We start from the raw sequence: 144,179 nt of genomic DNA, 5'->3' as shown, positions 1-144,179 counted from the left end.
TCAAAAGTATTTAAAATTTCCACGTGTCTCGTATAGGTATATACACCAAAATCTCTTTTGGAACTACATGTTTCTATTTACCAACTTCCAACAAGCCTCAGGATAAGACATATTGTTAAGATTACACAAAATGCATCCTTTTTTCAGAATCCTTTTCATAAACTCCACAGCCAGATATTTTGCAGAAGTCTCTTCAGCTAAAAATAGAAATTCTCTTCTATAGATAACTAAAAAAGATTTGAGATGAAGAAGGTTAACTACTCTTTTGTGGGTCACAGCACTGATGTGCTTCAGCCCTCAGAGCACAGCTGAACTTTTACTCATTGACTGAGTCAGTTGCCACTTTCTTTCCCTCAATGTCTTTAAGCTGAGTTTGTTTTGGCACATTGGTTTATTAACACATGGACCCATATATGGTAAATTCATTTGATAGCTCCTCCCAATCCCTTGATACTAAATATTGAAGTTTGATTAGAGATGGAAAAATGATGCTACTCATAGTAGAAGAGACCAAAATCCAGTCCTCTCTTCCCCTTTTGCTAAAAAGATGCTTACGTTGTTTGGGTGTCTCCTCTCCTCTGTACATCCTGGTGCTCAGAAGAGGGAGGGGGGCCCACTCCACACTGCCTGGTTTCCTGTTCTTATTATCAAGGATTAGTTTGGACATGGGCATGAGGTATAATTCTGGATACTATGATGTGTGGGAAATCTGGGAAAGGCTCTCTCTCCTTACTAACAAAAAAGATAGTTGGGGAGAAACATCCCCTGTGCCCAGTGTCATTGTGTTCATGACCATTCCTGGAGCTGTGGCAGCCATCTTGCAATCATGTGGGGAACTAAGTCAACAGGTCCAAGAGGGTAGAACAGAAAGATGCAGAGTACTTACGTTCCTGCTCTGTTGAGCAACTGAATCGACCATTGAATCAATCAACAATCTGGAGCATTCACATTTGGACTTCGTGTTATGTGACATAATAAATATTCCTCATGTGTAAGCCACTTTGAGTCAGGGTTTTCTGTTACTTCGCAGATAAACACATCCAAACTGGTCCACACAGATTAGTTCTCTCTGTTTTCCCTTTCTTCCTCCACCCAGCCACCATTCTTAACATAATTTAATTGGTATTAACATTTTTACACAGGTAGATTTAGCTTTCTTCGGTGATAAATTTAAATTTCTCCTCATGTTTTAAACTTTACCTTGGCAATCTAGTTTAAGAAACTGATCTTATCAAAGATATCTGGTTACCATACCCATGGGGCACTAATAATATTCTTAAGGTCATGGAAGTAGCAGTATGAGGCTACAATATTTTTTGATAGCCTAACATATCGGCTTTGACCAAAGACTCTTCCCTATTAAAAAAGAAAAAAGAAAAAAAAGAAATGAAAAAACTGAGTTATATGTGGAAGATTTCTAATTCTTATCCCAATTTTTTTTTTTTTTTTGATAGACTTTCATTACAGCAACTCCTTAAAGCCTGACTCTTTGGCTTTCACAGTTTAATTTCTCGGCTTTGAGTTAATATTATTCCCTTAATCTCACTAATCCTCTAAGAAAGATGAACATAATGGTGAACTTCATGTAAGAAATATTCTATTAAATTTTTAAATGATTAAATTGTACACATAAAAATAAAATATGAATTTACATTGAATTTACATAACTTCCTGCCCAAATTCCTGAAGTTTAAGTCATCTTTTCACCAATACCACTTCCAAATGTCTCTCTACGTGAGCTTTATCAAGACAAGTGTCAGAATTCATAAAATCAACCAAAGTAACTGAAAGGCCTATGCTAATAATAAATCATAACACAAGTCAAGGTTAATTACAATTAGATTTTAAATATTTTGCTTGAGGACGCTAAGCTTATTTAGTCTGGAACATAGTTTTAAAATGAAATGCTTATATATTGATATAAAAGATATAACAGTATAGTACAGCTGCGGGGTAGAGGGAGGAAACACTACGTAGCACTATTTAAATATTACATATTAATCTCAAAAATAACAAAAATAAGCAGTTTGACCGTAAATTATTCTCAGGACTTTAGCTTTAAAAAAAAAAAAAATGTAAAGGCCATAATCTCTTAAGCACTTCAGGGCAATGACAATTTTTTAAAATTGTAACTGGGAGGAAGCTAAAATGCCAACATTCATTTCTGGATTTTGCAGCCAACTTTGTCATACAAGTGCTTTACTAATATTTTTTTTCATACTTGTGTTCTAAAAGGCGTTCTCCGGAATAAAGCCTTAAGTTTAAATCAAAGACAAATTATTCAGAACCCACCCCACCATATTTGTAGTGGCTCTCTAGCTCCTTATAAGGAAAAATACTGGAGATGAGGTTAGAAATTTTAAAAGTAAATGTGAGGATGTGGTAAAGAATGATCTTATCCAGTCTGTAAAGTGGGTATGGGATTTTTAAAGTCCAAGAATAGTGGATAGTCTAATATGAAAGTGAATGAAGATACTCCTTAAGCAAAAACAGAAACCCTTTTTTTTAAGGAAAGCTTGAAGGAATTTTGAGAATTGTACTTTAGCTAAGGAAGATATAAACATCTGGGGGATCTGAGTGGAGGATATGCAGAGTTCTTATTTTTAGTAATTTTTCAAAAAGTCTAAAATTATTACAAAATGATAGGTTTTAAAATATTTTAAAATTATTACTATTTGGCATGAGAAATTAATTCAGTTGTCTAAAATGTTTATTTTCTGAGCAGGGTCATAATAGTTAAGAAGATTATTGTGCTGGAAAAATCTTCAATAAGTAGTCCATGGCCTCAATTCCTATCCTGGTTCTCAGTGATATTTAAAGACATCAATCTCCATAGATAGATTTTTACTTTCACACAGCTGAGTTCTACATAGAAGAAATAATTTAAAAGCTCCATGTAACATACGTCAATTACTTTTCAATAAAACTGGGAAAAAAACTCCATGGACATTCACCTGAGTTTTGTTGGTATTTCAAAGCTGACTTAAATACACTGCTCTTCTATTTGGTGGCTTATCAGTTCCTGTCAAATTCCTTCATAACATTTCTATTTTTTTGGTTTCTTAAAAATAAAATGCAAAATTATCGACCTAAAATGCCCTATAATTATAGACTCAGACTCCCAGAGCTCAAAACAATATTATAGATAATCCTACACTACACAGGGATGTAAAGGAACTTACCCAAAGCCACACAGTACAACCTAACATATCACATCACAAAACACAACACACCAGCCAATTGCAATGTGGGAACCTAGACTGGCTTATAAAAAGACATTCTTGTAACAGCTAGAGAAATTTAAATATGGAATGGCTGCTAAATAATGTTTATGATTACTATTAACTTCCTTAAGTATAATAAAGTATTTCCATTGTCTTTATTCTTAGATGATACATGTTGAAATATTTATAACTTTTGAACTTACTACAAATTTTCAAATGGTGCAGGATATGTGTTTGTATGTGTTAATATATGTGTGTGTTACTACACTGAGTGGGCGAGATAAAGAAATTATGGCAAAATGTTAACAATTATTTAGGTGGAGAACATATGGGAATTCAAGTTTTCTGTATGTTTAAATATACACAGTAGTCAGGAATTCCCTGGTGGTCCAGTGTTAGAGCTCTGCACTTTCATTGCCGAGGGTTCGATCCCTGGTCGTGGAACTAAGATCCCGTAAGCCGTGCAGAGCAGCCAAAAAAAAGAAGAAAAAAAAAAATACACAGTCGCCCTGTACTTCACCAAAAGCCACAATAGCTCTCACAAAAATTGTACTAAGGACTTTGTTTAGAGCCTTATCGACTCTTTTTAAGCAGGCAGTTCTTAATGAAGTTGACTTTTCTGTTTTTCTTTAATACAACAGACTAGAAGCAAAAGTTAAAAGAGAGAGAAATGGATATTAGAGACAGTCACGATCCACTTGACAAACATTTATAAACAGTCTACCAGATTTGGGAGACAGCAATGGCCACAATATGATCCTGGCCCTAAAGAAGCCCACAGTCCAGCTGGTGACAAAGATATGCAAACAATTAGCCATAATGATAACTAAGATACCTGATACAGAGAAAGAATATGAAGCAGTAGAAACAACTGTGTTAGTAACCAGTGCACAAACTCAAAACGATCACCACAAGCCATAAGGAAAATGTCAAATTTTATTTCATATACATTTAGAAAGTTAGAGAAATTAACATTACACTTTATAAATATTATTGTGAAAGTATTTTATTATGTAAAGTTTTAAAGCTTACAGAGAAATGTTTACATATCAAAAAATTTATTTCCCTGGTTAGGAAGAGTCAATATTCTTAAGATATCAATTCTTCCCAACTTGACCTATAGATTCAATACAATCCCAGTCAAAATCCTAGCAAGTTATTTTGTGTGGACAAAAATGTAAACTAAAGCTTTTATGAAAAGACAAAAGACCCAGCATAACCAACACAATACTGAAGACAAATAAAGTCTGAGGATTGACATTACCTGACTTCAAGACATACATTAAGCTACAATAATTACCAAGACAGTGTGGTATTGGTGAAAGAACTGACAAACAGATCAATGGAACAGAACAGAGACCCCAAAAATAGACCCACACAAATATAGTCAATTAATCTTTGACAAAGAAACAAGGGCAATTCAGTGGAGAAATGACAGTCTTTTCAACAAATGGTGTAACAATGGACATCCACATGCAAAAAAAAAAAAAAAAAAAGAATCTAGACACTGGCCTTACACATGTTGCAAAAACACTCAAATGGATAATAGGCCTAAATGTAAAACGCAAAACTATAAAACTTCTAGAAGATAACACGGGAGAAAATCTAGGTGACTTCGGGTTTGGCAATGAGTTTTTATAGAGAACACCTAAAGCACAATCTATGAAGGAAAAAATTGGTAAGCTGGACTGCAAGAAAATCAAAAACTTCTGTTATGCAAAAGAGACTGTTAAGAAAATAAAAAGACAAGCCAAAGACTGAGGTAAATATTTATAAAACATATCTGATGAAGGACTTGTATCCAAAGTATACAAAGAACTCTTAAAATGCAACAATAAGAAAACAACCCAGGGACTTCCCTGGTGGCACAGTGGTTAAGAATCTGCCTGTCAATGCAGGGGACACAGGTTCAAGCCCTGGTCCAGGAAAATCCCACATGCCGCGGAGCAACTAAGCCCGTGCACCACAACTACTGAGCCCACGTGCCACAACTACAGAAGCCCGCAAGCCTAGAGCCCGTGTTTCACAGCAAGAGAAGCCACCCAGATAAGAAGACCGTGCACTGCAACGAAGAGTAGTCCCCGCTCGCTGCAACTAGAGAAAGCCCACACGCAGCAACGAAGACCCAATGCAGCCAAAAATAAATAAATTAATAATTTTTTAAAATTTTTAAATAAGTAAAAAAAAAATCCCAATCACAAAACAGGTAAAAGATCCAACCAGATATCTCACTAAAGAAGATATACAGATGGCAAATGAGCATATAAAGAGATGTTCAACATCATATGTCATTAGATAATTGCAAATTATTATAAAACATCAATTGGATACAACTACATACCTATTAAAGTGGCAAAAATCAAAAAAGTAAACAATATCAAATGCTGGCATGGATGTGGAACAACAGGAATTCTCATTCATTGTTGACGGGAATGCAAAATGATACAGCCACTTTATAAAAACAGTCTGGCAGATCCTTACAAAATTAAATATAGTTTTACCATACAGTCCAGCAATCACACTCCTAAGTATTTAGTCAAATGAGCTAAAAGTCACATCCAGACAAAAACCTGCGCACAAATGTTTATAGCAGCTTTATTCATAATTGCCCCAAACTGGAAGCAAACAAGATAGCCTCCAAAAAGTGAATGGATAAACAAACTGTGGGACATCCATAGAATGGAATATTATTCGGCAATAAAAAGGAATAAGCTATCAAGCCACTAAAAGGCATAAAGGAATCTTAAATGCATACTGCTTACTGAACAGAACCAGTCTGAAAAGTCTACATACTATATGATTACAACTATATGACACTCTGGAAAAGCCAAAACTATAGTGACAATGAAAAGATCAGTGGTTGCCAAGAGTTCAGGGAGCGGGGTGGGAAAGGGATAAATAGGTGGAGCACAGGATTTTTTACAGCAGTGAAACTGTTCTGTAGGATACTATAATAATGGACACAAGACATGATGCATTTGTCAAAACCCATAGAACTGTATGACAGAAAGAATGAACCCTAATGTAAACTACAGACTTCAGTTAATAATAATGTACCAATATTGGTTCAGTTGTAACAAATGTACCACACTAATGCAAGATGTTAACAAGAGGGGAAACTCTGAGCAGTGCAGAGAGGGAACTCTGTACTACCTGCTCAATTTTCTGCAAACCTAAACTGCTTTAAAAAAATAAGCCTGTTAATTTTTAAATTTTTTTTGTGTGTGTAGTACTCATTTGCCCCAAATACCAAATAACGAAGCTCTGTTAGAGTAAGCATGTGTTGCTCACAGTCAAGTCTTTACCTACACTAAACTGGCTTTTTGTGAATTGTCAGTCACTTTCAGAAATGCTCAAATAATGAGCACATAAATTATGGGTAGACCCTGGGCAGGGTTTCGAAAAGTGTGGTCTTCAAACCACCCGCACCAAAATCATTTGGATGCTTGTTAAAAATCATATCCCTACTAAATCATAACCTCGAGGGGTGGGCAATCTGCATTTTTAACAAGTTCCCTGGGGATTGTGATGCATGACAAGTGTGGGAAGCACTGCATTAACAGTGTATAAGGATACTTAAGGACTACTTTTATTTTACTGCTTATAAAAAGCAAACAATTAAAACATACCAGCTGCCCAGTAATTGAGAACAGGTTTCCCTTCATCTCCCTGGCACAAGATGACAACCAGTGACTTATTTTGCAGTTTCAGGAATTCCAGCCATAAGGACTAAATTCTCCAGAAACACTTTATTATATAACACCATGTTTTTTAAAATGCTGGTTTTTCAAGAAAGAAATAACGAGACAGTGAAAACTACGATGATGCTTATGGCCCTTCTGTGTTTTTTTTAACTGAAGACTTTTGAATCATACTTTTAATAAAGGATTAAAGAAGAAGCTTTCTGAGGCTTTTATCATTTATTATTCCCCAAATTGAATAAATATTTTTAAATAAAATTCTCAGAGGACACTGTCAATTCCTTTTATCTGCGAAAATTAATTTCTTTGAAATCATTTTGGTCTTGCCCTTTTCAGGAAGGTATCATTTTACTGCATCTATATCAAAGAAGGTCAGTCACAGAGTCAGAACACAGGGCAACGCTTCATGACCATGTCCCACAACAATCATAGAGTGTGCCTGATCAATCCTGGCTGTCATCATTTCTTTGACTCTCCACCTTGCCCTTTTGTGACCTTGGCAATCCAGCTTTAAGCTGTATGATATTGTTATTGCCCCAATTTATCCAGTGGTCAAACTCAAGCAATCTTAGCCACTCTGAACACAGCAGAGACATGTGTCTTTTAAATCTTTGCCTTGTCTTTCTGCATCCTTTCCCTCTTCAGCCAACAAATCATTTATAGTCCTTCCTTAGTGGAAACAATCTTATGTTAGTCATTTATACTTATAATCTAAGGCAGTGCTGGCTCAAACTTGAGCATGCATCACAATAATCTGGAGGGCTTGTTAAAAGACAGATTGCTGGGTCCTACCCCCAGCTTCTGATTCAGCGGGTCTGGGATGGGGCCCAAGAATGTGCATTTCTAATGAATTTCCATCAGGTGATGCTAATGCTGTTAGTCCAGAGATGACCACGCTTTGAGAACCACCGATATAAGATAATTTGCCACCTTACTTCTGGTATTTGCACCAGATCATGTTGTGACAGGTACGGTAATTATATAAGTTGTTCCAGACTCATCAGAGTGAGAATCTTAACTAACCACCCATAGATAGTATACGACAGACGATGAAAATTGACAATTCCTTTTGACAGTGGTCAAGGCCACCATATATAATTGCTTTTCTACTGTCCTAGAGAAGATCATGCAACAAACATCTCAAGTTAGCATGTGAGCACTCTTGCCTTTTATCTGTTAATCAACTCTTAACTAGCTAAGCTGCTCATCTGTCCCTGCCCTAAGCACTTTCACTCAATTTTCAATTGCCTGCCTTGTAGTCTTGGCTAATCTATTGGACTTGGACCCACTCCATGAAGACCTACCTCTTCCCATCAGAGACCCACACCCCCACTGCCACCCTGCAGAACCCAACCTGCCTTTCTGACCTCTAGTCATGGATCCTCTCCATCCTGAGGACCTGAGGAGTTTCGGCCCAATTCCTTCCTGGTCTCCTAGGCTTCTAGATGTGTGATATACCTCTGGCATCAGTCCTCTTGGCTGCCTCCCTCGGCACGACTTGGAGAAGCGAGTTTATTCTCTTTTAAAGGTTATTAGGAGAATGCCAGAGCCAAGGTGAGGCCAGGGCCACTCTGGGACCTGGGTAATGAAAGTGTCCCTCAGTAGATGGCAGGAGAAAAGGGAGCCTTCACACACAGGAGTATATGATTGAAGAAATATCAAATCCTACATTCTTTGATTTTCTCTGATATTTTCCTTAGCGCAGTGCCAACCAGAATGGTTTCTCACCTTCAGATAAGAGTTGCACACTCTGCTGAAAGATGTTGTTGCGCTAGGAAGATCAAGATTAAATCCAGAAGAAACCAAGCAACGAGAAAAATGGGCTACTTGTCCAGCAGAGGGCGGCAGACCACATCACAAGAGGGACGCCATCCCCAAGCAGCTCTTCCCATAGGAAGTCCAGGTCTGTAACTGCCGGGTAACTACTGGGGATTCTAAAGGGAGTACATTGGAATATTATTAATTACTTCCATGTTATTACTCCTCATAACAAGATGCTAACAAGAAAATGTCAACATTGTATGAGAAAAGAGCATCAGACCTGGAGTCTGAAAAGCCAGATTCTAGCATTTTCTGTTTGACTTGGCCAACAACTCAGAGCTTCCATTTTCTTACCAGTGAAATGGAGGGAAAAAGTAATAAAAGCAATCAATACCAATCACCTGTGGCCCATCAACCTCACAGGTTCGTTGTGGGAGCGGATAAGTAAAAGGAAGAAATCTATATGCACAAACATTAGTCATTTTCCAGGTTGTGAACTCAAAACAAAAGAAGTATGTTAACCCCAAAAGGTCACCTCAGCTCTTCCTTCCACAGGTCCCAATGCCGAGGAATACTTTAACCTTATCATCACAATTGTGGAGAGAGATTTTAGGCACTGGTCTGCAGGGATAGAGGGGATTTCTGGAGTAGGAGCCCATTCAGGGAGGCACTAAACCCCACTCCGTAATTAAAGGCACAGACCACTCCACCCCAGTCCCAGGTACTTAAGTGTGGCTGGCAAAAGAGAAGCCAGGAGCCACGGTGCAGAGAATTGAGGGAGGAAAGATTAAAGAGAAAGACTAAATCTAGGGCTGTCCTTCCCAAACAATTGCTGGAAAATTGCAGAACCAGTCTGCCCCAGGGAACTTCAGGGAAAATATTACTTTGATTGTGTGACGGCATCTTTCACAGAGCACACAAGAGCCCTGGCCGGCATGGCAAGGCAGAAGCTAAGAGCTCTGGTAGGTATATTATGCCTTTATGGAGTTGCTATGCTAAATGTTGAAAGATGCACAAAATTTAACTGTCAAAGTTAAAATCACAAATTCTGGACTAAACGACAAGACAGAATTCCAGATGATTTCATTCTATTTTTGTGTGACAGGCTATTAATTGCCATCACTGCACAGAATTTTTATTTTAGGACAGCGAAGATTTCTCTTGCCTCAAGTCCCAACCAACACTGTCCTCTCTGCTGCAGAAATTTCTCTAACCAATCTTCCTGTCATTTGCTTCACGGGCTTGTTCAAATTGACACTTGAGAGTTAATTTACACCTTCCTATTTTACAAAAACAATCCCAGAAGAAGGTACCAGATGATCTATCCCATTTGAATTAAAATTCTGATTTTCAGTCTCTGCTATGGATTATATACATGGGAATCCTTGAGGGGGACCCTCACAGGAACTAGGAAATGTTTTCTATCCTTTAAATTATTTTCTCAACATATCCATGCTGGTTACTTTTAAATCTATCTATTCCTTAAAATCTAGCTAACAAACAAATCATTATAAATACTGCCATTTTAGGGAAACAAATCATAAAACCATTGAATTCTTCTACAAGGAAGTCATTAATTCAGATAACTGAATTCGAACAAGTTTTGGAGCGGTCTTATCTTTTCTGAACCTCAGAACAGATCTAGGGCCCTTTTTAAGTTGTAGCTAATATGTATTGGAATTTTTTAAAGCTAACATATACAAATACAACATAGGTTTCTTTTGAATACACATGGTATTAAGCTATCCACTGACACTGCCTGTTGCCTGCCTGCCTGACACATGGTAATAACACATTTTCCTGTCCAAGTGAAATGAGACAGGGCCAAGTGAATTGCTTTGGCCAATGAAATGAGAGAAGACATGCGCTCATCACTTTCAGGGAGAAGGCCATAAGAGCCCATGCCCGATTGGCCTGTTCGCTCTCCCAGTCACCCTGTCCAGTTATCTAGCCTGGATTCTGAGTGAATAAACCGTGAATCAGAGACCTCTTAGAGGCAAAATGGACACGTGATGCCAAGGGTTAGAAACAATAAATCTTTGCTGTCTTAAACCACCGAGATTTTGGCATAATCCAGCCTAATCCAGCCTATCCTGACAGGCCAGATTCAAAATCTGGCTCTGAAACTTATTATCCTTGACTACACAGGCAAGTTCTTAAAACTCTCTGAGCCTCAGTTTCCGCCATCATAAAAATGAGGATAATAATACCTTTCTTAAATGAGAAGCTACGTGCAAAATACCTTTTACATAGTAAATTTTCAATATAGATAAATAATAGCTGCTATTATTATCACTTGTTCTTATAGAAGAGAATCTGAAAACGGGCAGTGCAAGAGCAGAATAAACATTTCCACTTGTTCTTCTTTGAAAAATGTTAGGTTAAGGACTGCCACTTACATTTTCTAGTTAAACAAGCGCTATACAGGAAATACAAATTTTATTAATAGCAGTACTGCCATCTTATGAATGCAGAAAATAATGAATATATAGATGTTAAGTACACAGCAAGTCAATGATGATAGAGAGGGATTTATTTATTTACTCAATTTATGACATTGTGACCTTGAAACTCTTATGCAAAAAATCCATTAATTCCAATTTGTAAAGTACACGAAACTAGCAACAGGGTGGTAATATGGATAAAGGACAACACATGAAGAATTAGAATGGCTTTTAAAGCAACATTTGTCTGCTCCCTTCTCATTAAACCTGTTTTAAAAGGTGAGGTATGTCCCTGACCCTAAAAATTAAAATTCTTCACCCCAATCAGTCTGGGTTTGTACATTGAGATATATTGCCTTCCTCCACAAGCACTAAAAGATTTAATAAACCCCAGGGTAGCCAGAGATAAATTTCTTAAAAGAAATTCAATTTGCAGGGTTTAGATATTATTTACTTCCTGATTGGAGAGCAATTTGTGAACCTTACCCAACATGGCTGCATAACTTCTTCCTCTGGCAATGGGAGTAAAATTGATTGGATCTTTTCATGGAATAATATACGGATTGATATAAATTTTTTGCTCTCGCATCTCAGTATCACCTTGCTATTTACTTTTTGTCAAAATAATCCTAGCATGCCAGGCACCAGGCAAAACATCGATTTTTATGTAAAAAATTTCGTCTTTTGTTTAGGAAATGATTCTGTCTGTAACAGAGTCTTTCTGCTCGCCACATTCACAGAGGAGAAAAAAAGATAACTGAGGCTTGTCCATTTATCCCACCTTTGTCAAAAATCTGCTGATACAAGTCCTTGCTTCTCATTTGTACTAAGAACTCCGTGCCTCATTTTGCACTTCCAGAGCTATTAGTTCTCTTCAGTAATCACTCAGGACTTAATTATACCCTCAGAGCCAGAAAAGATGCATCTACTAGCCATGACCACGTGCCTGCCTGTCAGTTGCACAGGCCAGTTGGAGGCCTTGGCTCTTTGGACTTGGCTGTGTTTCATGCAGCACTGCCAAGACAAGATAAGTCCATGTGGGCACTGCAACACAGGACTCTCAGAGCCTAAAGGAAAATAAATCCTATTACGTTCTCTCTGAATGTATCAGTTCAGGTCATAAATACTTGGACACAGCCTCTCTTTCCCATGAGGGAGTCGCTGCTGGGAATGGGAAGCATGAACACATGTGGCTCTGCAGTGCCAGTCCCAGTAAGCTGTGCCCCCTGAATGACCTCTCTGACCAACTGTTAATCATTCAGCCACACTTAAATTGAGAGGGAAAATAACAATAACAAAACTAAAACACTCAACTTTCACAGCACATTATAGGATAATTTCATGCAGGACCCAGGAGCCCGATAACGTGGAGAGGGTATTTCAAAGTTGAAAACTGCCTTTGATTCTCTCTGGGGATAGGACAGAGGACACAGTAAAGGAGACACCTAATTGAAACTGCCCAGAAGCCTCCAAGGGCTTCAGGCTGAAAGTCACCGAGCACGATGTGGAAAACGGCTGGGTAGCCTGCATTTCCTTTGGACCACAAACCCTGAATCTGGTTGTAATCATGGTCGTTACTGATCAGAACCGGACTTTAGTTGATGGCATACGAAGTGGTACAAGGACTTGGGCACTTGTGTGCAGATGTACACAGTTCATAGACTTTACTCTCAAATTCCCACACTGTGCTCATCAAAACAGTATAGGAGCTGACCCCAAGACGAATATTCATCCAAAACAGTCAGTTACAAGATAGGCCAAGGAAACTGCAGCCAGAGAAAGGAATTCTAACATTACAGATGTTTGACTGTTATAAGTGCAGAAAAGCAAAGAAAATGAGAAACAGAAGCACGAACCTGAGGTTGGAAAGTTTTCTCTCCTGAAGGCCTTGCCCACAACAGGAGCTCTTCAGAAAGCACAAACTGCCACAAAGGCACCTCTAAGACGATAATCAACGAGAAGGGTTCACCCCCACTGCTAAAGATCAGAAAGCTGCAGACATCCTGGTCCCAGCCTAGAACATCACAGATCAGAGAGACCTGGCTTAGAAGGCTTAGGTAAGAAATAATCATAGTTTATTTTGAAAACATACACCCCAAATAAAGACGTGCTTCCTCCTGCTTTAGGACCAGCATCATTAGAGACCTATTTTTAAAACAATCAAACAAAAGCCTAACTCTGAAGATTTTCATTAAGGGGAGCTGTTTGGGGAGCCACAGAGGTATAAATTACAATACACAACACACAGTAATACTCTAAAAATTCTCCTGACTCATCTCTGTCCCCCAAGTCCTACTTCTTGGAACAGCTGCCCCTGTTCTTATTCTCTCTCTTAAAATATTCCAGCATCAGTAAGCTCTACTTCTCACTAAGCTGTCAGCATCTTTCCTTTATTACTCAGATAGTTTCAGGCTCTTTCTTACATTCAGTCCACCAATCTTCTGCAGCTTCTTCAGTTTTTATCTCCAAACATTTCCCCAACTAGATCCAGTAGTTCTATAAGGAAGAATCTTGCTTCTTGACAAGACAGAAGAAGGAAAAGCTTTATATAAATTGCATTTTGAATATTCATTTTTCAGTGTAGAGATACACAGAGACTCTCATACACCACAGTTACAGGCTATATGCAGAAGCTAAAGTCATTAAAATATTTACTAATGAACTGACTCTGTTTATCCCACACTTCTCACAACTTCATCTATCACTCCCGTGCTCTCTGAGGTCAGGATTTGGGGTATCTGGCTGTATTCGTTTCTTATTACTACACTAAGTCCCTTAAAACAACACGCATTTATTCTTTTACAAATCTGGAGGTCAGAAGTCTGAAATGAGTCTTGAGGGGCTAATTACAAAGTGTTAGCAGGGCTTCTTCCTTCTGGAGGTTCCCGGGGAGAATCTGTTCCTTGCCTCTTCTAACTTCTAAAAGGAGGCAGGCTTTCCTTGGCTGGTGGCTGCATCGTGCCAATCTCTTTTTTTTTTTTTTTAACATCTTTATTGGAGTATAATTGCTTTACTACTGGGCATATACCCTGAGAAAACCATAATTCACAAACAGTCATGTACCACAATGTTCACTGCAGCTCTATTTACAATAGCCAGGACATGGAAGCAACCTAAGTGTCCATCGACAGATGAATGGATAAAGAAGATGTGGCACATATATACAGTGGAATATTACTCAGCCGTAAAAAGAAACGAAATTGAGTTATTTGTAGTGAGGTGGATGGATCTAGAGTCTGTCATACAGAGTGAAGTAAGTCAGAAAGAGAAAAACAAATACTGTATGCTAACACATATATATGGAATCTAAAAATATATGGTTCTGATGAACCTAGGGCCAGGACAGGAATAAAGACACAGATGTAGAGAATGAACTTGAGGACACATGAGGTGGAGGGGAAGGGGAAGCTCTTGCTTCCATCATAGCAGTTACTACTAACAGTGATCTCCTGCCTTTCTCTCATAATGACCTTTATGACTGCATCAGACCTACCCCAATAATCCAGGATAAGATCCTATCTCAAGAGCCTTAACTTAATCATGTCTGCAAAGTCCCTTTTGCCATATAAGGTGACATTCACAAGTTCTGTGGGTTAGGATGCAGATGCCCTTGGTGGGGGCCATGGGGAAGGGGGCTATCCACACTATCAGATGTCACAAACTGTATAAAAACTCAGTACAATGCAAGACAAAGTAAATTGCCAGACTCACAAAAGATGAATGAATTCATTAAGTCAACAAAAGTTATGATTGAGAACTGCTGGAATTATGAGCAAAGCTATTGACAAATCATAATTCAGCAAAGATAGAACCCTTTACAATTGAAAAATATAGAAAATCAGCAGGGATAATAACAGCTGGGTACAGAAAAGAAAAAATTATTTAAATACCACCTGATTAAGAGAGAATCTTTGGAAAACTGATAAAGCTATCAAATTTTTTTGTTCATGATGCAAAAATGTGAAATAAATGATATCATATATATGATCATACAGTTGTCTTAGAAGAAAATTTTTTTTTACCAAAAATGAATCAATCTTGATGAATTCCTTGTTCATTTTAAGTTTATAGTTGTAATTATTGTTAATGTTATTCCAATAAGGAAACTTATTTTCATAAGTTTTAGTTTTAGTTTTCAAGACAAGTAACTAGTTTAAACTTTTTTCACTATGTACAGAATGTACATTCCAGGAACAGGGGAGGAAATAGCAAAGTCATGGAGGAGGGACTTCCCTGGTGGCACAGTGGTTGAGAATCTGCCTGCCAATGCAGGGGCATGGGTTTGATCCCTGGTCCGGGAAGATCCCACATGCCGCAAAGCAACTAAGCCTGTGTGCCACAACTACTAAGCTTGTGCTCTAGAGACCGCAAGCCACAACTGCTGAGCCTGCGCATCACAACTACTGAAGCCCATGCGCTCTAGGGCCCAAGTGCCACAACTACTGAAGCTCGTGTGCCTAGAGCCCGTGCTCCGCAACAAGATAAGCCACTGCAATGAGAAGCCCGCGCGCTACAATGAAGAGTAGCCCCCGCTCGCCGCAACTAGAGAAAGCCCACGCGCAGCAACAAAGACCCAACACAACTAAAAATAAATAAAAATAAATATAAAAAATATTTTACAAAAAAAGAAAAAGTCATGGAGGAACTGAAGTCTTCCCCACCCTAAAGCTATTTTACTATACTGTGTTTCTGAGCATGGCTGTATGCCATGACAGGCGTACTCCAGGACCTGTCTCTCCCTGTCATAAGGGGATAGATGAGACTCACTAGATGTGTAAAGAGTGAACTGTGATAGAAAGATCAACAGTATAAGGGAGAAAATCTGGTCCTAGGCTCTTTTCAAGACTTGTCACTTTTGTGACTTTGAGGAATGAGGATGTTTGGACCTCTCAGAAGATCTCTGCTTCCTCTATAAAATGAGAGTATTATTCATATTTGTCTTCATACATTTGTTAACTTCAGGAAAATTCACCTTAGGACTTCCCTGGTAGCACAGTGGTTGAGAATCCACCTGCCAGTGCAGGGGACATGGGTTCAATCCCTGGTCCAGGAAGATCCCACATGCCGCAGAGCAACTAAGCCCATGTGCCACAACTACTGAGCCTGCACTCTAGAGCCCGCGAGCCACAACTACTGAGCCCGTGTGCCACAACTACTGAAGCCCACACGCCTAGAGCCCATGCTCTGCAACAAGAGAGGCCACCGCAATGAGAAGCCCACACACTTCAACAAAGAGCAGCCCCCGCTCGCCACAACTAGAGAAAAGCCCGTGTGCAGCAACAAAGACCCAATGCAGCCAAAAATAAATAAATAAATTTATTAAAAAAAAAAAGAAAACTCATCTTAAAATTCAGATGAATAGCTTGTAAGACTCAGTATTAAATTAAAGATGCCATTTAGTGCTACCCCAGTAAAGACACCAACAGGAATGTTTGGAATGAAACAAGCTAATCCTAAAGTAAGTAAAAAATAAACTCACAAAATAGTCAAGAATATTCTGAGAAAGGACAGTAATGAGAAGGTAAGCCCAACCAGAGAGAAAAAGATACTATAAAGTTATAACAATTAAAGCAGTATGGTATTACGCCTGAAAGTACAGAACAATAGAGCAGAACAGAGAGTTCTGAAATGGACTCAAATACATACAGGCATTTAAGATATGATAAAAGCGTCCTTCTAAATCAGTAGGTGAAAGATGAATTGTCCAATAAATGTTGTCAGAACAACTGAGTAGCCACCTGGGGAGAAATATATTTCTACTTTTTACCTTTCACAAAAATAAATTAAGGATGGATAGAAGCTTTCAACATACAAAATGAAACCATTATAATTGCTAAAAGAAAACATGGTAGAAATTTTTACTATCTCAGATTAGGATGGTCTTGAAACTACTTTAAAACTGTAACATAAAAAATGATGAATTTGACTATATAACAATTTTTAATTTCTATTTGAAAAGAAATCACAAAGCGGAGAAAGATAGCCCCACTGTTCTTTCTATTCTTCTTGCATGACTCAGGATATTTTCACTTTCTATTCCCTCTGCCTGAAAATGCTCTTTCTCCAGCTTGCAAATAACAAACAGATCACATTTGCAATACATATAGAGACTCTAACAAATCAAAAAGAAAATATCAACATCTCGAAGGAAAAAAATGGACAAAAACAGTGAGTCACAGAAAATGAAATACAAATAAATGGCTTTCCAGCATATTAAAAGGTAGTCAACCTCACTGAAAATAAGTGAAACTCACTTATGATTCCACTTTTTAACTATCAGACTGGAGAAAAACAGAAATTTGACTGTATATTATATTGAAGAGGTGAAACAAATACTCTTCCACAATCTTGGTGGGCATATAAGTAAAACAACTGTTGGTTCGTAACCTCGGGAATTCCCAGGTGAAATCAGACATTGGTCCCTGTACAGGGAGGGCAAGGAGAGACTGAAGAAAGAGGCAGGCCACTCCAGATTAGTAGGTGGCAGGTTTAATAAGCAAGGGAACTTACATATGAGGCTTGTCTTGGGTGGCCACAAGACAAGTGGATCTCCACACCCACCCACCAGATTCTTAAAAGTTTATACAGGGCTTCCCTGGTGGCGCAGTGGTTGAGAGTCTGCCTGCCAATGCAGGGGACGCGGGTTCGAGCCCTGGTCTGGGAGGATCCCACATACCGCGGAGCAATTGGGCCCGTGAGCCACAATTACTGAGCCTGCGCATCTGGAGCCTGTGCTCCGCAACAAGAGAGGCCGCGGTGGTGGGAGGCCCGCGCGCCGCGATGAAGAGTGGCCCCCACTTGCCACAGCTGGAGGGGGCCCTCGCGCAGTAACAAAGACCCAACACAGCCATAAATTAATTAATTAATTAATTAAAATAAAAAAAAAAAAGTTTATACAGAGGCCTTAACTGCATTCAGTCACACATAGTGTCCAGATGTCTCAACAGCACATTACTCTTTCAAGGCTGCGCTGCGTCCTTGAAAACAGCTCCAGCTATGGGAACAGTGGGCAGAATGTATGTTCCAGGGACATGGGTGGGGGTGAGGAGCATGCTATTGCCCAGGTCCAGCTTGCAGGTCAACCAGTGGTCACACCCTCTCAATGACCTCTTCCAACAACAACCTCTTTACAGAGATATTTGGGAATATCTATAAAAACATAAATGCACAAATTTTTGACACATTAAATGTCTATGAAAATTTTACAGATACAAATTCTGACACTAATATACCCTATAAAAATACTCTCACATGTATAGAAATAAGTATGTAAAGGAAAATTAAAATGTAACATTTTATTGGTGATAGAAAACAATCAGATAAAAATCAAATATCCTGGGACTTTCCTGGTAGCGCAGTGGTTAAGAATCCACCTGCCAATGCAGGGGACGCGGGTTCAAGCCCTGGTCCGGGAAGATCCCACATGCCGCGGAGCAACTAAGCCTGTGCGCCACAACTACTGAGCCTGTGCTCTAGAGCCCACAAGCCACACTACTGAGCCCACATGCTGCAACTACTGAAGCCCACGTGCCTAGAGCCCGTGCTCCGCAACAAGAGAAGCCACTGCAATGAGAAGCCCGCGCACTGCAACGAAGAGTAGCCCCCGCTCGCCTCAACTAGAGAAAGCCCGCGCGCAGCAACGAAGACCCAATGCAGCCAAAAATAAAAAATAAATAAAAATATCCTTCAGTCAAGGACTGGTTAAATAAGTGATAGCACATACATACAATGAAATATTCTGCAGTTGATAATAGGAGTGAGATACCTCTAAGAGAATAAGAATATTGTTATATGAAACAATTCAAGGTGCAGAATAGAACATATGGCATGCTACCACATTTGAGTGTTTTTAAGGGATATATGTATACAGTTACATGTGTACATTGTAGGATCAAGGATGGAGGAAAACTTTCGAATTTTTAATCATGTTTATATATTATCTATTCCAAAAATTAAGAAAAAAATGTTCAAGCAAGGCCTTGAAATATTTAGCCAATTATCTGTGATTTAGCATTGCTGGCACAACTTAGCCCGGTTGTTGACATAGATAATGAGGAACTGACTATATATAATCTTTCATTGTTCATCAAGCACTGAATTCAGTGAAGTCTGAAGTTCAGTGGGAGAAAGCACGATGCAGTACGAATGCACAGCAAGTATTTGGAGTTAGAAGACATGGGTTCAGTTTCCAGCTCCATATCTTAAAAGCTGACTCATCTGGAAAGAGGCACTCACATTTTGAACCTCGGTTTTCTCAACTATCAGGAGGGACAAATACTGTAGGGGTTTCTTGTGAGTTTCCAATTGGGTAATGATAAAATTGAAAGTGACAGGTAAACAAAGTGACGTAAACATGCTAGTTAATATCTAACTAATAGCTAAGAATTCAGTGCCATATAAACAAAGTAACATAAACAAGCTAGTTAATATGAAATTAATTTTTAAAAATTAAGAAACTCAGGGGCCTGAGTAGAAGACAATAATGTGGAAAGTCTTGATGAAGATCACACGACAATGAGGAATAAATAGAAAAACCCTCCGCGGCTGCAGGCAAAGATGTTCAATGTGCCCAAGTAGAGGGCACTGTTCACATATTTGTCCAAAGAGTGGCATTGTGTGTGTGCCTGTGTGTGTCTGTGTGTCTGTGTCTATGTTTATGTGTGTATTGAGAGCGGGGGACATATATATTTTTTCCTTTCAGCTTGAACCCCACTCAAGAAGTTTTTCTTCCTCTTGGAGAAATTCAATGAATTCAACCCCTCCCTCTGCCCTGGCAGATGCTGAGCACAAAGGGACACAGCCCAGAGGCAGCTGGCCACACAGCCCAGAGCTCAGTGACGGGCAGGAAACTCTGACAAGCCATCTCCAGGTGGGCCAGAAGCATTTCATGAAGTAAATTCGAGAGTCATAATTCCATATAATTGCTAAAGACATATTGCTTAAAATCTGTATTTGACTAACCTCAAATAAAAACTGGAAAAAAAAAAATCTACAAATAGTACTAAGGACCCTCATCTAAGGAAAGGATAACACACATGCAGCAAGAATGAAGAGAATGACGCGCAGAACACAGGAAAGTCCAAAAAATGCGGAATCAGAGGAATCTGGATGTGAGCATTTTAATTCATGTCTGCAAATTCTTTGACACTCCTGTCATCACAAGGCAGGTTTCTATGTTCCCTGCCCTTGAATCTGGGTTGACCTTAGTGATGGGTCCACCAATAGTGTATGATGAGAGGGACACTATGTGACTTTCACAGTTGTGGGACCTATGAAGTCATAGAGGGCCACATGCTTAGAAGGGCCCCTCACTGGGTTTAATGCTCTGCTACTGCAATCTTGACATTCTTGTAATTTTTGAACAAGGCACCCACATTTTCATTTTGCACAAGGCCCCACAAATTATAGAGACAGTCCTGCCTGTGACCCTGGGTCATAAAGGCACTTGTACTTGGTTTTCTCGAACATGCATGCCAGAGCCCTAAGCCACCACATGAGCATTATAAATTACCCTGAGGTCACCATGCTGTGAGGAAACCAAACTATCCCAACCAGGGGGACCACAAGTGCTGAGGCTACAGGAAGAGAGAGGTGCCCAGCCAGCACCCAGCTACTCTAGGCTCCTCAGTTCCAGTTCCAGCTCCAGCCACTGTCTGATGTGATCACATGAGAGACCCAGAGCCACGACTGCCCAGCTGAGCCCTCCCCATGTCCCTGATCAGAAACTGTCAGATGATAAAATGGCTGCTGATGTTCTGAGTCTTTACATTTAGGCCACATTTTTTTTTTTTTTTTTTTTTTTTTTTTTTTTTACAAACCAACAGTTAACTGGAACACTGGAATATTCTAGACTAGATTTACTTCCTTAAACCATACCTTCTTAATCTTTTTTTATGCAACAAAGGGGAGAGGAGCAGGTAAGAAAGAGTAGAGACACCTTCTCTAGACCTTTTCTCTAGCTATTAGCCGTTAAACAAGAAAGGGAGGTAGTTTAGGGGAGCAACTGGGCCTGGGACGCGGGAAACAAGGCACATCCTGACCAGTCAGTGCCTGGTTGGAGCCCTGACCTGGAGCCTGGTGAGCCAGGGGTGCACGACTCCGTGAGCCTAATTGAATGAGGTACTGAGAGTGAAGAGAGACCGTATCCTATTAACCTAACTAATCTCTATCAGGTTTGTGTGTCTCATGGGATCAACCATCACACTGCTGAATCCTTCCGCAACTCCAACCTCTGACGGGGTTTGCAGGGCTCAGGGATGATGGCGACCATTCACCAAGGACGCAGCGTGAGCCCGACTCTCCAACTACAGCAGCTCTAATTCCGCGAACAACTCCACGGAGAGGGTTTTACTGTCCCCATTCGAGGAATTAGGAAACGGAGCTTAGAGTCAAGAAGTAACTTTATAGGGCTTCCCTGGTGGCGCAGTGGTTGAGAATCTGCCTGCTAATGCAGGGGACACGGGTTCGAGCCCTGGCCTGGGAAGATCCCACATGCCGCAGAGCGGCTGGGCCCGTGAGCCACAACTGCTGAGCCTGCGCGTCTGGAGCCTGTGCTCCGCAACGAGAGAGGCCCGCGCATCGCGATGAAGAGTGGCCCCCGCTTGCCACAACTGGAGAAAGCCCTCGCACAGAAACGAAGACCCAACACAGCCAAAATCAATCAATCAATCAATCAAACATACGCATCTGATTCAAGATCCTCATTAAAAAAAAAAAAAAAGAAGTAACTTTATAAAGCCGACGTCTGTCGAGTGTTGATTACATGCAGGCGCTCCCGCCACTCCATATGCAGTATCCTACGGACTGCTCACGGCTACGCTCTAAAGTAGGGAATAGCATCATCCCCCTTTGCAACAGATGACACCTAGTTTCACAAAGGCTAGGTAACTTGCCCAGGGTCACAGAGTAGCCTTGAGAAAGCAGGGTTTCGCTGTTTCGATATCCTGCTCAGAGCCCCTCTGCTATGGTAACTGGCCCCAGGGGACGTGTCCCTCACCCCCCAAGGCCCTGTAATGAGATTATTGACATGCACAATCTTTACAGGTTGGGAGACGCATGAGGCCTATTTTATAACAGATATCATCGTGAAACTTCAGTGAGTTCATCCTGTGCCCCACCAAGTCTCCCATCAATGGAATGTGCCATTCAGATTACATGTAGCAAACAGTGTAGTATACGGTTTGGCAGCGGCCTGGGGAAAGCGCTCTGGAAACACGGGCTCGCCTTGCCTGTACTTGCACACAATGTCTTTCTGTGTCTACACACAACCGTTGTGTGGCCCCACTTCTCTCAGGCCAGCAAGGCACTACTGCTTAAAACAAGCGACCAGGGCTTCCCTGGTGGCACAGTGGTTGAGAATCCGCCTGCCAATGCAGGGGACACGGGTTCGAGCCCTGGTCTGGGAAGATCCCACATGCCGCGGAGCAACTGGGCCCGTGAGCCACAATTACTGAGCCTGCGCGTCTGGAGCCTGTGCTCCGCAACAAGAGAGGCCACGATAGTGAGAGGCCCGCGCACCGCGATGAAGAGTGGCCCCCACTCGCCGCAACTAGAGAAAGCCCTCGCACAGAAACGAAGACCCAACACAGCCATAAATAACTAAGTAAAATTTAAAAAAAAAAAAAAAAATTAAAACAAGCGACCAGCTGTTCCACTCAGGCCAGGGCCTGTCACCATTTTGCGGGTGATGTGGGGCCATGCAGAACCTAAGCTTGTCCTGTCTTTTTGGCTTATATTCACAAGTGTTTGATAGCTTTCAGAGCCAATTTTGCTGGCAGTTCCTAAGGTGAGCAATATCACCCCCGTCAGACACCTCTTTTCCATCTCCTAGATGGGATCTTACACCATCTGTTCCCAATCATTGCTTCTTGCTCATTGTGTAAATTGCATTTATCACTCTAAAAGGACTTGAGACATCTTGACTGTTTCCTTCTCTGTGGAACTTGAAATGCATCGATTTCTGTTGCTACAGCCCTATAGCTACGTGTTTACTATCTGTCAGTTCTAGTTTACTCAGAAGTTGCCTCTACAGAACTGAACAGTCTAAAACCAGCTCACAAAATAAGAGAATCAAAAGCCATGTTTCATCCACATGTGGACACCTGCCATCCACCCTCCCCACTTCTACCCAACAAGATTCTACCAGAAAGGTCCCCAGTATCCATCCTTCAGTGGCCAGCAGAAAAGCCCTCTAAAAGCTTCCAGTGCTAGAAGAGAACAAAGTTGTCACTTCTTGTGATCAAATTCGGAACTTCCTGTTATTCCTGCCACCATCATGAATGTACGGGACACAGAAAAGCCATGTGGGCCTGAGTCCCAGGACTCCCATAAAGCCAGGAATAAAATGATCTCCAGGCAGGTCTAGAGGGCAGAGGGTGGGCTTTGAAGCCACACAGATGTGGTGTTGGAAAAGTCATTTAACTTTTCTTCAGGGGTAGTTTTCTTCTCCATAAATGGTGAAGATCATACCTCACTTGCAGGGTTCATGTAAAAATCAGAAATAATGTCTGAAAAAACTTCTTTTCATGCCTAACAGAAGGACCTCAGTAAACAGTAGCTATTATTGTTAGGAAAAGAAATTAACATAATAGCTTTCTTAGTTTTTTTTTTTTAACAAAGTTACACATGTGCATATTTTAAATGGTCAAATGGGGAAATCAGCCTTCTTATAAAAAAACTACCCCTTACATTAGACCTACTTTCCCCTCCACATGTAATGCCAAATTGGTTTGATCCATTGATATTCCCACGAGTCCATGGGCTCTCTGAATCTGGAAATTCTTGCCCTTCAATACCGGAATGTTTTAAAAATTATTTTTTCATCTACCTTCTGGCTTATTTCCTCAACTTTATCTTCCCACCCTTCCACTGAATTTTCATTTCTCTCATAGTTCAAATTTTTAGGATCACTTATTGTTTTCTGAATGTTACTTTTTATAGCCACTATTTTTTGTCCACGGCTGCAGGATCTTCTTCCATCCCTGACTACAGTAATTTCTTCTGGTTCTATTTTCTTCTTCTATTGCTTTCCTAGTGCTTATTCCCTCCAAGATGCTTTTTTAGGTTGTTTCTGTCTCTGTCTGCCTTACTGGACGCTTTCCTAAAAGGTACGAACATCTCTGGTTGTCTGCCTCTATTTAGAAGTGTTGTACTAACAAGTTTATTGAAGCTCTGTATGCTTGGAGGAGGTTTGGTAACTTTGTTCTTCTGTGTAGTCATCTGCCAGAGGCCCATTCGCTGACTGTCAGCAGATGAAGGCCTTTCTCTTGGGTTGGTCAGATTTTTTTGGATAGGACTCTTCCAAGTCTCCTGCATATAGGTAAAGCCTGACTCTCTCTTCTGGGAACCGGCAGGAGAAGAAGTGAAGGGGGAATTGGAACCACATTATCAGTATGTAAACATTCACTTCATCTCCCTATTTTTAATACAGTCCTGGATAAATAAACCTCCAGTCTTCTGCCAGGGTAGGCAAGAAACAGTCACCCGGTTGTGCAGAGTTGGAGAGAAGGTCCAAAGATCTGTTTCTATGTTAATTAGGAAGATACTTTATTTTTCTCTCAAAAAATAGTTCAGAAGTAGACAGATGGTCTTGGATGGGTAGGCTGTGCTTCATGAGGAGGAAAAAAAAAAAAAAAATCCAGGTGCATTCTATCTGTTGCTCCACCTTCTCCTAGGAGGTCCTCTTCATTTGTATGGGCATGGTCAAGGTTAACTCATCGCATGATATCTACATTCCAGCCCACAGAAAGACAGGAGAGAGAAACTGAAGGGCAATTAACTTCTTTTCTAAAAGCCTGACCCATCACATCCCATTAGCTAAAACTGATTCATGTAGCCATCTCTCCCTGCAAAAAAAGCCCAAGAAATGTCACTGCTAACTGGGCAGCACGTGCTCAGCTAAAACTAGGTGATGAAGGGGTTCTGTTCCAAAAGGAAGCAAGGGAGATTGGATCTGAGGACAGCAGCTTTCTCTGCCACCGCTTACTAGACAGATTTTCAATCAGTCTCCCCGTCCTTGGCCCACCTCCACCTCTCCTTCTAGAACCTGTAACACCACTTGGGGGCTTTACTGGGGTTTTGCAGTGCTAATCGGAATGCTTTTTTAACTTTCCCAACTCTGGGCCAGGGTTCAGACTTCCCAAATCTGCTTTAGCGTTTGCAATGACTCCATCTGCTCTCCAGCGTCCGGAATTTCATGGCTGTTGTCTTCTCCTGATGTCCTTTCCCTTGAAGATGTATTCCTTGTTAAATAAAACCTTTTACTCTTATTATAGTGGAATTGGGGGAGGGAGCGATGGTTAAAAATGTGTGCTCAGGGACTTCCCACAGTCCAGTGGTTAAGACTCCACACTTCCAATGCAGGGGGCATGGGTTCGATCCCTGGTTGGGGAACAAAGATCTCACATGCCGCGTCGTGCAGCCAAAAAAAAAAAAAAAAAACCCACAATGTGTGCTCAATCAGCCAATTTTAAATAATTCTGATTTCACCAATTCTGATTTTTAATCAGGATGAAAGGTGACAGACATCTACTTTTGGTCCATTCATTGGTCATATTTCATATACTCATTAATTAATTCCACAAGTATCTATTAAGTGTCTGCCATATGGCAGTCATTTTGTGCTAGACACTAGAGAGACAATGGCTTTATCAACCACATAGCCCAAGGCAAAAAGAGATAATAAGTAGATTTTTAGGAGGTAAACATGAAGTAAAAATTAAGAAACATGTAATAAAGAAAACAAACATTACAGTGGGATAGAAAATAAAGAAGTAAGAGAAGGCCTCTGAAGTGATCACATTTGAGATGAGATTTGCAGAAGACCTAGAAGCCACCAAAGCAAGGAACAGGCACTAAATGTGCTTTGTTTTAGGAACTAAAAAGATGCTACTGTGTTTTTATGGCTTCTTATCTTTACAACGTCTTACCTGGTGACTTCTAAATAGCCCCATAAAGTTTTTCTTGCTTTTTTTTCTCAGCTTACAGTTGGTGGAGGTATAATAAATAGAACATTATCCTTTGACTCAAAAGACAGGGGTTCAAATTCCAGCTCTGCCGTTTTCCAGCTGTGTGACTCAGCCAAATTATTCAACTTCGTTGAACTTAATGTCCTCAGTTGAAAAGTGAAACATTATAAGAGGCTTATTTCTAGCGAGAATCAAATTAGATAATTCATGTGGAAGTGCCTGGCATTTAGTAGGAACTCAAATTGTTTGTTGAAACAGAATCTGAACATTGAACAGGTTCTCTGCTAACATTAAACTTGGATTCTCCCCAACACTGGCAGAAGACTCATAAATTAGTTTTCCACTCAGATAATAAGGAAAATAAATAAATACCATCAGTGCATGTTACAAACAAGTATACTAGGTAATGAAATCGGAATGACTGGGTCGGGTCCCTGGCTTCCCCCACTTAGAGCTGCATCTGCTGGTGACATCCAGATCCAGTTTGTGTGAGGCAGCGGTTATGCACCCTGACATTTGTTTCAAGGCTAGGGATGTAACATGCCTTAACACTCTCCCCTCCCATAGCCTATTACAGAACTACAGCTAATGGACTTACCTAATGTGTTTTTAGTAATTCTGTTTTTTCAGCACATATGAAGTCTTGGAAGGCATAAGCTCCATAAGTTTGGATTTGGAGTACTCTTGTTTATTTTTCCATAACTTAATGTCTTGAATATCGTGAAGTGTTCCTAGTGGTATTATTTAGACTTAATTCAACAAACTTTATCCTTTGCTTCCTCGACACACAATACTGTGTTGATATAGTGGGAGGAATACAAAGATGATCTGAATATTTGTGGTCTAGAATATAATAAAATACAGATAAGTCTAAGGTCTGTTTTCAGTGATTCAGAGGGTGCTTTATGATCTTACAACATCCCAGAGTCATCATTATGGACATCAGTTACTATTCTATATGATCACGCTTATAAGGAAAGGCTGAATAAGGTCTATAAGATACAAAATAGTGGCAAAAGAGTGAGTTGCTTTCTCCATGCTCCCACGGAGAGCACTCAGCTCTGCATGGAACTTGGAGATTTGTAGTAACTCAAATACAGAGAGAACTGTCCTCCAGATTCTGATGTGTTTAACGGCCAGGTCTCTGTCCTGTCCATTTCTGCATCCTCAGTACCTAAAATCAGGTGAGGCATGTAGTGCACACTCAATAAATGTGGAGTGTTGGCTAGACGGATGGATATTTAAGGCTTTCTCTATTTGTTGCCCTAGAAACTATACAATGGTAAATGTTGATATTAAAGACACTCTACTAGCACACTGAAGCTTGGCATTAGCATCGCATCTAGTGATGCTACCATTTCTACAGCAGCATATATGACTGTGAGTAAAGGGTTAACGTCAGGCCTGGCTGAGGCAGGCCTGCCTGAGAATGACCTCGGTCTCCCAAGGCCCTGTTTCCTAGGAAACAGTGGAGTTAAGATAAATAGGGAACAGTTGTGTCTCCCTCTGTATTGTGTGAAACAAAAACCTGGGGTGGGAATCTGCAAGCTGGCATGCAGACCTCAGGCTTGATGAAAACCATATACCAGACTGATGGGGGAAGGGGGCTGTGGCCTCTTTGTGACAAGATGACCCCACACACCTTGGCTCTCACACCTTGGCCCTGCGTGGGTGAGGTGGCAAAAAAAAAAAGCTGCTACTAGGGGAGCTGCTGCGCCTCCCCATGAGTTGATGATGCTGCATCTCCTTGCTATGTCTCCCGCTGTCTTCCCTTCCAGAAGGCTCAGCAAGAGGAGTGTTAGATTAAAGCCTGTCTGTGTCTCCCGAGTTTGATTTGCCAACTCGGACTCATAACGGCAGCGGATGCGCTGTCACAGTCAGTAACCTTCATACCTGTTCTCCTGCTTCCAAATGTCACTCTCGGCACAGAGAAGAGGCAGTTTGAAAGGAAGGACAAAAGAGAAGCAAAATCTTCAATGCTATGCCCACAAGGATGGAAAATAAAATGTTTATATATTTGGGGTTGCCGTGAACCCCGGGCAAAACCCAGACCGGCTCCCAAGAGGTCAGCACACTTGATGATCGTGTCCCAGCAAGATCAGAATGGAGGGGATTAAAATTAATACAAGTGGCAATGTCTGGAGTAGGCACTGCACAATTTAAACTGCATCACCAAAGAAAGGCCATCTGGGAAAGGAAGCGCAAAAGAGAAAAAGCAGGATGAGGGTAATTTGATGACTAGGAAAAGGTCAAAGGGGCATATGCGCTAAAGGTCCCTCTGGATCAGTGAAACAGGATGGAATAAAAGCATATGCATGTTCATTGAAATTAAAAACCCTTTCAGGTTGTCCTCTCTGCTAAATTCTTATGGCTTGAAAATGACTTTAAATTCCTGAAAGCAACTCCTTCCCCTCTGAGTGAATGCATAGCCACTTTAAGATGCTTTGCCTGGGAGTTTCATATGTGCCTTCAGCCAGGAAAAGTTTTAATGGGGTCTCCTATTCCCTTCAGACATACGGATTTTTTCAAGCACCAAACAAACAAGAGTCCAGAAGCTAACAATGCCTAAAAAGGCCACATGGGTGACATCAGACAGAGTACCACCCAAAGCACCAGGCTAAGAGCCCTCAGAACTCACGTCCACTAGGCTGACCACCTTCACTATCCTTCATTATCATTCTTTTTTTTATTACATTGAGAGCCCACCATGAGCAAATCAAAGTGGCCCTACCATGTCTTTTACTTCATTTATTCCATGTGTTTATTTCCAAAGAGAAGTGTACTACAGGTCATTACTCTCCGTATATTTTAAAACATTTAAACAACTTTCAGTAGGTCAATTCTAAAAAATATTGATAGTTTTAGTTACATCAACATAATACTAAGGTAGATGTCTGTGAAATCATGCATCTTCCTCCAGTAAAATCCTAAATGCAATATATTTAAAGTAGTCTACATATACTAATATTATTTTAAGTAAAATTGCTTATATTGTTGTAGTCCTTTATATGTCTAAACATTTTGCATAAATCATCTCATTTGATATTCTCAATAACCTGTGATATAGTAAGGCCAATATTATTATTACTAGTCAGCTCTCTTAGAAAGAGAAAGTGGTTTAAAAATGTCTGTAAGAACACAGCGTTTTTATTTTTTTTTTTTAAAGGATTTTCTTATTTATTTATTTATTTATTTTTGGCTGTGTTGGGTCTTCGGTTCGTGCGAGGGCTTTCTCCAGTTGCGGCAAGCGGGGGCCACTCTTCATCGCGGTGCGGGGACCGCCCTTCATCGCGGTGCGCGGGCCTCTCTCTATCGCGGCCCCTCCCGTCGCGGGGCACAGGCTCCAGACGCGCAGGCTCAGCAATTGTGGCTCACGGGCCCAGCTGCTCCACGGCATGTGGGATCCTCCCAGACCAGGGCTCGAACCCGTGTCCCCTGCATTAGCAGGCAGACTCTCAACCACTGCGCCACCAGGGAAGCCCGAACACAGCGTTTTTAAATGACCTTAAACTACATCCCAGATAGTCTGACTTCTAGCAAAATACTCTATTACAGAACTTAATAAAAATTAATGCAAATTTTTTCAGTTCATTTCTTCAAAATTTCAGTCAGTTAAAACAATAAAAGTTGTTAAACATATTTCCTTCCCTCAGTAATAAGGTAACTAATTCGTCTGTAAGTAATTATGTAAAAATTCAAGCTTTTGAAAAACATGTAGCCATTTTTGTGAAGCTACTGGGTAAGGAACTTACCCTATTTCTTTTTTTATTTTTCAGGAGGGATTTGATAGACAAATATCAAGTTTAAAAATTCATATAGCTCAAGCACAAGTTCAAAAAATTTAATCCCAGCAATATGAATACTCTAACTTCCTTGGAAGAAAAATTTTTTAAAAATCAAAATTTGGACCCACTTCCTTTACTACTCATTCTAATAGTTCACCAAGCTTCAAATTTTGTTTCAGAACAATTCTAGTGGGCAGTCCAACCCAGTGGGGTAATCTTGAGATTTGATTTAAATTCTTCTGGAAGATTCATACTTTTATAGTTGGGAAAGGAAATTAATGACTTCTATAAAGGATAGAAAAAAAGTATTTATAATGGGATTTCGGGGCAGGAGCTTTGCAATTAAAAATACGATGTAAACATTTTACTTAAATCCAACCAAACTGGAGCGTCAGCAAAATTCTATTCGTTAATTTTGACATGATTTACTGAGTATAATCCCCTTAAGTCAGAAGCTGACCTCCACAGCATCCAAGCTTCCTGTGGGATCAAAAGGAATAATAAGAAACATGTTACTACTGTAAAATAAGCAAGTCTGGTGCTGTGTGCAGGTTTGTTCCTATGTTGTCAAATAGACAAGCATGCAGCAAATACTCAGCAATAACAAAATAAATGTCCGGAGACCTTTTCCCAACCAACCAAGCCGACAACTCAGCAACTTCAAACAGATTTTTTTTCTTTCAGAGCCAATTCACTTGCAGTGTAGGCTGATAAAGCAGTATTAATCTCCTGCTTTAAATCAAGTTTCTGTCACTGGGCTCCATTAATCTCCCCCCTGTTATCAAGTGTCTCCATGGCAGGAAATTATATTTCTAAATTGAATTTTGTTCTGTTTCGATGTAGTAAGAAATATTTTCCAGACTACTAATAGGATGCATAAAGATTGTGACTCTGACAATGCCGTTAAATAAATAAAAGCTATAAATTAAAACCACCTTCACTCACTATCCAGCAGAATAGAATAGAAAGCATTGATTACCTGGAAAGAGTAATCAAATAAAAGATTTTAAATGAAAAGTGAGGTAGCAGATGGTTAACTTTTTAATTTACCTTTTTATAGCAATTGCCCATAAAGGTAAAAAGGAAAAAAAATCAATCCAATGAGTCTCTCGGTGCTAATAAAACACATATTGATTCTTAGTGCATATGCTTACTCTACAAGATGCTAGAACTTGGTTCTACCACCCGTAATGGAAGGAGATACTGTTTATGAGCGCTTCAGTGGAGACAAATTTACAGTAAAGAAATATCTGTGGACTAGATTTATTATCAAAGAACAAAAACTTATAACCACAAGAACAAAGAGATTTCATTTTACGGGCAGGGATCCACTCATAGTAGGCCAGGACAATTCAGCCAAATGGCAGTTCAGTCACTGGAAAAGGTCTTCAAAATTACAGTCTCCTTTTTTTGTTGGTAGGCAATATAGTGATTTCAACAAAGTTTAGATTTTTTTCATCGACATAAATTGCTTTGTACTACCTCCTTTAACACAGGTCTAGGTTCTCCTTGACAGTAGCAATGTGGGGAAAGTCTCTTCAACCTGCTATTGAAAGGATGCTCCCAAGGTGGGCCATTTAAAACTCCCCATATTTAAAGGAACATTGCATGAAAGAAGCTTTTCATTGGGCATCAACGTAAGAAGCTTGTGGAACACATAATGAATGCTACCTATCCTAAGATGCTTGAAAGATAAGTAGGATTTAACAAATGTACAAAAGAAAGGGGGAAAAGTTTTCCAGACAGAGGAGAGATGAATGGGTACCAGCACCTCTTTCCTACTCTAACCTATAGATTTGGCCTGAATAGGTAAGATATTCAGATCAAATCACATCTACCCTCTTTAAGTTCAAATTCAGAATATTTCAAACAGAATTATCATGGTAGACTGAAACCACTGTTACACATACTATCTTCATCAATTTAAGTATTTTGACGCTCCATTAGATTAAATACATAAAGGTTATTTATAATGGGTAAAGAAATGATAATCTGAAATCATGGATCTTAAGGTTTGCAAAAGTAAAACTAAGAATCTGATGAAAATTATAAAGAATACCTTCAAAATAAGAAATAAATATTAACTAGAACTGGAAAGCACACTGAAATGGAATAAATTACTTTCAGAAGAGGAAGAAATACAACATGTTCTTTTTTATAAATAAAAGCAGGTGGTAAAACGGAAGTCAGCATTTGAAAAACATACATCCTCCTCCTTTATCCTTTGAGCGGATCTTACCTATGCGTGTGAAAAAGAAAGAAACTGCAGCATCACAAAGTAGAGATAAGTCACATTCCCTAAGAACAACCAACTGGCAATGGTAGGTTTGAAACCCTGTGAAGCTTATCTATTATTATTATTGTTATTATTGTCATTTAACATAATTTTGACTAGTGAGCAGAAAATAATATGCTCCTGGGAGGAATGGCAGCAAAAGAGAACACCGATCATTATTTTTCTATAGGCTGCAATTTGACAATATATTTTGCATAAACACCACCACCAGGTGTCTAGCCTCTGGACTCACTTTTTATCAGAAAGGCCAGCCAACTCATCCAGTGTGATGTACATTTCAAACATTAATACCATGCTCCATTTAATGCCAAAAGTTTTGGTGCGGTTCCACATGGAATTAAGATCCTGAAAGCTAGCTTAGGACATTCTCAATTTTAATCTAAGTCCAGCTGCTGAAGAGTTGCTTCACACATGAAATGTACTTGCTAGTGGCTAATTTTCAGAGGCATCTCATAGTCACCTTACTGGCACATAAAATGTATACTTCAATTGCTTGTTCATTAAGGGGGAAAAAAATCTATATTGCCTAAATGGGGTACAAAACAGAAGTCACACACAAGGGAGGAAAAGCACTTCAGTCTTTCAGCAAGAGAGTCTTACACCACATTTTTTAAAAATTTTCCAGCACCAGGCATTCTCCTGGGCTAATTGTTCAAGATTTCCATTTTTACCATTAAATAGTCCCGTTTTAAAAAGACTGCTTTAGTTGGCAAAACATATTTAGACACCCAGTTGTGCTGGTTCAAAGGCTTCTAGTTCTAAATGTTTATAGGTAGAAAAGAGAAGGGTTAGGAGCCTACTTCACCTTGCCTTTTCCTGAGATTTGTAAAAGACTGGCCACACACCAGAATGACAGGATGTGGCCAGAGGGCTTCATTCTTTTGCTATGAGACAAAGTTTCCCCAGGAAGGAAATCTCAAGTAAGAAAGGAATCAGGAAACTAAGGACCATAGCAGTCATCTGTAAAGAGCTCAAAACACTTCCGAGAGCAAAATGCTCAACCCAGCTCTTTTTCTGAACAGAGAAATCAAATCCCAAGATCAACCACGAAGAAAAAGATCACAAGGGATATTTTATCTCTAGCTACAAAAAAAAAAAAAAAGGACCCATTCTCAATTTTTTAAATGCATCTTTAGTCACTTCCAAGTATAGCTTTAAATATATTGAGAGCTTTAAATATATTGCTTTGAATAATGGTGCTGGATTTTCCATGGGCATGTATCCCAGGCCGTTCACCTTGAATGTCAAAGTGCCCAGGATGCTTCTTTACAAGAGCCTCGCTTCCAGAACATACCAGTCCTTAAAACTTGAGCTGAGTAGGAGAATAAATGCTTGATTTTAAGGCATTTTGTCAAGTTCCAGCTGAGTAAAAGGGACAACTCCCAGGGCTAACATAAAGAGTCTTTAAAGATCCAACTTTATAAATAACTGGCTAATCAAGTGGGAAAGCTTAAAGAGGGAAGAAAGTTCACTGACATAGCTTCTTAATACCTATCTGGTTCCAAATAGCCAATATTTATACTAAAAAGCTAAAGCTAATAATTTTTTTCTTGTCTGTGTCAGTGTTAAGATATAATCTCCTAGAACTCCTTCAATTATATTCTTTAGCTACATCTATCACCAATCCACAGCATGCTGAAGACAAAGCAGGCTACAAATAAACTAAAACAGCAGGGCCCCTGATCTTAACAGAGTTTTAAAAGTTTTTAATTCATTGCTGCCATTTAAAAATTTGGAGATTTCCCATAAATTTCCAGATTTCCTTTTTTTTTTTCAATTGGAAGATCCAGCATCACTAGGCCCTCAGTCCAGTCTAACAATAATTGACTGGCACTGAGCGGCCTCTGTGTAATCCCTGAGCCAGATAATCTCCAAAATCCTTCCAGAAACAAAATTCTGAGTGTCTAAACATGACTGTAGAAAGTTTGTTAAACTTTCCATTCAAATTGCATTAGCAAAATCGACTTCATAAGTGTGAAGCTCAGTACACTTCTTTGAACTTCAAGTGAATTCCAGAATTGTGATTATCTAAAATGACTGGGCAGTTCCTCTTATACGAAACAGGATTACCATGGCAACAACACATCATCAGTAGGGTGAAACTCACCTGTCTCACAACGGAGAAATCCCAGCTCACGTTCCCTGTTAGTGGTTGAACAATCCAATGCTTGGTAAATTGTGCTTCACAACGATAGGAAGAGCCAACGGCAAAGGACGGAAAAGCAGCATCGCTATGAATGCTTTGCCACCACAGGTCAGTTATATACCTCTGGTAACTTTTCTGACACCTCCTACTTAAAACTCAAAAGGTCAGGAGGATCGTGAGGCCCCACTTTCACAGTCTGTATTCATACTGAAAATCAAGATCAAGCGAGTTTTTGCCCCTCTGCCCTGCTGGCCCCAGTGCCGATGTGCTTGTTGAAGGAGATGTTGGGGGATGGGAGGCCAGTCCTAGTACTCGATCATGTCGAAGGGGGTCTGAGGCATCATGTTCATCCAGGCTCATCTGCTCGTCTACTTGTTCCTCTTCCTGCTCTGCTCACCTTCTTCCAGGTCTACTACAGCCTGTGGCGAAAGATGCTGAAGGTAGCTGGAGGGGCCTACGCGACCCTGGTACTCATTGCTGTCTACACCTTCCGGTTCCGGGGCTTCCCCACGATGGAGCACATCTGTGCCAAGCACGAGAAGCACAGGCAGGGCCGGGCTGGCCGTGGCCCCTGCAGATCCCCTGGACCCCAGCCAGGAGCCAGGGCCCGACAGTCTCCAGGGGGCTCTTCCCTGCCACAGAGATAGCGGTGGCGGCCGTGGCTGGACCACGCCACAGTCATCCACTCCTGGGCCTGCTTCCTTTTCGAGTCTGGAGGAGAAAGCCCAGACCGAGAACCCCAGGCCATCGGCACAGAGCGCCTTCCAGATGGACTACCAGGCGTGGGTGGCCATGGCCCAGAAGGTGCCGAGGCACAGCGTTAGGAGCGGCCAGGGCAGCTGCCCGTGGGAGCCGGCCTGAGCCAGGAGGCGGAGCCGGCGGTGGGCCCGGAGGACAAGGTGGCGTAGGCCGCGGCCACCTGATGCAGCGAGTGCTGAGCACCGGGCAGCTGCTGGGGCTACTGGGGCGGGCGCCGGTGGACCGGCTGGTGGGCTGGCTGCCCACCTTCACGCGGCACCAGGGCGTGGGCTGCAGTGAGCCTCCTCGCGGGAGCCCCTCAGGGGCGAAAGGTGCACAGGACCAGCTGTAGGTGAGCGAAGCGGAGGCCACGTTCCTAGGCCCCTCGGAGGCCCGCGACGCGCCGAGCACTGCGCCCAGAGGACTGGAGGCCGAGGAGCTGCTGAGCAGCCCCCCTGAGCCTCCGCTACAGCCCCCGCAGAAGCAGCAGCAGCAGCAGCGAGGAGAGGGTCCCCCAGCCCTGGACTTCCCGCGCGGCTTCCGGGAGCTTTGGGCCCCGCGCTCGCACGCAGACGCACTACGCCCCCGAGCGGCTCCTCGCAGGGCGCCTGCGCATCCAGAGCTGGAGGAGGCCGAGCGGCTCGGGGAGGGGGAGGGCCGGAGCTGCCGCTGCGGCGGGCGGTGGACCAGTGGGTGTCGCGCTTCTCAGAACTGCTCTGCTACTTGGTCATTGTCCTCCACCACGTGGCCACCGCCTCGCCGCCTCCCTGGTGCTGCCTGCGCTGTCTGCCTGTGGGCCAGGCTGTTTCAGACTCAGTGAGTGGTCCTTTGTTCTGCTTAGTGGCCCTCAGGTGCACCCCGAGCTTTCGGTATTTCAGACCCACAGAGGAGGGGTTGAGGTTCTTCTGCTGTGGGCCGAGATGGGTGTGTGAAGGCCGACTGCCATGTGTCAGCTGCTGCAGGGGCAGCGCTAGCCAGAAGTGCCCGGCGTTTCCTGTTAGAGCTCGTCTCGCTGCTCCATCTATGCTGTGTGAGTAAAAGCTTGGCTTCGTGCAGCACTTGACAGTGTTGTGTTTTCCTTGGTGACTCTGATACCAAGGTGCAGTGGGCAGAAGTGTTTGGACTTCTCTTCCCAGTGGCTGGCACTGTGATGATCTTTGCTATCGCCCGTGTAGATGGCGTTCTCCCCTGGCATTCATTCCTGGTACACAGTGCTCTGCTCAACACACTGCTGATGGATGCCTGGGTTCCTTTGGAGTGATGAAAATGGTCTAAATTCGGTCATCATGATGGTCACACAGCTCGACACATATACTAATAGATGGACATGGTAATGATGCTCTTTTGTTGACAAAAATTCACTACAAATTCACTAAAATTAAAACTGTATAACCAAGGCTTTCTGTAGCCTAGGTCCATGTGCGGATTATACTGTCAAGGGACTTAGACCCCTAAGAAAGTAGATACGAGCCCATCAAGCGAGGCTTCTCATCTCCTCCTCTCAGGCAGCCTCCACATTCAACGAGATCAAGGAGCCTAAATATAAAAGGAAGCTGTGATAAAAGCGATGGTATGAGACTTTCCTCTTACTCATACTCATGTCACTCTGTTTTGCCCATCCACCAGAGATAGGTTGGATGTCAGCTTAATGTCATCTCAGCCTTTTTTTTTTTTTTTTTTACCTACGGCTCACGCAGGCTGGGAATGTAATGTCAGGCATTAGGCTTAAATTTCACTTAAATGAGATATTCCACTCATTTTTTTAAAAGATGATTTAAATCTTATCATACTGCTATTTCATTCTCCTTGACAGTATTGTTTCTTCTGTTAAATTCCTGGGTCCATTCAGAAAGGGGGAAGTGTGAGACGCCTGCCTGTATCCCCAAATACTTTCCATTGTTCAGCCAGAAGATGAGTCCTTCCTACTCCAGTTCTAATGGTGGTCAGTGTTGTTATGAATGTGGAGCAGAGTGGTACCTCACACATCCATCACTGCCTTCCCAGTACATTGGACACAGATATAGTTGCTATTAAAAGCAAAGTACCCTGCCCCCCCTCACATATGCCTAGGGTCACTTTTGTTTGGCATTTACACTCCTTCATGTTATTACAAAACCATACCCCGGAGTATTGCTAACTCAGTTTTCTCTTCACTACATTCGATGTAATTTTCACATCAAGGTGTTTCTATAGACTAGACAGAGTTAGAGTTCAGCTTCTTCTAGCCAAAGTGCTAAAATTTGACTAGACAGCAGCAATTGCTCTTTAATCTAAGCAAACTCATCTGTCAAAGGCAATCAACTCGGGGAAGTTATTCCTGGAGGATCCTAATAATCCTGATGAATCACACTGCCCTATGTGAAACTCAGCTGCTGAACTCTTGACATAGCATGTCACGAGTGCTTAGAGGAATAAGTACATACGGCCGAACTCTGTGTTGACACACAAACTCTAGCCTCTTGTGCATGGGTTAATGATCACTGCTTTCGGTCTGGTGGAGGAGTACCCTCCTGTGTGTGGTGATGTCAATTCATGTTTAATGATATTCCATCCACTAGGCTTCATGTCATATAACCCACTATCCTCACAAGCACCTACCAACAGTGTGCTCCATTCCTCAAGATGTAAATAAACCTTTGCCTTGTTGTTGTTGTTGTTTTTTAAAATTTATTTATTTATTTATTTTTGGCTGTGTTGGGTCTTCGTTTCTTTGCGAGGGCTTTCTCTAGTTGCAGCAAGCGGGGGCCACTCTTCATCGCCGTGCGCGGGCCTTTCACTGTCACGGCCTCTCTTCTTGCGGAGCACAGGCTCCAGACACGCAGGCTCAGTAGTTGTGGCTCACGGGCCCAGTTGCTCCGCGGCATGTGGGATCTTCCCAGACCAGGGCTCGAACCCTTGTCCCCTGCATTGGCAGGCAGATTGTTAACCACTGCGCCACCAGGGAAGCCCCCTGCCTTGTTGTTTTTAATGACCTCCTATCCTTTAAACAAGGGTTTCCAACCTCTTAATAATGCCCATACCAATTTAGGGCTTTACTGTTACCAAGATCTTTAAGTACTTTATCTTGTTTAGTTATCACAACAACACTGAGAGGTCAGTAGAGATGGTAGCATCATTTACATCATTAGTAACTCACAGGACTGAGACTCAAACCTAGATCTGATGACTTCAAGTTTTGAGGTCTTCCCAATGCTGGAAATCTTGTTACTGGAGCTTTTGTGCTAGTGTGAGTCTAGGGTGGCTGGGTTAGGGAGGGATAGCAGTGGTGAGGTCCTGTTACTGAGTAGGGCAGCACTGTCAGGGTCCCTCTGCTCCCTACAGAGAACTCTTTCACACTTGAGATAAGGAAACAGCAGACGTGGAGGCAGCACTAAATGTGTGGGGTCTGGTAGAGGGCAGTGCTGAAAATTCTCCAATTCTCCCTAAGTGATGGGACAAGTGTTCTTTGAGAGTGACCTCCACTTATTAACAGTTGGAGGAGAGCTTTAAGAAAAATATTGACACGTAGTCAGTGCAATCAAAGGGCAATGAAAAAGTAGATTGGCTAGAAGGTATATGAAAGAATGATGATAATGGGAATAGTAGGGAGTTCCCTGGTGGCCTAGTGATTAGGATTCTGGGCTTTCACTGCTGTGGGCCTGGGTTCAGTCCCTGGTCGGGGAACTGAGATCCTGCAAGACATGTGGCATGGCCAAAACAAAAAACAAAAAACTAATGTATAATGTATCGAGCACTTAATGCTTTCTACTATTCTAAATGCTTTATGTATATTTATTAAATTCTCATCATAACCCTATGAAATAGCTACTGTTCTTCTGAGGAGAAATCTGAAGCAACGAGAGGTTCATTAACTTACCTGTGACCACACAGCTAGTAAATGTTAAAATTAAGATTCCAGCCTAGACAAACTGATTCTCCAACTTGTGCTCTGATTATTGTGTGGCAATAATGATGAATTTGGGAAGACTTCTGAATTCTGAGAAATTTCATTAATTTTTCTGACTAAAAACAATAATGAGTATTTCCACGTCAGGCCATAGTTCAGCCTAGATAGTCAGTCTAACTGATCCTCTCACTGAAAAACACCTAAAATTGATGCATACAATTAAAAGGAAAAAACTTTTTAAAACATGCTAACAAGCTGGCAAGAAAGTAAGGAGGAGCTTCCCTGGTGGCTCAGTGGTTAAGAATCCACCTGCCAATGCAGGGGACACGGGTTCAAGCCCTGGTCCGGGAAGATCCCACATGCTGCGGAGCAACTAAGCCCATGCGCCACAACTACTGGGTCTGCACTCTAGAGCCCACGAGCCACAACTACTGAGCCCACATGCCACAACTACTGAAGCCCCTGTGCCTAGAGCCCGTGCTCCGCAACAAGAGAAGCCACCGCAATGAGAAGCCCATGCACCGCAACGAAGAGTAGCCCCCGCTCGCCACAACTAGAGAAAGCCCGCACACGGCAACGAAGACCCAACACAGCCAAAAATAAATTAATTTTTTTTTTAATTTAAAAAAGAAAAGGAAGGAATACTGAGGTGCCTACAATTACAAGAAAATGTGGGCCTAGAGAGGCAAGCTGAATGGTGAAGTCTGACAATATTCACCAATCCTGAGGACCTGGCTCTCTGATTTCATAGGGTCGTGGGGATGGAGACACAAGTCAAAGTGCAGGGCCTGACCAAGGTGGGGAGTGGGAGACCTCAGTGACCCGCAGATCCACTGCCTCCTACGTCAGAGATAATAAGAAAGACTAATTTCTCAATCCCTAGTGCTAGGAGAGGAGGAAAAAAGTCTCTCCTAAGAATTCATAACCACAAAACAGACCTTCATTTGGGTTTCTAGCCCAAATGCACATCACTGGAGTGGTACCAAAGAAACGTCAGGATAGGAATAGGGTTTAGAACGGTTCTGGGTTGGTGGTGCACCCAGATGCCTGGCAGAATCAAAAGCAGCCCCACTCTAAAGGAGCCAACCTCAGAGTCAGATGCCACAACATCGAAGTGTCCCTTGAAAGGGAGAGTAGCTGTCTGCAGAGACACCTGTGACTCAGTGGCTCTCAACTAGAGGCAGTTTTGTCTCCCAGGGGACAGTTGGCAATGTGTGCAGGCATTTTTGATTGTCATGACTCGGGGGCGGATACTACTGACGTCTAGTGGGTAGAGGCCAGGGATGCTACTGAACATCCTACGGCGCCCAAGACAGCCCCTATAACAAAGACGTATCCAGGTAAAAACGTCAACAGTACCAAGGTTGAGAAACCCTGCTCTACCTGGATACATACTCCATATGCAGCCTGAGAAGAAAAAAACAGTATAACTACTATCTCTCTTCGGCAGGAAACAAAGATGGTTATTAATGCAGCTAGATACTTCGCTGACTATTTAGCATTCATTCGTGTCACACTGTTGGCTTTTATGAAGCTACTTAGAGGTCACCGAAAATCCTCAGGGTAGTTCCCCCCTCATTAATTACTCTCAAGCCACATGTTCCCTATATTTTTCAACTTTTTTTTGGAATCAAGATATAAAACTTTATATTTAGCTGTTTAAGTTTCATCTTGTGTTTTAATTCTTATTTTTCCAATCCAGAGATATCTTTTTAAAAATTGAGATGTAATTGACATATAACATTATATGTTTCAGATGTAAAACATATTGATTCAATATTTGTATATATTGCAAAATGATCACCACAGTAAGTCTAGTTAACATCTGTCACCATAGTTACAAATATTTTTCTTGCGATAACTTTTAAGATCAATTCTTTTAGCAACTTTAAAATAAGCAGTACAATATTATGAACTATAGTCACCATGATGTACTTTACATCCCCATGACTTATTTACTTTAGAAGTTTATACCTTTTGACCCTCTTCACCCATTTTGCCCACCCTCGACCCTCCTGCCTCTTGCAACCACCAATCTGAGAACTTGTTTTTTTGTTTTTCAAGACTCCACATATAATTGAGATCATACGGTGTTCATCTTTCTGACTTACTTCACCTAGCATAATGCCCTCAAGGTCCATCCATATTGTCACAAATGGCAAGACCTCATTTGGTTTTGTTTTTTTGTTTTTTATTTATTTATTTATTTATTTATTTATTTATTTATTTATTTATTTATGGCTGTGTTGGGTCTTCGTTTCTGTGCGCGGGCTTTCTCCAGTTGCGGCAAGCGGGGGCCACTCTTCAGCGCGGTGTGCAGGCCTCTCACTGTCGCAGCCTCTCTTGTTGCGGAGCACAGGCTCCAGACGCGCAGGCTCAGTAATTGTGGCTCACGGGCCCAGTTGCTCCGCGGCATGTGGGATCTTCCCAGACCAGGGCTCGAACCCGTGTCCCCTGCATTAGCAGGCGGATTCTCAACCACTGCGCCACCAGGGAAGCCCACCTCATTTGTTTTTATGGCTGAAGAATATTCCACTGTATATATGTACCACATTTTCCTTATCCATTTATCCATCTATGGACACTTAGATTGCTTCCATATCTTGGCTACTGTAAATAATGCTGCAATGAACATGGGGGTACAGATTTCTTTTCGAGTGTTTTCATTTTCTTCAGATAAATATCCAGAAGTGGAATTGCTGGATCATATGGTGGTTCTATTTCTAATTTTCTGAGGAACCTTCATACTATTTTAGAATTTGACTGAGAATATTAATTTTACTTGAATACTGTATAGACATCACTTCAAGCACTCTTCCCCACTTTTTCAATAAGCTTATCAAAAAGAATCAGATATTGCCACTCTTCTCAGAAAAATGTAGAGCCATGTGGACACAACAGCCTCCAAATCATGAAAGCCACCAGATCAGAATTCTCAAGGAATAACCAGAACATAGAACTGAGCAAGCTAATAATACACTAATTAAAAATTTTAGAACAACTCAATGACTAGCACACATTAGGTTTTTTTCTAAGTTTATCGTGTTTAAGCTTTTCAGTTAGTTGCTCAATCAACAGGCTAATCAATTTATTTGTCTCCAAATCTAGAGGGCAATTTAATAATTCAATTAGGCCAGATGCTTAAAGCTGCCTTGGACACTCAGTCTATATTAAACCCTTCTTCCCCTGCACCAATACTTTTCTGTAGCTGGTTTTTACACTTAATCATATGCTACACAGCACAGTTTTAAAACCTGGTCAAATAGGCCTTCCATCTGCCCAACTGAATTTTATTTCCTTTGAGGGGAGGGCCTGGGCACAGTCCCTAAACCAGTATTGAATACATAGAAGGCATTAAAGGGAATTTGTTGAATTGATTTGAAAAGTTTTCTACACTAACTGTATAACCAGCACCCACCTAGGACTACTTCCCCTCCATTTCACTCAGCTAGACTCGATGCACTCACACAAGTATACCATTATAGTCATTATATTCTCAGTTTATGGTTTTAATGGTTTTGCAACATTAGAAGCACAGTGTCTTTCCAAGCACCAAGTATGCTTGAAATTGAACATTTTTATAAAGATAATAAAAGTTAATGACTACCCATGATCTACAATCTGACATCTGTTCTTTTTCATCCTGAGATGGTAAAATACCCACCCTAGCTTATTATGGCATAGTGGGAGAAAAGAAATATAGTCCAATTAATCACTCTTAACTATCAGCTTATTAAGTTATAGTTTCCCAACAGGTTTGTCTTACATGTAGTAGGCTGCAGGTGTTTTTCTAAAAGTGTTTTTATAAATGCAGTTATGTCATAAAGAGACAGCATGGAGTAAAAGAAAAACCTAGTGGACTAAAAATCAGAAAATCTAGGTTCTAAATTCTAGCTTGGTTAAGTAGTCATGAAACGTTAAGGAAGTCATCACCTCTCCGGTCTCAAATTTTCTCATCTTTAAAATGAAAGGGCTGATTTTAAATTAATTTGTGCCAATTTGCACTGGACCAATAGACAAGTAACCATAATCCAAGACCTAAGAATTTCACAAAGGACATTCTAACAGAAATCTTGTCCACATTAAAATATCTTAAACCAAACTATAAAATTGGGATTTCTGTTACTATTGTTAACCTTAAGTTTGTTGCCTAACAACAAATACGTTAGGAAACGGGGGAACACGTTTCACACAAAAAAACAACTGTGACTATAGATATACATAGATATGCCTAAATTGTGGTGAAAATAACGAAAATTTTAATATTAGCTAAATGCCCACTCATAAAGACAGCTATTACACTTTCTCCAGTTGACAAAAAGGTTGCACTCCAAAAGACTGTAAGTCCATTTTGGGGAAACTTTATAAATGGAGGCTAAGTTTTTAGTTTAACCCATAAGCACGTAAGTGACCCTTGACGTAGCTGAACTATATAACATAACATTAAATGCTTGAGTTCTGGGTCCTGCGACTGGGGCTTGTATCACATAGAAGATGAATTTCCTTCCCTATTCTTGGGAAGAAGACTGGAAGTAAGCAATTATTAAAACTAATCTACCTTTGTCACAGCTTTCTACCTCCTTCTAACCCTTTTACATTCTGGGAGGGTACATAGCCCTAATCATGCTGTTGGAACAATCCTGTCAGTCCTGCTTAAGGGTTCTCTGTTCCAACAGCCCCTTCCTGAGCCTTCAAACAGTAATTCCACAACTATGGAGCAATTGATGAACATTTCAACAAATAACCCAGAAAATGTTACTACTCTGAGACTGTAACTAGTGTTGAAAGAGGCCACCTTTTATAAAAGCAAAAAATATTAGAAATCTAAGTGTTAAAAATTTTAGAGAGATGATCAAGTAAATTATGAAACATCTGTATAACAGAATATCATGCCATCATTTTTTAAAAAGTTTACAAATAAGCTGTAATAACATAGGAAATGTTTAATATATAATGCTGAATAAAGAAGGTACTAAATGCTATGTTCTTTATGAACACAACTATTGAAAAAATGCATTGAGAAAGATTAGAAGGAAATACAATTGTTGGGTAGTATAATTTATTGCTTTTTTCAAGTCAGTACATGAATCCACGATTTCCAGATTTTCCCATGTTAAATAAGTACCACTTTTTGTTATTTTAAAAAAAGGAAAATTGGGGGAAGTGTAAATTCAAATAAATAATTAATAGAATTTGAGAGAGCTATAAACAGTGCTAATTATCAGGTAATATGGAAACAGAGTTTTGTGGGCAAAGGAGCATTCCTTTCTTTGACTATGTTACCAAGAGTTTAATTAGGCTACTCATTTTAAATTAATCATATTATAAAATAAGTTTTGAGATTATGAAAATATTACTTATCACTATTGCTATGGCATTTTATAGATTCAATAAAACCTATTACTGAGTCTTCTCTTGATTTAGGATTCTGGACATTTTATATATGTCATATAGAAAATAACACAGGGTTGTGATTTAGACAAACAGGAAAAAAAGGTTATATAGTGAAAAAGTCTTAATCCCATCTTAAGTTTTCCCAGATATTGCAAGTCTCTGGGCCACAAACTTTTCTTGCATATAACCCTATGTATACTGTATTTACACACTAATAACACTTCTATACACCTTATTTCACTTAATGTACCTTAGAAACATTTACGAATCAGTATGTATACATCCACTGCATTCTTTGTAAATACTAATTTTCTATTGTATTTATGTAACACAATTAGCAACCCCTTACCGATATTTAAATTATTTCTATTTTTCTCTATAACAAACAAGTCTTTAGTGAACATTCTTGTACAAATATGTACGGGAATAAGTATCTCCATAGATAAATTCTTAGAAGTAAAATTGTTGATTCAAAGACTATGGTGTACATTTAAAAAATCTGATATTGCCAAATCGCCTTCCAAAGAATTTGTATCACTTTACACTCCAGGGGAACATTTCTAATCAACACAGATTTTTTTTTTTTAAAGCAAACTCCGATGCTGTGAACGGCCAGGAAAATAAATTAGTGAAGCAGGCTGGGGTAAGAAAATGGCAAACTGGAGAGCATGTTCAGTCATTGCAAGAAGTAGCTTCTACTCAATTCCAGCCTACTAATAATGCCTTCTAGGAATCTCTGCCCAATGTTAAACTGTCTGATTTCTCGAAAGCCAAAAATCTGGACTTCTGCATGAAATCTCCAGATTTTTAAAATGTTGACAACTCATGAAAAATTTAGAATTGGTGTAACAAACAAAACACATGTGTGAGTGGGACTTATCTGTTGAGCCTCCAACGTGTGACCTATGTTTAAAGCTATCATTCCCCCACCAAAGCCAACAAAGACGTCACCACAACCGGCTGCGTTTAGCATCCTGTTGTAAAACTAGGATTTCATTAGATTACATTACATTTTGTTTTTGGATGAATTAGAAGATGGGTTTTATTAACTACGTGATCACTATCCCCACAAACTATTTAAATAACTTAATCTACTCTTGCCCAGGTATTTTCCTACAATATGCTCCCTTGCCTTCTAGTTTCATTCCTGTAAAGTACTGTACTTCTGTTTTCTTCCTTATATGAAACTACCACATGTGGTAAGAGTTATTTTCCTATTAGTGTAATCTTCTTTTACCCAAAGGAGAAGAAAATCTCTAATCATTTTTTTATATTTGCATTCAACATATCCATCTACTTACAGAAGAAATTGTGGGAATAGAATAAATTAAAAAGACTTGCTGCCTCTAGTTTAAATAGGATTTTTAATCCATATAAAATCTTTCTATATTAGCTAAATTCTTATAGTTTAGAAACTAAAGATAATACAAAAGAATAAACCCTAAAATTGCTAGCTCTATATAAAAAAATATTCATATTAATGGATATAAAACCATGAGATTTTTAATGTTTTATTATCTCCTCTCCATAAATACTTGCAAAAGGACCAATCTGACAAAGCCAATGTATGATTATAAACAGAAATAAATGTTTGTAAATACTAAAATTATAAGCAGTGTAATATTAAATATATCAGTTACCTATCTGAAGTTAGAAGGCAATGACCTCTTGTACAATTAAATTTCAAAAACCAACATTTTAAAAATTATTAGCTTCATCGGGTGTAAATAATGCATCTGAATCCTAATTTTAGAGCTAATAGTAATTTTAAAAGATTTCTTAGTTTTTAATGTGATCTGTTGAGAGATGTTTTCTTAATATTAAAAAAAACACACACAATAACAAGAGGACCAAAAAACATGTATTAAAGAAGTTTTATGACTTAGCAAAGCTTTCAATGTATATGCCTATATACATGTATATACAATACATATTTGCCTATATTGACATATACATTGTCTACATTTGTCAGTGACAAATACAGTGGCTGCTCATATGAGAAAATATGCATATAAGAGTCATTTTACCAATAATGATGCCACTGGATAATCTATTTTTAGTTTCCAAAGTCAAGGTCCTAAACATTACAAATTCCCCTATTAGTATTTTTAAATGTCTGAGTGTTCCTACTTCCCCTAAAAGGTATGCTGTAACTACTCAACTGTGTCTTTTCAAAGACACCCTAAAATCAAAAAACCCACTGCTTTGTATTATGTATACATCACTTGAACTCAACATTCTAATAATAAAAAGCAAATTTAAGGAAAAATTACAAACTTAAATTGTAAGCTGCACATCAGATTACGTTTTCAAATGTATCATTAGAGCTCACAGATAAAACAATAGTAACAAAAAGAAACCCAGTAAAATATCATATTTTAATTTTATCTAAAATATAAATTAAAATAAGGCATAAGAAAAACTTTGAGACAATATATGTATGTGAAAAACTGACCACTGAAAGATGCAAATAATTCATACAATATAGCATAAGCTTTAATATATAAATTAGATGTCATTTCATCAGCTGTTTATTAGTCACATCAGTCTAAACTTTACATATTAAAATATTGAAAGGCTAGAAAACATCACTGCAATATAGATTCAATATGGGAAAATACATATTTGTGGCTTTATATACAATGTAAATTAGTCCATTCTATACAATAGTTTTCCAAAATATAAACGGCACTTTACATGCAATAGGACATACCAGGCTGGATGTCCTAATATAATTTACTATATAGAAAAATAAAAGAGACAACACCTTTTTAACAGAACAGTTACATAGCAGACATGGAATGTAGAATAAGATTCTGCCTTAACACACTCTTGGATAAGACTAAAGAAATATGAAAAAGGACAGTTTCTACTATTTTCAATTAGCATTTTTTAAATAAAGACTACTGTGATTTATATTTTCTAATTGTATCACAAACTGAGAAAACATAAAAGGGAAAAGAGAGGGGGAAGAAAGGAAACCTGATCCTTTATGAATTTTAAACATCAGCCCTGCCTATGGGCTGCATTTAGGCTGCTTTTCTGTTGACGGTTTCCTAAATTACTTCTGCGACTCTGCATTGCGCATCAGCAGTCAGATGAATTTTCCAGACTTCATTATGCCATTGTGTAACCATAGCTGCCACAATGTAGTGCCACAAGAAGCCTGTCCTTGAGTATTTCTTTACTTGGGTATTCAGGTAACTTGAGCATGTTGATGCTTTAAAAGAAAAATATACCACTATTAACTAAGAAATCTCTGAAATTTTTTATTGTTTTGTCTAGCAGTGAAAACACTACTCAAAATTAATGTAAAACCACTCTCTTAAATTTGCATTCAAATTGGAAAACCCTGAAGTAGTATTTAAAAAGGAAAAAAAAAAAAAAAAAACCCTGCTGCATTGCAGTTTCCTTTAGCATGCAAATGTAGTAGAAGAAAATAAGTTCCCTTCAGCCTAAAATAAATAAGCAATAGGGCAATTTAGTTTGAAATGATGGTGTAACTCAGTGATACTTATGACAGTGTAACTTTAGTGATACTTGAACTATATATATTCAATTAGAGTATAGGTAGGTAGTTTTCCTCAAACATTTTCCCTACCAAAAAAGGGGAAGGCAAGAAACGATGTAGCTATTTATTTATCAGTGATTACAAAATGTTGAATAGAGATCACTGTTGAGATGTTCCTCTCAATGCAGCAATACAGTCGTTAGACCTTTGATCATTCAAAATTAATCAGAACAATTTGCGATGCATTTAAATAAACCAATTTAACATACCATGTGCTTGAAGTCGGTAGAAGATTTGGAGTATATGGCACAGCAGCAATTGTAAAGTTTTGCAATCCACTTCCACCCATGATATTAGCAAATCCACCATGTGGGACCCTGGAACTAAGAGTTCATATCTTAGTAAGTTGTAATCGTGCAAGGAAAATCTTGGTAACAGGTATATTTCAAATTAGCAAAATGACTAGTATCTAGTAGATGTTCATTAAATATTTGCTGAGTAAATAAATGGCTTACTTGATTAATTCAAGCAACAGAGGCTCTTACATGTTATCCAAATGATCTCCCTGTCTGTGAAAAATATCTAGAGTCAAAGGGTTTTTGTTTTGTATTGTTTTACATGGTGGGAAAACTAGAAAATTATTTACACTTCTCTTTGCAGAGATTTACATCGGTTGTATTTTTTTTTAAATGTCCTCTAACATAGTGAGACCACAGGAAGGTGAACAAACTCAGAAGTCTCACAGTTCCTAATTTCCACACTTAAAACTACAAAACTGCAGTCATCAAAACAGTGTGGCACTGGCATAAAGACAGATACATAGACCAATGGAACAGAGAACCTCAAAATAAACCCTTAAATATATGGCCAAATGATTTTTGACAAGAGTGCTAAGAACCTCCAATGGAAAAAGGACAGTCTTTTCAACAAATTGTGTTGAGAAAACTGGATATCCACTACAAAAAAATGAAGTTGGACCCTTACCTAACACCATATACAAAAAGTTAACTCAAAATGAATCAAAGACCTAAATGAAGAGCTAAAGCTATAAAATTCTTAGAAGAAAATACAGGGGAAAAACTTCATGACACTGGATTTGGTAATGATTTCTTGGATATGACACCAAAGGCACAGGCAACAAAAGAAAAATAAATTAGACATCATCAAAATTAAAAACGTGTGCCAAAGGACACCATGAACTGAGTGGAAATGTGAGCCACAGGAGAAAATATTTTTAAATCATAAATATGACAAGGAATTAATGTCAAGAAAATATATAGAACTCCTACAACTTAACAACCAAAAATAGGGACAATTTTTTAAAGTTAAAAAATAGGGACAGGACTCAAATAGACATTTCTCCTAAGAAGATACACAAATGGCTTATAAGCATTAGAAAAGATGCTCAATCAACATCACTTGTCATTAGGGAAATGCAAATCAAAACCTCATTGAGATAACCACCTCATAGGCATTAAGATAACTATTAAAAAAAAAAGATCACTAGAAAATAACAAGTATTGGAAAGGACATGCAGAAATTGAAACCCTTATGCAACTGCTGGTGGACACGTAAAATTGTGCAGCCACTGTGGAAAACATTATCACAGTTTCTCAAAAAATTAACCATAGAATTACAGTACATATCCAAAAGAATAGAAAGCAGAGACTCAAACAGATATTTGTACATCCATGTTCATAGCAGCATTACTCACAACAGCCAAATAGTGGACTCAACACAAATAACTGTCCATGGATGAAAGGATAAGCAAACTGTGGTAAACACATACAATGGAATACTATTCATCCTTTAAAAGGAAGGGAATTCTGACATATGCTACAATATGGATGAATCTCGAGGACATTATGCTAGGTGAAATAAGCCAGTCACAAAAAGACAAATAATGTATGATTCCACTTACATAAGGGACCTAAAGTAATCAAATTCATAGAGGGACTTCCCTGGTGGCGCAGTGGTTAAGAATCCACCTGCCAATGCAGGGGACCCAGGTTCGAGCCCTGGTCTGGGAGGATCCCACATGCTGCAGAGCAACTAAGCCTGTGCACCACAACTACTGAGACTACTGAGCCTGCGCTCTAGAGCCCACGAGCCACAACTACTGGGCCCACGTGCCACAACTACTGAAGCCCGTGCGCCTAAAACCCGTGTGCCTAGAGCCCGTGCTCCACAGCAAGAGAAACCACCACAATGAGAAGCACGCGCACCACAACGAAGAGCAGCCCCCACTCAACGCAACTAGAGAATGCCCACGAGCAGCAACGAAGACCCAACACAGCCAAAAATAAATAAATAAAAATAAATAAATCTATTAAAAAAATTATAAAATTCATAGAGACAGAAAGTAGAACGGTGGTTGCCAGAAGCTGGGGGTAGGGGAAATGGAAAGTTAGTGTTTAATAGGTACAATTTCAACTGAGAAAGATAAAAAGCTCAGGAGATGAATGGTGGTGATGGCTGCACAAATATGTGACTGTACACAGAACTGTACACTTAAAAATGATTAAAATGTTTAATGTTAAGTATGTTTTACCACACACACTAAAAAAAACTGTCGAATAATGCACCAGGATTTTCTGTCTGAAATCACAGATGATATGTTTACAATCACAGGGAAAAAAAACAATCCAATATAAATAGATCAGCATTTTTCTTTTCTAGCTGGGAAGTAGTTTGGTTGCTATTAAACACTTTATTGATGAAATGCCTAAGCTTACTTTAGAAATCCAAGTCAATGTTAAAAGGATGCCTGCATCTTGCTAACAAAACACTAACACATGAGCAATTCCTACTTAGGGAAAAAGAATATCTAAAGACCTGAATATGTCTGTAAACTGAAACATTGCTTTCTGCATATTTACCTTTGCCTAAAAAATTAACAAAGGTGACCAAAAATGAAAAGGAATAAAAGGCAAGCTGTTTACAATTTCCTACAGAGGCAGACTTTAAAAACAAGTATTCCACTTCACCAGGACAAGGTGAGAAGATGAGCCTTGACACTGATTCTTACACAAATTATAGCACAGTATTTCAATAACAGAATGATCTAATGTCTTTCATATAAATAAATTTTGAAAAATAAGCTTAAAAAATCAGATGATGCCCCAATTTTCATATCTAAATTGAAATTATTCTGTAAACTGATATTCACAAACAATCTCTGAAACCTTACTCCTCTTCCTCTAAACTACAATGACTGGGCCCCATACTTGAATAACCAGTGGATCTTAGCTAAGATTATGGCTCAGCAAGCTTAAGCGTGTATGAGAAAAATAAATGGTCTTTGGCTGAGTATTATGACACCTGACTTATACAATGTAAAATTACAGTTAATAAAAATGAAATATTTCTATTTTATACACAAAGAAATCATCAAGTCTGACTTTCATTATTCTTAAGAGATAATGAAACAAGAGTAAGACATTTAAGACAGCCTTGTAGATAAACAAAATATTGTCACCACCATAAAAATAGTTTAAAGTTACTGTTGATACAGATTCTTGCTTCTACAACTGGAACACATTTGACTCTTTAGTAAGATTGTTCTAAATTATACTATGGACACAGAGAAAGACATTTTACAATCTAAATATAAATGATAGAATTTTCCAAAAAGTGGAAAAAAAAAACCACACACTCTAGGTCTAGAATGGCAAATGCTATACCTCTTGATAACTGGGTCTAGTGTAAAAGGAAAGTTAAGGTTTAAAAGAACTTAAGACTTAGTTTGAATTCAAAACAAGGACTCCATGTAGACTAAGTGCTGAAAAGTGGATTCTTCAACCTGAAGATAAAGCTTAGCTCCGTGTAGTTTCCCCTCAGCTTCCTTGGCTTCTACTTTTTTTTTTTAACCTCTTTATAATTGCTTTACAATGGTGTGTTAGTTTCTGCTTTATAACAAAGTGAATCAGCTATACATATACATATATCCCCATATCTCCTCCCTCTTGGCTTCTACTCTTTACCCACATCCTTCATCTCAGTTTAAATGGACTCGCAGCTATACTTCTCAACCAATTAAACAGCAAACAGAGCAGTTCTTTTCAGCATTGCTAACTATGACTGTACTATTGACACGGGAGACGTACTGTGTATTACTAATCGAAGTGTTTTTTATTCTACAAGAGCAGCAATCTAACAGACATTTTTAGTACTAAAGAACTTGAATAATTGTTTCCTACATCTTAAAGATTCATACCAACCAAATCATGAAGGAAAATATAATAATTTAGTAAATGGTGTTTAAATATAAACTGCTTAGAAAAATAATCAAAGAGCCCTGCCTTATAACATAAACCAAAATAAAGTCCAGATGGCTTAAAAATTGGTATGTAAAAACAGAAACTACAAAAAAGTTACAGAAAAAAAGGTAGATAAACATATATATACAAAATCTTGGGAGTAGGGAAGAATTTATTTAAAAAAACATAAGGAAAGTACTGATAATCAACTTGCAACCTAATTTAGCACTTTCATTATATAATTTTTATAAATTAAATTTATAATCTAAATTACAGGGAAATCTGTATGTTTAACTTAATATAATTAAAAGGCAAATGATAAACTGGAAAAGATATTTGCAGAGTTAATGTCCCTATATATAAAGAACATTTAAAACCAAATTTTTGAAAATGATGGTAGAATAATGTGTAAAAAATAAAGGAAATCCACACCACACGAAGTATACATATATGAAACTATGAAAATAAAAATGATTACATCCTGTATTGATAGAATAAAAGAAATAGGCTGAGGTGAATACTGATATCTTTCTGAAGGTTAAATGAACAATGTCTCAAGGTTATAAAAATTTATATACTTTTGTATCTAAAAATTTCCCTCCTAAGAATTTATCCTATATTTTTATCCTATATATCCTATATATTACATTTATCCTATAATTTATAAATAATCAAACTGGGCTGCAAGTGTATAAAGCACAAGAATTCCTTATTTGTTCAGCATTATTCATAAACAGGAAAATTTAGCAATAAAGGACAATATCAATTAAGGGAGGTCCATATTGAAGAATAGACAGCCATTTAAAAAACTAGATCTATAAATGAAACAATTTTTAATGATACATTGCTAAATTCAAAAGTTATAAAATAGGAACAATGTTTTTTAGAAATAAAAATTTATATATGAGAAAAATTCTGGAAGAATAACCAAAATGTTAAGTGATTATATTCAGAGACTGATATTAAAGGTGATTTTTTAAAAATTTGAATTGTCTAACCTTCCTACATAGAAAAAATAATTTTTGTTTAACGCTTTTTATTAAATTACTCAAATCTCTAGGTATTTCCTGGCACTAAGTAGCCAAAAAAAAAAAAAAAAAAAAAACTGACAAGATTTTCTTTCATATCTTTAGTCTATATCTGTGAATAATTCATGTTTTATTTATTCTTTGAAATTAGGTATATAGTATATATTATATAGGTATATAGTGTATATTTTTCTAATTATATACCTAAAAAACTAAGAAAATAGAGCAAAATATTAATAGTGTTATCTCTAAATAGTGTAATTACTTAATGGGATTTTCATTTTCTTCTATCTATAGTCTCCATTTTCAAAATTTTCTATAATGGTTATGAACTACGTTAAAAATAAAACAGTTGACTTTAAATTACATATATATATAAGATAGATATATATTCACACTATGTTTTTAAAACAGGTAGGAAAAAATACATCAATTTATTTACAGTGTTTATTGCTGGCAGGTGATGGTTTTTCTATTTCTTCTAATATTCTGTGTTCCAACTTTCTTAGAAGAACCATGTACATTTATAATGGAATGACTGAACTATATTTTCATAAATAGAAGGACACAGATGAAATTCTAAGTTATCAAGAATGAAAATCAGGAATTCCCTGGTGGCGCAGTGGTTAAGAATCCGCCTGCCAATGCAGGGGACATGGGTTCGAGCCCTGGTCCGGGAAGATCCCACATGCCACAGAGCAACTAGGCCCGTGCACCACATCTACTGAGCCTGCGCTCTAGAGCCCGCGAGCCGCAACTACTGAGCCCACACGCCTAGAGCCTGTGGTCTGCAACAAGAGAAGCCACCGCAATGAGAAGCCCGCGCACCGCAACAAAGAGTAGCTCCTGCTCACCGCAACTAGAGAAAGCCCGTGCGCAGCAATGAAGACCCAATGCAGCCAAAAATAAATAAATAAAAAATAAATTAATTAATTTAAAAAAAAAGAATGAAAATCAGACCTTTTCTTTTACATCTTTCAGAACTGGAAGTTAAAAGAGGTTTAGGGCTTCCCTGGTGGCGCAGTGGTTGAGAATCTGCCTGCCAATGCAGGGGACATGGGTTCGAGCCCTGGTCTGGGAAGATCCCACATGCCGTGGAGCAACTAGGCCCGTGAGCCACAACTACTGAGCCTGCGCGTCTGGAGCCTGTGCTCCGCAACAAGAGAGGCCGCGATAGTGAGAGGCCCGCGCACCGCGATGAAGAGTGGCCCCCACTTGCCGCAACTAGAGAAAGCCCTCGCGCAGAAACGAAGACCCAACACAGCCAAAAATAATAAATAAATAAACTTAAATTAAAAAACAAACAAACAAAAAAAGAGGTTTAAATCATCTAGTTTTCTAATGTCTATGATATTTAATTGGTTCCAAAAGTAGACTTTTCAAAGTGTGGTATCACAAATTATTTTTCAGGCCACAAATCTTAAGACTTTAAAGTTTGATAAGAATTGGAGAAAAACTGCTGTGTATGGGTATTATTATGTATTGTGTGCATGTGTGTGTATGTTGTCCCAGCAACAAATGTTGGCTACTATCATTGACTTACCTGCAGAATGAAAAGACTACCAAATTATAAAATATAATATACATGCTGATAGTCCTGATTGGAACAGTTTATCTTTTATACCTTAAATAAACATTTATTGAACACTACTATATGTTTTAACTTTAATGCCTAAATAAACCTTTAATATCTAAAAAAATGGAAAAGGAGGTGAGAAATTGATAATTCAGAGTAATAATTCATTTTGAGTTATGTCTAAGCCATTAGAAATGGAGTCTATTAAATTCTTTCCACATTATCATAAAAACACTTCTTACCTGCCAGTAACAAACTGCAACAGAAGAACTCTCTCCTCTGGAGTAATATCTTCCACAACTTCCCAGAACCACTAAAAACAACAATAAAAAACTTAGCTCATATTTCAGACCAACTGCAGGCTTCTTAGTACCAGAGAAATATGCAATATTCATAAAGCATATTTTATTCCATGAAACTCATTTATCAAAAAAGATTTCATACAAAGCATTCATATGCAATTCCCATGAGAAGATTTAGGGAAAAACTAAACTTTGTTAATTAATGTAGGTTTTCATCCAATAGTGCTGAAAAGCTTACAAGATTAAATAGCAAAACTTAACCTCATTCTAAGCTCTAGAGAGACTTTACCTGAATAACTGGATCTTCTCTTTCATAGCCACTTGTGTATTCAGTATTTTTTATCCAATCACTCACATCAATTTCTGGCATGCCAGAAAGCAGTAGCTCCTTTGGGGAAGAAGAAAAATATTTCATTAATCTTCTCTGGGAAAAAAAAGTGATTACATTTAAATAGTAAATTTGCCTTAATTAGAAACTAATCCCATGTAAAACTGATTTATTTTTGTAACAGTGTCTGCAAGTCATCAATAACAAGTACTACCTGAGAGAGAACCCTTGATACTAATAATCTCAAATATTGTGAGATGTGGAGATGTCTCTACACTGATACAATTTAATTAAAACATGAGATAACAGTTTACCTTTATATAGAAACACATATGCCACAACAGTTTATATGTGCAATAATTTTGTGAACATTATTATCTTTGGTTTATATATATTTTATGAATTTGTTAAATTCTATAAAAATACTGTACTCAGTATGAAAGTGAAAACAAAGACCTAAATAAATCTGGGTTAAGCAATGGAAAAGATCAAGAAACCCTAATCACTAGAAAAAAAAGGAGTTATTATAATAAAAATAGTTATTATTTTTAAAAAAACCAAAACAGATTTAGGCCTTGAAGAACTCTATTCTGGAATAATTCCAATCCAACTTTCAAGTCAAATTTCTCCAAGGTGAAAAAAAAAATGCAATTTTCCTACTAATGACTTTTGGTATCCTTCTTTTTTCCAGGAAGATCATCAAACAAACAAAATATCAATCCAATAACTAAGAATGAAATTAATAATGGCAAAAGTATTTACCATCACGTTCCCCAAAAGAAAAGAGAACATGAAAAAGGCTTGCCCAAATCTCTGAATCGGCCCGTATTTCACAGTTGGATGTGTTTACACAGTAAAGTGAGGTAATAACTAGCCTAAGCTTAACACCGACAAGCCAGAACAGCAGACTTTGTTATTGCTGTTAGATGAGATAGATACCATGTGGTTCAAAATCACTTCTCCTACAGCAACTCCTCATAATATATACCTGACTAGTATAGAGTATGCTCTGAAAAATACTAATGAAGGTCAATCTAAGGTGGTGTCTCAGAACTCTTGGGTGTTTCTGGGATCTATTTAAGGAGTCTGCAAGGTTCTCCCTTTTCCAACTTATCTGAGGCTGGATTTTCTCCATATAGTTCAACCAAGCAACATATCACAACAGATTATAAGCAGAAGCAGATATGAGAACCCAGTTTCTCCTATTAAGCCAGACGTTAAAGAAACTTGCAAAGATGTAAAACAATGCCACTTTTCCCACGATTTCTGTTTTATTCTGGGAAATGCAGTTTTAATTTCTTAAATGTTTTATTTATGTTAATATGTAATGAATTGTTATTTTTATGTGAATTAATAAAATACTTTACATTTCTGTTTGAATTTCAAATACAGTTAAGTATCAATTACTATAAAGCACATAAACAAACTCTTTTCTTGTAAGGGGTCCTAAGACCAAAAAGTTGGAGAACTGCCTGTCTAGGGTGTGTTTTAGTCCTCCCTGCCATAGTATTATAAAATACTTTAACTAGATGAAGGCATTCTGGTAGGGTGCATTTTATCACCCCCAAATACATTCTCCATCTTCCTTTGCACATTCTGTGCCCCAAGAGGCTGATCCCTGCAGACTGGCTCTCTTGCCTGTTGGTTTCAGGTTGGGTTCCATCACTGGCAAACAGGCAGGAGTCTGCAGGTAAGAGTATTTTCTGCTCCCTCCCTGCATCAGTACATCTTTGCAGTAGCTATGTCTCCTTGACTAGAGCTGCCACCTGGCGGCCCCTGGTGGTTCAGGCTCTCACCGGGCTCCTCACAGTAATTCCTCCACTTGTCTTCAATTCTAGGGGTGATAAAGGCTTTCCACTGTTGCTATTCTCTGGATGCCTCAACCATACCTTGTTTATTCTTAACCTGCCCATGCCTCTTTAAGTTCCTTCATTAAAGTTTCTTTATTTGAACCATCTGGGGAAATTCTGTTCCCTGGCAGTACCCTGACACAGATCTGCCAAAAGGAATATGGATGATTGTTACAGGTTTCTTACAACCCATGAGTTTAATCCTCTTCCCTTCTAGGCTGAAGATAAGCTTTTAATAATATTAAGTATGCTTTCATTGTTAATAATTGTGAATAAAAATGAGACGATATTCTCTCAAGAAATTTGAAGCATTTCATGAACATCGTATGTTATGACTTTGTGAAGAGGACAAAAGATCTTTATTATCCCATTTAACACCTGGGCAAAAAAAGTTATTAAACTGACTGAAAACAGATGAAATGGGAAGTCCACAATACAAAGTACGTATGCATATAACAAAAAGATTTTAAATCCCAATCAATTTATTTATTTATTTTTTTAATATATATATTTTAAAGTTATATATTTATTTATTTTTGGCTGTGTTGGGTCTTTGTTGCTACGTGCGAGCTTTTCTCTAGTTGCGGCGAGCAGGGGCTATTCTTCATTGCAGTGCGCGGGCTTCTCATTGCGGTGGCTTCTCTTGCTGTGGAACACGGGCTCTGGGCGCGCGGGCTTCAGTAGTTGTGGCGCGCAGGCTTAGCTGCTCCGTGGCATGTGGGATTTTCCCAGACCAGGGCTCGAACCCGTGTCCCCTGTATTGGCAGGCAGACTCTTAACTACTGTGCCACCAGGGAAGCCCCTATTTATTTTAAGATTTTTTTGATGTGGACCATTTTTAAAGTCTTTATTCAATTTGTTACAATACTGCCTCTGTTTATGTTTTGGTTTTTTGGCCCCGAGGCATGTGGGATCTTAGCTGCACCCCCTGCATTGGAAGGCCAAATCTTAACCACTGGACCACCAGGGAAGTGACAAAATAACTGAATTGGTCTGTTGGCATTAGGTACAACATATATAACCCATAAACTAATAGTCAGAAACTGAGTCATGCAGGTGTTCACAGCTCTTAGCTTACCTAGAATTTACATGACTCAGTGTTTTAATATCCTGGTACCACCCTGGATAAACTCATAAGCAGCAGAGTATGGCAGGACAGTCCCCCAGACATTTGAGGAACCCCTCAACTGTAATAATGTTATAGATATAGTAATCACAAAATATTGTCACCATTTCTGAACCTGATGATCATCTCTTGACTTGAGACTGCGTTCTGTCCACAAATGGATGAATACAAATCCAGTTAAGGACACTGATGCTACTGGATACCTTCTTTTCACTAAAACTCTAGAATCTAACCAGTATCCTTTAACTCTGATGAACATCTAGCTTAGATGTTTGCACCAACTTTGTAAAACAGTTTTCTATCCCAGTGTAGCAGAGCCCTTTCCTACGAAAGACACAAAGTCACACCAAAGGTTCTAAAACCAAGTCCTACTTATAGTTCACGCCGCTGAGAGGCAATACTGACAAAGAGAGACTGGGCTGTGGTCAGAGACCATGGGTTCACAGTCTGGCTGTAACACATACTCTGTGAACATGAGCAAGTCCCATACCTTCTTTGGCCTAGTTTTCCTCATCTGCAAAATGGGAATAATAAGTTACCTCAGGGGTCTGATGTGAAGGTTTTAAATGTTAATACACATGAAGTACCTGGCAAATACTAAGTGTTTAATAATAATAATTATCATCACTGCATAAATAAGCGTCATGCCAACAACACTGCTCTTCCAAAACAATCCCACCATCTGAATCAGCTCAACTTAGTAAAGCCAGAGTAGAAGACAGACTAGGAATCCTGACCTAACTTCTAATGTAAGAACCACAATTAAAAACTTACCAGTAGCAAACCTAAATGTAAAAGACAAAGGAATAGAGTTTTCAGAAGAAAATACAGGAAAACACTTTTGTGACCTTGGAATAAGAAACAATTTCTTAAACAGGACACAAAAAGCTCCATTCATTTAAAAAAAAAAAAAAAGGGAAGAGAAAAAACAAGTGATAAACTGAACTGCGTTAAAACTAAAAACTTTTATTAGTTAAAAGACACCAGAGTAGAAGATCTTCATAATACATATATCTAACAAAGACTCCTATAAAGAATATATAAAGATTCCTACAAATCGGTGTACAAAAAAAAAAAAACAGAAAACACAACAGAAAAATGGACAAATTACTTGAATAAACACTTCAAAAACAGAGTATACAAATGGCCAATAAACATACACACTCAATCCCACACTCAATACCAGGGAAATACAAATTGAAATCACCAGGAAATACCACTACTATTCCACCAGAATGGTAAAAATAAAAAAGACAAAAATATCAAATGCTGTTTAGGATGCAGAATACCCAGAACTCTCATAACCTGTTGGTGGGAGTGTAAACTGACATACTACTTTGGAAAACTACTTGCTAGTATCTACCCTAATGGAATAAATGCACCCCCTAAATCCCAGCAATTCCACTCCAGGATATATAATCTACAGAATAGCCTGAAACTGAAAACTACCCACCAAATGTTCATCAAGACTAGAAAAGACCAAAAAAATGTATATTGACACAATGAAGTACTACAGAGCAATGAAAATGAACACATGACAACTGCTTGCAATAATACATATGATTCTCACAAACAAAAAGCTGTGCTAAAGAAGTCAGATATATTCTAGGTGATTATTCCATCTACATTAAGTTCAAAAACAGGTAACCTAGTCTATATTATTAGAAGCCAGGAGAGTGGATACCCATGAGGGGTGAGAGTGACTGCAAGAGGACATGAGAGGGATCTGGGGTGTTAGGATTTCTCAGTTTCTTGATCTGGGCACTGTTTCATGGGTGTATACAGTTTGTGAAAATTCATCAAGCTATACATTTACGATGCATGTACTTTTCTCATGTATATTGTAGTTCAATAAAAAGTTTCATTAAACTCAGTATCAGTAAATTATGAGGCAAAGTTTTTGTCAGTTATTTGTGTTGTTGCTATTTGTTTTTTATACATAGGTCCAGAAAATAATGTAATTTTCTGCTTTAACAATTCATAAGTACTCCTCCATTTTCAAATACTAAAAATAGTAACTTTTATGGTTATACAAAAACTAGACAAGTCTATGCTAAATAAAACCATTCATCTTAACCGTAAAAACACAACAAAAAACCCTCAAAACTGACATTTAGTGAAACTAAGTCACCATGGACTTCAACATTATTTAGCAAATTTTGTCCACTACTATACTAAGACATACTATGAGTGATAAATTGAAAATACTGGCATATGTAAAATTAACCGGTACACACCAATGTACTTATTCATATATTAAAATGAAAGGCATAACGTGAAACTAATTTTATGAAACAGAATAAAAGCCAAAGGATACTTTTCCACTGATCTAAAATTTATTATTCCAAATCTAAAATTATTCCAAACTAAGAAAGCAGCCATACTCTATTTAAAATATTCTATGGTTTTATTAAGGAGTCAGACAACTCAAAGAGCTTGCAAATAATTTATTACCAAAAATAAAAGAGAAAAAAGGAAATGGGGGAAAATGCAGACATAAACCATATAAAATCAGACATCCTGTTAGATCACAGTAAAGGGCAGGCAAATTAAAGAAGCAAAACAAAACATTCATTAGAGACTAGGGGCCAGCAAAGACAGTGGACTCCATACATGGTTAAAATGGAAAATTATAAAATTATATACATGATGAAATAAGCTGGATAAGATAACAGAAATACAACAAGAAAATCCCTCAATCAATTTTTCTTTTTGGAGGTACAAGAAGTTACTATCAGTATCCTTTACCTCATACAGCCAAACAAAATATTTAGAAATAATGTGAATACTGCTTTTGGGAAGATTGGCCTTCAACATCTCCCATGTAGAACACTTTGGAAATACATTCCATTTTTGTTTATCACCATCTCACTCCATTCCACATTAAGAAATTGCTAATCTGGTTATTAACCTTAAGAGAAGCACAATCACAAATCTTATACCTCCCTAAAAATCAACATTAAACCATAATGTCTTCTACATTATTCCATTCATCATTGTGCTCCAAAATTATTTCTAAACTACATCAATTGGAATTTTGTGTTGTTGTGTTGCATAACAACAAAAGAACTGATGTTTGGGACTTCCCTGGTGGTGCAGTGGTTAAGAATCCGCCTGCCAATGCAGAGGACACGGGTTCAAGCCCTGGTCCGGGAAGATCCCACGTGCCGCGGAGCAACTAAGCCCGTGCACCACAACTACTGAGTCTGTGCTCTAGAGCCCGCGAGCCACAACTACTGAGCCCGTGTGCCACAACTACTGAAGCCTGCGCGCCTAGAGTCCACACTCCGTAACAAAAGAAGCCTCCGCAATGAGAAGGCCGAGCACCACAACCAAGAGTAGCCCCCACTCGCTGCAACTAAAGAAAGCCCGCACGCAGCAACGGAGACCCAACGCAGCCAAAAATAAATAAATAAAAATTTTAAAAAAAGAACTGATGTTTTTCCTTACCAATTCATATTCATCAAAAAGTTGTATGAGGGAAGGTGGAATGAACATATGAAAGCCCTGTAAAAAAGCATTAATCTGAGGCTGAATGGCTCTTGTCATTCGAAGTTCAGTGACAAGCTGGACATACTCCGCCTATTAAAAAAAAAAAGTTTCTGTGATGATTTCTTTTTAATGTCACGTACTTAAGATACTATTGATATAATCATTTCTCATTTAAGAGGTAAAGGTTTAGAATTCATTTGGCAGAAATATTCATACATCTCAGCAAACCAGTAATCTACCATTCACTAAGCTGTTTAGACCAAAATCCTAAGAATCAATCACCCAGGTTTCTCTCACACCCTCTATCAGCAAGTGCTATCAGATCTACCTGAAAAAACATTCTCAATCAGACCTTGTCTCACCACCTCCACTTTTAGCACCTTGGTCCAAGCTGTCATCATCTCTCACCTGGATTACTGCAACATCTGGTGTCACGGCTGCCTCTGTTTGCCTCTGTTACTGCTTCTTCTCCACACCAGAGTGACTTTTTAAAAATACGTATATATTTTTTACATATAATTCAGATCACATAACCCTCCTTCTCAAAACCCTACAATGACTTCCTATGACCCTTGGAGTGAAGTCCAAACTCCTTTCCTAGTCCATAAGGCCCTAAATGACCCAGCCTCTGCCTTGCTCTCTCATCTCATTTCCTTCCACTTTCCCCTTTGCTCCCTCATGCTATCCCACAAACACAAGCTTGCTCAGGCCTCCGTGTCTGTATACTTCCTGGTTTCTCTGACTGAAATCTCTTATTAGACTGTAATCTCTCTGCAAGCAGGGGCTCTGTTTTGTTTACCAGTATATATACTCAGCTCTTAAAAAAGAGGCTGTCACTTTGTGTTCAACAAATAATGTGATGAATGCATACGTTCTACAAATTCATTTAAAACACACTTAGAACTTGATAAAAAGACTCATTTAAGTGTAGCCTATTTGATTCTGAGTTAAGGTAACCTATTTTCACACATTTTCTTTTTTTTTTTTTCACATTTTCTTTTAAAATACACATCATCATCATCGAGAACAGTGTCATTTAAAATTTAACTAGCAATAAAAAATGTATTTTGGCTCAAACAAAATGAATTATCATCACTCTCTGTATATAAACCCTACCATTGTTATTATTCATATATTTTAAATTACATCTAAATGAAACTTTGAGAGTTAAAAGCAATATGCTGTATATAGTTCTCACCTCCCAGGAACAAATGCTCTAAACACAGAGGGAGAAAACCTATCTTAGGCCCGTTCCTTTAATATTTTTTTTTTTTGGCACTAATCTGATGCTCTGTTCCCCCCGCCAAAAAAACGACAGGCACTGAGCCAGCAAGTTATACATGATTCCGGCTATGAATTCTCCATACATCTCAGACCTACAGAATTGTCACAATGGATTACTCACAGCTCTTCCCAAACCCTGCACGGCTCCTTCTGCAATCTGGCACAGGGAAAGCTACCATCTCTGCTATTCAATCTACTCCCACCCCAAATCCCACTCCCAACCGCCCAAAGGTTTTCTCCATTGTACAGGAATTAATCAGTTTCTACAAGTTACATCCAGGTAGTTACTAGAGAGAGGGAAATAGAAATGTGTGCCAAACAATCAAACAGAAACACAAACTAAATTTTCAGGATCCAATCTAAAAAAATAATATATATAACACACTTCCAAGTAATAACCAGCAATGATTTCAGCATTAACACATGATTATCTTTTAACTGATGTCTGTTCTAACTAAACTGCTTAATGAACATACTAAAATTTTTCTGCTCCATTCATTCATTAATAATTATGTATTTCTCTCAAGACGTTTTGCTTTTATAATCTTAAGGTACTATTCACTAATAATTATTCAAGACCTCAAATTATGAAGCATGAACTGCTCAAGTACACTTTATTTTAGTTTGCCATTGTATTCCATATTTATCAGAATAGTACACACTCTTTTCTATCAATTAATTCCTATTACTTCCTCATACATTCTATTTTTAAAAATTAATTTCACAAGTATACTAATGTCCCCTCTAATATTATTTCCCACATTTATTTTTGTAGCTCTGGCCCACAGTTATTGGATATCAATTTGTGAAAAATCAGCTCCTCCAGATACCAGTCTCCATATTAAGTTAATTTAAATATGGACAAATCTTGGTCTAAATTATTTCTCAGTAAAATAAAATCCTAGCCATCACAAATTCTCCTGAGTTGTTTAGTAAAGTAAGAGTTTTCCAGGTAGTTGAAAGACAACTGTGTTTAAGAGAAAAAATCTAAATCCAGCTGCTTCTAAAATGTTTCCCTGCCTCCTTAAAGAGCACATCCTCAGAGAGAATAACACACATTAACATGTTCTTGATGACACAATTATTACTACGAACATCCACCGTTATCATACACTAACATTCTGACAGTTCATACTGTACAGAAATACACTGGTTGCATTCCCACCACCTACGAAGGCATCCAAGGGACTCACCCACACACTTCATGCCCTTGAGTAACTACATCAAATACCTTAAATGCTCTAAGGAAACAGTCAACATGTAGATGACAATCAGTCCACAAAACACTGGCATAAAGAGTTGCTCAAATAAACATTAAATATAAAGGAAACCTAAAATCCCACTTCATTCTAAGGTATTTAAGGAGATGATATAACTTGGGTGTGGGGGGTATTTTTATCCCCAATAGATGCATACGTGCTCCCACCTGAGTTGTACTGTTAATTCTTTGAGGGCATAAGATAATACCAGATGCCACAGAAGTAAACTGGAGAATTAACTAAAGAATCTGAGTTAGTACCTGTTCTGGTGAAATAGTTATGTTTACAGAAAGCTTTCAACTTAGAAAGCCTCAGCACAGAGATAACAAAATAAAAAAGGGCCTTAGCAACTTTTTCCTAGCTCAACCTCTGAGCCTCATAACTGATATAAGATAGGTAAGCAAAGAATAAGTGCCAAGGGAAAAATAAAAACACTAAAATTGAGATTCAACTTTCAGATATTATGTTCCAGTTAAACTGCATGTCTAGTTACAGAAACATTTTGTTTTAATTATCTCCTAGTCTTCTGAATGTGTGCAATGAATAGTATCACCCCTTGGAAATCTTCCTTAAAATTTTAACTTCGTTTCAGGCTTTGAATCTAAATTATGTCTTCTTACGAGGAGTGGTGGTAACGTTGAAAATTGACACCTTTTTTTTGAAGCTATTTTTCTTCTTGAAAATTTTTTTCACGATTTCTTGATATATATATATATATATATATATATATATATATATATATACATATAAAAACCATGTTTACTTAACTAATAGTTAACTTCTAATAGTGAAAGCAAAATGTTCTTATCCCAAGTAAGCTGATAAACTTGGACATACTTGTAAAACTGTTTGAAATAGTTATTTTTACTTTTAAATTAACAGTTTAAATGGCATTATGACTGGCATAATTCACTATTTGAATATAAATCCTTTAGTAATAAAAGCTTCTTTCCTGGGCTTATCCACTTGATTATTATTGCTCTGGTATGTAAGAGTTTTCATTGAAAATTTCTCCACTGAAAACTCAAAGGATACCAGATTTCTTCTGCAGGAATAAGTAGATATAAGAAAAAAGAGAGGCACACTTTTACAATGTAACATTTTCCAATAATTTATCCTTTACCAATATATTCTTATTTTTAAGGTCACTAATTAGTTATAAAGATTGATAGTCTGATAAAAATCCTATTACATCAGTTTCCGTGGAACAAATTCAGTCATTGAAAATAGTGACTCTTCAGGTTACCATTACAAGGATTTGGTGATTGTTAAAGTGAATTTTTAGAATATACCAACTAAAATGCAAAGAAAAGTATGTTCTCCTTCACTGACAAAAAGATACTAAAGATAATTTAAAACCCAATCTAAAAATACTCAATATGGAGAACCTTAGACCTAAACTGTTTTAAAAGTTTTCAGAGTAATAAAAAGATCTCTCATAGTATACTTTTCTGAAGATACACATAGGAATCCACTTTAAGTCAATAATCTATATAGACAAGCTCGTATTTTGTACTTGGATGGGCATCAAATGTGCTTGTACGTGAAATAAATCAAATTAAACTAGCAATAAAATATAAGGTATTAACCAAATAAAAATGAAATGGAGGAAAACATACTAAATTTTTTAATTGAAGTATAGTTGATTTACAATGTTTTGTTAGTTTCAGATGTACACCAAAGTGATTCAGTTATATATATGTATACATATATTCTTTTCCATACTCTTTTCCATTATAGGGTATTACAAGTATTGAGTATAGTTCCCTGTGCTATACAGTAGGTCCTTGTTGTTTATCTATTTTATATATAGTAGTATGTATCTGTTAATCCCAAACTCCTCATTTATCCCTCCCTCCCCATCCTTGCCCTTTGCTAAACATAAATTTGGAAAACACACTAAATTTGTATTTGCTACCTTGTTCATATTCACTGCCTTAGTAAATGAGAGGCCCAGCAGTTACACAACCATACAGACCTCGATTTAAACTGAGGGTCTACCAGTTACCAATTTTGAGCCCTTAGACAGTTATTTAACTATCTATATTCTAAAGAAATATAGTGTCGTAGTTACAAGCTCAGGCTTGAAATTTATAGACTGTCTGGATTCAAATCCACCACTTATTAGCCTTGTGATTTGGAGGAAAGCTACTTAACCTCTCTATGCTTCAGTTTCCTCACCTGTAGAAAGGGGTATCTATACCTCATAGGATTGTTTAAGTGTAAGTTAATACACATAAAACATTTTTAACAGTGCCTAGCACATTATAAACACTTAATAAATGTAAGACGCTTTTATTATTAAAGCTGTTTCCACACTGAATGAATAGAAATAACTATCTCAAAAGGCTGTTATAGTAAATGAGAAATGCACAAAGACCACAACTCGAATAAATGAAATATACACAAAGTATGCAATAGGCAGTGGCTATTATCATCACTAGAGAACACAACTATGGGATGAGGTTGATGACTAGGAGAATGACACCACCGCCCATCATTCTGGAGCCCATCCACCTAAGTGGCTCATTCTGGAGTCCTTCTTCTTTTTCACCTTCCCAAACAGCTAATTACCATGTTCTATAAATTCTACATCCTCAAAAGCTGTCTCATTTTCTCCATCCTCACTGCCACTGTCTTATAAAATCACTCATGCATGCTCCCCAATCACCTATCAGTTGCCCTGACTCCAATATTGCCCCATTTCAACCCATTCTTCACACTCCAAGCTGAGATTGGTGTTGTTTTCCTTAAAAAACAGAAATTCAATCATGTCAGTGCCCTCTACAGCATCTGCAATCATCCCTAAGCCTTCAGAATAATTTTCAAATTTCTAATTGTGGATGCAAAGTCTTTCAGAATTTGGTCCCTGTCTACCTCCCCCAGCTCATCTTTTCCCACTCATTTACTTTGCAATCTAAGCTAAGATCTACAACTCTGACCTACCTGTGGTTCCCCAAACATACCATGCTCTGCCATCTCTGTGCCCTTCAGAAATAAGCCCAGAACATTTCCTTCTCCCCTTTCTTACTCCTATCTGACCACTTAATGCTTCTCCTCTATAACTCAACTTCCATGCCACCTCCTCCATTCCCTGATATCCTGTCCCATCTCACCCCATTTTGTTCTCTCCCAGCCTTAATGAACTTTATGATTAGTATGGTAAAAGTGTTGTTAACACTTAAAAGCCACCGAGCTTACTCTTCAGTACTAAGAGCTAGAACTGAAGGTCTAGCAAAAATATGTCACTCCTAACTGAAGGTTTTATGGTTCCAAAATTTTATCTTTGGTCAAGAATTTAAAAGTGAAAGTGAAAAGTTAAAGCAAAACTTTTTAAAATGCTGAAAATACTATTTAAATGTAAATATGCAGCTCCTGGTAATTCAGCCATTTTCCAAAGTGAAACCAAGTGATCTTATTTTTTCCTCTAGATTTTAAAACAAATCATTGACAGATATAAAATTAAATTTAAAAGAGAATTTTATTTCAAATATGGAACTAATATATACTGTTCTGCCTACATTACTTGTATTTATTAATATACTTCTTTTTAAACAAAGGTATTTTATCTATTTGGTTTTAGTCTATAATTACCAAAGCCTTTCAATAAAACTTAGGAATAAATGACTCCCCCATGTGGAGATTAGCTTATATCGACTTTTTCTTACTAACACGCTTGGCAAGTCATTTAAGCTTCAATATGCTTAGAAATTCTGAAGTTGATGCCAAATGTGACAATTATAACTTTATACCTAAAGTTAAGTAAGTAAAAGGCTGACCCTAGAGTAACAGAAAAAGTTCATGACAGAAATGTATGTTAAAATATAACAACACCTCTAAAGAACATGGTTTGAAAATTTTATTTGTAAATTGAATAATTTAACAATTCTAAATCAAGTGATCAATTTAAGATGTTAGTATGTTTTTAAAGATTTTTAATTTTAAAAACTCAGGTTGCTTATTGCACAAACATTAAATGCTTAAGCATCAACAATTTGATATACAATTACACTTGACCCTTACTGGTAATACTAGAAAAATGAGAGGCTTATTTTATTGTGAGAAATGTTTGTATTAGAAAACCAAAAGCTCAGAATTAACATATTAGTGATTGAGATCCTGCTTTTACCTCTATATTACTGAACCTCATCATCAAAGTTAGCCTGTCATTAACAAAACAATGTCAATAATATAGTTAAATAAAAATGTGCTAAATTTAGAAACAAAACTTCCAAGCTCTTTAATGTTACAGCAATATTCCAGCCTCACGCTAGACTCACGATCAAGCCTCAATGTAAGTGTATTCTTATTTGTTATTATTTATTAAATATCTTCCTTCTTTCTAGATTTTAATACAAAAACACAAATGCAAAAGAAGAAAATACGTATTTTAAAAATCTAAACAAAAATCATGTCATATGGAAGGGAGGCTGTTAGGAGATACAAGTATAAATATAGCTATCTACCATGCAATTGTAGAGCCTTTGAATTGAATGAGCCTTTCCACTTTTCATATAAAATATATCTGAGAGGAGTGACAAATCCAATCACCAGAGAGTGTATTCACAGATAGGAATCATGTATGAGATTCTCTCATGAAAAGCAATCACTTGCTTATAATGAAGATTTTATGACTTCATTACCCCTAATTGAGAGGAGGTATCCATTGTAAAATAAAATAATAAATGCACTATGAGGTGGACAATCTAATAATTAGAAGATTATTTTAAATTTCCATTCACTGGCAAGTTCATATAGATTCAAAAAATTATTTTAAGCATTTTACTACTTTAATCTTCTAGAGTTTAACGTGACTCATTATATTAAATCAAGTAAGATCTACCTCAGTGTGATTACTTTTACTAACAGGATGAAGAACCTTAGACTTGAAACTAGGAGACCTGGGTTTTGGCCCCAGCTTTACCATTAACTCTTCAGGCTTCAGCGTCCTCATGTGTAAAATGAGAGGGTAGACTAAAACTTCACTAAGTATAAATGTACAAAAACTCAGGTCCTGATTTTATATTCAAAAACTAAATTTCTATTTTTTTTAAATATGTATAGTATCTAAGTTTCAAAAGGTAAAATTACGTAGCTTAATTTAGGTCTTCATTCCTATAGATATGTGAAACCTAGGAACCTATTTTTATAGAAAACTATCCAATAAAAACTAACTTTTGTGTTGTGTTTTTCAATTTACAAAATGCTGGTACCAATTCTGTATGGGAGGCATTGTTATCCCAAGCACACAGAATAGAAAACTGAGGCTCAAAGAGGTTAAAACAAGGCCAAGTCTTTTGGCCTTTAAAAAAAAAAACCAAAACTATATTTTACTATATCTCTAGTCTACAAAATGATTCAGCGGACATTATTTTTTAAGTTAGCTGATTCTGAAGCTGTCTTGGAATTATAATCCAATGAAAGGAAAGGAAAAAGGTTTTAGTCCTGTTTTACCAGAAGTTGCTACTGGTAAGTGATAGAACTGGAATTCCAAAACCAGATTTTCTGACTCCCAATTTCCTACATAATCTATCAAAACATAAAATAAAGCTGTATTATATATTAAAGTAATATAACTTTCAACAGTGTAATTTAAAACATGCACCAAGTTTTTAGAAAATATGTACAAACAGGAGATATAATAATAAATAAAAAGAATCAAGTTATAAAGTTAAAAAAAAAAATCAAGTTCAGAGGTCCCGTAGAATTTACTGCATCCCAAAAGTATGTACAAAGTTTAAACACTGGGATTTCTTCTTTCTATTGGAACTCTTAATATCGTACTTCTAAAACATGAAATAGTGATCTAGTGCAAATATGATATTGATGTAGGTTTATATTTCTAATCAAATGTTTTGATATGCTGATGCCCAACTTACACAATCAACTGAACTATGCTCTAGGCTGCTTCAGGAACTGCCTCAGCATATCTAACACAACAATGAAATGATCCTTTATAATTCGAAGTCTGGTATTTGATGGTTTAGTTAATTTAAATATTTTATCTGTTATAAATGTTACAAAACTCTAACAGTAAAAGTTTTCCTGGCTAGTGCCAGGAGACTTTAGAGTAATTAGCAAACTATCAGGGCTAAGTTACAAACAATGGCTAAGGTAAAACTTCAAATACTTACTTTGTTATTTTGTGTTACAAGAATACTTCCACCCCCAGGTTTCAAAGGCACCTCTTCCATTGCTCCAAACACATCAGTCTCAACAGAAAAAGTTAGTTCTAGACCCAAATCACTAATATCATTATCTAAAATCCACTGCAAATTTTTGGCATATTCTGGATCAATGGATGCCACATCTTGGTAATTCACAGGAATACCTAAAAATGCAAACATACAGCAGTTATATTCTAAATGTTTCTGCCTTTCCTTATCTGTTTAATGGTGAAATACTGCCCTCTACAGATACTCTGTAAAACTGCAAAATATAATCCAATTCACAGCATGATTTAAATGAATGTTAATTCCTGAATTTGGAAGTCTGTAAATTTAAGCTTACATTTCTACAATGTAACCTTTCTTTGAAACAGCTATTCAGGAACTTATTATAAACTTTAAAAAGTGCCAATTCTCTTAAGTATATTGATATTAAAATGCATTTTTAGCATAAACATACACACACTAAAATAGAAAAAAAAAACTTTTTTTAATCAAAAATGTAGGTTATTTTTTTCTTTCCCTCAGGCCCCCAAATGCCTTACATACACAGACTGTCTCCAATCAAAATAAAAATTATTCACCCAAAATGCCACCATTTATCTACTTAATTTTCGCTAAAGCCTATAAGAAAAACACTTTAAATAAATGCCTAAGGAAATAACAATGGAGCCATACCAAGAATGTGCTTGTAGAATGATCTCGTGAAGTAAATGTTCACCAGCTGCCTATGGTTCAGAGCTAATCCCAAAATCTGTCCAGCAAACCGGAAATAGTTCAAGTGATCAGGATTTACATAGGAGTTGCTATTAGGTTGAAAAGTTGTTCCTATTAAAATAAAGACAAAATAATTTATTTTTAAGAACTTGCATAAGAGAGATCATTTCAATGCAGGTAAATTAGTTCACATACAACTGCAGCAAAGCTAAGGTTACATTATGTATAAACATTCTTCAGCAAAGAATGTTCTTTGTGGAATATTTAACAGTGGAATTGGAAATACTAAAGATAATCATTAATTCACACATACTTATCAGAATAAGTCTTTGTGCAGAGAGAAAATTTTAGAATACTTTTCACTGAAAGTAGTTGGAAGAGGTGTCAGAGAGATCCTAGAAATACATACACACACACACACACGCACACACGTTTTCCCAGGCAGTGTGGAAATAACTACTTAGGCTATGAATTAGGGCAGACATTGTCTCATTCAGCTATACATGCCCAGCGTAGCAGGTATTCACTACATTTTGCTCCTTAAGGAATTGAGCACTACAAGAGAATAACTAAAATTTTTAAATGTACAACTGTTTTCCTCATGACAAATAATCAAGTTTGAATAAGTACCACTGAGGTATAAAAGTAAAAACAGCATTAGCAATAGTTATTGACTATTGCCAAACTCTAGTGCAATGGAGGGTAATTCCAGTTACATGAAAAAAAAGTCTGGAAATAGATAGTGGTGAATGTACTTAATGCCACTGAAGTGTACACTTTTAAATGGTTAAAATGGTAAATTTTATGTTATGTATATTTTACCACAATAAGAAAGTCTCAAAAAAAAAATGTAGTGCAATGGAAAAACCTAATACCAAGATCTCAACTTTAAATAACCTTCCTTATTTTTTCTGTGTGATCACTACCTCTCATTCATTCAACAAATATTTACTGAGCTCATGCTATTTACTTCTCTTCTAGGTACCTGGGCAAAAAGAAAGACTGATAAATCTAATGAAATAGCATCAAAAATAAACAAAGGAAAAGTGAAAGTATTGGAAAGTGAAATGTTTGGCCATTGAGCATACATATTTTAACTCTTTGTGCTTTGCTGGTCTTTGATTTATCAGTGCTGGCACTGGACTAAATTGACATGACCAGTAAGTTTACTTAGATATAAGGTACACATTTGGAAGCTTATGGCTGAATGACTTAAAAGGGCCACATGAAGCTAGTCACCCACCGTTAAGTACCTTTTGAGAATCATTCCCAGTCATGATATAAGATTGGGTATTAAAAGTCAAAGCAGGGACTTCCTGGTGGTCCAGTGGTTAAGAATCCGCCTTCCAATGCAGGGGACGCGGGTTCGATCCCTGGTGGGGTAACTAAGATCCCACATGCTGTGTGCAACTAAGCCCACACACCACAACTAGAGAGCCCGCATGCCACAACGAAGACCCAGCACAGCCAAAAAAAAAAAAAAAAAAGTCAAAACGAAGTTTTGTGAGATGAAGAAAGACTTCAAAGACAAACATAACCATTATTCCAAAAATACAATATTCTGAGAATAATCAGAAATACTTTTACCTATTTCCTCCCCTAGGTCTGTGTATAATTCCTTCTCTAAGTACTTTCTGGGAAATTTGGGTTATTAAAAAGAATAGATACAGAGAAATCAAAAGAAAAAAAGGAAACAAACGGGGGAAAATGTCTTCAGGAAATGAATAATAATTTTTAGCTCGAAAGTGAATTAAGATAGAATATAAAGTTTATGTCATGTTTTAAGTTCAAAACCAATAAAACTGTGACATTTCATCATCTCAGAAAAACCCTATTCAATAAGAAAATATCATTTTCACAGAATAATAATAATAGCATCGGGCTTCCCTGGTGGTGCAATGGTTAAGAATCCACCTGCCAACGCAGGGGACAAGGGTTCGAGCCCTGGTCCGGGAAGATCCCACATGCCGCGGAGCAACTAAGTCCGTGCACCAAAAGTACTGAGCCTGTGCTTTAGAGCTCGCGAACCACAACTACTGAGCCCATGTGCCACAACTACTGAAGCCCATGCACCTAGAGCCCGTGCTCCGCAACAAGAGAAGCCACCGCAGTGTGAAGCCCGTGCATCACAAAGAAGAGTAGCCCCTGTTCGCCTCAACTAGAGAAAGCCCACGTGCAGCAACGAAGACCCAACGCAGCCAAAAAAAAAATGAATAAATAAAATAAATTAATTTTTAAAAATATTTTAAAAATAATAATAATAATAGCATCTAATATTTATTTCTGATTTTTATGTGCCAGGCATTGGCTAAGCATTTTTACACATCAGCTGATTTCCCACTATATTACAAAACATAGGTTATCACCATATTCAAATAAGGAAATCAAGGTCCAGAAATATTACATTTATTGGCACAAGATCATAGCAGAAAAAGGGACAGAGCTAGGATTCACATTCAGTGGAATGCGCCAAAGGCCAAACTCTTAGCCACTCTACTACACTACTATTGCTCTATAGTAAGCATCTTAATTTAATTAGAAAGCAAGCTTTAAAGAAATTACTACATACATTAGGTCTATCCAAACATTCCCCACATATAGGAACCCTAAATGTAATTTTCTTCTTGTCAACTAAACATAAGAACATGAAAATATTTCATCTATATTTTATTAATATTACAGCCCCAAAGAGAAGACATACATGGCTTACAAAAAGGACGAATCAGAAACTATGGTCTACGTGCTTCATCATATTATCTGCTATAAATTTGTAGAATAAGCACCTCAACTAATGATTCCACACCAAATCTGTTTTTCAGATATTAAACTAAATAATCAACTCAGAATAAGGGACTATAAAGAAAAGAAATAAATCTATAATACAATGTTTTAATGCTAAATCTTGCTTCAAAGATTAGGCCTAAATAACTAAACTAGGGCCTCGTCATACTTGTCGTAAAATCACAAAGACACTAAGTTCATCTCAGAGCAAATAATCAAAGGTTACAGAATTAAAGTAGGAAGTCCCATATTCCTAAATAATTTCAAATACACCGAACGTGTCTGAGGAGCCCATCACATAGGTGAATACCTGCAGTTCCCAAGCATCACTGCAGCCCACCCCCACTTGCCTCTCATACAGTCATCCTTCTTATTCAATGGAGATTTGCTGCTGGTTTGGTTGGATACAATAGGAAACTACAATTAATAAGACACTCTCTCCTTATAGAAGAATTTAAACATGGGGAAAGAAAAAATTTTCAGGAAATGAAAGCAACTGAACAAAGCATTTAAAAACTGAAATCCCACCTTCACTTGGATGTAAATCTTTATTAAGTTAAAGAACTCTCAGGTATATCTTATACAAATGAGGTGGTAACCATTGCCATCTAGCCTACAGTATCAAATTACAATTCAGTAGGTAGCAAACATCATTTCAATGAAGAGAGTGTTTTATTTGCATTACATGGTTAAATAAGAGCTTTTTAGTTACCAACTCTTAATGTTTTAAAAGGGCTGAAAACAAAGTTACTATAAACAAACAGATTATAAGTTAAGATTTAACACACCATGATTTCTAGACTTTGTTTTTAATGACCAATAACTTTTAAGAGTTGGAAACTCAAATAGGGTTAGCAAATTTTAACTTTTCCAACACGGACTTGTATTTTTTTTAAGTTCATCTACTAGCATGATTTTATAAAAGGAAATTTTAACTCAAGAAAGGTAGACTAAAGGACGATCCTTAAATTGAATAAATTTAGTTTTATTTTATACAAAGAACTGATGAAAACTTCTTTGAGGCCAGCACTAGTCCTTGAGGCAAGCATTTGAGAACCAACTGTTCAGAGGAAAGAACGCTAGGCTGAGTCAGGTTCCACTCAAGATCCTACCACTCATTAACTGCTAACGTAAACAAAAACCCTGAATTTCAATGTCCTCTTCTATGAAAAGGGAATATCCAACCACCCTAGCTCACAGGGCTACTATAGGAATAAAAGGATAAAATGCACTGAGGTAGTCTGAAAATGTGACAAGTCACAGAAAAAGTCATCTAGACTGTACAACTTACCATCAGCTGACTGGGTAAACAATGCATAATCAGGATTGACTATCTCATTAGACAGAATATCAAACCACTCACGCACAACACCTTGACCCTGAGTTCAAGAAAATAAGATTAAGTATCAACAGAAATATATGGTGAAATTTTTTTCTAAATAATAATAACATTAAAATTATATTAAATTTCTTCCATTATCAATTAAATATTAAACTTTATTGAAGGGCATTTCAATCTTTTAGAGACAGTGATCTTAACAACACTTATTTTTATACCCACCATGCCTTCTTCTCCATGGAACCGTACCGCAATTCCTTGCTTTAGCTTTGCACAATTTGCTTTTGACACAACTTCACAGCTACTCCTAAAAATAGAATCTAAATATGTAGCATTGGTTAATTTTACATATTAAAATTTACAATAACTTGTATTTCGAGCCTCACACACACATCACTTTGTTAAACATACCTCTGTGAACTAGCAGGATATCATTTTCATTCACTGGCCTGTGCACCATGTCTGAATCTGGCTGTCCTGAATGCAAATGTTCATAGAACCATTCACAGCGATCTTTAAATGGCTACCCCAACAAATAACAGTGAAATATGTTAGCAGTATTTCAGTCACTTAACTGTCAGATTTACTTAACTAGCATGCTAAATGCCCTTTCTACAAATAATCATTCTTAGACCTTTATTTATAATAAGTAGTTCTAGATAAGGTTCTGATATTTCATCCACTATTCACAAAAAGGCAGATCTGAGCTGAAACACTTTGACTACCTAGAGAGCATATTTCTTTTAATTCCCTACATTATCAACAGAAAAGACTTGATAAATTAAAAGAATTCAATATCAGACATACAATTGAACACACTCTCAATTTCTTTTAAACCCAAGAAGGCTTGTAAGAATGAATTTCCACATCCAGAAAAATTATGTTGCATGTTCATTTAATTTTCTATGAAAATAATCTTTACGCCTAATTTTAATTTCTATCCTTTGAATATATGCAGCAACTAGAAAGGAATTTGTTATCCTTTTTTCTTCCCTTCCTCCACCCTAAAAACTGAAGAATAAGATCTTGTGAACAGTAAAGAAAGTCTCTACCTTTTGTTCTTCTGCCAGATATGCAAACTGTAAGTGATTTGTAATTTTATTCATCAGAAAGTATTATTGAGTACCTAGGATGTGCCAATACTCAGGTAACATAAGAGTTGTAAAAATTTCATTGCTGAAAACTGTTTAATACAGTTAAAGAGATGAGAATAACATTGGAACAATATAACATATAATGATATCAAGTTCTAAACAGTGAAGTACAGACCACAGTGCATTAAGAATTCAGAGATTGTGCAGATAAGTGGAGTACGAAGGCTTCATGAGGTCCTGGTCTGAACCAGGACTTAAAAGATGGGTGGGTTTTGCTCAAGCAGGAGGAAAAGAAAGCACACCAGGCTAAGGGAGACAAGGAAAAAGGCTCAGAAGGAGAAACCGTGTCTCTGCGGAAGATGCAGTGAAGGCGCCGGCATAACCCTACACATATTGAAAGAAGGAAGTTTTTGTAAGTAAATCAAGGACATAATTATGGATCCTTCGAATCAAGTAAAAGACACAGTGGCCACTGAAGATACCTGGTCAGAGGAATAGCATGATAAATGCACTCATTAAATGAGAATAGTACCAGGATAAAGGGAGGCCATCTAGGCAGCAGTTGAAATAATAGGTATAGAGTGATATGGTCCTGGTCATGGTAGGAAAGAAGAACAATGAAGTAAATATGAAAGACATTACTCCTCTGAATAAAGAAGAAAAGTAAGAGAAGATCTCTAGGGGCAGAACTTAAAATCAGAAACAGCTTAGAGGGGGAACCCCAGCACCACACCCGTCTACCCCACTCCTAGAGGGCACTGGTGGAAGACAACGAATGAGGTTTTATATATTCTGAATTTAAGGTTACTTGGGATATAACTACTAAGAGCTTAGAGATAAATACTAGAACGTTCTGCAGCTGAGACATTAGAAAGAGAGTCATGAACAAAGCTGAAATTGGAGACAAGGTAATGTCCCTTGTTCAAGAGATTAAAGATATAGGGACAAACACCAAGAACAGAGAAGTTTATGATCACAGGTCAGGATTGAGAATTTGCTTATTAGCAAATGATACACACAGCTAGAAAAGTCAAAGGAGAACCAGGGTGGTGCAATACCACAAAAGCCAAGAGTTTCAAGAGATAAATACGATCCATGTCCAACACCACAAAGAGGTTCTCTCTCATGCAATTTTTAGGATACCAGTAAATTTCTTCATCTGAGCTAAACTAAACATTTGTTTTCTTCAAAAGACTTAAACATCTTTTTATTAATTCTTAATAAAAATATTTTTATGAAAATAACTGGTGCAAGATTAATTTTTGCCTTTCAATGTCTGTTCTTTCAATAAGAAAAGAGTAAATGTTCCCTTTTCCAAAGTTAAATGTATAATTTTGTCCATACTTCTAGCAGTTTTCCACATTTTGAATAAAACGCTGCTGTTGTTATATATTCATTACTGGTCATATAAATATTTCATTTTTAGTAAACAGGCTAGAATGTTAAGTGCTTGAAATTTTAATGCTGATTATTCCTAAAACTTAGGTAAAAGAGGAGAGAAAAAATATTACACAGAAGTAATGTATTTAAATATGGGCTTTGAAGTTTGATAAACATGGTTTGAAATCCTGGATCTGCCACTACTAGGTTTGTGATCTTAGGGGAATTACCAATCCTCTCAGAACTTTAGTTTTCCTACCTGTAAAATGGGGGAAATAATACCTACTTCAAGGGCTAATTCTGAGGATTAAATGAAATAATGCAAATACAGAACAAAATAATAATAATTATAATCATAAATTAACTAACGTTTATTAAAGCATCTATAAGCCAGGTACTGTTTTAAGCTTTACATGCATTTTCACATTTAATCCTCACAACACTCTGAGAAAAAGGGACTTTTATTATCTCCGTTTCATGGAAGAGAAAAACGCAGCACCAAGAGGTTAAGTAATTTGTGCAAATACTCAACTCCCAGAATGCTAATAGATGTTGTCTTATCACTCACAACAATGTTAAAATTATTGCGAATAAGTATTTTAAATGACAGTAAACTTATTTGCCATTATAAGATATTTAGTATTAAATTCTATCCTTCGTATAGAAAATGTGGACCATTTGAAAATAAATACAAGTGGCAATTTTTTTTAAGTAATTCAAATGTAACATTAAAAGGTACAAAATGCTACCTTCAAAAGCTAGTAAGTTATCTGTTAAGATCAAAACATCGACACACACATCCATATACCTACAGAGCCAAAGAGCACATTTCTGAATGTAAACTTTCTACCTGCATTTCCATAAAATATATCACAAAACAGGACTGATTACAGAGGCTCTTCTTAATAGTATTTGTACAGCAATACAAAATGTCTCTCCCTTTAACTACCAGGCCACCTGAAAACCACCAACAGAAGAAGTCAATCCCTTAGCAGAGGTAGTTGTTTTTGTTTTTACTTTTTTTTTAATAGCCTCCAAGTTACAGAAAATTTCTTAGTATAGTACAATGGTGCGTTTTTTTCCCGCTAAGGTGAAAGTAAACTGCTAACATGATTTCCAGTCACCCTTAAATACTTCAGTGTGTATTTCCTACAAACAAGAGAATTCTCCTACACAAGCAGTTTACAATTAGCAAAATCAGGAAATTGACACTGATACATTACTATATCTAATCTTCAGACCCCATTTCAAGTTTTGCCAGGATCCATATAATATCCTGTATAGCATAATGACTCATGAATTGCGTTTAGTTGTCCTGTCTCTTTCATTCTGGCACAGCTGTTCAGTGTTTTCTTAATTTTCATGACCTACATTTAAAGATTGCAGGTCAGTTATATTGTAGAATGTCTCTCAATTAGAGTTAGTCTGATGATTTCCCATGATTAAATTCAGGGTATGCATCTTTGACAGGAATATCAAAGAAGTGATACCATATTCTCAGTGCATCCTATCAGCTGGCACACTGGTATGTCTGCTGTGATCACTGCCAAGCTTCTCCACTGTAAAGTTCCTTTTTAATCTTTGTAATTAGTTAGTATTCTAAGAGGAGATACTTTGAGACTATAAAAACATCCCACCCTTCATCAAACTTTCCATTTATTCATTAATTCTTTCACTAGAGGCTTATGGGTTCCGATTTTATTTGCAATATTTTGCCATCATTATTTATTTTGATGTTCAAATTGTTCCAGATTTGGGCAGTAGAATCCATTCAAGTTGGTCCTGAATCGTTCTGACATAACCTCATAATTCTTTGCACAACTTTCTGGCACAATAAGATGATCCAGGCTCATCTTGTACTTTCTCTGAATTAGCCATTTCTCCAACAGGCTCTCGTTCATTGAGAATGGTATTCAGAGACCAAGAAATGGATGCCAGGTTTGCTATATCTATCTAACCACATAGGAAACTATAAGTTCACAATGATATCTCCAATTCCAATCCAATAGTACATGATTCATCGTTTTCCTCCATTTTTTAACTTTCTCCAACAGTGAGACACATTATCTTTACTATACTGACTTATTCAATCAACTGCCCCACCTCATACATAATCAATCTTCTGTCACTGACATGGACCATTCACTGCATAGATACCCTATACCCCACTCAAGCTCTGTCAAACTACTCTGAGCAACTGTCACCACCCTGCACACTGGACATCCTCCATATACCGCGCCAACTCACATACTCCGTGCTGAGCTCCCCTTCCACACAAACACCCTCCTTAGCACGTCCAAGCTCCTCACTGGGCCACCACTATGCAAGTGGACACCCGCACTGGTCAGGCAACAAAACCCCCTCTGTGGGTCAAAAAGGTGGATAGCTAACGCAGATGCTCTTTGAATGAATACAGGAAGGGAAGAGGGAAAAGGAAGTGAAAAGCAGAGACAGTATTAAATATAGCAAACCACCTCTTTCAAAAACTAAAAGCTTCTTTCACCTGTAATCTCATTTACCCTAGAATGGAGTAATTTAATGTAGATTAAGAAAATGAACTTAAGAACCAGATGGACTTTTAAATTCTGGCTCCCCCACTTAGTAGCTGAATGACTTAAACAAGTTACTTAACCTCTCCAGCTTCAGTAAAAGAGTACCTATCTCGCATTACTGTTAAAAAAATAAAATAATCTATGTGAAACAAATGTACGGAACCTGACATAAAGTTAGCATTCAATAAATGCAAGTTATTACTTCTACCTTATCTTTTACATCATCATTATTAAACAGATGCCAAAGGAGACCTATACACGTGTATAATTTTATAAAGATTAGTTCTTAGCTTTAATTTCTAAAAGGATCAGTGTCCCTGAAGACAATTTAAAATACCTATAGCATTTATCTTATGACTACTAACCAAACCATTACCTCCAGTCTAGCCTACACTTCATACAAATTATTTCCTAAAACTTTGCAGGATCATGTCATTCTCCTAAAATTATTAGTGGCTCCTGACAGCCTAGCAAATGGAGAGTCTGCAATCTGGCAATCAACGTTCCATACAGTATAACCCTAATCTACCTTCCCAGAATTACATCTCATTCCACACCTACACAAAATTTCTGCTTTAACCCACTGTATTTTAATACACTTTTCCATCTATATGTCCTGACCCATATCTTGGCTAGAATGTTCATCTTCCCCATTTAGTCCTATCAAAATTTTGCATGTTTTTTAGATTAAAATCCACCTCCTCTTTGAAATCTCCCTTGACTACAGCAGCCAAAAGCAAGCTCTTCCTCCCTTAAACTCCTATAGAATCAGGTCATACTGTAATTACTGTATTTTATGGGTACATTTATTATCTCCCCTTCTAGACTGAATTAAGATCCCCTTGGAGACAGAAGATATCCTTTCTATCTCCAAAACAACTACCATTTATTGAACAGATATACACTATTTAAAACTTATTCTTCACCATGGAGGTTTTATGAGGTTGGTGTCATTATCTCTGTTTTATAGATGAAGATGAAGAACCCAAGGCTCAAGGATGTTAGAAATATGCCCAAAGTCACATAGCTGCTAAGTAGCAAAACAAGCTTTTCCCAAGCATGTTTCATGAAACATGAGATATATGGAACGAACCCTCGTCGGGGAAAGCTCTCAGGTCAACTAAGTTTGGAAGACTAACAAAGCTAAACCATTATTTTTACCAAAGGGCTTCTCAAAGCCTTTAGCAAGCTGCTGATATGCTTTATTAATCTCCAACAGGGCATGTGTTATATTTCCCAAATGTATTTGGGGATAAAATCCCCAAGGACCATCAGCCTTATAGGACTAGTGTTCCATTTCAGCAATGCGGCAACATGTTGTCTTTGCACATAGTAGGCACTCAATGTACATTTCTTAAAGTTACTCCTCATACAAAAGTAACATACTAATGTAACTCCATATACTAAAGTAAAGAATAAGGTAATGTCACTCCACTTACAGCAGGTGGTCTCAAGTATAATAATTACTGAACAGTATTCAAATTAGCTGAACAGTATTCATTAGACATTCTAAAAACAAGATTAAAAAAAGCACTACCTGTGCTTTTATGATATGCATGAATCTTGACATCAGTTCAGGACATTCAAGGAGGAAGTGAAAGTGGTCAAATATAATCTTGGGATTCCTAAAAGAAAAACACATTGTTTACATGGATGGGAAGGATGAGCAGCATTAAGTGACAGGCAAATTTAGATATACAGATATTGAAACAGAATAAAAATACATATTAATCCACACCTACTACACTTGTACTTGTCATTGAGCATTTTTTGAATAGTAACAGAAGTAACATTTTTTCTGTTGAGATAAAAACTGTAAGAAAAGAAAGAAAAGGCTACAAGAGTAATCCATGAAACCAAGAAAGCTTTACCTGTTAACAAAGCATTTTAAAACTTCATCATGTTTGCAGACAAATTCAATGAAACGGGGTGAAGTCATTCTGTGGGGGGTAAAAAACAATCAGAACACACAGACCAAAGTTGGTGATATGGCAAATGTGACTATGTGTTGAATTGGACTGGCTCCTACACACACAAAAAATGGGGTTTGGATTGTCTTTATGGAATCTGAGGCATGCTTAGTCGATTTATAATATGAAATATATATATATATATATATATATACACACTCAGATATATATATAAAATAACTTTTCATTAACAGATGATATAAACAAGTGACTTTCTAAAAACCTTGAAATTTTAAGCATCTCTGTCTCTATGTTTCCAATACATAGTTAAATGATCCTATAGAAAGTGACATTCACCATCCTACATGTTAATAACATAAATGATGCTTAAAACTCAAATATTCTGTACTAATTCCAGATCAGTTCAATGAGTATCCTAAAGATCAGAAAACAACCAAAAACAGCAAAGTATCATTTGTTATTTCTGCAATTACAAAAGAAATTATAGCTTTTCTTCATCTATCAGAAAAGGAAACAATAAGCACGTAGCGTAAGCCCAGATAACTGGGTTTTCTCTACTCTGTAATGCAAGTGCCTGACTTAAGGTTTGATTGGTGAAGTATCCACTTCAAAGATGGCTATCTCGAATAAACACAATGCCAGGCCCACAACTAGATAAAGAGCCAGGATGCCTCCCACTGAGGCTCCTTTGTTTCAGAGATCTTGGTTAATTTTGACAACTGACCATTTGGGCTACTTGTTTTTTTCTCTTCTCATGCTTTATACTCCCACTCTTACGTTTACATTCACCAACAGTGAGCCCTCGAAACCCTCGTACCCTGCCCTCGACCCCAGGCTTGCGTGTGCTCTTTCCCTCTTTCTCCCTCTCTCCCCCCACTCCCCCCTGATGACCTCGCTGTGTGGCCCCAGGTGTGCCATGTAAGTTCCAGGTCCTATAAGTAAAAACACTTTTTTCCCCCAAAGTTTTCAATGGTTATTGCTGAAGGACATCCTGCAATCATATTAAGAATCACAAGGGCCAGTCCAGCCACAACATTGGTTATTGATAGGCGTACTCAGCAGGACTGCATGATTGCCCCGCAGTAAGCCAAGAGGAACGCCCTTTAGCTGCAGCTGGCTTACTACCACCTAACTCAGGTATAAGTAACATCATCTGGGAAAGGAGCACCACTTGCTGGGGATCTGCCTTGCAGCAACGTGCTTTTGCGTACTGCCTCTGTCATGTGTTGCCTGAGACACAAAACCCAAAAGGTCACAGCTGCCAACTGTCTCCTCAGAGCAGTATGATCAAGGCCATCTATGGTCTGATGAGACGATGAGACCACTAATTATACAGGCCTTGAATGACTATTAATATGTGTGAGGATCCTCTTCGCCTCAAGGCCAAGGAGAGCTAAGGAGAGTGAACTGGACAGCAAGGCTGTTACCGCAAACCAAGGAAAGGCTCTGGGCTAAAGGCACGAGAAGATTCCCGTAGGTGAGGAGGGGAGACCTCTGTCTGTAACCACGGTGTCAGTATGTTGTGCCTAGACTGAGTGTCCTAACCTAGCACAGTAAAATAGCCTCACGATGGAAACCCATGACACCACCTGAGGGAAAATACACCAGAGGCCTAGGGTCTGTGTCACCACTTCACTCACTACTGTCACTCTTTGTCCACTAACCCAATGGGATATCAGGTCCAGTCCCTGGTATAACGCTACTAAAAAATGAAGCACCAGTGCCTCCTAAGAACACTGAGGAGGTACACCGGCTCTTTGATAAACGCAAAACCCCTTGGTCGCTTCCTGGGCATTATTCAATGCTATGCATACTAACATGCCAAGAATTTGATATTAGTGGGTTGGCCAAAAACTTCATTTGGTTAATGAATACGCTGTTCAATAACGTTCTGGGTGAAAATGAAAAATGTGTCTTTTATTTTTACTTAAAACCAAACTAACTTTTTGGCCAACCCAATACATTCCAAAAGCCTGGGGGCTTTTCCCAAAGAGCCTGAGTATCTGGTGCTAATAGAGGCCGACCACAATCCTGGAGTATTCTCTTGGGACACCTGGAAAGGAAAGCAGCCACCTACAAAGGGGCTCACAGTGACGTCATCTAAAATTTTCCAGTAACAACACATAAGATTAAGGTAACAGGAAAAAAACAAGAAGTAGAAACTGAGTTCAAAAACCACTCCTTAACTGATATTCAAACCCTTCTCAAAGATTTTATGCAACAGGAAGAGGAGAAGGGAGCAGACTACTGCAGGTTTTCTTGTTTGTTTGGAATGAGCTCTAAATTGTTGCGACCACCAAAATGCATCAACTGGTCAGTATCTCTAAAGACCCTAAAATCCATAACTTTCTTAAAGATCCACCTGGACTACAAGCTTGTTTCCTCCAAGAGATCACAGATGCTGAGCCCCTTTCCGCTTTCCCCTGAACAGGGCAGAACTAAGAAAAACGCCTCACAAGGCATCCCTGCCACCAAGGCAAAAGCTGACAGGGTTAGCAAGGCCTCTAAGTGAGGAGAAAAAAAAGGATAGGAGAAGGCAAAAGCACCCAGAGCCACCAATACTCATACCAGGGCACCTCCTCTCCTCACTTGGATATTTAATGCCTGGCACCATGCCGACTCTTCCATACTGCGAAGGCTCGCTGTGAATGGAAAACATTACGATGAGGCCCATCTCCTGCTGTGCAAAACTGGCATGGTCCAATGGGTTTATCATTTCCATGACCATAGTGACCCAAGTGACCCCCTCTTCATTTCCAACCCTGGAGAAGCCCCGTTTGACCCTGAGTCCAGGGAATTATTTTTACAGGACACTCCCCCTAATTACAGGTTGGCCCTACTACATTTTATTGGGACTGCCAAAACCATCCAAAAGGCACTAAAAATCCTAGGAGGAAACTTACATTCTTTCTCTGTCCCTTAAGATGTAAGTCTTACCATGTTTTTGAAATACAAATACCCTAGGAGGTAACTAAAACTCAGCCCACAATCACCTGAGCCTGAAGGAAAAAGAGAAAGGGAAAGAGGCCTTTTAAAATATAAACTGTTGTAAAACCTCTTACCCAAAATCTAGTCCACACCCTCCTTAAGATAACTTGTCAAAGACAAATACAAATCTTAAAAGTCTTCTCCACAAATATTTGTAAAATGCTTTAACCACTGGAGCAGGTAACCTTAACTTGTTCCATCTGCCAGACACAATTTGGAGTCAAAGGTAGTCTATAAACTAGTAAGTTGTATATTGTTGTACCTGATCCACAGCTAAAATTTTGGAACGGAAGCGATAGGGTCTCTGTGTCTGGCTGCATGTTTATGTATGTCTATACAGATGTACGTTATATGCAAGTGATTTTTTTTCTCTCTACCTCTGGATGGTATTGCCAAAATTAATTTGTAAAAGAGCTGTATTTAATTGGTTTAAAAATAAATACTATGAATTAAGTATTCCTAAAACTCAGTAATAAAGAAACTAACCCTAACGGTTTTCAAGTTCATGTGATCTGGGATAATCTTCTGTAAATAAAAGGTAGTTTAAACTTGCTGGTTTAAGTTAAAAAGGCATATCTCAGATTTATCAACATTAGATATAATGCAGACATGAAGCTTTTATTCTACTTGGGTTTACAATTCAAATAAGTTCTTATTATCTAGGTTACACAATTTGTCAGCAAGAAAAATAGCTTGGGATGATGGCCAATTTTGTCTAATGCCTAGTGAGACTTTCATGAGTAATCTAAACATAATTGTTAAGAACAAGTGATTTAAACAGATGTAAGTGGAGTAACAGTTTAGGTGAACTTTTCAGCAATAGCTATGTTTTATGGTATGTCTACTTAAAAAGAGTTTCCCAAATCTCTTTGGTAACTTAAAAACTTCAGAGTTTTGCTAAGTTAAATTAAATGATGGAAAATTTACTGAATATCTAGGTTATTTCCAAATAAGGTAAGATATTGAAACATTAATTACTGAACATAGGTTTATCCACTTTTGGCTTTCTATTACAGAGGAACTAATGATAAATTTGGTTCTCTTAGTAAACATGTCTTGTACCACACTGAAAAATTAAACTATACGGAAGCACTCTAGTGGATATCAGATTCTAGTCCTGTTAACTGTCTTTGAGGTTTTCTTTTTCTACCTTTAAACTGGACTGGATGCTGAATTTTCATTTCCTCCAATATCTAGCTACAATTCTCCAAATTAATGTTTCCAATTTTTCGCCCACCCTTCTCACTTGGAATCACTGAGAACTAAAACTGCTCCTTTTCCAGAACCATACAATATAAAGTAGGGCAACTTGATGTAAAATTCAGAGAAACAACAACAGTAGCTCATATATGGACAATCTTTGTGCCTGTTGCTATATGGGCCACTCAGAAAAATCACCAGATACATTCAGACTGCAAACCAGGAATATCTAGCAGATTGCCTCCACTTTATCCACTTCAAAGAGGCATCCACTTCAAAGAGGCATCCGCTTCAAAGATGGCTATCTCGAATAAACATAATGCCAGGCCCACAATTAGATAAAGACCCACCCCTCCATCTCCAAGCTCCTTTGTTTCAGAGATCTTGGTTGATTTCAATAACTGACCATTTGAGCCACTTGTGTTTTCTCTTCTCATGCTTCAAATTCCCGCTCTCATGTTTTAAATTCACCAATAAAGAGTGAGCTTTCAAAACCCTAGGCCTCTACCTTCAACTCCAATAAAAAGAGAACCCCAGGCCCTCGAGCTTTCTTTCTACTGGCAACCTTGCTGTGTGGCCCCAGGTGTGTCATGTAATTTCCACGTCCTGTAAGTAATAAACCTTTTTTTTTTTTCCAAAGTTTCCTGATGGTTATTGCTGAAGGGTGTCTTGCAATCATAATAAGAACCACAAGGGCTGCTCCAGCCACAACATTGGTTATTGATAGGCAGAGATCAGCACACAAAACAAGCAGAAACCTTCTTACCCTGGAGGCATCTGACAAGAACAGCACATGTAAAAAGCTTGAATGACAGCACTTAGCCGGTTAGCTGTCATAGAAATAACATCCTGACAGTCTGCACTGGCTTCCTGTTTCCCTCCAAGAGCATCTGGTTTAGATTCCCCTGTGCCAGTGGATAGATTTTCATAGCTCCCAGGTCCTGGAGGTTCAAATGCAGGAATGGAAGTACCATCTTGATCTTGGCCTTTTTGTTTCAGTAAAATAGAAGTGATATCCGTTGAGTCCTTTTTGTTTTTCATTAATTCTGTAGCTATTAAAACTAGCCATTCATCTAATGAGTGCCAAAGCAATTCAAGAGGCTAAGAAAAAAAGAAAAGTGTTTTTTTAAAAACATCATTCTTAAACTGCAGGATAAAAAACCCACTCAGACAAATATTATAGAAGAGAATATTTACTCTAGATACTTTTATTTTCCCAAGTTTATGTGTCAGCAATGCCTAAAGGTAAGTAACAAAAACATAAACCTCATATAAATGACAATTTCTTCATTTATAGCAAAAACTTAATTTGCATTTATTTATTCCTTAGAATAAAAAAAGGGAAATTAAACTCTAACAAAAAAAAAATGTATAAGCAATATTTCTTCTTTTAAAATTTTTCAAATATTTAGTTTTAAACCATACATTACTTTTATGATTACAATCCCCCTAACCTTTACTGTATTAATGTGTCAACTATTTTTAATTATGTTGTTTTTCAATTAAAAAAATGAGAATTCATAAAGAGCTTAATAAACTTAGTTTACTGCACTCTTTACATGGAACCTCTGAGATTTTGAAAATTTATGACGAGAAACTTTAAAATATGACGTGATATTTACATGCACACACACACACACACACACACACACACACATATATACAGGCATACCCAACCACACACAATCCATCTCTAATAACTAGAAATTATCAAATATTGGCTAGCAAATCCATATTTCAAAGTAAAGATTAACAGCTTAATAAAAAAGGAACAGACAGGAGTAAACAGGTTCTTATTTCTATACTATTTAAAATATTCCTTTTGAGAATAATGAGATGTCTTTTGTAAATTAACAGCAAACGAAATTTTATCTTGCAAATATTATGTGATCGCAAATGCTATAACAGGACTAAGTACTAGAGAAAAATGAAATACATATATCATCTCTAGTAAACAGTAGTTTTCAACACAAGAAGAAATATAAATGCCCAACTACTATTAAAAGACATGCTACTGCGGACCTAATGTACAGCATCATCACTATAGTTATCAATACTGTATTGTACACTTGAAAGTTGCTATGAGAGTAAAGCTTTAATGTTCTCACCACAGCAACAGCAACAAAGTGGTAATTATGTGAGGTGAAGGATGTGTTACCTAACCTTACTGTACTAAATAAACATTTTGCAAAATATACTTGTATCAAATCATCACACTGTATATACCTTAAAGTTACTCAACCCTATGTAATAGTTACAGCTCAGTAAAGCTGGGGGGAAAAAAGACCTGCTAGAACATTTTTTAATCCCAAAAAAAGATGAACAGTGGAGGCATAGGGGAGCAGGGGGGATAGTGGTTTAATGATCTCCCATTCCTACACTGTTCTAAATATTCCTATTGAGAGTGATAAATTGTCTTTCTACAAATGAATATAAAAGTTAATCTTACTTTTTGATTCTTATATGATCACACAACGCTACAAACTAGACCACGTGCTTCTGAAAGACCCACCCTAAATATTTCAACTAAAAGAAATAACCTGGGCTTCCCTGGTGGCACAGTGGTTGAGAATCTGCCTGCCGATGCAGGGGACACGGGTTCGAGCCCTGGTCTGGGAGGATCCCACATGCCGCGGAGCGGCTGGGCCCGTGAGCCACAATTACTGAGCCTGCGCGTGTGGAGCCTGTGCTCCGCAACAAGAGAGGCCGCGATAGTGAGAGGCCCGTGCACCGCGATGAAGAGCGGCCCCCGCTTGCCACAACTAGAGAAAGCCCTTGCACAGAAACGAAGACCCAACACAGCCATAAATAAATAAATAAATAAATAACTAGGCAGTTAACCTATCCATTGGTAGACCAAATTGGTTTGAAAAAAAAAAAAAAGCAATTCTTTGAAAAAAAAAAAATCTCCAACTATAATTCTTGATTTAAAAAAAAAAAAAAAAAAAGAAATAACCTTACTTTTAAAGACCACTATGTAAAGAGATTATACAACCATATTCGGAACTTTAGGAAATGTTTAAATAACCTGTTCTGCCAAGCAATTCTTTACAATTATTATCTAATAAATCCCCCTGCTGTTATTGTCAGCCTTTCTTCAGATTTCCAGAACACTCTCTATTTGAGAATAATCTACTTATTGAATTTGCAAACAATTAAATCACCCCTAAGTCTTCACTTAAAAATTAAACCAAAAAGCAAGATTTGGAAAAAACCCTACCAACATCAACAAAAAACCAGTTTACTCATTCAACAAATATTTAGTTAGTACAGCCTAGGTAAACAGGTAAGCAAAGTGAGAAACTAATTTCTGAGAAGCCCTTTCTGAGGTTGGAATGAGCACCCTTCTCCTGCACAAAGAAGGCTTTTCCACTGTTAGTCACAGCAGCTGGATGCCTAACTTCTTAAAGGGTCCCTGAACTGCTCAAAAGAAGGGCAAGAAGCACCAGCTGCCATCAACACTGACATGGTACCTTCACTGAAAATGTCTTAATTTTAATCATGATCCAAGTTTGGGTCTACAGTCTCTCTTCATGAGAAAAACATTAAGCCCTGCTATAAAAGATGAAAAGAACTTCTTATGTCAGCAAAACTATTTAGCTTTACATCAAACAATGAACTTCCAAAAAAGAAAGAACAGGTGGTGATGAAAAACTGCTCAAAACAAAAGGAAAAAAGGAATCATTGGCCTCTGAGTGAGAAGAACTAAAACCCAGAAAATCCCCACACTAGATAGAGATGAAGGCTAAGGCTGGAAGTGGCACCTCTCCTCACGTGCATGAGAGCGCTGAGCCTGAACTACAACCATCCTATTCTCAAATACTGACAACCTGCAAAAATTAGAGGTGAATTCTGAATAATTCCAGAAATAATATCCAAAAAAAGCCAGATCTGTGTAAAAGTGATAGTGACAATAAAGATACCGAGAAAAGCTAGAAAGAGTTTTCAATAAGGTAGCACAACAAAGAATTAAAAGAGAATGAGGGGGGCTTCCCTGGTGGCGCAGTGGTTAAGAATCCGCCTGCCAATGCAGGGGACACGGGTTCGAGCCCTGGTCTGGGAAGATCCCACATGCCGCGGAGCAACTGGGCCCGTGAGCCACAATTACTGAGCCTGCGCGTCTGGAGCCTGTGCTCCGCAACAAGAGAGGCCGCAATACTGAGAGGCCCGCGCACCGCGATGAAGAGTGGCCCCCGCTTGCCACAACTAGAGAAAGCCCTCGCACAGAAACGAAGACACAACACAACCATAAATAAATTAATTAATAAAAAAAAAAAAAAAAAGAATTTAAGGCTTCTCTTTAAAAAAAAAAAAAAAAGAGAATGAGGGAAAAAAAGAAGCAGTAAATCATCTTGGGCTTTTCTTTAGTTTTCTCTTTTTCCCACTGTTTATTTCTTCATTCACACATGCACTAAAACTAAATCCCAACCTTAAAGCATTTTTACCTAGGGAGTTGTCCCTTTGAAGAATTGTTCAGAAAATTCACTCCTCAATAACAAAAAGAATACTGTGAAAATAACTTTAGTTTCTAACTGTAGTAGCAGTCACAGACAGAAAGGGTTAAATTTTAAAAATTAAAAATAAACAATTGCGGGCTTCCCTGGTGGCGCAGTGGTTGAGAATCTGCCTGCTAATGCAGGGGACACGGGTTCGAGCCCTGGTCTGGGAAGATCCCACATGCCGCAGAGCGGCTGGGCCCGTGAGCCACAATTACTGAGCCTGCGTGTCTGGAGCCTGCGCTCCGCAACAAGAGGGGCCGCGATGGTGAGAGGCCCGCGCACCGTGATGAAGAGTGGCCCCCACTTGCCACAACTAGAGAAAGCCCTAGCACAGAAACGAAGACCCAACATAGCAATCAATCAATCAATCAATTAATCAATAAAAAAAAATAAATCTTTAAAAAAATAAATAAATAAAAAAAAATAAACAATTGCAAACCATACCTATGAGGCTTTTTATACTCATACATAATAATGATAAAAAACATCAATACAAAGTACCGTACATATTAACTGTTACAGAAAAATGAGTCAATGACCACGGAAAATATTAGGCTTCTTGGCACTATGAAAATATTACTTCATTTCATATTATTGAGTGATCTTCACCACAGAATTATATTCTACCTATAACAACGATTTGACAAGCATACATGATTTTCAAAACATTTCAAGTTAACAAGTCAAAGCTATAATATATAATCCCAAACTTGTTGGACAATTAAAAAAATTTCAAGATCCATGTGCCAAATGAGATACAAATTTGACAGGAAAGCATTACTAACTTAAACTTATTAATAGCATCTTGAAATTCTCTGTTAATCGGACTGTTCTCAACTCCATAATGTCAAATGCCACAATCCAAAAGATAAGATCTTAAAGTTAAAAGTTTCTCAATCTTTCTTGGCTTCCAAATTTCCAATTATAATTCTATGAAACCGTTAACAGTCACAGCTTACTACTCACAAAAAAAGAGCATATCAAGATTCAAGAAGCCTAAACTCTCTTCCCCATGCTCACCCTACTTCTATAACCAGAACTACTTTCTCCTTCAGATGTTCCAAAGTTCGAAAGGCTCTAGATAAAAATCTCTTAACACTGAAAGAAGGGCTAAGTGTTAAGATTAACTTAAAGGACTTCTAAGATAAATCAGAAAACTAATAACAGGATGTTAAACAAACCTACTACAAACACATGGCCTATAAACCCACTCATTCTTAATGGAAAACCCATTAGCTAAACCCAACAATAAAGTGACATAGTAACTAGTTAATGAACTAGAAAGTAGGGATCAATTGCTACCTTAGACAAAATGTGGTAAAAATTAAAATGGTATTTCCAATCTAAAATTGCAGCAACTCACCAGATGGTTCAGATTTTTACAACTTCAATCATCCCAAAATGAAAAGAAGACCTTAAATACATGGATGACAGTGTAGTTTCTATTTTTATCCTTGTAAGTGGGAGGGCAGATCATTTTGCCATCCTCCAAAGAGTCCACATTTAATTCATAAAATTAGATAGAAAGAGATTAATCAGTTCCTTAAGAGTAACACTTGTTAATGTTTTAAAAAACTGGCTGGGTTTGTAACAAAAATGTTTTACCAAAGTGACAGGTCAAAATTTAAGAGAAAATAAGTGCTCAGAGACAAAGGCAGTTGTCAAAGATACAGGAGAAAAAAAAAAAAAAAAAAACCTTAAAAAGAGAAATAAAGATACTAACAAATGAAATAAAAGAGAAGGAAAGAACTTTACATATTATATATATCATTGATATATAACAATGAAAACAAAGAGTCTGGATTCCATAAAAGAAAATCTAAAAGAAAAGCAATAATATTCTTTTCTACTCTGTTTTATCTGTACTGACTGGCTAGATAGAAAAATAACATTTAAATCAAGCACTAAACGCCTGTAAAGAGGTACTTAGCACATAAGTATTTTCTGATATCATTAGCAACAGATGGCAAATTGAAATTTTAACAAAAAAAAAGACGATAATAAATATATACTCAATTTGTCAATAGTGACCATATCTATACCTGGTTTGATTTTCATTCATCATTACAGATGAATAGAAGGACAAGTAGAAAAATCAATCAGGGGAAGATTCAGTAACTAACTGCATGAGTCATATTAGAACACATTAAGAACAACTTCCTGTAATATGAATGTTTGAGCAGTGAAACTCACTTAAAACAGCACTAACAAAACAGAGGATCAATAATTCAAATTTTACAAAGACAGGAAGTTATCACTTCTAACTAGTATTAAAGGAAGTGGTACGTTGAAAAGCTAAAATCTGAATTACAAGAAGATGCATAACTTCCTTCTTCCAGGAGATGGCACAATAGGGGGAAAAAAAGGAAAAAAAAGACACACACACACACACACACACTCGCACGTGCGACTGTGGGCAGAGGGAGAAGCATGCACATGTGTGGCTGAACACTCCTGCACCAATGTAAAAAAAAAAAAGAGCCTGAAGCAGATGAACAGATGCACAGAAACTGATACATAGCTATTCTAAAAGGTTATCATACCTATTCCAGGTATTAAAGAATTGACTAGTGTCAAAATGCTTGCAAACCATTTATTTGTGTCTGCCAAAAACTTGCCATGTAAGAATAGAATCATTTAGCATACATCATTAATTTAACTTTATATAACTTCAAATTTTATAGATAAGTAAAGCTGTCAATCACAACTAGTTTTTGAGGACGTGGCACATAAAAACATTTATATCACCTTTTGGATAGACAACCGATATCTATATAAATATAGACAACCTATATATTTTTGGGTATATATTTATACCCAAAAGATTGTTTAAAGAAATATAATTTCTCATGAACCCAAAAGCTAATTTTATACTATGAAAAGCTCTCCAGATAAATTACCTTTAAAAAAATAACCTGAAAACAATTATTAAATTACATATTTGTCCAAAATCTGAGTCATTTGAACATATAATGCCATAAAAAAGCATTAACAATAGCAATTATAGTCATGTACATTTTGCTTACTTCACAAAATTGTAATCTGACATGGTTACACTGCCTTGGAAATCTGTCTTCCAAGGATTCCATTCATAAATGTGCTTGTAAAGAAGCAGCAGCTGAAGCAATACAAAATACATTAAGAAAATACCTCAATGTTTCTTCCTTGAAGTTACCCAAGGAATTGTTAATAAACCCAATAAATGAAAGTAAACTTATTTTAAAAAAACATACACAGACACACACATAACACAAACGATAATAAAACCTAAATAAAAACTGGATGTCTTCTTTCTTTCTGAATGAGAAATATTTTTTAAAAATCGTGATGGCTGCATTTAGGAACTATAATCCAATTTTAAAAAGTAGATTTAATTATATTTAAACATTAAATACCTTTACCCTTAGAATAAAACACTACTGAAATTAAAATTTTACTTGTAAGAAAAACATAGAAAGCTCACCAAATGAGACTTGCTGCTGATTAGACAGAGATGAAAGGAGAAAGGTCTTAGTTTACAAAGTGTCAATCACTGGTATAAACCAAATTTACATCCTGTTTATGAGGTTTCCAATTAATGAATGTATGCTTTGTCAAATTCATCTCTTTTACATCTATCTTCCTAACAACATCATGTACTTTTCTGACCTTGAACACCTGGCTTCTTGGAGTTTTATTCCCATTGTAGCCCATATCGATTCCATTACTGGGAGAGGATGGACCAATTCGAAAGACATGACAAAATATCCTCACAATCCTTAAAAGGCTCTTCATTTGAGCATCATAATTACTAGATATGCTGAAAATAAAAATTAAAATATGAACAGATTAGATGGAATAAAACAAATTATATCTTAAAATACTTATTTTAAAACATTTTCATTACATTTACCATCTGTTTCATAATTTAACAAGTAAAATTTCTTTCCTGTCATGATATGGGATGGAATGTTTTGTTTACCAGGAAGTTAGCAAATGTACATTATTTGGATTGCATGTGAATGATTTATTTACTTTTAAGTAACTAGAATATAACCAATGATCAAAGCATAAAATATGAAGAAAATCACCAGTATAGAACAGTATATTTATAAATTAAACCAATTCTTTAGAACTCTGAGAACATTTCACTGAGAACCAACAGTAGGTATGTTGATTATGACCTTAGGCCAACCCACAACTGAATTGTAGAGGCTGAACTCTACTATTCTATCCATAACCCCATTTTCCCTAACCCATCCCAGAATAGTAACCAATTGTTCACATACAGAACATGTACAAATTGAATAATCTTAAAGTTACTATCTGTATCAAGGTGGTTCTCCATATAATGGGTTGTCTTATGACTGTATATAAATAAGGGAAATACATCCTACTATGAAAAAGACTGATCCAATTAATACTAAACTGTATTAAATATAATATAAACTTTCTTTGACTAATCAAAAAGCCCTTCAAAATCCCAGTGCCTGGGGATTGTTCATCATCATCATGAATATCAATCATTACTCTTCCACAGAGAAACTGTAGGAGTTAGGGTAAATGTGTATTGAATCTAATGACAGATCTTAAAAAAAAAACTTGTTGTTTTTCAGGGGTGGTTTTATTTTGAAACCTCCAACATCAGTTACCTTGTATTACGATGGTTACACAAAAGCAGAGTAAAGAGTTGCATGACATTTGGGCAGAATGATACGACTGCCTTTGCATAAGTTTAATCATCAAAGCTTACTCTATCTTCCTCAGTTCATTAAAATCTTCCTCTATGGTATTTTTAGGTATCCTCTAACATGAAAAACAATAATGATTAGTTATGTGGAAATAGCAAATGCCTATTCTAAGTATTCGGATTTGATAAGTGAAAAATCAGAGAGTATTTTCTCTTCTGGTGACAACTGAACCAAAATTTCCTGACATTTTTACTTCAACATTCATGTTGTTCTCTCATTCTAAAAATTATTAAATTGTTAAAAACAATACACAAAAATTAGCTATCAGTTACAAATGTTAGTAAAATACAATAGCTATTGCTATCCATACTGTATTTGACTGGGACAGCTACAACACATTAGCAAAACTTTTTCTTTGTTCTACTAACTTTGAGTCAAACGTGTATAGAATCATTAGTTTAACTCGCACTGATTTTTACACATTTGCCTTTACAAAGTTGTTTTTAATGCTATATCATAAGATTGTTGAGACTGACAAAAGAGAAATGCAGTATGGTTGAAACTATTTCCTTCTTTTATTGTGTTGAAGCTGTTGGAAAAGTTAACTCCAATGACTCTCAAGTTCTTCTATGAGAAAGATGTGAATTTAATTTTCCTCTGTGAAATTACCATACATATAAATACTTGTTTTAAGCACCTGATTTAGGGAACTTCATGAGTTATCTTAAGGTAAGAAGTATTCTCTTATACAATGTAGTCTGAACATCATCAATTATTAATATAGTCTAATAACAATCTAATATTAAGATTATTAGACTATATTAATATTACTTTACCCAGTTTAAACTTCTTCCAAGTTCAGTCACTGATCCAAAAAATGTCATTTTTCACTTTCCAACCAGTGAAATATCTCTTTCGTATTATACGAAAAGATCATAAAATCCAAACTTCATCACAAACTGCTCCAGCTCATCATAAAATGATAATTTCTTCCCAAGCCACCAGGTCTCAAACTAAAAGTTTAAAAATTAGTTTCCTAATTCAAAGCCCTGTCAATGTACTTACCTTTGTTAATATAAGATTATACTTTCATTTAGTGTCTTACTTAGCAAATAGCTGTGAATTCTCTTTTCATTTGCACATTGGCAACTATCTTTACCTTCAATCATAAACATATAGGAAGCAAGATAACTCACTTACTTAGTGAAACACAACACTATGTGCAAAAGGGCCCGCAGTAAATATTTATTATCTTCAGCAAATATTCCTAGAATCACTTAAGACAAAAGGCTATCCATTTTTCCGAAAGTATGCTAAATAACACCTCAATCGTCGCTAATTAATACGTATTTGAATTATTTTCTTAACTAAAATATCTATTAAAATAAGTGGCCAAAATTACATCACATTGTGGGTTAAGAAACATAAAATGATTGACAAATGAACAAAAGAAAGACAACCTACAAATGTGCCATTAAACTAAACTGGCAGGGGGGAATGATTTGTATTCGAGGTCCTCTTAAGAATCTACTTTGGTAGCTGTGAGATAACAGAAAAAATATACATATTGTTTTCTGCCCCCACCCCTTTTCCTGGCACAGAGCTCCTAAAAACCCTGTAATTTCTGAAGTGATAAGTGCACTAGGAGCACCTTCTGTTCTCATATTGGGTCTTTGACCCTGGTTCCTGACACAGAGCTCCTAAATCCCTTGGAATTTCCTGGGTGATAGCAGTAGCTTTTACTCTAATGAGGCAACTCTTAGCGGGCTTTTGGATGGGGGTTGGTCACCAGAAAGACCAAGCAATGATTAGAGGCTTGGAATTTTCAGCCTTATCCCCCATTACCCAGAGAAGGGTAGGGGCTGGAAATGGAGTTAATGATCAACACACCCATGTGATGAAACCTCCACATAAAAAACAAAAATATGGGGGGGTTCAGGGAGCTTCCAAGTTGACGAACACATCCACAAACTGGGAGAGTGACATTCCCCAACTCTATGGGGACAGAAGCTCCTGTACTATGGACCCTCCCAGACCTCATCCTATGTATCTATTCATCTGGTTGTTCATCAATATCCTTTATCATATTCTTTAATAAACTGGTAAACAAAAGTAAGTGATTCCCTGAATTCTGTGACCTGCTCTAGGAAATAACTGAATCCAAAGGGGAGGAGGTCATGAAAACCTCTGGTCTGTAGTCAAGTAACAAAAGTTGTGGGTAATCTGGGGATCCACTAATTCCAAGTGGCATCTGTGGTGGGGGACAGTCCCCTAGGACTGAGCCCTTAACCTGTGGGATCTGATGCCATCTCTAGGCAGAACTGAGGTAAACTGTAGGACACCCGGCTGGTGTCAAAGAATTGCTTGGTGTGGGCAATAAAAACTCCCACCTCTGGTTTCCAAAGTGTTGTGGGTGTGGTAGTAGTGTGAGAGTAAAGGAGTGTGGATGTGGTAGTAGTGTGAGAGTAAAGGAGAAACACAGCAGGAAGACTAGGTTTTGCCAAGATGGTACCAATACAGTAAATTCTAACACAATACTAATACCCAATACTCGTTACCAATCCCAACAAAGAGATGTTTACAGACCAAATTGGCCATAATAACATACTCTATAAGACATTTGAAAGGTATCACGGTAAATGGTGAGGCAGTAAGTCTAGCAAGGTAATTTTAAAACTTGTTCTGGCACGGATCCCTCTTTCCTACCCTGTTTCTCCTGTTCCACTAATATCCCTGTCATTTTTAAGAGCTAAATTGGAGCCCAGGATCTGCTCTTTATTAATTAGTAAGGATGTAAATCCTGGTTTTTCTAGCCTAGCAAATCACTGAACTTCAATTTTCTTATATATAAAATGGAGATAATATCTAAATCACAAAGTTACTGTGAGGTTTAAAGGAAATAATGTATCTGAATGTTCTTTAGCTTATTAGAACCTGCTTAAGTACGTATTAAAGGTGAACTTAAAATAAAAACACAGAAACATAAATGCTTTCTGATTATTAGGAAGAGCAGAAAATAGGGCAGAGACTTAAGTAGAAAAAACAAGTTTTCTAATGTAGGAAAACAGGTTAAAGGTATTATGAGGAATTTAAAAGAGAACCATCATTATCACCAGCATCATCATCATCTCTACTACAGGCCAGACACAATGGTTGGCACTATGCTTACAGAACCTTATCATTTCATTCTTACAACAATTCATTAAGACATTTACTATCATTTTCCAACAAGGAAATAAAATCCTGACTAGACTGTAAATTAAATGTAGGGTGAGATCTTGCCTGTTTTACTCACTGTTATCCAGCAGATGGCCTAGTGGATAGCAGGCACTCAAAAATATGTATTGGATAGATGGGTGGATGATGAAAGGAAACTCCAAAAAGTTACTTGCTGGGGTCACACAGTAAATGGTGATGTCTGGATTAAATCTGAGTCTAGCTGACTCCAGAGCCCATGCTTTTACTCAGTATGTCTTAGAAAGTCTTCACCATGTAAATGGATTAACAGAAATGACTAATAAAAGGAGAGCATTATGTAAAGCTGGAATTCAATGAATCTTACAGACAAAGTTTAAAGTAGCCTCAAAAGTAGAAAGAGAATAATAGAAAAATTAGCAAATGGCATACTGAGTAGGACTGCTGAAGAAAGACTTAACAGCTAAAAAAACACAAGAAAGTAATCTTGGACCATGAAGTGTAAGGGGTCTTCTAAGCAAAAAGTACAGAGTGTGATTCTGGTCTGAAGTATATGAAAAGTACGAAGGAAGACAGGAATAAAGGGCTAACATAATGGACTTGACAATGTAGCTGATTTACAGAAGCAGCATAGAGTTGGGAGGAACAAAGTCCAGTTCCACATACAGAGGTGAGAGAAGACCACGACCTATTCTAATACTGTCAATGTATTAAAAGTTGACGTGAAAAGAAAACTATTGGGTTAGCCAAAAAGTTCATTTGGGTTTTTCCAGCTTACGGAAAAAGCCAAACGAACTTTTTGGCAAACCCAGTCAAAGGAAGAAAGCATCCATAACAGAAGTGGGCCAAATTTAAGCTAAGAAATAACACATTAACCATTTTTAAATGGCTGTTTACTCCTAACTGGGGTGACTAACCACATACAATCAAGCGGAGGTACAGGGAAATATATAAAGGCATTAACTTCATGGACTTAGTGATGAGCCATTAAAACCACAGAATTGGAAAAAACAAAGAACTGAACTGAGGGGGACAGTTCAGGGAGAAAACTTTATAAAGAAGCATGAGGGTATAATACTGCAAGGCTGAACAGTAGCCTATACCCAGTTTTGTAAGATTTTGATCAAGATTCCTAAACTACGTTCTTGATTCTTTTTTATGAACATTTTACTTACATGACTAGTCTAAGCAATCGTTTTCTAAAATTCTAGACACATAAGCCCAAATCCACTTAAGTAAGTCTCTACTTTTAGTCTCTTTAGACAGGCTAAAGTCTCCTCAGGAATAGCTGATTGCCCTGATCCTTTAAAACAAAACAAACAGTGATAACTCAACAAATGTTTAGAACATCTTAACACTGACAAAAGACATCAACAAAATAATCAACAAAATAAACTATTCCCAGAAAAGCCTAAAAAGTGACAAAGCTGACAGATATTGCTGCCTACTGATTTGCTTATATTGTGAAACACTTACCTAAGCAACTTATGACCATTTGTTGTGGCAACTTCAGCAAGGCTTGTTAGAATCTTTAAATACTGGTTCTCACTTTGCTGAGATAAATGCTCCAGAACTTGCCGTAACTAAATGTTTTACAAATAAAAAAATGTGATTACATAATAATCCACTAAACTTTGTCAAGAAATTAAGTACCTATTAGTTTACTAAGTATCCCAAAGCTCAATTAGTTGAAATCAAGTCCTTTACAGTTATTTGGTCTTGCATAAAATCAAAAGCTTATAGAGATATAAGATGACATACAATGTTTGTTCAAAATCACCCAGTGAAAAAGTATAAATAGAACAGAAATCACCAAGTTTATTCATGGAAAATTCATTCCAAACTTCTAAAAATGTAAGAAAAAAACTCTGTAATTATTCAAAGAGTAGAACTATTAACAAATACAGAGCTCAGTAAACTAGTGATTACTAATCGTAACATGATATTCCTCAGATTCTTTTCCTCTACCTATGGGAAATATTCTAATTATCTTAAGGAGAGATCAAAGGCACAGAGGACAGAAGACTCATAGGGCCAAATATTAGCATAAAGTTTATTAATTCTTATATAATTCATACTTAACCTATAATGCAGATAAGCCAATTCAAATTTCTTAATATTTATAATAATAAAATCAATAAACACATTTGTAAAATGCCATATACACCAAACATGAACAAAGCTTGTTCAGGGGCTTCCCTGGTGGTGCAGTGGTTAAGAATCCTCCTGCCAGGGGCACTGGTTCAAGCCCTGGTCCGTGAAGATCCCACATGCCACGGAGCAACTAAGCCCGTGTGCCGCAACTACTGAACCTGAGCTCTAGAGCCCGCGAGCCACAACTACTGAGCCGCATGCCACAACTACTGAAGCCCACATGCCTAGAGCTTGTGGTCCGCAACAGGAGAAGCCACCGCAATGAGAAGCCTGCACACCACAACAAAGAGTAGCCCCCGCTCACCACAACTAGAGAAAGCCCACGCGCAGCAACGAAGACACAATGCAGCCAAAAATAAATAAATTAATTTTTTTAAAAAAAAGCTTGTTCATTTACCAGCTACCAGCACAATTACATTACCATGTTTTCTCGGAGATCTTCATTCTGTGTCATTTGAATAATTGTCTGGAAAAGCCTAGGGTGATACTGAATTAATACTTCACAAGTCTCTCCATATCCACCCTAAAAACAAGATATAAAATTATCTAGGTTTAAAAACAAAACTCCTAAAGGAAAACATTTCTTCTATATATAAGTCTGAAACCAAATATGTGGGATTTACACACCAACCAATTCTCCAGTTCTCTGTGGATACCGATTGGGTGTCCTACACTTTAATTCAATTATCATGCTAACTGCCTAGAGTTAGGGCAGACCACACAGTAGGGTTCAGTCCCACAAGAGTGCCCCCCACTTCAAACGCCAATCACAAGTCCAGGTCACCCATACTTCTGAATAACCAGCTGTAAGTAAGGAACTCCCACGACCTCCTCCTCAGGTTTGATAATTTGCTAGAACAGCTCACAGAACTCAGGGAAACACTTTATTTACCACTACCTGTTTATTATAAAGGCTACAACTCAGGAACAGGCAAATGGAAGAGATGCACAGGGTAAAGTATGTGGGAAGGGGCACAGAGCTTCCATGCCCTCACTGGGCGTGCCACCCTCCCAGCACTTTGATGTGTCACCAACCCAGAAGCTCTCTGAGAACCACACGGTTTCGGGTTTTTATGAAAGTTCCATTACACAGGCCTGAATGACTAAACTCAGTCTCTAGCCCCTGACTCCTCCCCGGGGGTGGGAGAGGAAACTGCCTTCTAATTACATGGTTGGCTCATCTGTCAACCAGCCCTGTTCCTGAAGCTACCTAGGGCCTTTCAGCCACGGCTCATCTCATTAATATACAAAAAGACATGCTTATCACTCTGGAGATTCCAAGGGTCTTAGAAGCTCTTGTGTTAGGAACTGGGATAAAGACCAATATATATTTCTTATACTATCACAGGTCCTTTTAAAGATCATATTCTTAACAGAACAAAAATCTTTGCACCCATCCTCTCATTTGAGGAAAAAAAGTGAGCTTATCTGTCTGTAAGTTTCTCTTACAAAGTAAGGGACTAAGAATATATATTAACAACATACCTGTACACATAAATCCAGAGGGGTTACTCCATTTTTATCTGGCAGATATTTGGCTCCTCGCAACAGAAGAATCTGTGCTGTGTCTCTCTGACCATGACTGTACAGAAACAAAGTTTAAACATATAACCTTTTTAATTTTAAGTCTTTCTCTATAAATTATGGACAGTTAGTATCAATCAACAGAGGATTAATAATTTTTAAAAATTGAGAGGAAGATCTGAACTACAACCTCAACCGTCAGAAAAACTTCCCAACGTTAAGTCATAGTTTTACAATTTAGATAAGAAACTGGCCTACTGAATCTTAGAATTGAACTTGGGACACATTACCTACAATAAATCATAATATTCTGGGATAAGTTGCTGGTACTCAGGCTTATGCTTTATTTTTTTCTTCCAATCTTTTCCTTCTCAACTCTAGCCTGACCACCTTCCTACCACATACATCCAAGTCTCCAGACTTCTTAGTCCAAAAGAACCTCAATACTCAAAACAAAAGTACAAAAAAAAAAAAAAAAAAAAAGTACATTTTATGACACTTTAATATGTGGTAAGAAAATAAAAACAAAGGAAGGAGAAAAGACAAATATCAAAATGAGTAAATGGGGGGATTCATTAGCCAAAAATACTAACTAACTGCCAACCTTAATTTTATCAACCCACTCAGTTTGGCTTCTGCTGACAGCTATTCAATCTGATCTAGAATGAACAACTCTCATCCACATGCCCCATTCTCTCTAATTGCTCTTTCAAGTAGGTGTAACAACCACTCTTTAAGCTAGGAGGAAGCTGCTTTGGGGGTAATAATCACTAGACTCTACATTTCGTTATTAAATGAGCTAATCTGATCCTACACACAGACAATAAAAAATAAATTTATAATGCAGGGACATTAAAGTTTAAAGCTAATTTTACAAAATGCCCAAGGAAGTCATACAGTTTGGAAGAGTATCTGATCAAAGAATTTTATTTTGTAAATTGATACAGTCACTATGGAGAACAGTATGGAGGTTCCTTAAAAAACTAAAAATAGAACTACCATATGACCCAGCAATCCCACTACTGGGCATATACCTAGAGAAAATCATAATTCAAAAAGACACATGCGGGCTTCCCTGGTGGCGCAGTGGTTGAGAATCTGCCTGCCAATGCAGGGGACACGGGTTCGAGCCCTGGTCCGGGAAGATCCCACATGCCGCGGAGCAAATAGGCCCGTGAGCCACGACTACTGAGCCTGCGCGTCTGGAGCCTGTGCTCCGCAACAAGAGAGGCTGCGATAGTGAGAGGCCCGTGCACCGCGATGAAGAGTGGCCCCCGCTTGCCACAACTAGAGGAAGCCCTTGCACAGAAACAAAGACCCAACATAGCAATCAATCAATTAATAAATAAATCTTTAAAAAAATCCCCAAAAACTAACAATGCAAGCACAAGAAAGCCACAGGAGAACATCAGAGCCGACGCTTTCTCCCGCTCCCGATTACAGGCGCATCATCACCCACATGAAAAGGCAAAAAAAAAAAAAAAAAAGACACATGCACTCCAATGTTCATTGCAGCACTATTTACAATAGCCAGGACATGGAAGCAACCTAAATGTCCATCAACAGAAGAATGGATAAAGAAGATGTGGTACATATATACAATGGAATATTACTCAGCCATAAAAAGGAATGAAATTGGGTCATTTGTAGAGATGTGGATGGACCTAGAGACTGACATACAGAGTGAAGTAAGTCAGAAAGAAAAACAAATATTGTATATTAACGCATATATGTGCAATCTAGAAAAATGGTATAGATGATCTTATTTGCAAAGCAGAAATAGAGACACAGACATAGAGAACAAACGTATGGACACCAAGAGGGGAAAGCAGGGAGGTGGGATGAATTGGGAGATTGGGATTGACATAATACACTATTGATACTGTGTATAAAATAGATAACTAATGAGAACCTACTGTATAGCTCAGGGAACTCTACTCAGTGCTCTGTGGTGACCTAAATGAGAAGGAAATCCAAAAAAGAGGGGATATATGTATATGTATAGCTGATTCATTTTGCTGTACAGTAGAAACTAACACAACATTGTAAATATACTCCAATAAAAATTAATTTTAAAAAAAGAATTTTATTTTGTAGATGAAAAAAATTACTATTCAAGCACAAGTGAAACTAGAACTCAGATCTCTGGTCTTCTAGACCAATACTCTTCCCACAGTACCATTACCTAAAAAGGTATGTTATTTCACAAAGACTACACAGATTCCTCAGAAACTTAAAACAAACAAATAAAAACAACCTATTCTTTCTTTTCCACAAAATGACGCTGCATAAAGTATAACTGGACTTAATTTAAAAAAATAGGATCATACTAGGAAGCTGGTGGCAGACATCAGGTATATCACTCTCTTGATACTTTACTGTAATACTGATTACCTTCCTTAATACAAATATCGACAGACGAAAACTAACTTAAGAACAATATCTAATTTACTCCAGAAAAAGCAGAAAATTAAGAAAGCAAGTACATCAGCAATCCCTCCAAAAGCAACAGTAACTAATTTTACTAGTCTACATTAAGAAAAATCTTCATCAAGCATCATTTGTCATTTGTCAGCTGGGCGTGCTGGCCAACACATTATATATTACAGCTAATACGAATTACTTTATAATTAACACTGTTCTATTCCGTATAATACCTAAGTGAAAAGAAACTAACTTGAGCTTAATTTATTTAAGGAGTCAGTGATTTCTTTGCTAGGACCCAAGGTTCTGAGAAACCCAGATTTGCAAAGTTATTCTGCTCAACTTTAATGACATTTCTTTTACAGTTATTCATTATCTGTGTTAGATGTGTTTAATCTTTCCAACTAAACTATAAACTTCTTGACAATACCCTTGTTCTATAACACCAAGCATGGCTTATAACATGTACTCAATATACTTGTTGAGTTATATGATGGGCTTTAATTTTAGATACCATTCATCTGACAAGTAAGCATTAAATAAGGTACTAAGCTACACAAAAATAACAAAAAGACCTGAATCGTAATTTATTTAGGATTAATTTTGTACCACATATAGCAACAAGAATAATTAATATCAAGAAAAAAATACCACTATGACATTTTTAGAAAGCTGGAGTAATTTTGAAAACTACATTAAAATCTCATCTGTGAACAGGTGGCATTTCATTTCAAAAGTAAATTAAAAGAAATGATTGCTAATAATATATAAAATCTGCATAACTTCATTAGGGCCTCAAGTGCCCCATGTGTGATATTGCAAAAGATAAAGATTATCCTGTTACAGACTGCTCAAAGTGTCGCATGAAAGATTTTTCAGTTCAAATAACTGCAAAAATTTGCTCAATGAATAATTATTCTTTACAATTGAACTTATTTTTTTATATTGATTGAGATAATACTCCCTTCAAGGAAATGCCAGTGTATTTTCTGGAAACTAAGAAGTTGGCAAAGATTTGACTAATCAGAAACCTGTAGTGCTTCTAAAGCACTTAGAACTGATTTCTCAAGCACTTTCAAGTCTCCTAACTTCAGGCTCTTGCAGTGATACAATTTGAAAACTTGGCTAACAGTGCATATGTACTATATATATAACAACGTTTTTTGGAACTGCTTATGAAACAAAGAGGCCATATTTTCTTTTTTTTTTTTAATATTAGTGTGTTTTTATCTTTTATTTTCTCCTCGTATCCCCTGTGGTTGCTCTGTTTTTATTTATTTATTTATTTATTTATGGTTGTGTTGGGTCTTCGTTTCTGTGCGAGGGCTTTCTCTAGTTGCGGCAAGCGGGGGCCACTCTTCATCGCGGTGCGCGGGCCTCTCACCATCGCGCAAGAGGCCATATTTTCTAATGGTCCTTTTCTATTCTAAAAGTTTGCAATTTTGAATCTATGGACTGTTTTACGTAGCTACTTTGATTGGGAGTTTCCTAATTGAAAGGAGTTGCTTGGCAGTAGCTGCAAACTATGTTCAGAATCTTACCTGTTTCTCACTTTATTACAGACCTCCAAAATTCCATAAAAATCTCACTAATTTACTGTATCTATATAACCCCAGCTAAACCTTGTTTTCCTTTACAGAATAAAAGTTATCTGCAGATACAGAAAATATTTGAAAATCATTATACATCCAAACCTTTATATGAGGAACCCAGTTAAGGGAATGGGAAGTATTATGACGAATATAAAACCAATCTAATCATTTAAGGACTTGAAGCATTTGCAGATACCACATAAAAGTCCTGAAAACAAAGGCACCTGAAGGGGGAGGGGGGAGGTCAATATATGTGTGCCTACAGTCCACATGAAAGAAAGCTAGTGAATTAGAATGTCTTGTACAAAATACCTAGAGAGGAAAAGTGGCTGGGAAATAGTTCCTGTCATAATCTTAGGTCAAAATCAATCTGAAATGACTTACTCACAGAAGCATTACTTTATTAAATAGTGCTCAGAATTAGAATAGAATACAAAGGAAAAAAGAAAAGGCCTGCCTGTATGATAGGATAAGAGTCAAATTTCTTAGAAAACCATGCATTGCAATGAAATTGAAAGAGGACAATACAACTTTGTGCTCACTGGGTGCGGAAAAGTGTGCTAGAGCTTAGTGAGCACCTACCAACTACTAAGTATAAAATCCTCTGCAGGATGCTTTATACAAGCCACCTCATTTAATTATCACTGTAGTCCCACGAGGCAGATATCAGCATTTCCACTTTACAAAGAAACAAAGCTTCAGAGGTCAAGAAACTTGACTAAAGTTGCATAGCTTTGGGGATGGGATTTGAACCCTGCCTCCTATATATTTCAATACCTTTTCGATTTAAAGAAAACAGTTTTAGCAGTTAATCCCTGAATTAGACATATGACATATGTAGTAACATCCCTCAACAATAAAAATTTACATTAAGTTCAGCTTTTTATCTTAGACCCCTGTAACTTGTCTGCAGGATCAACTTGTTCTATTTCTCACATTCCTTTCCCTTTCATTTATCAGAGACAATACATTGGGAATAATTTATAATTTTTAATGTATACCTCTATCTAGATATCATGAATATAATTAGAAGTCTGCCTATAAAATGAACCATTTTCCATGTTCCATATTTATCATCCTGCAACAATGAAGAATTTATATTCTAGTTTCTATTTTAATCATATTTGCTTAGCCATCTTCGTTCAAAGAGATCTAATGTTTGCTAGATTAAAACTTAATGATGGGTATACAATACTAGCAGAAAGTACTTCTAAAAAATTCTTTTACCATAACCCTATGCTCAGACTAACTATACAAATATCACAGTTATGTGGACACTAATATATGCCTATATTTTACCAGTATACATGGCATTATTTTATATATTTTTCAAAAACGTAACTATAGTGACTCACTCATTCAAAAACATTTACTAAGCATCTAAGCACAAAGCACTGTACTACACATGGAATATAAAGTGATGAATAAAACAAAATTCTTGCTTTCATTGGGCTTCCAGTCTAGCAGGGGAGACACACTATAAACAAGGACATAAACACTATAAAATACAAAGTGCTACGAAAGAAATGATCATGATACTGTGATAGGAAATATGGGGAGAGGCCTACCTAGATTGACCAGGAATTCTTTCCTAAAAAGTAACAGTGAAGCACTGACCTGGAGTCAGCCACATCAAAAGTCTACAGAAGAACGTTTCAGGCAAAATAAACAGCACACAGAAAAGCCTGCTGGAAAGAGTCTGATGTATTGGGGGAAGTCAAAGAGAACCAATGTAGCTGAAGCACAGTGAGCTAAGCAGGGTCAGACCATGCAGGTCACGTGGAAGAAGGCAGAGTTTGGATTTTATTGGAAATGCAACAAAGAGGCACTGAAAAGTTTAAATACAAGGTTTAAGCACAAAGTGACAACAGCCAATTCATTTTTTAGAAGGTCACTTTGGCTTCTGATGAAAGAACAGAAGGGAGGGAAACAACAGAGGAATCTGGAAGACCAGTTAAGAGACTACTGCAGTACTCTAGACAAGAAGTAACAACTTTAAGGTGGTTTAGTGAGGTGGAGAGCAGTAATGAGATTCAGAATGTATTCTGAAAGTGGAATTTACAGAACTTACTAATATACTCCAAGTTGAGGGTCAGAGAGAGAGACAGAAATAAAAAATAATGACCCAGTTTCTGGTTTACACAACTGAGTGAAGATAAGGGTTCCAATGACTGAGATGAGAAAAACTGGAGGAAAGGTTTGAAAAGGAAATCAGAAGCTATATTTTGGACATGCTAATATCTGAGATTCTATGAGACTTGCAAGTGATGATGTATATCAGGTAGATGGCCATTCAAATCTGAAGCTTCAAAGAAAGGTCTGATCTAAAGATAACCCCTCAAGACAGGATATGATTTCAGGGAATCAAACAATGATATTATTCATAAATTCAGGACACTAAAAAAGGAATTTGTGTTCTAGCTAAGCAATCAAATTGTAAGTATAACATAAGAAAAAGCTTGGATTCAGGTAAGATCAAGAAGTCTAGAGGTCCAAAAGTCCTTGTATTCTAATTCAAGGCTGTTCAATGATGATTTGAATCAGTCAGACCAAAGCAACATCAGAGACCCTAAAGAAAAGCTAAACGAGAAGAAAAGCAGATCTTTCATCTTAAACAAAGCTCCAGGGAATTCCCTGGCAGTCCAGTTGTTAGGACTCAGCACTTTTCAATGCCAGCGCCCAGGTTTGACCCCTGGTCAGGGAACTGAAATCCTGCAAGCCACATGGTGCGGCCAAAAAAATTAATAAAAATAAAAAATAAAACATAAAACAAACCTCCAGTAAAATGACATAAAACAGGAAAAAGGATAAGAAAAGAGGAGCTTTCTGGAGAGCATTATATCTAAAATAGAGCCTAAATAAATACTACAATTCCTATAATCCAAACCAAAAAGAAAAATCAAGTGTATCGTGAACTGCTCCTAATTGCAACTAAATTTACATAACATATTATGGGGGGGCGGGTATGTGTATAATTATTACACTGTTAGCTCCTTAAGGACTGGGGTTTATTTATTACTGTATCACTAATGCCTATAATAATGCATGGCACACAGTGAATGCTAACTAAATGCTTATTACATGAATGAATCAATGAACAAAACGTATGCTTTAGGAAAATGAACCAGAAAAAAGGAAAAAAGAAAATGAACCAGGACAACTTAATGCATAACTCAATATCTAACAAGAATGATTCAAGAAATTTTTTAAAGTTACAAATCCAGAGAAAGCAAAGACATGGCTCTGAACTAAGGCATACTTTAATAGCTTATCCCATTGGAACTAACTTGATACTTGATAAAGAAAACTATGAAAATTACTGGATTATTGGTATGTCTTTTTTATTACTAAGTAATTCTAAAATCTAAGTAATCAAGTAAATCAAAAGCTCCCACTTACGATATATAAAAACACTGGCAATATAAAACACTTTTCATCATGCAGTTAAGTAACAGAACCGTAATGCTATATACTTCATCTTAAAAGGGAGCATAGTATTTCTAGGAAAAGAGGAGAGTTTTAGAAAATACACACAAATGTTTGTGTTTGGAAATACAGCAGATTCAACATTCTTTAATGAGAGCATCTGGCAATATAAATTATCATACCTGCAAGCAAAGTACAATGGAGTGGCTCCTGATACATTCGGCCTGTTAATGTCAGCACCACTGTCTAGCAAGCATTGCACTGTCTGGGGGAAAAAGAAACAAAAGTAAAGCCAGAGAAGTTAAACAAAGACACAGTTATCACAATTTTAGTCCATATAAGGAAAGTTCTTACCACAACCTGAAGCTTTAAACAAGAAAGAGTAGGAACATGCCAATTATGATGGCTGAACAAATTCCACTTTTTGGTAAGCTCTGAGCCTCAGGCACTACACAGTATATGTGGAATTATCAATGTAATGTAAATTGTGTTAACCTGGGAAGGTTCTAGAAAATCACTGACATGTATAGTAGCTACCAAAGGACTTGAAATGTGGTTAGCACAACTGAGGAACAGAATTTTAAATTTTATTTTATTATAATTAAGTTTAAATAGCCACATGTGGCAGCACTGAATAGTGCTGCTCTAGATACCTGAATTTAAAAACCAGAGTGTAAAAAAAACAAAACAAAAAAAAAACAGTTTTTTGCCTCTAAAAACAGAGTTGGCACCAGAGCTCTAACTTTCTCAAAATTCAAAGAGCATAATTATTAAAGTACAAAATATTAAAAAGCTAAGAAGTTCTTTTGCTACTGACAGTCGCCAATACTGACTCAGTTTCTCTGACTGCAATCATTTGATGTGTACTAAGGGAAAATAAGCTAATATAAAATTTTAAAAATAAATATCTGATGATTAGGAATACGGCAAGGCTTGCCTGAAAAACCTTAAAAAAGAGAATCTTTTCTGGTTTTAATTCCTATGATCTTCATTTGAGTTTCTCCTGCAAAAAGGAAGACAAGATGTAAAAACTTAAATGTTTTTGGAATTAGACTGTTTAATAATTACTTCTGGATTGAACACACATGTTCATCTTTATTGCTGCTCTAAAACCTAGTACAATGTCAGCAAAATATTAAGACTACAAACTCGAAGGAAGAACAGCAAAGAATACAACGCATAGTAGATAAGTCAGAAGTTTTAGGGAAATGGCAAGCAAGTGAAAGAAGAGTAACTGACTTAGCAGATCAAAGAAAGCTGAAGTCTTAAGTGTCTGCAAATGCAGATTCCAACAAGAAACCACCAAATTCTCACTACTGAACACACACACACAACACAGGAATTGGAAGTAACAGGTATCTTGGAAGACAGGGATAGTTACATAGAGCTAAGACAGGAGAAGTAGTTGAAAACCTAACAGCTGGGCCCTCCCCCAGGACCCTTCCTCCCCATCCCATACAGTTAGCCACTATCCCTCCCTATCCGTCTTGGAAGTAGGGAGGTTTATTATCTGGACAGAGTGAATAGTGAGGCTCTGGACTGGCAGACAAGAAATACAGGGAAGAGCAGGGATGAGCAGCCATGCTGAAAACAACTAATTAAGTGAAAACCTCCAGCCCCCATGCTCCGCTAGGCTCCCAGAAATCCAGTAGCCAGGCTTAAAAGCTTAAGCAGGAGGGACTGAAAGTTTGCTATCTGGAAAGTGGCACCAGAGAAGAGTCTGACTGATACTGGCATTACAGTCACCAGTGACATAGCCCAGTTGGCCACAAGGGGACATTCAGCAATGCTGGGAGACTTTTTTGATTTTCATTACTGGAGAAGGGAGGGTCCAATTGGCAGCTAGCAGGTAGAGGCCAGGGTATGTCTAAACATCCGACAATCTACATACAGGCCCCACAACAAAGAATGTTCAGGCCCCAAATATCAATAGTGCCAAGATTAAAAAACCTTGACGTACAGTGAGACCAGTCAACAAACCCAGCTCATGTACACAATGCTTTCAGCCCCATTTCAGTGCCTCACCACTATACATGAATGGACAGACAATGTTTAAGAGACAACTGAAGCAGGCCTCTAACCTGAAAAACAAACAGAAAAAGGACGTAAGAAAAATAAAGACAATAAAGGGAACCAAAAAAACAGCAACAAAAATTAGAAAAGTAACTGATACCCTCAGAGAGAAAAGAAAAAATACTATCCATGGGACAAAAACAAGATGCTGGGGGAAAAATATTCAGAGAATAAGATATCAAAAATATGATGGAAGAAATAAAAATTCAATAGAAGTTAGAAATACAACGTTGAAAAATTCTACAAGAAACAAAAAGACAAAGAAAACAGGAAAAATGAGAAAACTAGTAGATCAATCCAGGGAGTCACTGTAGAAATTGAGAATAAAGAAAATGAAGGAGGTGGGAGACCAAAAGGAAGTAATCAAGAAATAATACCAAAAAATTTCCCAGAACTGAAGGACACAAGTTGCCAGATTGAAAAGGCTCACCAGTGCCCAGTCTAATAAATTAAAAGACCTTCAACAAGGCACATCAAAGTGAAATTTCATAATACTGGGGATATAAGATTCCAGAGATAAACAGAATTCAGATTGACATTAAACTTTTCAACAGGAACACTGAAATTTAAAAGGTGAAATGCCCTCAAAATTGTAAGGTGAATGACTTCCAATGTAGAATTCTATAGCCAGCCACACTATCATTCAAATATATGCTTTTAAATAAGAAATAGGCTTAGCTATGTAAGATTTCCAAAAAAATTACCTCCAACGTACCTTTTCTCAAGAAGAAGCTACTGGAGGATATCCTCCTCCAAACAAGGCAATACATCAAAATAGAAGATGTGGAATCTAGAATACTGAAGATCAAACACAGGAGATACTAAGAAATTCCCAGGTTTAGAGAAAAACAATGGAGTGACATTATCTAATGAATTTGTCTTTGAAGAAAACAGTACTGAGAAAGATTCTGTGGGAGCATATAGGAAGAACTACTGATTCACCAAAAAAAAAAAAAAACAAAAACTGAGCTAAGCTAATAGTCACCCTAGTAGAAAATGTTATTATAGTTCACTACTTGACTCAGCAGTAAACAATATTTACCTAACTGTATATGCAACTAATATTGTCTCATTAAAATTTATGATATAATTAATTTTAGAAATGGGGCGACAGGGCATGGGAAGAGGATTTAAATGAGTTAAACCCTCACTCACCATAACAAGAAATGATTCAGTGATATCTAAAAGTCATAAGTTGAGAAAGAGCAGTAGAAGCATATTATGTGGAAATAGATACCAGAAGAAAAGCTAAAAGAGCTGAAAATGGCTGCCTAGTGATTGTGAATTGACAAAGAAGGGTGATTTAAAGGACTATAATTTTTTATTACAAAGATTTTGATAAAAATAAAATATTTTAAGATATAGTATTCATGTATTATTACTATTTGAATTTACTTCTATCTCAGGAGGAATTTGAAAATCTATGTAATAGAAACATTGTTACATAAAACTTTATTATCAGCTATACAATTCTTAAACTGTGGACAAGCAGTCAAGTACTGCTCTCGAAAATAAGCATTTAGGTTATTATTTTATAAGGCAAGGCCCACTGGAGCCTTTTGATCATGGCTTTGCCCTTTTTGATATCTGACCTAGAAGTTGTGTGTATGTGGTCCCAAATCAGAAGTGAGATGGATAGCAGCAATAATTTTCACTGACTGTTACAGAAATTATATAGACAATAAGCCATCTCTCAAAAAGGTTCAGGAGAGATAAAAGCAATTATCTCAAAAATACGTATTAATATTCAATTAAAACCCAGCAATCCAGAGAGAAGCTGAAATAAAGTAATTATTAACAAAACATACTATGCATTCATAAAAATTATATAATTGTTAAAACTATATAATGATATAATAGTATGAATAACCTTAGCATGTGCCTGGATACTGAGCTAATAAGCATTTATCATTTCATTTACTGCATCCTGATGGGAAGTTGATATCCTTCTCTGCACTTTCACAAGTAGGAAACTGAATCTCAAAGAGGTCAAGTAATGCACACCCCAACACACAAATAAACAGGGGAGTGGGGATTAAAACCTAAGCCCATGGTCATAACCACTAGGCAATTTACCAAAAAACAGAAATTCTAATTTTTCTAAATTCAGAATACTAAATAGTATTCTGGCTAATTTGGCATATCTTCATAAGCTACATTAATCACAGATGATCTACTAATTCCCTACTAAATAACTATTTGAGAGTCAAGCTCAAGAGCCTAGACAGTTATTTCCGTTTAGTTTTTAAATAATGCCATTTCTAAATTCACATACTTTTTACAGTATTTCTGTATTTTTATTTATACTGTAGAGCTAACAGTAAAACAAATTAGCCATTAGACTAACATTAGACTAACATATTCCTCTACAAAGTGGTAAGACAAACTTCAGGCAAATCATAGCAAGACAGCATGATTTGTTTTAGCAAATTTCTCACCCCTAAACCCCTACACACAAATATTTCTGTGTCATACGTTTCTATCATACCCTTGTACACAGGAAATATCCTATGAATACATTAAAAATTCTGTTCTTAACAGAGAAAAACACTTGATTAATAAAGTGGAAAAGCTCATCCCAGCATTTTCTTTTACATTCATAAATCTGCTTTTCTGTTTTAACAAAATTTTCTCAATTAAGATCCTCAAAATGTACAACTATTAAAAGAAACACATATTTTTTAAAAGCTTTCAATAGTTCACTTGTAGATAAAATGCTGCCTGAAGTCAGAGGGAGAAAAACCCATTTCCCTCAGAGTAAGAAGAAAAAAAATACATAAAGGGATTTGAACGTAAAGAGTAAAAAAAATTGCCTTGCAGCACTGACATGAGTGAAAAGTCATCAATCTTTGTGATTTAAAAAAAGTTTGCCGATTTCTTTTTGTAAAATCTCTGAAACAGGAGGAGTAAGGATAACACAGAATTCAATTATTGATTAAATAGCATAATAAAAGAAGCAAGAAAGTCACATAACTTAAAAGTTTCGTTTTTTTTAAAATTTCCAGTCTATGTAAACGAAGGGCAAAATAACTTTGAAACTAGGAGAATTCAGGAAACTATTTATTAAATTAAAAACATAAAAGCCCTTGAAGAAACAATACTACTTGAAGATTTTAAATTATACAGAAGCATAAGGCAAAACAAAATCAAAGAGAATAAATTCTGGATTCAACCACTACAATCCCTAAGGAGTCTCAAAAGCAGAAATTTTCAGCAATAAACAAACCAGATACTATCTTTTATAAGAATCAGCACTATCCATATACGCTTCACTTAAAGGTACAAAAGAAAAAAATTACAAACATTTAGAAATGGAAAGAAAATGGCAGAAAAAACTGCTTGGAATGATACTGCATTTGACTAGCCCATTCCATCTTTCAACAAAAATTTCAATGTTGGTATGTGCTAGTAGTATGTGCTAGATGTTAGAGTCACAGCAATGAACAAAATGGACAAACACCTGCCTTCATGAAGCTTACATTCTAGTGAAAAAGGAAAACAAAGGGACATGAGAAATAAAATATGTAGTATGCTAGATGGTGACTCGTGCTATCCAGAAAAACTGATAGGATTCTCTATGACAGATTTGGATTCAATTTGTTTTAGCAAATTTCTCACCCCTAAACCCCTACACACAAGTACTTCTGTGAAAACTGCATTGTGTCTGTTTAACAGACTATAAGCCATGAAGTCCAAAATAAATCACTGTAATTTACAACGGTCTTAAGTTCCTCTGTTTTCAAACTTTTATGGCTTCTGATTTACTTGCAAAAATTAAGCTCAGCAGCTTACAATTTAGTAAATGTAAACATGTAAAAGTATACTAACAAATATCTGTGGCTGAGAGCTGATTACCTGTATTTTTCAAGTTAATATAACATAATTTTAAGAAGTACACTGAACTAAAATCATTTTATGTGTATAATACAGATCACCAAAATATGTTTTTAAAATAATTCAGACCTTCAAATTCCCTGTCCAACCCTCTCCCCCTTAAAAAACAAAAACAAAAAAAACACACTATTATCCTATTCCTAGATAATCTACAATGGGAGTCTTCCTCCTTACAGAGTAAGGAAGAGCTGGGAAGGAATACTGAAAGAAAAGCATTGAAAGGTGATTTTCACATGGCCTTCAAGAAATCCTTAAGAAACAGCACACTTTCAACAGACGTCATGACCTTTCAAATGATAAAACAACATCCTGAGTGGAAAACTACTGTGCAAAGCTAATGTTTGGGTCAATCTCAAAACTCATTTAATTGAAGGCAGTGACTAACCAAGACCACCTGTACCCAATACACTGATAAGTTACAAAGCAAGAAATCCAAGGCAGCTCTACGTTATCAATGTCAACTCTCTGAACGACACTGACCAAAGTAGAAAGGAATAGATATTCAATATTAAACCAGAAGTAAAAACCAATATTAAACCATACAACATAAGTTGTATTCTCATTTACTAAAACAATGATAGCCAAACAACAAAAAAGCATCTTTCATCTCTTATTAAAAGTAATTCTGATGACAGGACAGCAATGCGCAAACAACTTATGCACTAAGAAAAATGTCCAACTCACTAGTCAGTGACTGGTGTTTATAGGTTTTCTCTAGAAACCTGACCACCTAAGCCTATCAAGACTTTGAACCCTTATGTAATACCTAGCAAAAAATCAATATTACCCAGTTGTGTTAGAAAAAGAATCACAGTAACAGAACTTCCTATTATTTGCTCACATTTCTCAGAAGTGATGAAAGGAGAATTCTAACATTAGAATAAATAAAATTACTCTGAACCTGAAAACATATCCTGAAATGTTAAGTACATCTACCTTCGTGCTTCAAGGCTGAATCTAGTTAATGTTTTTGCAAAAGCTTTCAATTAAGTTTGCATGGCTGCCCTGTAATTCTCTGGATGAAAAGCTTGGAAGCTGGCTGAAGATATCAAGAGAGCTGACTGAACGTAGATGAGCACTGTTCCTTAACAAGCCTACAATTTCAGTAAAAAAAAAAAAAAAAAAAAAAATGCAGTCAGTTCTATCAAAGATAATCTACTCTAAGCAGGGTTCAACTATCATTTCATATTGTTTGTGAACCTTCATATTCAGTTACCTAAATTTAGCAATATGAAGTCTATTGTGATAAAAATAAAATTTCCTTAAGTGAACTGAAATTAGTCCAAAAACGAATCCTGCTGTGTACTTTAACTGATAGAAATTGAGATTGAACAGTTTGACAGTTCTCTAGAGTTTCTAAGTCCAAGTTATTCCAGGAAAACAGTAATCAACCATTTGTGGCAATTCAACACATCAATAAATCTTAAAGACTTAATGGCAAAGAAAAAAATTACCAAAAAGTAAGTTCAATTTATGGCCAAAAAAAAATGGAGTCAATTATACCTATGTAGATAATATTAGGTTTTACTACACTTCCTAAAAATGAGATTAAAAATCAAACAACACATTGGGCCTAGCTTACTGCATATGAGCAAATGAATGAAGAGTCCAGATACTGCTCTTTGTACTGTTCTTACAGAATCACATCATCAATATTAATAATGGTAGTAACAGTACTAATACTATCATTACTCTTAAGTATCTTCCAAAATATTCACAACACTTTCCTTAATTGTGTAATCAGCAGATTATATCTTAAGAGGTAGATAAAGGCAGGGGAAGAAAAAGTTGCCAAAGACTATATAATAAGCCAGATGAATAACCAAATTCTCAAATTTTTTTTTATTTTAAATCAATATCCAAAGGCAAACCATAATTCTGGTATTGTATAGCTAGTAACAGCTGACCTAAGGAAATTTATAAAAAATTAAATTATTAAGGAGTTGTTATGATCATTTCTTTCATCTGATCATTTTAAAATAGGAATAGAAGTCGTTTAAAATCATAGTGCTATTATGTTACAAGGACAAAAATGGTCACGCTGCACTCTTCAACTGCCCAAATCACTTCCTTCCAACAAGATGATGAACAGACCCTTATCTCGGTTTACCTCTAATTAAACAGATGCATCTATAGGAAATCATGGCAAAAATTACTCAATTTCTTAGTTATGACAAAATCAATCTTTCTTCCAAATCTTTTATCTGTAAAAAAGTCATGTAAATCTAAAAATTATTTGTCATCAAAGCAAGAATACAGTATTCAATTATAAATTCTACAAAGCTTTAGAGCTCTTAGCCAGTTGTTTAAAATCTTTTCATGCATTCTTGAGATTTACCTTAAAATGAGAATAGAAAGTAAATTTCAGAGGATTTCTTTATCATATCATCCTCTTTAATTTGAAATGAGCTGATGTGCTTTTGAGAATATTTTTAAGGGAGTTTCTTTCCCCCTTTAAAGTTTTACATTTTATTCTATAAAATATGTATATAACCAATATATATAAATCTTGAAACCTATGTGCACTGGTATATGTCTACATGGACACAAGTTTTGAAGACCTTTTAATGAATTTATGCAAAAACTGACGACTTTGAGACAATGAAAAGGCCATTTTCATTCGCTGATATCTGACAAAGCATTTTAGACTCAGTGTTCAACTTATGGAAAGATATACAAAGGGTTAAAAACAAAACCAATAATATCTACCCTGTAATAACATATCTCAGAGCTCTTAAATCATATCCAACTCAAGATAAAAGAATATTCTCATCCACTGAGATCTGAACATGTCCCAGAAATACATGAGTAATTATGACACATAGGTAATAATAGCACAACTATCAACACAGATTTTTAGACGTATAATTCAGCCTGGAGGCTAGGAGATGGCCTAATTTTTCAAGATTCCTTTTTGCCCTATTGAAGGATTAAAGGTGCATACAATGAACTAGAAAATAGTGCTAAACATTCCCTTTGTATACGATCCTCACAGATAACTATAATGGACCAACTATGACAGAAAGGAATCTCACTCACTAATACAATCAATCACAAGTCAACATGACTTTTTGTCCTCTTCCTCCTGCACCATACCTGCAAAATCTCACCCTGTGAAGCCCATCACCACAGTGAATTCAGGCCCCCTATAAATCTTCTGAAAATACAATTCTTCAAAGGCATTTGACTGTGAGGAATTCTCCCTTACTTTACCACGCCTGCTTTAGGTTGTAAACCATATGGAGTGTATTATACTTATACTAACTACTCTTCAATAACTTCAGAAGGCAATTCTAAATTTTTAATGCACCCTGTAATGCACATGTTTTGAACCAAGGTTTTTTGCGTAATTCTTGTTTCTTCACTGGCTTAAGGCAGCTAAAATTAGCCTTTGTAGGTAATTCCTAATCTGAATTCCAGTTTTTTACTACACAAGTTCCCGGGCAACAGGTAGGTTTACAATCTTAGTAAATGACACGCCACTCATTTGTTAACGGCAGAGAGTATTTATATTAAAGCGGGTGCTTTTCTGTCCTGTAAGAGCAACCAGCAGGACTCTTTCTCTAACAGGCAGCAGTTGCTTACTGGGGCCAGTCAAGATTAGAACATTTCAGATGATTTTTTTTTCCGCACAGAATACTTCTTAAATTTAGTAGTACTGACATGGAGAAAGTAAAAGGTAATGAAAAGGAATAGTCCTTGAATACAAATGGGTTAGTTTTCAGATGATAAAAGGCAAAAGAATAAAAACGAACATTGGTGTTCAGAAGAAATGCCAGGAAAGAAAAAAAAAAGCATATATCTTTCCTTTTATCCAACTCTTATTAAACATAAGACAATGTCGACCTTGAGCTCACTATCTTAAAAGAAGTGCAATATTCTATGAATTGAGGTCATACATAAAGCATCTAAATACGTAGGATCTGACATCCTGAACCTAGGTTAGGAAAAAAGTGCTTGCAGAGGCAGAAATCCAGATTCCACTAGGAATTCTCCCAACAAAAAGATAAGACTCAGAGTGTATACAAAAAACTAAATATAAACAAGCAAACTTCTGTATCTTTGTAGATGCTGGTGGAGTTTTTTTGTTTTCAATTGGTTTTTGTTGTTTAGTTAGTAAATAAATAATATTCTATTATCAATAATGTTAAATGTGGGAAAAAAATGAAAGTAACCAGGATAGGAAATTACAAAAAGCAGAAATTCAATCTAAAATCTTAAGCTAACAATCTTTAAATAAGGCAGCAGTCTTCTAATGAGAGAGAAAACTATTAGCAATTTTAAAAGCCAAATGTTTATACATAGGGATAAAAGGAAAGTACTGCCTAAAACAAATGCATGATTTTAGAAATCAAACGTAAGGAAGAAAACAGCTGTGACTCTAGCACTTAAATCATATTCCAAGAGAGCAGAAAAATATGATAATCCAAGTTGAACTATTTAAGCAATGTCAGACCTCACTTTCTTCACTAATTCCAAAACTTGAGGCTTAAGGGTAAAAATATGCAAATGGTAAAAAATATGAAAAAGTTATTTGATAAAACTGAGGACAGAATAAACATTATGAACTGTTAAAATTATTATATGTGAACATACTACATTTAAAATTTAAAATATTCAGCTATTAGAATCTATGAATCAGAAATAAAATTGAAATCCAAATTACAAATACATTAAACATATTTAAAAACACTATTTTCTGTTCCTTTTATCCACATAAAATATGTTAATCAGAAGACCACATGACACAGAAAATGTTATAAGATTTTGCTTCATGTTTCCAATTATACACAGTGGAAAACTTTTCATGAATTCAAAGTTTAAACACATGCAACTTAATTTAAAGTCCTCGAGGCTTTATTTACCGTCTTGTGACCGTTCTGGCAGGCCACATGCAGCGCTGTCTGCCCCATCGCGTCCTCAACATCGACGTCACTGACGTGTTGTACAAGGTCATGGAGTAGTTCTGTCCGCCCATTCACAGCCAGCCAGTGTATCTGTGCAGCCATTTAGGTTACTTAACATTTGTGCAAGAGTGTTCCATATAAACGCAGCAGATAAATAATGCAATTATTTCTCAACTGTGAGCATGACATGCACACTAAAGATTAAAATTAAAATTTAAGCCAATATACTTTTTTCCTATATTTTTATATGGGGAAAAAATATGCATGAGGATGTAGGTTACACCACCATGTACTTCAAAATCAAGCATTTCATGGTTTCAAAGTAGTTAAAAATCCTAAACTTAGGATCACCAAATACTCTGCTTCTTAGATGACCATGGACTGTATGTATAGATTATCTCTAGAGAAGAGGTACTGGATATTTTTCCTCCCCCAGAAACAAACATAAGTTAAAAAGTAATTAATATGACAGTAGGTGTCATATTCTTTACTTCCTATATTTTACACATAATGCATGTAACATATATAAATAACATATATGGGGAGGATTAAAAAAAATATAAAACACCTATAAGTCTACCACACAAAGATAATCAATGTTAAAACTTTGGACTATGCTGTCCATGCATTTTTCATCTGACTTTTTTTCCATTAAAAAAATATATCATGGGGCTTCCCTAGTGGCGCAGTGGTTAAGAGTCCGCCTGCCAATGCAGGGGACACGGGTTCGAGCCCTGGTCCGGGAGGATCCCACATGCCGCAGGGCAGCTGGGCCCTTGCGCCACAGCTGCTGAGCCTGCACTCTGGAGCCCGCGTGCCACAACTACTGGAGCCCGTGCTCCGCAACAAGAGAGGCACCGCAATGGGAGGCCTGCACGCCGCGGCGAGGAGTGGCCCCTGCTCGACGCAACTAAAGAAAGCCCACGTGCAGCAGTGAAGACCTAATGCAGCCAAAAATAAATAAATAAATTTAAAAATATGTATATATCATGAAACTTTTGTTTTAAAACGGTAACTCTGAACCCATGCATTAGCTCCTACTTCTTCCCCAAACATCACTGAAATGACAGTAAAGAGTACTTTTTCTTAAAGGACAGACCTATTAAGAAAAAGAAAAGGAGAGAATACAAGAGCAACACATTTTGGAAGCTGGAAACTTTTGTCTGAATTGTCAGAACAAAGAGCTGAATTCTAAACCAGTAATAGAGCACCAAGAAAGTAGATTCAGATCACAGAACTCCCAAAAGGCTCAAGAATAGGTAGTAACACTCTGCTGCACTTCTTGAAGTTACATATAACTTTTATATGCACTAGGAAACCAAAATATTTGTATGACTTGCTTTATCGCAGTATTCATTTTATTGACATGGTCAGGAACAGAACCCACAGTATCTCTGAGGTATGCCTATAAATAAAAACCCAAAACAAGAGAAAGGCAAAGGAATCTCCAGGATAATGGTGAAGAGATATTCCAAATAACGCTGTAAAGCAGGCCTAGAAATCAACCAGTCTCACTTAGAGAACAGCAGTCTCCATAACAGACTCCTTCAAAACTATTCAAGAAGCTGAAAGGTACTGAACACATGCTATGAGGATATTTACAAAGCTCAGGGAAGTCTAGTAATGAATTAACAACACGTATTTAGAAAACAAAAAAAAAAATGTTAAGGTTCGATAAAGGAAGAAACAGAAATAAAAGACATACAGATTGGAAAGGAAAAGATAAAACTATCTCTATTTGCAGATGACATGACTGTCTATGTAGAAGATCCCAAGGAATCTACCAAAAACTCCTAGAACTAATAAGTGAGTTCAGCAAGGTCACAGGCTACATGATCAACACATAAAAGGCAACTGCATTTCCATGTACTATCAATGAACATGCAGAAATAAAAATTAAAAACAATGTCACGGGACTTCCCTGGTGGTGCAGTGGTTAAGAATCCACCTGCCAATGGTTTGACCCCTGGTGCTGGAAGATCCCACATGCCACGGAGCAACTAAGCCCGTGCGCCACAACTACTGAGCCTGCATGTCACAACTACTGAAGCCCGCATGCCTAGAGCCCATGGTCCGCAACGAGAAGCCACTGCAATGAGAAGCCCGCGCATTGCAACAAAGAGTAGCCCCAGCTCACCGCAAGAAGAGAAAGCCTGTGCGCAGCAACGAAGACCCAACGCGGCCAAAAATAAATAAATAAAATAAATTTTTAAAAAATTAAAAAATAAAAATAAAAACAATGTCACTTACAATTGCTCCAAAGAAAATAAAATACCTAGCTATACACTTAAAACATGCACAAGATCTGTAAGCTGAATAATACAAAATTCTGATGAAAGAAATCAAAGACCTAAATAAACGGAGAGACATACTGTGTTTATAGATTGGAAGACTCAACATAGTAAAGATGTCAATTCTCCCCAAATTGATCTATAGGCTTAATGCAATTCCAATAAAAAATCTCAGCAAGGTTTTTTGTCAGAGACAAGTTTATTCTAAAATGTATATGGATAGGTAAAGAACCAGAGTAGCTAACACAATCTTGACAAAGAAAAATAAAGTGGGAGGAATTACTCTACCTGATATTAAGACTTACTATATAGCTAGAGTAATCAAGACAGCGTGGTATTGGCAAAGGGACAGACAGATCACTGGAACAGAACTGAGGACCCAGAAATAACCCATACAAATATGCCCAAAAGATTTTTGAGAGAGAGACAAAACCAATTTCACGCAGGAAGTATATAGCCTTTTCAACAAACAGTGCGAGTAACTAGACTCCATAGGTAAAAAAAATAAGCCTTGACTTAAGCATCACAGACAAATATTAGCTCAAAATAGATCACAGGCTTAGATGTAAAATGTAAAAGTATAAAGCTTTTTGAAAAAGATAGGAGAAAATCTTCAGAATGTACAGCTAGGCAAAGAGTTCCTAAACCTGATACCAAAAACACAATCCATAATGGAAAAACTGATATACTGAACATCAAAATTTAAAACTTCCGTACTACAAAAGGCTCAGTTAAGAGTACTGTAAATCATCTATGCTTCAATTTAATAAATAAATAAATAAATAAATAAATAATAAAAATAAATAAAAACATAAAAGTGATAGAAGAGTGATTTTGAAGGTGAAGGTGGGAAGGGCAAGGTGTTCTTGAGTAGATCAGCTTGAGGAAGGAGCACACATATAAAGGCTGAAGACCTGGAAAGTGACCCCCTTAACTATCCATGCTACAGACCTTTGGAAGTCTTCATGAACCCCCAGGGGTACCTGAACACCAGTTAAGCTCACTGTTCCAATATAGCATGCTCTCTTGCATCTCCAAGCCCTTGCCAACCTATTCCACAGAGCTAGAACCCCACTACCACTCCCAACCTCACAATCACCACTTACACTAGTCTAACTTCTGTTTGTCCCTTTGGCCTCAGCTCTTGTGATACTTCCCTGGGATGCCTCCTCCAACGCCACTGGTGAGGATGGGTCCCCTGCTCTGACTTCTACAGCATCTCCATCACCTATGTTAACATTCATTACAGTGTGTCACCATTGCCTGTCGACTATCCTGACTTCCTTGGAAGTTTGGGGAAGACAAGGACTTGGTCAGTCAAATTACTGCTCTAACCCCATACCAGTGAAGTGCCTAGCACATAATAGGTATCCAAGAAAATCCTGTTCAAAGAACAAATGAATGAAGAAACATGAGGAGTCCTTTGTGAGGGTGATCAGCCTACAAAGTATGCAGTCAACAGTTCTCTCCTTTTGTATGAAAAATCCTGGGGATCTTGACTCCCCACTGAAGGTTCTTCCATCTCAGGAGTGCTTGACTTGACTGCCCCACATGCTTGGCGACCACTATTCAATTCTGCAGCAACACATTTCCACCATCCTAGCTAGCTTCCTTCAGCTGATGGGGTCAATGTGCCTGGCTGTTGAATTAATTCCATCATGTGATCTGGGACTAGGCAGGAACATGCTTGGTGGCCAGAATTGTTTCTAAGAGAAGGAGGCACACCACACCAATCAGGGCCACAGGACAGAACACTGAGATTGGTCCCAGGCAGAAAAAGAGCTGAGACTGTTTTTATATAATAAGCCTTGTAGAATCATTTGACTCTTTAAATACATGCATGAATAATTTTTTAATAAAAATTTTATTTTTAAAAATTTTATATTCCACTTCCCTTAAAGTTCAGGAGTGAAGGGGGAAAATTAGCAGATAAAAACTTGTGCGATTAAACAGACTATGTTAGTACTAAGCATCTTATCTTGCCTATACTAGAGAGTGTCCTAAGGATAGAGCTATGTCAATTCCATGGTTTTATAACCCTCTGTGGTACCTACCATATCACTATAGCATCCTGTAGATATCTGGAATACAGTTTTTCTTTACAGAGTAAATGGTGTTATACTGTTACTATGTAACAAAAATGTAGATTATCACAGGAATTGTGAATTCCATATAATAATCATGATTGAACTTAATCTTTAACAAGTCATTCTCAGAATAACTCACATCTTAGGAAAGCTGGTTTTTTATGCCTCAGCTCCCTCCCTGCCCACTGAAAAAAAAAATTTTAATCAGAAAGGCCTTGAAAACTAGCATGGTATGTAAATACTCAATATTCTTCTTTATTCACAAATTAAAGGATTCAAAATCTACAAAAACTACCAAAGGAAGGTTAAAAAAAAAAAGTTCAGCTTTATTGAGGTATAATTGACAAAACTGTAAGACATTTAAAGTATACATCACAATGATTTGATATACACTGTGAAAGGATTTCCACTATCCAGTTAATTAAAATCTCCATCACCTCACATACAGGAAGGTAAAATTTAACAAAATTTCTGTCACAATGTCAAAACAATTTCTCAGTAATCACATAATTCTATTTTATCTCTACTTCTAAATCAAATCTGCTCCATTAAATGACAATATGATTAAAATTTTTGGATCTCAACAATCTCTTCAGAAATATCCCACACCACCCTCCCTATAATATCTACATGGATCAAAAAAATATAATCATATTTTTGAAAAGAAAGTGACATGGAAAAAAGGATAAAAATACTAGTTTAAGTAAGATATAACAAGTCTGAAAGGATACAGGCTAAAATATTAACAGTGATTATCTCTGAGTGCAAGGAGTACAGGGTGAGTGATCATTCCCTTAGTTACCTTTTATTTCCTTTCCTTTTTTTTTTTCATTCCTCTCCTTTTTAAAACTAAGATGAGTTATAAAAACATAGCCATCCAAATTTTCCTACCATGTACATATTAAAAGAATTTAAAAGGACATAATGAAAAACAGCTCTCCTATAATGAACTCATAACACACCTTAGCGGAGATGCTCCTACAAACTCCCTTGAAAGTCAGTGACAAAAGCTAGGGGATCAAGACTTCAAAATAAATGAAAGGTCATAAAGTTAAAAAATAAGGGGAAAGGAGAAACATGGTGAACCATAACTTCTCTTAATAAATATAGCTGAGAACTGTGTCTCAAATCATTCTGTATCTTCTCAATTACCACAAAGAAGTAACTGCACAAATACTTGTACTACACTTTGCATTACTATCACCTTCAATATTATTTTCTAAAAAGTATTTTTAAAATCACAGATAAAAATTCTTAGCACTTACTGCTGTAAGGCCTTCATTATTACAAATGTTGACATCAGCACTGTATTCTAATAATTTACTCATGCATTTCTTCTGCCTGAAAAGAAAGAGACAGTCACAGATAACTGGTACTAGAAAAATAAACAAATGACAATTATTTTACTGAAATAGTAACTATACTCAACATTAATTAATGGCAAATATCAACTTCCATCTGCAATATTTAAATGAGTACTGTAACATCTGAAACAAAACACAAAATTTTTTCTATGACTCAAAGATAATAGGATAAAGAAAAGGCACAATGAGGTTTTCATGCCATTGGGACAAATTCATCATTCAAAGTGCTGAGAAATTTCTAGAGTTGACAGAATATTTGGAATAGTAATCTTCATTAGAAATGTCAGACAATATAAGTTTAATGGAAGGGGAATGGACAGAGTAAAATGATGTCTCAATGCTGTATCCTACATTCTTGATTGCAAAATATTTAAAATACTAAGATGAGTTATAAAAACCACAAAATTAATAAAATGCTTATCTATTCATCTCCCTACCTACTTCACTTTTTTTTCAATTTATTTTACTGTGGTAAAATACACATAACATAAATTTATCATCTTAACCATTTTTAAGTGTACAGTTCAGTGATATTAAGTATATTCATATTGTTGTGCAACCATCACCACCATCCATCTCAAGAACTCTTTTCAGCTTGCAAAGCTGAAATTCTATATCCATTAAACAATAACTCCCCATTCCCTCTCCTGCTAGCCCCTGGCAACCACTATTCTACTTTCTATATCTATGATTTGGGCTTATCTAAGTACCTCATAAAAGTGGAATCATACAGTTTGCCTTTCTGTGATTGGCTTATTTCACTTAGTATAATGTCCTCAAGGTTCATCCATGTTGTAGCATATGTCAGAATTTCTTTCCTTTTTAAGGCTGAATAATATTCCATTGTATGTATATACCACATTTTGCTTATCCATGCATCTGTCAATGGACACATAGATTCCTTTTGTTTTAGCTATTATGAATCATACTGCTATGAGCTCAAGTATACAAATATTTCTGCAAGACCCTGTGACAAATTTTGGGGGGTTATATACCTAGAAGTGGGACTGTTGGATCATATGGTATTTCTTTTTTTGTTGTTTTTTTTGGCCACGCCATGCAGCTTGTGTGATTCTAGCTCCCTGACCAAGGGATTGAACCTGGGCCTTCAGCAGTGAAAGCGAGGAATCCCAACCACTGTACAGCCAAGGAATTTTCCATATGATAATCCTATTTTTTATTTTTTGAGGAAGAACCAAACTAGTTTTCAGAGCATCTGTACCATTTTCCTTTCCCACCAACAGAGCACAAGGGTTCCAATTTCTCCACATCCTCATCAACACTTGTCATTCTGTCAACACTGTTTTGATGATAGCCATACTAATGAGTGTGAGTTGGTATCTCACTGTAGTTTTAACTTGTATTTCCCTGATTAGGGGTACTGAGCACTTTTCATGTTCTTATTGGCCACCTATGTATCTTATTTGGAGACATGTCTACAAAAGTCCTTTGCCGCCTTTTGAACTGCCTACCACTTCATTTTGCTCACAATGTTTCCTCCTAGCCTGAGCCATTCCTAGTTACTCTTCAGTATTTATCTCAATTTCCCCTTCATTAAATAATTAAATGAAAATTCATGCTTTGGAAACAAAGTGATACACATACCATATATATATAAATAAATAAATAAATAAATAAATAAATAAAATATGCTTTTTATGTATATGCTTAACTATGCTCAGTATTGAATTAAGGAAATATGATTTAATCCATGGCATGACAAAGTTTATGATCTAGTTCAGTAAATGATATATATATATATATATATATATATACATACATAAAAAATATAAAATAGGGTATGTGTAATAGCATATTATGTATAATGTTACACAATATAGTATATATAGTATTAATATGAGTATTGAGATACTGTGATTTATAGGAAAAACATATATTTGGTCTTAATCCACACTTTTTGGGTCACAGCTCCCAAACCCTTGGAATTTCCTAAGCAATTAAGGGCAATGGGCCTCGTTTCCTAAAACGTTTCAGGGAAGGTGAATTTTGGGTCCCACCCAAGGGTGGGGGTTGGTTGCCAGGAGAACCAACCACATGACTACAGGGTACTTTCAGTCCCACCCCGATTTCCAGGGAGGGGAAGAGCACCTGGAGGTTGAACCAACTGCTAGTGGCCAATGATTTAAGTCAATCATGACTATGTAATGAAGCCTGCATAAAGACCCAAAAGGAGAGCATTTTGTCCCTTTCAGGGAGAGCTTCCCGGATGGGAATCAAAATGTTTCTCCGTGTGACCATGCTGGGACCTTCTTTGCTCAGGACCTCACCCTGTGTATCTGTCTCTTCATTTGGCTATTGATTTGTATCCTTTAATACCCTTTTATAATAAATCAGTAATCTAGTGAGTAAACAAACAGATTTTCCTGAGTTCTGTGAGCCATTCTAGCAAATTAATTGAACCCAAGAAAGGGATCGTGGGAACCTCTGATTTATAGCCAGTCAGTCAAAAGTACTGGTAACAACCTGGACTTTCGACTGGAATCCTGAGTTGGAGGGGGTTGTCGGAACCTCCAATTTGTAGCCAGTCAGTCAGAAGCACCACTTGTGACTGAGCTTGCAAATGGCATCTGAAGTAGAGAGTGGCCTTATAGGACTGAGCCCTTTACCTACAGAATCTGCTTCTACCTGAAGGTACATAGTGTCAGAATTGAGCTGACTTCCAGGACACTTTGCTGGCATCCGAGAATTGCTTGTTGGTATGGGGAAGCCTACACACACACACACACACACACACACACACACACACACACACACACACACACACACACACACACACTGGGTCCAGGAACCCTTTGCAAGTATGCTATATATATACATATATATGACATACAGAGAATATACATAATACTTGTACTATATATAACTATTTACTCAGATAATAAATATCTTCGTGCCATGGATTATATCATATTTCTTTAATCAACTCAGTACTAAGCACAGCTAACTGATTACTAATTATTAAATCTTATAATCAATAGCTAAAATTTTTATTAACTGAATAAACCTTTTAAAAGAGAACCAATTACTTTCCTTGCTTTGATTTTTTTATATATAAAATGAGGTTAAACGTCATTTAAAATCAGCTTTATAATCAAAGAAATGGAAGAAAATAAAGCTCTGAGTAAACTTTTAAGTTCAAAAGTTTACAAAGTTCCTTCATCTAACACATTGTTATGAAAACCTTAGAAAATAAATCTTCAATAACGTGAGGCAACAGACCAGAAAGTCTTATTAAAATTAATATTGCGTTGTTTAAATTATGTGTGTGTGTGTGTGTGTGTGTGTGTGTGTGTGTGTGTGTCTGCACCCATATTGCTGGATTTCTAAAATCTATTCAGAAGCCTGTCGTGGACCACTGGCATATTGTCAAAATCAACACTTAGGTGGGACTGTACCAGGGAAAAAGCTCCAAAGAAGTGTTTAGGGTAGAGGTTGTTGAAGAAAAGCAGCAATCCATAATCCCCCTCCCAAAAATGAACTGCAAAAGGTACAGGGCAATATGAGAGAACTATATCCTTTCTCTTACTTAATAATCATTATTGCTATTTTCCAGAACCCTGAGTAAATCAAAAAGACCAACTAAGTACACACCAATTTTGCTTAGAATGGAGCTAAAATGTTAACTAACACATGAGTTCTGCCCTTTATGAGCTCACAATCTAGCCCAAAAAATAAAGAAAAAATGTTTCTGGGACTTCCCCAGCAGTCCAGTGATTAAGACTCCACACTTCCACTGCAGGGGGCACAGGTTCAATCCCTGGTTGAAGAACTAAGATCCCACATCCCGGTGCGGCAAAAAAATTTTAAAAAAAGAAAAAAGAAAAAATGTTTCACATCTGACCAATATGCAACATAAGGATACACAATAATTTTTAAGTCTTCCCTTTTTATATTCTCATACAATCATGAGCAATGCTGGATCCTACTGTACAGGAAACAACTATTTTCCTGCCCAGACACTGCAACAATTATACGAAGTTTATGGTAACCCAAGTGACACAGGGACCAGTCATCCACGTGCTCAGAGGCAGCTTACTGGGTTTTCCACTGGAAAGGAGGGCAATTTAGTATTAATGCACTGATGGCTGAAGACAGAAACACTAAAGCAGGCCAAGAGAAATACTCTACCCCTCTGACAACGATAGATGAGGGGACAAAACAAAAACCCCCATAAACCAGATAGACCAGCAAAAGGGGTAGAATTCACCTATGACTTCTGCTTCAGTCTAGACGAATTTGAACTTATAGAGAAATTAGAGCCAAAGACTATTTCTGAAACCATCAAAAGCTACAGGAAGCAACAAGTAATCAAGTCACTTAATAAACATTTACTGAGCACCTCTAAGTTGTACAAGGCATTCATTCAATATATAAAAACCAAAATAGTTAAGTATGGAATATCAAAAGTAATCTTTATAGAAATAGAAAGGCATCCAAGTTAGATGTTATGTTAGGGTTATGGACTCTTTTTACTCCTTTTCTCTTCACTGATTTACCATGTGAATTATGTAATAATATCTGTTACATTTCTTCATCTTTAAAATGTAATGGTCTCCAAATTCAATGTCTCACCAAAAAAAAAAAAAAAGAAGAAGATAAATATGTGAGGTGATGGATATGTTAATTAACTAGATGACAGAAATCCTTTCACAATGTATAGATCAAATCATCATGATGTACACTTTAAATATACTATAATTTTATTTACCAATTATATCTCAACAAAGTTGGAAAAAAAATAAAAAGCAATGGTCTCCTAAATGACTAAGTCTCCTACTACAACAGCAGTAGACATTTTTTCCCTGCTGTGCACCAATCTGTCCTTTCATTTACAGTTGCTGAGACACTGTACTAAGATATTTTTCTATATGTAACTTTTTCAGAGAGCTTTGTCACTATCCTACCAACATTTGGAATAATGTATCTAGACCTGAGATCACTTCAACAAGGGAATGAATGATTTAGTCTATGACCTTGGGCCTCACACCCTACAACATACCTAATGTGGCCAATTATTAGAAAAACAATTGTTTAATCAGCACGTTACCTCTTGCAACAGTGGACAACTAAACTGGTTCACGTGCTAAGTCAGGAAATGGGACAGACCAGACAGGGTCAAAGGGCTATGCTTCTCCTCTGTCCAACTGAGACATCACTATGGTTCTTGTCTTTCTGGTTCCACTTTAATCCTTGTCTACAAAAGTTTGGCCTCAGACTGAGGCAGTGGACAATTTTAGTCCCACATCCATCTCACTTAGGCAGCCACCTCAACTACCTAGAATTCCTGTTCAAAACCGTCAACAAAAATACTTCCAAGAGTAATCAAAAGAAGAGACACATAGGAATAGCCTTTCATAGAGAAGTTTTCCAGCATTCAAAAAATGTTTATAAATGTAAAGTTCCTCAAGCCCTGAATCAAAAACTACTTATTTTCATTTTAAACATAATTCCAACTATTTTAGTCTGGTTTCTCAGTCCAACAGAATTTTAAGAAGTGAAAAATATTGTGGAGGCAGACACAGAGACGTGACTATCTGAAATTCTTGACAAAAAAACTAGGTATAGGGACTTCCCTGGTGGCGCGGTGGTTAAGAATCCGCCTGCCAATGCAGAGGACACAGGTTTGAGCCCTGGTCCGGGAAGATCCCACATGCCGCGGAGCAGCTAAGCCCGTGCGCCACAACTACTGAGCCTGCGCTCTAGAGCCCGGGAGCCACAACTACTGAAGCCCACGTGCCTAGAGCCCGTGATCTGCAACAAGAGAAGCCACCGCAATGAGAAGCCCGTGTACCGCAACGAAGAGTAGCCCCCGCTCGCTGCAACTAGAGAAAGCCCGCGTGCAGCAACGAAGACCCAACGCAGCCAAAAATAAATAAACTTATTAAAAAAAAAAAAAAACTAAGTATAATGTATTTACTCTGTCTTTAATTGCATTAATAGAATTAACTAAACAATGTGGAAAATAAGCCATGGAGTTCGACATGGCAAAAGACTACCAGGAAAAAGGACACTAAAACAAAGAGGTGAAAATTATGCTTTTCAGAAAATGTCATTATCATACTAGTAAAAATAAACTTTGACAAATATATCTTCAAGAAGAAAAATATTAGTAAACTTAATAAATTATTAAAATTATAGTTATTTAAAAGTGTAACATAATAATCCAAGACCCACTTCCCAAGGCAAATATTGGGCAAAAGAAAAAAAAAAATTCCCAAATGAAGGTAGAGTGCCTTGACTACTCTTAGTCATAACTGATAATACAACTTAAGCTACTTAAGAAAAAATATTTACCCATTTCTAGCTGCCAAATGAAGGGGTGTACAGCCTGAAATATCTTGATAGTTAGGATTTGCTCCTTTCTTTAAAAGCAGAACCAAGCATTCCACTGATCCACAACTAAAACAATATTAAAAACAGTTCAGACACATTTAACAAACAGCCATAGTTGACATAGCTTAATTAAAAAACAAAAAGCCTTATTAAACACATTATTTTGGGGGTCCATATTGACCTACAATTTAACTCCTGTCACAAACAGTAAATATCCTCTACTTTCAAGATGGTACATTCTACTACAAAAGCTATGAAGTATTTGAGAAGTTCATATAAAGCAAAATAAAGTATTAGCACATAAAAGAAACCATATAGTACTCTCAACTTCTGGCTTTCCAGAATCCAAATTTATATTGAAAAATCAATTTTATTTAGGTAGAGTAATCTCTACCTAAATCCTAAAGGGTGATGAGATATCAAAAAATTGATTAGTTACACACTGGAAAATTATGAATAAAAATCATTCCCAGAGCTAAGTAAAAAATATAAAGCCAACAACTTCACATGTAATTAGTATATAAAATCTTATACTGGTGGGATAAAAGTAAAATTTTGGTGAAGGTACCCTCTTAAGTATATCCAGGAAAGATAATCCCCGTGCCTAACCTTCTCTAATCTGATCTAGAGCAAGCTAAAACATCAGATATTAAGACTTGAGTCCAACCCCAAGATTAATAATCTATTTAGTGAAAGCATGTAAGCATAGCACACTATGCCCTCGACAAAACAAAGAACCACTCAGCTGTCTGTTCTCATCTCTCCATAACTACTATGGAACACACTGATTCAAAGCTTACTGATCATTACTCTAGACCAAAATTTAATCCAAAATGTCTTAGTCTTACTTTGCTGCAATGTGAAGCAAGCTTCTTTTCACACGTCCAAATGCATAATTGACATCAAACTTTGAATTTGATAGTAGCTCAGAAACAGACCTATGCCAAAAGAAAATTGAGTCAAGGTTAAAAAAAAAAAGTTTTTAAAAACATAATAACTCAAGTTAATAGCTGTTTAGTGTTACTCTTACCAATTATTCAAAAGGTTTTGTCCCACATCAGCCAAAAAACAAGGCACTACTCTCTAAGCGTAGCACAGCAGCCAGTGCAGCATCATCCAAAAACCAACTGCCCTCACCTATAAACGGGTGCTGAAGGGTTCCTCATCTGCCACTCTGACTATGTCACCTGCTCTGAGGACACCTAAGTTGGCTTCAGCTCCCACTAGATTCTTGAGAAACAAAGAGAGCAGGACTGGCTGCTCTCCCTGCAGAAATTTGAGCCTATCTATATTAATTTTGGTCAAATAAGAAAAGTCAGACAAAAACATGTTTTAATTATATCAGACAGGAGTTCAAAGCAAAAAAATCATTTATATTCTAAACGTGTTTCAAAATACAGTGTCTCTTTACTTTCTCCTCATACTATCAAACTACCCAATGGCTAACCACAGCAGAGCTGTCTGTTACAAGTATAAACATCTCAACACACAGCCAGAAAACCACACCACACGTGCGCCCTGTAAAAAAAAGTGTCAACACTACATCAATAGAAAGAACATCAAAGTAGTAGAATATTAGGGAATAACTTGTCCATCAGCCGTAACTTTTTGCTATAAAGATCAGTAGTGACCTCTAACAGAAACCATCATAATGTGTTTTTCACTGTCAGTGACCAAGCAAATACTTGTTTTAAGTTCTGACTATGCATTTAGAAAATCTCTTATCACAGAATTTTACAGTTGATATGGATCTCCGAAAATCTTGTTTCTTATTTCACAGACAGAAAATTATAATAGAGGTTAAATAACTTGCCGCAGGACAAAACCTATGTCCAAACTCTATGGTGTGTTTGTGTGTGTGTGTACACAGCATTTAGATAAATTTATATTCTTAAAAAATAAAAATTTGTGGAAAAAATATATATAAATTTGTAAATAGGCACTCACCTGTGTTGATCAGCCATAACCATTGGCATTAATGTATAAACAGCAGTTTCATTATCTAAGTGTTAAAAAAAAAAAGAAAAGGAATTAATTTATCTCCTACTTTTTCCAAAGGGAGATACTTATGACTACTTCAGTTTTCTTAACTCTAAATAAAAAGCTAGGAGAAGAGGTGGAAGAAGATTACGGATAGTGAAAAACACCAGAGGTATCCAAGATTTGCAATAATACACAATGTTTCATCGTACTTACAAGTACTTTGGAGGAATGTTAAGTATATATGAATATCAAAGATATATATGCTAAAATTATTTTAAAACATTACATATACATAGTATTTGCTCCTTGTCAATAACACAAGAAATTTTTAGAAGCTTTTACAAAACAACATTAAAGTCTTATTTTTACTTATTATTTACCTCACATTTTCATTTATCTTTTATAGAATAAATTCACAGAAATATGATCCAAAAGAAGTTAAAAGTCAGTAACATCTATAATCTCATGCGATACTTATATAAATTTCAGATAGTGTCTGAATTTTTTTTTTTTTGATGTGGACCATTTGTTTTTTTTAAAGTTTGATATGTACATATGTTGTTCATATCATATCTGTCTATCTATTTATCTATTTATTTATGGCTGTGTTGGGTCTTCGTTTCTGTGCGAGGGCTTTCTCTAGTTGTGGCAAGCGGGGGCCACTCTTCATCGCGGTGCGCGGGCCTCTCACTATCGCGGCCTCTCTTGTTGCGGAGCACAGGCTCCAGATGCGCAGGCTCAGTAGTTGTGCCTCACGGGCCTAGTTGCTCCGCGGCCTGTGGGATCTTCCCAGACCAGGGCTCGAACCCGTGTCCCCTGCATTGGCAGGCAGATTCTCAACCACTGCGCCACCAGGGAAGCCCCCGAGGTCGACCATTTTTAAAGTCTTTATTGAATTTGTTACAATATTGCTTCTGTTTTACGTTTTGGTTTTTCTGGCTACGAGGCATGTGGGATCCTAGCTCCCTGGCCAGGGATCAAACCCGCACCCGCTGCTTTGGAAGGCGAGGTCTTAACCACCGGACCGCCAGGAAAGTCCCTGAATTTACTTTTATGTATTACTAATGGTCATTCCTCAATTCAATGCATATTAGAGCTTTATGTTTTTTAATAAGTTATTTACAGAGAAGTAACCCTGACAAGTCTCATTTAGCCCTTAAAAAGTTAATAGCAGTACTAAAATTTATGAGTTAAAGTTTGAGAAAGAGGATATCAGCATAGTATCAAAGTATTTCCCCCATAGTGAATTTACAGTGGAGAACCCAGCAGATGATCACCTTAATCATCTGATAAAGGGTAACATCACCAGAAATGATACATATCAATATCTTGTAGCCCTTGAGTTTTCAGCATAGTATCAAAGTATTTCCCCCATAGTGAATTTACAGTGGAGAACCCAGCAGATGATCACCTTAATCATCTGATAAAGGGTAACATCACCAGAAATGATACATATCAATATCTTGTAGCCCTTGAGTTTCCACTGAGAAGGGCACATCACTTTTGTAGTATTCTTGCCAAAAATCTGTAACTTTAATCTACTCATGGGAAAACATCAGACAAACCCAAATTAAGGGGAATTCCACAAAATACCTCATCAGTCCTCTTAATCAAGACCATTAAAGACAAGGAAAAGTTGAAGAAGTATCACAGTTCAGGGGAGGTTAAGGAAACATGACAACTAAATGCAATGTGGTATCCTCAATTGGATCCTAAAACAGAAAAAAGACATTAGTGGGAAAACTCATGAAGTTCTAATAAAAGTCTGGAATGTGGCTAACAGTATTACACCAATATTAATTCCTTAGTTTTGATCACTGTTCTTTGGTTGTATAAGATGTGAACATGAGGGGAAGCTGAGTGAAGGGTATACAGGAACTGTGTAATACTTATGCAACTTTTCTGTAAGTCTAAAATTACTTAAAAATGGAAAGTTAAAAAGAAAAAGAAAAAAGAGGGGGAACTGTTATCATTAAAAGATTCTTAAGAGATGAGTCAACCAAATGTAATGTGTGGACCTGACTGGATATTGATTCAAATAAACCAACTGTAAGTGAATATTTCTGAGGAGAAAACTGAACATGGACTGGGTATTTGATGAGAATTAAAATTACTGTTACTTGTGTTGGCTCTAATAATGGTATTGTGATTATGTTTGAAAAAACATTATATATTTAGAAATATATCCTGAAGTATTTAGAGGAAGAGAAAAAAAGTTACCATTTCTTCACATTTTTGTTCATTATTTTACTATTTTTGAATGTATACATGAAGAGCAATTTAGTCCTAGTCAACATTCACGAGTACAGTATGCAGATGCAACAACTCTTTCACTGTAATAATAATTTAATAACCAAAGAATCCTACTAATAACAGCCAACGTGTTTTAAACCATTACCTTAAAGGCACTGTTCTAAACACTTCACATGCATATGCATCACCTCTTTTATCCTCACAGCCACCTTACAAAGTAGGTACTAGTATTACCCCTATTTTACAAATGAGAAAGCTGAAGCATTAAGTAAAGTAATAAGCCGTGTGATGGTGGCATTAAGTGGCTAAACTGGAATTCAAAGCTGGCTGATTCCAAAGCCCCCACAAGAAAAATCTTCCACTGCCCCCAGTATACACTATATAAATAGCCAAAAGGTCTACAATACTATTCTTAACATGTACAATACAGTCTAACTTGTTTTATTCTCTTCCATCTCAATTTTTTCAAAATGCTGACTGCAACCACTAAATTATTCTCATTATCTAACAGTGAGTCACCAAAAGGAATTGAAAAGCACTGCACTAAGCCTCCCTCAGCATGGCAACATTCTTTCTCTCTCATATAATACACGCCCCAATAAAAATCTGAACTTCTAAACCATGACAATTTCAATTAAGTAACTCCATAATAAACAAAGTCATAAACAGGAAATACCCTTATTTGTGAATTTAAACTTATAAATCAAGATAGTATCTACTTTTAAGTGAGCACCATAAGGTTCGCATGGGTTTTACTTACAGGGTGTTTATTATATAAAATTTAGAGGTAGATCTTGTTTTTTAAGTAATATCTAACCTTATTTAAAAAATAGCTCACATACACTAAAAGGTACGAAGACACAAATATAACCACAACTATGATGCTAGAAGGAGACTATCCAGGAAATACTATACTAAGAAAGTACTGAATAAAATTTGTTGTCAGGTGCTTCCTTCTCCACACTCATGAAGAAACCTTGAGAACTAGGTATATAACAGAAGTTTTCAGAGTGATAAGAAAAGTTTAATCAATCTCTCATTTTATCAGATATGTTGGCCATTTTTATTAATAACATTTCAGAACTCAGCAACTAAAAGGAAAACCTCAAAGAACAGGAAGCTCAGATTCACTATGCTATATTCAATGTCTCCTCAAACCATAAAATGGGAGAGATTTTTTAAAAACTTGATAATTATCCTAATCATCATTCAAATATATGCTCAAATGGGCTCAAGTTATATTATTTTATTAAACAAATTACATTCACTGTAAATGCAGTAGTTTAAGATTTTTTTCCACAAAAGTGAATAATATAAGCCAACTTTTTAAAGTCCACAGAGAATCTATATCCCTAAAATAATTGTTTTTCCTTCACTTCCTCTCTCACAAGAATACTCCTGGTTAGCCCTGCCTAAGATGACTCAACAACCTGCACTCCATTACTTAGTGGGAATACTCAGGTTTTCATCATCCCAAGGAAACATAAATATGTCTTCCCAGAATTCAATAAATAAAATATCTGCAGGTTAATCCTATGCAACAAAGTTAATTTTAGAGTGAGAGCTGATTAAAAACTTTCCAACCTTAATAATTAGTTCCAATCTAGTGCTTATTAATCACTGAAGTCTAACAAGGCAAGATAAACATCTGATTATTTCCTAAATTTAGACAGATCTCAGAACTTCTGTTCAGCCCTTAAAATGAAAGCACAATCTAGATTTTTATAATTAGAATGTAACACACACACACGCGCGCGCACACACACACACACACACATTTGAAAGAGCCAATCTCAGAGAATTCAAAAAGATTCATCAGAACTTAGGGACAAAGATAAATTAAAGGGACAGGATGAGCAAACTCACTATAATCAAAAGAAAAACAAATGTAAGCAACATAGGAAAAAGTTTTATTTTTAATTACTGTAGTTTCCAGGGACTCTCAGACTGTCGGTGGAACTTTCTTTTCCAAAGAGTTAGTTGAGAGGTTGATACTCAGTCTTAAAAATGTTGGTAGGGCTTCCCTGGTGGCACAGTGGTTGAGAATCTGCCTGCTAATGCAGGCGACACGGGTTCGAGCCCTGGTCTGGGAAGATCCCACATGCCGTGGAGCAACTAGGCCCGTGAGCCACAACTACTGAGCCTGCGCGTCTGGAGCCTGTGCTCCGCAACAAGAGAGGCCGCGATGGTGAGAGGCCCGCGCACAGCGATGAAGAGTGGTCCCCACTTGCCGTAACTAGAGAAAGCCCTCGCACAGAAACGAAGACTCAACACAGTCATAAATAAATAAATAAATAAATAAAAGAACGTGAATTTCTTTTAAAAAGAAAAAAAAAGTTTATATAATTAGATCTACATTCTTCTATGTAATAATCCTAAGGAAATATTTATAAAGGCAGACTGAGATTTAAAAATGTACAAAGCTGTTCCTCATAAAATCTATTATAAAAACAAAAATTAGATTCAATATTTGTTACAATTTGTTACAACCTATTAAATCCTACAAAATAATTAAGCATATTTAAAGACATAAAAAATGTTGTTTTCTATAAGCAAAATAAAAGACTATATGCAGTATGATCTTAGTTTCAGTAGAGAAAGAAAAAATAATAATAGAAGGAAATAAAGAAACTACTGGGCTTCCCTGGTGGCGCAGTGGTTGAGAATCTGCCTGCTAATGCAGGAGACACGGGTTCGAGCCCTGGTCTGGGAAGATCCCACATGCCACGGAGCGGCTGGGCCCGTGAGCCACAGCTGCTGAGCCTGCGCGTCTGGAGCCTGTGCCCCGCAACGGGAGGGGCCGCGATAGTGAAAGGCCCGCGCACCGCGATGAAGAGCGGTCCCCGCACCGCGATGAAGAGTGGCCCCCACTTGCCGCAACTAGAGAAAGCCCTCGCACGAACCGAAGACCCAGCACAGCCAAAAATAAATAAATTAATTAATTAAATAAATAAATTTAAAATAAATAAATAAATAAATAAAATAAAAAAATAAAAAAAAAGAAACTACTAACATTGTTTATCACTGGGTGTGAAATAACAGATTATTTTATTTTTCTTTCTTTTCAAAATTTTCCACAATGAAAACACATTACTTTTAAAACAGGAAACATTATCAAAGTCTTCTAAGTCACATTTACGTAAAAAAAAACACAACGTGATTTAAACTGAGCAATACAAATACCGTGTAAATGAAACTACACACGCAGCAACGGATACCAATAATTTGACTGCGGAAAATGAGTGAGATCAGCACTTAAGAAATGGACTCAAAGGTGGAAGGTGGAAAGAAAACAGAGAAAGAAAACGTTGAAGCCAAAAGTCTTGTTCCTAAAATCAGGATCATTTTCAGTCTATTACTTTACACTAGCAAGGTACCACGTACAAAATTATCTTTTGAGAAACAGTCGCCGCAAGTCATCCTGTTCTGAATCATAAGAGAGACTAGGGAAAATTTTTTTCAGAAAAACTATCCCCAGGTCTCCAGTCCCACATTTCTTTTATGGCTCTCACCCAAGTTCTCCTTCCCTAACCTTACAGATCACCTCTCCAGCAGCAATTCAAAGACATTTTTTTAAAAAAATGATATAAGATAAACTAATGCAATGCATTAAAAAAAAATCACCAGACTTAACTCCTACCCTTTCTCTCAGTTGGGCATACAGAATCAAGCCTCTTATAGACAGCAGTGCCCTCTCCCACTACCACTAAACCATCTGAATTCATGAGGCTGCAAACAAAACGGCTTTCTTTCTCATCTCTTTTATTACTACTGTTTTACCTATTCTGAAGAAATCCTAGCACACTTAACTAAAATTCCTAAACGACAGGGCTCATGCCTTACTCCTCTCTGTAGAAGCGCCCCAGCCCCCTCCGTCTGATGAATAAATGAAGGCAGACACGCATATTAAAGGAAAGTGTATATATGTAAACACACACAGTACTTCAAGTACATGTTTCATATCTGACACCCTTTTATTTATTGTCAAAATACAACAGTGCTCTACATTTAGAAAAAGAAAAGACTGCTTAATTCCCCTCAGCAGCTTAAAGTAAACAATACTACTTGGGGAGCATCTCTCTAGCCCCAGCAGGCAGCGACTGTAAAATGGCCCACAACTGTGATGTTTTCTGAATCCGATCTCCGCCCTCCGGGTGATATTTCTGCTCCTTCGCCAAAACCGCTGATCGATAGTCTGAAGAGACTTGGGTCTGTCCTGCTTCTTCTAGCAGCAGGACCCTCACAGCCCGGGCCCCTCCCCCAAACTCCCACCTGCCCCGGGCGGGAGCGGCGGGCGAGGGGTGGCAGGGGGTCCCAGCCCGGCCCCTCCCTGCCAAGGAAAGTAAATGTGGGCGTTTGTTCAGCTTTTGGTTAGTTTTCCCCGCCGGGCCTCCCCGCGCCCCAAGCCCCGCCCCCGGCGCCCCTAGCCCGCGGCCAGCTCACCGTCCGGCAGCTCTACGGTGCGCGCGCGGCGCAGCGAGCGCGTCAGGCGATTGAGCTGCTCCATCGCTCTCTCCATCCTCGGCGCGCCCTAGGCGCTACCCCTGCCGCGCCCGCGGCCTCCGCGCCCAGCGCCCTACATCCCGCCCCGCGCCCGTCCCGCAGGTGGAGGAGGCGGTTCACCCGGGCCAGCACCCGGGGCTACGGGGGCCGTCTAGGACCGCGTCCTCCGTCCGGGGGCCGGGAGCCGTCGGACAGACCACCGAGTGGACACCCGCCGCCGGAGACGCCTATCGGGCCCTTCCTGCCGCCGCCACCGCCTCTTCCCTCCCGGACTCGCACAGCCTTCTGGGAGCGGTAGTTCCGAGCCGCGCGCCCGGGGCGGAGCCACGCTGGGTGCGCCCGGGGCTCCGCGCCCCTGCCACGCAGACGCCAGGGTAGGGCGGTATGTGCGGGAAGCTGTGCGCAAGCTCGCGGAGGGACTTCTTGGGTGTCCCCACGAGCCCCTTCTCCTGCACCGCAAAGCTGTACGAGAGCAGCTCCCTTCAATTCTATCACTCCCCCCTATATAGCCGATTGGGGATTTGCACGGTTGTTCTTAAATCCATCGTCAATCATCCCAGTTTTGGTATATTTGTTTTCCAGATACATGAACTGTTGAAATATTACATTTTCATACGTTAAAGAATGATAAAGTCAAACAAATGCAAACGCAGAATACACTTTTTCCTTCGTTGCAAGTAACGTAACCGTAGCTTAATTATTTGTCTCCCCTGCTGGGCAATTTCGTGAGGGCAAAGCCGTCCCTTTATCTTGTGCCTTGTATTCCCGTACTCACCACGGCACCTGACACAAAGTTGAAACTTTGGGGAAGATATGGATGATGACATCCTAAAAGAAAATTTTAATTTATTTGGGAACAATGCTTAAGTGTCAAGATGATGACAGATCCCAGAGGGAAATCCAAAGACTGATTTCGTGAGTTGCAAAAAAACTTGACAATACCAACAAGTGTGGAAGAAATGAATTATAAGGAAATCAGTGGGGAAAAATCATATTTGTCAGCTCTACACAGAAGTAGAGCACAAGCCAGGATAAAAACAAATTTGAAGCAGCTGAAACATGAAAGAATTAATCCAATCCAGGTGAATATGAGCCTACCTAACACCACTGAGAATGAAAAGAGGAATTTTGTCTTCTTGGACATAACCAGTGCCAAGATGATGCTGGAGTTAAGAGAGAAACAAAGAGCTTGGTCTTTCTCAGCTTCTCCTTCCTCAAAGAGGCAAAGCTGTTCCTGCAATGAATGGGCACATGTATGTTGGTGATATATATTAGCTGGCCCAGAAGGAGAAAGAGAATCTCACCTGCCCTTCCAGGATATGCAGGGGCAGATGGTGGCTGGCATGGGTGTTCCCTGCCAATGCCATCCTGAATCAGTTCCAACCTGCTGCTATCGGTTATTTGTGCCAGTGATGCAACAGGCTCAGGGTAGACCTTCTAACCAGTTGGTTCAGATGAGACCTAAACCAGTCCAACAACAAGGTGGAGACATCACAGCTTCGAAGGAATGCCAAACACTATGGGCCAGGCCATGTCCAACCCTTTGCAACCTAGCTTCAGCTGGAAATGCTCCTGCCTTTCTTGGCTTCCCCATACCGTTCAGAAAGTCAAGATCCCCACTGCTATACAGAAGTTAGCATCTCAGCCTCTGCTATCACTGCCACCCCTTAAGCTGTCGCTCCATATAAATCATTTCCGATGTCCTCTGGGCACCAAGCCTGGAGTTTACATGCAGAGCAGGAGTCCCCAATAACCTCTGTTGTGGGCATCTCTCCCCATGCTGGTCACGGTTCACCACAGGAGTAAAAGATGCTGGAAGAATGTTACAGAATGCTGCTGTGGGTTGTCAGTTCTAAATCCTGCAATGTGATGCACTCTCTCAGATAGCTCTGCTCCAAGGTGTATGAAGCTGTGGTACCACTATAGGCTTATCACTGCCTGTCCAATAGAACTTTCTACAATGACAGAAATGTTCTATAGTCTGCACTGTCCAGAATAGTAGCCACTAAGCAAATGGGGTTACTGAGTGCTTGAAATGTGGCTAGTGTAACTAGATTTTAAATATTTATTTAAATGTAATTAGTCTAATTAATTAAATTAAGTAGCCACATGTGCCTAGTGGCCATCGTATTGGACAGGGCAGTTTATCACACCAAGAAGGAAGCTGCCCATGAGAACAACAAAAAAGCGAAATAGCTCCTCATAGGTTATAGTTGAAGAACTGAAAATTCTCACTTGCTCTGTGGAAGTCAACACCAAGAATATCAAATGAAAACTTTAAAAGGGCATTTTGTATCATAAATTCCACTATCAAAAATATAGAGCTTTTCACTTATAAGAATCCAGATTTCTCTGTGACCCAGTTTTAACTTTCTTTTTTCTATTTCTGGATTTTCTTCTCCCTGAAAATTGGTTTTATTGGAGATACCCAAGCTTAAGTTTCTCCATTTAAAAGAAGAAAACAATCAATTCAATAAAAGG

General features: G+C 37.2%; 1 protein-coding gene across 2 annotated transcripts; it reads right to left on the bottom strand.

Moving 5' to 3' along the window:
- Window positions 1-46,836: 46,836 nt before the first annotated feature.
- On the bottom strand, window positions 46,837-141,957 carry HACE1 (HECT domain and ankyrin repeat containing E3 ubiquitin protein ligase 1). 2 transcript variants are annotated; one of them, XM_007190630.2, is made up of 24 exons: window positions 141,639-141,957; window positions 134,907-134,961; window positions 133,808-133,897; window positions 132,921-133,025; window positions 126,507-126,582; window positions 120,822-120,953; window positions 110,172-110,254; window positions 102,509-102,605; window positions 101,445-101,546; window positions 100,346-100,452; window positions 94,653-94,803; window positions 87,272-87,606; window positions 82,258-82,326; window positions 81,924-82,011; window positions 75,772-75,883; window positions 75,583-75,680; window positions 75,313-75,400; window positions 71,202-71,351; window positions 70,491-70,687; window positions 61,772-61,903; window positions 55,307-55,405; window positions 54,958-55,028; window positions 48,122-48,235; window positions 46,837-47,561 (listed from the first exon to the last, which is right to left on the bottom strand). In XM_007190630.2, exons 1-24 carry the CDS (start codon window positions 141,712-141,714, stop codon window positions 47,459-47,461), a joined length of 2,730 nt encoding a protein of 909 aa, XP_007190692.1. In that variant the 5' UTR covers window positions 141,715-141,957; the 3' UTR covers window positions 46,837-47,458. The 2 variants fall into 2 exon arrangements, with proteins under 2 accessions (XP_007190692.1, XP_028024511.1); XM_028168710.1 differs by lacking the exons at window positions 110,172-110,254; window positions 126,507-126,582; window positions 132,921-133,025; ... (1 more) ...; window positions 134,907-134,961; window positions 141,639-141,957 and having other exon boundaries at window positions 120,822-120,934.
- Window positions 141,958-144,179: the final 2,222 nt, after the last annotated feature.

The sequence above is a fragment of the Balaenoptera acutorostrata genome, chromosome 14 (genome assembly GCF_949987535.1).
Source record: "Balaenoptera acutorostrata chromosome 14, mBalAcu1.1, whole genome shotgun sequence".
Classification (NCBI taxonomy): Eukaryota; Metazoa; Chordata; class Mammalia; order Artiodactyla; family Balaenopteridae; genus Balaenoptera; species Balaenoptera acutorostrata.
The sequence above is the reverse complement of the archived record's forward strand: the minus strand, read 5'-3'. Positions and strand labels throughout refer to the sequence as shown.

Bases quoted from the DNA above. Each gene is read 5' to 3' on its own strand.
- HACE1 (XM_007190630.2), bottom strand. From the start codon at position 141,714: ATGGAGAGAGCGATGGAGCAGCTCAATCGCCTGACGCGCTCGCTGCGC. The intron at 100,453-101,444 runs GTAATGTAATTG...TAAAACATTTAG, and splicing joins AAGATCTCCGAGAAAACATG to TTACGGCAAGTTCTGGAGCA. The intron at 71,352-75,312 runs GTAAGTTGTACA...TTATTTTAATAG, and splicing joins GTTTACCCAGTCAGCTGATG to GAACAACTTTTCAACCTAAT.